The sequence below is a fragment of the Dama dama genome, chromosome 32 (assembly GCF_033118175.1).
Source record: "Dama dama isolate Ldn47 chromosome 32, ASM3311817v1, whole genome shotgun sequence".
Taxonomy (NCBI): Eukaryota; Metazoa; Chordata; class Mammalia; order Artiodactyla; family Cervidae; genus Dama; species Dama dama.
The window spans coordinates 20686548-20817116 of NC_083712.1; the positions used below are offsets into that span (position 1 = coordinate 20686548).

Here is a 130569-nt window from a genome sequence, read left to right on the forward strand (position 1 = left end):
CTGTTCATGGAGCAGACATTCTAGGGGCAGAGAGATATCATAGATATATATATGAGAGAGATTATAGATAGTTGCAGGTACTGGGGTTAAAGTGGGCTTCCCTGGCTCAGAGGAAACCACCTGCTGATTGAGGAGGCATGAGTGTGATCCCTGGGTCCGAGGATCCCCTGGAGAAGGAAATGGCAACCCGCTCCAGTATTCTTGCCTGGGAGATCCCATGGACAGACGAACCTGGCAGGCTGCAGTCTGCGGGGTCGCAAAGAACTGGACAGGACTTAGTGACTGAGCGTCCACACACTGGTATTCGATCCCAAAAGGAAAGGAGAGTGAGGAGATGGAAGGTGAGTAGAAAGGGAGGTGAGTCTTCTAGTTACGTAGTTAAAGACAGTCTCTAAGGAAGTGATCATTGGACTGAGACCAGAAATAGGGAAGTAAGGCAGGCAAAGAATTTGAGAGGGGGAAGTGGAACGGGCATGTCAGTCTGACTGGAGCACTTGCCGTGATGGGGGAGGGTCTTCCTGGCAGCCATGGTAGAAAATTTGTGCAGATTTATCACAGGGAGGCTTGGTGAAGATAGGGAGATAACAGGAGACTGAGAAGTCTTTCCGCCAAAAATTACTGGCTTAGACTAGGGTGGGAACAGTGGAGGTGGTGGTGGGTGGTAGGACTGAGTTTAAAGGTACAGGTGTTCAGAGGACTTTAGCCCAGAAGCTGGAAAGCAAGGGGATGACGAGTATGACTCGAGTTTTGGGCTTGAGAGATCTAGGTTTCTGTTCTGCACTTATGTTCGAGGTGCCTGTTAGAATTGTAGTGGGATTCCATCATGGAGTTGGGGGGCTGATGTTAGGGGAAGAGACAGGAGATTAAACATTAGGGAGTTTGCCTAGGAAGGGATTTTAAAGTCACATGACTGAAATCACTCATGTAAATACATCAGCTCAAATTTTAACAAGCATGTGAGTCATCTAATTTTCTGAAAATGCAGATTCTGACTCGGTAGGCCTGGTGTGGGGCCCGAGATCCTACATTTCTAGGTACCTACAAGCTCCTAGGTGACACCACTAGTTCAGGAACCCACATTTTGAGTAGCGACCATGTACAGCCAGAAGAGGGAGGCGTGGGCCTGGCTGGCGGTACCCCAACATTTGAAAGGGGCCAGCCAAAGAAGACTCAGAGAAATCGGAAACATTTGACACCAGAAACAAAAGTGAAGAAAGTGTTTCAGGAGGGGAGTGATCTTTCAAGTGTTTGTCAAGTTAGGTGAGGACTGAGAACTCACGGTTAGATGGGGGAGATTGTTAAGTTTCACAGGCTGCAGGGTTTGGGGTGAAGGCTTGGCTGGGATAAATTGGGCCAGCTCCATTATTGGGGGGGGGGGGGGGGGCGCGGGCAAGCTCCAGGGCAGGCGGAACTTCCTAGCCCAGAGATTGAACTCACACCCCCGGCACTGGAAGCACGGAGTCCTAACCACTGGACTTCACCAGGGAAGTCCGGAGCAGAAGACTGCGGCAGAGCCAGCAACTCCAGGCAGCTCCAGTTCTCACATCAAAGGAATAGAATAGTACTGGGGTGAGGGGCCGGGCAGCTCAGGGAGGGTTCTAACTGAAGGAGACAGCCGCGTGATTACCTGCCGATTGGAATACTGCATTAGAAGGGGACAGATGAGGCCTCTGGAGAGCAGCGGGTTCCTGCAGGCGTGGAGTCTGGGAGGGCAGGCAGGAAGGAGCGAGAGCTAAGACTGTGAGGGCTCAGCCTCAGGCCCAGGGGAAGCGCCAGCTCAGGTGTCAGAAGGGAGGGCGGTATTTCTGCTCATTAATTCAAGTATCTATTTTGAATAGATACCAAGCCTCCGTTGTGGTGGTGGTGGTGGTGGTTCAGTCACCAAGTCCTATCTGAGTCTCTGCGACCCCATGGACTGTAGCCCGCCTGGCTCCTCTGTCCTCAGGATTCTCCAGACAAGAATACTGGAGTGGGTAGCCATTCCCTTCTCCAAGGGATCTTCCCGACCTAGACATCGAGAACCCTGGTCTCCTGCATCACAGGCAGATTCTTTACCGACTGCATACCTGTAGTACCTGTACTGTATTTACAAGGCACTATTTTCAGTACTGAGGCTAAAGCAGTGACTGGAATGATAAGTCTGTAAAGCTAGAGGTGCTTAAGTTCTGGAGTGAATGGGCATCAGGGCAGAGAGCTTGCTAGATTCAGTCCTGGGAAAATGGGATTGTTCTCACAGCTTCCATGTTGCCCGTGAAGAGCTGAGATGGGAAAGGTGTTGGAAGTCTGCAGGCATTGCTGGGAGGTGTGCATCGGCTCTCTGGGGAGACGGGGCAGGTGATTGGGCCCGGGGTGCTGGTCAGAGCGCAAGGGCAGCTGGAGTCTCCGGTCGTAAGCTTCAGAGGAACTCATTCTGTTGCCTGGATGCAGGTGTGAAAAAAGACGCGGACTGGAGAACTGAAAATTTCAAAATCTCTGCACAGTGGGTGGTTTAATCGCTAAGTTGTGTCCGACTCTTGCAACCCCACGGACTGTAGTCTGCCAGGCTCCTCTGTCCACGGGATTCTCCTGGCGAGAATCCTGGGGTGGGTTGCCATTTCCTTCACCAGAGGCTCTTCCCGCCCCAGGGATCGAACCCAGGTCTCCTGCATTGAAGGCAGATTCTTTACCTGCTTAGCTATGAGGGAAGCCCTCTGCACAGCAGGCACCCGGGAAAAGGGCAGCTCCCCCATCCTTTTTATATACCCACGGGGGGGGCTCCGCCTGAGGAGTCTGTCTGCCTCTCTCCCACCTGAAATAAGAGGAGCCCGTCCTCAAGGAGCAATTGGTATTAATAAACTCCACAGCCCTTCAGCCCTTAACTCAAGTCCTTAGGGTTTGATGTCACTCAAAATCTATTTTAAGTAAACTACAAGTTATGTCGAAATTGCCAGGTTGCCTAAACTCGACATCAGTTAGAGAAACCAAACCTCCTTTGCTGATGCTGTTTCGTCATTCAGTTGTGTCTGACTCTTTGTGACCCTGTGGACTGCAGCCCGCCAGGCTCCTCTGTCCAGGGGATTTCCCAGGCAAGAAAACTGAAGTGGGTTGCCGTTTCCTTCTCCAGGGGATCTTCCCCACCCAGGGCTCGAACCCTGGTCTCCTGCCGGGCAGGTGAATTCTTTACTGATCAGAGCCACTTGAGGAGCTCACAGCCTGCAGCCAGGGGTCTGCACCGGACTCCTGCTGTGGGCTCCTCTCCGATCCCCGACAGGTCACCTGTTTGCTCAGCTGTAAAATGAGTTATCTTGAAAATGTGGTTATTGTTATTCATGCCTCTTAGCATTACTCATAGGAGAGAGTTCTGGTCACAAAGTTCTCTAACTGGTTAGTTCACTAACTAGTTTATAATAAAGCAGGATTTCTTGTTGTTGTTTTGGCCAGGCCACAAGCAGGATCTTAGTTCCCCAACCAGCGATAGAACAAGCGCCCCCTGCAATGGACTCGCAGAGTCCTAACCTCTGGCCCGCCAGGGAGGTCCTAAAATAACAGATTTTAATCCATGTATGTGGTTCAGTTCAGTTGCTCAGTCATGTCTGACTCTTTGCGACCCCATGGACTGCAGCACACCAGGCCTCCCTGTCCATCACCAATTCCTGGAGTTTACTCAAACTCATGTCCATCGAGTTGGTGATGCCATCCAACCATCTCATCCTCTGTCGTCCCCTTCTCCTCCCCAGCATCAGGGTCTTTTCAAATAAGTCAGCTCTTCGCATCAGGTGGCCAAAGGATTGTAGTTTCAGCTTCAGCATCAGTCCTTCCAGTGAATATTCAGGACTGATTTCCTTTAGGATGGACTGGTTGGATCTCCTTGTAGTCCAAGGGACTCTCAAGAATCAAGACCTTTTAAGCAGTGTTTTCTAAACATCAGACACTAGAATGAGCCTGACGGGTTTTTGCCATTCCCATAAACCATTTTAATTTTGTGTTTAAAAGTCTTATTTATACATATACACCATGGAATATTACTCAGCCATTAAAAAGAATTCATTTGAATCAGTCCTAATGAGATGGATGAAACTGGAGCCCCTTATACAGAGTGAAGTAAGCCAGAAAGATAAAGAACATTACAGCATACTAACACATATATATGGAATTTAGAAAGATGGTAACGATAACCCTATATGCAAAACAGAAAAAGAGACACAGAAATACAGAACAGACTTTTGAACTCTGTGGGAGAAGGTGAGGGTGGGATGTTTTGATATTTGTATATTATCTATGGTGAAACAGATCACCAGCCCAGGTGGGATGCATGAGACAAGTGCTCCGGCCTGGTGCACTGGGAAGACCCAGAGGAATCGGGTGGAGAGGGAGGTGGGAGGGGGGATCGGGATGGGGAATACGTGTAAATCTATGGCTGATTCATATCAATGTATGACAAAACCCACTGAAATGTTGTGAAGTAATTAGCCTCCAACTAATTAAAAAACAAAAAAAAGTCTTATTTACTCTATATTTTTCTTAAAAAAAAAATAAAAGACTCACTTTGTGATGTCAACTTATTTTTAAAAGGGAGCATTTCACTTCGGTAAATGGAAGGTTAGTATCATTTTCTATGAGTGAAGTACTATAAAATATAATGAAAACAAAGCCGTGTTATTAAATTCCAGCTCTATAGTATTACCTGTGAAAGCAGAGGCCCCAATCACCCCTCTTTTTGGGACCTGAGGATCAAAGTATGGTCTTAGGTTTTTTTCTGTTTTTTTTTTTTTTCTGTTTTCTTTTTAACATGTGGATTTTTTTCTTCCCTGTTCTTGACTGTCTTCAGATAGCAGCATTTTGCTATATACTTGGCTTTGAACAGCAAGATCGAATTATTTGACCAGGGCCCTTAGCTTATTTTTACAGGACACTAATCTTAGAAACTCCCCACATATAAACAGTGGTGTTGGGCCAACTGGCTAGCTTTCCCCAGGGGCTCAGATTTTAGATGAGTGATAGAGGCTGACAGCCTCAGTGGGAAGCAGTGGTTTTGGTACCTAGAGGAGAACTTGCCGTTTTACTTACCAAGGATGTAACTTGGTAGCAGATAATCCCAAGCCTTGAAAACAGACAGCTTTGTACTTTTGTGCCTTCCTGAAACATAACATCCTCCGAATGGCAGAAAGTCTATTCATGAGTTTTTAAAGCATGTTTGCCTTTTGGATTTTATAAATTTATATTTCCTATCAAATTGAAATTCTCACAGATTAACTGATTGTAAACTCTGGCAAAATACTGATGGAAAAGTTATTCAGTTTTGACTACAAAAAATTTATATTAGTTTTGGCTCTGAATCCATGGTGCCTACGTGTTGCCCTGAGTATTTTCTACACCCAAATCGGTTTCGTGTTCCTTCAGGGTAATTCTGACTAAATTTAAGGTGTAATTTAGGGGAATTTTCCTAATTGCACCATGAAAAACAAAGAAGCTTCCAATGGCTGGTTAAGAGAAGGAAAAAATGATGGATCTAAAAAGAAAGGCTCTAAATACTTTTCTTTCTACTTAACCCTTAATTAAAATTCATCTTAACTAGATTTCTCTTTCCAGTAGTAGATTAAATTCTTAATTATCTGGAACTGAGATTTTAAGCCTTTTTTAAAAATGTCACTTTCACACCATTTGAAGATCTGAAACTAGGCTTGGCTCCTTTTGAGCTAGCGAGAGTACCTTTAGGATTGTGGAAAGGCACTTTTGTGCAGAGCTACCTTATGTGTGAGAGAGTTTGCTGTACCTTAACAAGCGGTTGGTTAATTCAGTGTGTTGTGAAACAGAAGCTAAAGGGGAATTTTACTTCTTTACATGCAGGATTAAGGTAGATGATTTGCTGCTGGGTTTTGATTTGTTTTTACCAGATCCTTGAATCTTTGTTTTACTTGTAGTGCTCCACTGAGGTCTGTCCTTCTGAGGGTATAGGATGCAAATGGTAAGCTATAAAAGAGAGTATTACTGGACACAATCATTTGTAAATGATCCCCAGGCATAAGCTGAGTGTCATTTGTTTCCTTAACATATTTTCCTATTTCAGACCTACCTTGTCTCGATTCTTGACATTAATAAGACAATTCAAAGATAATCTAAGTAGCCTGGAAAAATATTTTGCAAAAGCATATCACATAGAACTAGAAGAGCATTCCTGTGGTAACTAGGCAACATCTTCTGTCTTGGGGGTGGGATTATGCTCCAAACCAGAGTTTCTCAAAGTGTTCCATGGATTCTGGAGTGCTAATCTGCCCGAGAAAGCTGCGGTAACCTGTATGTTATACCCCATTTCTTAGAGATTCTGGAGAAGGGAATGGCAACCCACTCCAGTATTCTTGCCTGGAGAATCTCATGGACAGAGGAGCCTGGCAGGCTACCGTCCATGAGGTTACAAAGAGTTGGGCATGGCTGAGCGACTAACACAAAACATTAAGCTTATTACAAAACATTAAGCAGAGAGTTCTCTGTGCTATAGAGCAGGTTCTTGTTGGTTATCTATTTTTACGTATAGCAGTGTGAACGTGTCAGACTCCCAATCTATATAGTATGTTTTCTAATTCTTTTCACTTAGAGATTCAGAAGGTACACATTACTGTGTGTGTGTGTGTGTGTGTGTGTGTTTTGGCTGCACCATGCAACATATGGGATCTTAGTTTCCCCCACCAGGGATCGAACCCATGCCCCCTGCTCTGGAAGCATGGAGTCAACTACTTGACTGCCTGGAAATTCCGAAAGGTACATATTAGAGGTTCTGAGAAATCTTGCCACTGTAATACCTACTCAAAGTCATTACTTGCTTCCCCTATAATACCTACTCATATCCCGAGGAAGTAGGGGGCATTTCATACTTTTTGAGAATATTGCCCTAAACCATCCATCAAATATTCTGGATAAATCGTACTGTATAAGGAGTTATACTCAAGCCCCTGCCCTTGCTATATATCCTTAGTATTGATACCATTTACACCATTATTTAGGAGATATTCAGGGGTAGGAACTTACACATTCTTTCTGTTAGGCAGTAATACTCTCATGGAGGAAGTCTGCATGTTTTAAGCCTTCCTAAATGAATCTGATGCAGCAAATAACAATACTGTCTAAATAAGAATTGTCTGTAGCCTGTTATCTCAACCTTGAAAATAATTTAACTTGTTCAGTTTCTTGATAAGTAGAACTGGCCTAGATTTCTTAGGTACTCAGGGACTGTTGCCTTCCCATTTTAATCGGAGAAATGCTAGAAGAAACTACTTTTAATAATCTTGTATCCATTTCTGGAAAAATGTGGACAAAGGGCCAGTAATACTGAAGATCTGAACTGAAGCTGCCTTTTGTATTACCGCATGGCTCAGATAGCCGTGAGAGCTGAACTCTGGCCCCTTACAAAACATTAAGCAGAGAGTTCCCTGTTCTCTAGAGCAGGTTCTTGGTTATTTTACATATAGCAGTGTGAACATGTCAGTCATACTCCCAATCTATAGTATGTTTTCTATTTCTTTTTACATACCATCATAAGAAGTTTCCTTTCACATTAGGAGCAGATGAACAGGTCTGCTTTTCCACAGGTCTGACTCCTCTCCCATGATAGGGGGCAAAGCCTTGTTTGCAGCATCAAAAGTTATTTTGCTGCTGAGCTAAGTTCAACCGTGGTGTGCACAGCATGTCATAAATTATGCACCGATTATATGGCTGAGTTCACTATCCCCCTTCTTAAACTATGCGGTCGTTCCCAAACAATTAACACTTAATTATGTTCCTATCTTGTTTCTTAATTGTTCCACATGTTGGGATTTTATTTCTCCACCACTACATGCCTCTGGATGGCAGAGGTCAGGACTTAAACATTTTGGAACTCCCAACACAGCAATCCCAAGTCTGTCCTAATGCATGCTGTTGCTGGCAGGCTTGGTGTTTTAAGAGAATTGGTAAAATCGAGTTGGTAAAACAAGTATCAACTAATTCTCGAAAAACAGGCAATTTCTCTGTGGTACAAAGCGTATGTGCTCATTATCTGGCAAACCAACGATGAAATCGCTGGGTAAGAGTTAAAAGATAAGGAAAGTAGCTTCTCAGCCTTGTAAAGTCACAGCCCCAGGTATGTTTCAAGGAAACCACTGGATTGTGTGTATCAGACCCATTGATCTTTCTGCTATAAACAGCTAAATCCACTCTCAATTCTGTCTCTCAGACACCCCTTCTGTGCTTCATTGTTGAACATTCTCCCTCTCACTGACAACTTTTCTGCAGGTATGTTTATAGTATTCATTGGCTTTCATTATCCATCTGCTTTTCTAGCTCCTTGAAGATCTTCTGATTCCTAATTCAGAGACAGAGGAGAAAAAGCAGGGTTGTCAGAGCCAGGCAGACCTCAGTCCTAGCCTAGGCTCTGACCATTGGCTGGCTGTACGTGTCTTAGCCATTCTGAGCTTATGTCTTCAACTATTAAAAAATAGGAATATTAATATTACATCTCAGGGTTAATTGTGACAATCGAAAGAAATGCGATTCTCATCTAGATTCTAATCGAGTTGGTACCCAACAAACGTGATTCCCTCACTTTCTATCTCTGTGAAAACATAATACAAGATAATATTGTATTGATGATAACTAACAGTTCACTTCTACTATGTCACTAGTACTATGCTAGAAACCTGAGTCTTGTGGAGTATGCACTGTTGAATTCAACATTATCACTTAATCCTGTTTCTTCTCCTTTCTGCTGTCCTATGTAAGCCTTTGTTTTCTATGAAGCTAGAGATTTTCGGTAGCTCAGAGAGCTCTTGATGCTGATGAAAACTGTTACATACGGTTCTTATCTTGTAATTACGAAACCTCTCATCTCACCAACTGGATTCTTTCTGAAGCACCCTTTCCATTATCTCTCTGCTCTCATCGTGAGTTTATAACAGCTCTTCAGTCTACATCAGATTGAGGGATTAACCCCCAATTCCCCAGCCCCACAGTCAGCCCTCCAACCAAAGTCGTTGTGTTTTGGGTCATGCCCGGCGGCATGTGGGATCTTAGTTCCCCAACCAGGGATCAAACTCGCGTCCCTTGCATTGGAAGCAAAGAGTCTTAACCACTGGACAACCAGGGCAGTGCCCCAACCAGCATCTTATTAGGAGAGTCCGCCTCCTCTTTCTAACTCTCCAATTGAGATCTCTCTCCATCCTGCCACTTCTGGTCATGGACACATCCATATCTCATTCCTGATTTATTTTATGTAAACTTGGTTTATGCATTTCCTCTGTTCCAACAAGAATTCTTTCCTCACCTTCCTTCATCTAAATCCTACACTTCCTTTAAGGTCAAATTTTAAGTCCACAGAACCTTCCAAAGTCAACCAAACTTCAAAACTATATAAATAATATTTATTTTGCTTCGAAAGAGCTTTTTCCCAGGTTACATCTCCTCAAACACTACAAAGTATAAAAAGGAAATTATATTCGACTACTCTAATGTTTCTCTCCAACTCTGAGCCTATTCAGACCTAGTGGAAACAGTAGGCACTTAAAAAGTACAGAAGTCAATCACTGTTACAATGATCAGTAAGCCCTGGGACTCTCCACCACAAAAACTTTTTGAACACCAAAAAATTTTAACTCTAGTCTGTGAAGAAACTTCTGTTTATTTGGTATATAGTAAATGTAGGGTTAGTTTTGTTTTAAAGTGCATGAGTATTTAAAAGCCAGCCTACTCAAGAAGATTCTGAGTTTGCAATCAAAGCTACATAAAGGATGAAAAAAACTGTGGATAGTTTAATAAGAATCATGTAGTGAAGAAAGGAGATAATTATACCTAGAGTTTTGTCTCCAGATGGTTGAATGATTACTTTCCTGAATGTGACCTTTTTGTCTTTGGGAAGATAACATGATTTTGCGTATGAATATACACTTTGAGCAAGATAAGAGAATAACATCTAAGATTTTTTTTGTAAGCACCACCATTGTTCCTCGTATCTTAAAAAAGCATGTATCATTCGAAGTATAAATACATTATATAGTTTATTTTTAATATAATTATAAAGCACAGTATCATATAGCACACCCGCTTATGCGTGCTGACTTGTATAAGTTTATGGGACAACAGTTAATGAATATCTGGTAAGAGATTAAAGAAAACAAAATAGTTGTTACCTGGAATCTTCCTGGAGCTCACTATTTCAGGTATATATATATATATTTTTTTTTTCAGATTATTTTCCCTTATAGATTTTTACAAAATATTCATTATAGATCTCTGTGCTATACAGTAGGTCCTTGTTGGTTATCTATGTTATATAGAGTAGTATGTGTGTATTAATCCCCAAATCTTAATTTATTCCCACTCCCGCCCCAGAATTTTTATTTTCATTTTGTTTATTTATAGGAACTCCTGTTATCTTTTTTTTTTTTTTTAATTTTGGCCACACCCAGGGGGAGGTGGACGCTAGTTCCCTGAACCAGGGATCGAACCCTGTGCCCCCTGCATTGGAAGGTGGCGTTGTAACCTTTGGACCACCAAGGAAGTCCCTTGGGCTTTTTATTTTGAAATGACTATCTTCTAGCTCCAAAGAGTTGGCATTTTGCCACCAGCCTGTCTTAGCCCTCAAAAGCTATTCTAATGCTTATCTTGTCTCCTAGACTCAACATTTTTCTCTTTTCAGATATCATTGCCAAGAAGCCCTCAATTTCAAACGAGTCAGTGACCCAGTAAATTACCTAATGCAGCCTGTAGCTCCAATCAGCAATCGCTGGTACAGGCTCAGAATATTCAAGTGGAAAATATCATTTGGGGCAGGTGACAACCAAGGACTTGGAAATGAGGGAAATAACAAAACTTCCAAGGGATCCGAAAGAGAAATATGCAAATCTCTTTGATGACTCTCAGGCTGGTTGAAGACCCCAACAATACAAGACAAGGTGTTTGCTTTTCTGAACACGAGTCAGAAACACTGTTTCTTAGCAGAGACGGCTCAAAACAGCAGTCAGATCAGAAAGGTTCACAGTGGTGGTATCATTCATGAACCAGATGCAGCGTCTTTACTTGGCAGGTGTCCCCATCAGTTAAAAAGATGAATGAATCAGGCAATTAAAACCTTATGTCATAAACATTTGAATCATAACTTCCCTTTCTCTGAATCTATGTTAATCAAAAACTATTCTATGATTTGGTTTCTCAAATCCACAGAGGAAATAAGAGCTACATGAACTCTAGACCTAAATGTCAGTAATATTTCTTACTGAAATGAATAAATTCAAATTTTGATTAATATCATTCAATGCCTTGTCAGGCTTTTCCCCCAAATCTGATCAAACCTGGCACACTGACTCAGTTTAGTTTCTAAATTCCAAAAAGCTGTGGGCTGCCTTGAAAATTCATTTGATCATTTCTTTATTCGATTGAATATTTTTGGAAGCTTCTTAAACCCCAACTACTGTGCTTAGGAATATCAGTTCAGTTTAGTCACTCAGTCATGTCCGACTCTTTGTGACCCCATGAATCACAGCACACCAGGCCTCCCTGTCCATTACCAACTCCCAGAGTTTACCCAAACTCATGTCCATCGAGTCAGTGATGCCATCCAACCATCTCATTCTCTGTTGTCCCCTTCTCCCTCCCAGCATCAGGGTCTTTTCAAATGAGTCAACTCTTCGCATGAGGTGGCCAAAGTATTGGAGTTTCAGCTTCAGCATCAGTCCTTCCAAGGAACACCCAGGACTGATCTCCTTTAGGATGGACTGGTTGGATCTCCTTGCAGTCCAAGGAACTCTCAAGAGTCTTCTCCAACACCACAGTTCAAAAGTATCAATTCTTTGGCGTTCAGCTTTCTTTATAATCCAACTCTCACATGCATACATGACCACTGGCAAAACCATAGCCTTGACTAGATGGACCATTGTTGGCGAAGTAATGTCTCTGCTTTTTAATATGCTGTCTAGGTTGGTCATAACTTTCCTTCCAAGGAGTAAGCATCTTTTAATTTCATGGCTGCAATCACCATCTGCAGTGATTTTGGAGCCCCAAAAGACAAAGTCTGCCACTATTTCTACTGTTTCTCCATCTATTTGCCTTGAAGTGATAGGACTGGATGCCATGATCTTAGTTTTCTGAATGTTGAGCTTTAAGCCAACTTTTTCACTCTCCTCTTTCACTTTCATCAAGAAGCTCTTTAGTTCTTCACTTTCTGCCATAAGGGTGGTATCATCTGCATATCTGAGGTTATTGATATTTTTCCCGGCAATCTTGATTCCAGCTTGTGCTTCTTCCAGCCCAGCGTTTCTCATGATGTACTCTGCATATAGGTTAAATAAGCAGGGTGACAATGTACAGCCTAGACATACTCCTTTTCCTGTTTGGAACCAGTCTGTTGTTCCATGTCCAGTTCTAACTATTGCTTCCTGCATACAGGTTTCTCAAAAGGCAGGTCAGATGGTCATGTATTCCCATCTCTTTCAGAATTTTCCACAGTTTATTGTGATCCACACTGTCAAAGGCTTTGGCATAGTCAGTAAAGCAGAAATAGAAGTTTTTCTGGAACTCTCTTGCTTTTTCTATGATCCAGCAGATGTTGGCAATTTGATCTCTGGTTCCTCTGCCTTTTCTAAAACCAGCTTGAACATCTGCTTAGGAATATAGCTTTGAGCAAAATTGGTGTTATACTGACAAAGAACTTTTAAGCCAATAGGTATAGTAACACATGACAGGGGTTTCTTGGTAGCAATGCTTTCTAAAAAAAGAAAAATTTTGAGTCTAGAAGAAATGATTAGATTCAGGAAGGCTTTCTGGAGTAAACAACACCTAAATAGAGACTGGAATTATGAATTAGAAGATCACAGAGGAAAAGAGGGAAGGAGAAGCCAGATGAGGGCAACTGAGAGAAGTTGTTAGGTGGGGCATTTTATTTAAAAAAATTTTTTTAATCTGAATTTTTTAATCGAAGTATAGCTGATTTATAGCGTTGTTTTAGTTTCTGGTGCACAGCAAAGTGAATGAAACACCATTTGCAGCTCCATGAATGGACCTAGAGATGTCCATACTAAGCGAAGTTAACCCAGAAAGAGAAAAACAAATACCATTTATTAGTGCATATATGGAATCTAGAAAAATGGTACAGATAAACTTATTTGCAGGGCAGGAATAGAGATACATATGTAGAGAACGGACACGTGGACTCGAGGGGGAAGGGGAGGGTGGGACGAACTGGGAGAGTAGCATTGATGTATATACACCACCATGTACAAAAAGTCGCTAAGTCGTGTCCAACTCTTGCTACCTGATGGACTGTGGCCCGCCAGGCTCCTCTGTCCATGGGATTTTCCAGGCAAGAATACTGGAGTGGGTTGCCATTTCCTTCTTCAGGGGATCTTCCCAACCCAGGGATCAAACCCGGGTCTTCTGCACTGCAGGCAGATTCTTTACTGACTGAGCCACCAGGGCATTCCCAGGAGGGGACATGTGTATACATACAGCTGAGGCACTTTGTTGTATAGCAGAAGCTAACACCGCGTTTCTCTTCTCACCTTTATAGCCAGATTTCTTGATGGATGTGTATAGATCGGCTGCCATCACGTCCATGAAACTTATGTCAGTGTCTACAGGGCCCTTGATATTATTTCATACTCGTTTTACCCCATTTAGGAGTACCGTTGACACAAGAGCTATTTCTTTTAACACTGTCATCCTTTAGCATTAATTATCAGGACTTCTTAAGTCTTTATCCTTAGCACTGTTCTTTTTCCCTACTCTTCTGGGCAAATCTCAGCTTTGCCCATATCTTTAATCACTCTCTATATGCCAATGAGCCCCAAATCGACTTCTCCGAGCCTCTCTTCTCAACTCTAGATTTACTTCTCCACTTGAATATCACGAACATTTCTCAAGTTCAACATGTCGAAGACCGAGTTTGTTGTCTTCCTGCTCAAAGCAGATCCATTTCCTGTGTTTTCTACCTTCATGATTGGAATCACCAAGCAGGTTACACAAGCAAGAACCTACAAGTCATCCTCAATCTCTCACTTGTCATTATCTTCCAAATGTAATACAACACACTTCCACTAAACTCCTAAACAGTGGATTTTCCCTCCAGGCTCAAACACTAGTCTAAACAACATCTAAGGAACCTTGGTGAAACCAGGTAGCATACAAATTTTTTGAGGTCTCCTTCTCTCAAAAATACCCTTTTATCATCCCTTTAACTAGTATGCTAATGGTTATCGGTTTCCATAGGATCTAAGAATGAACCATGGGATAACCGTCAAGTCATTGCCTAATGACTTTATATTATGAACATTTATATATGAGTACTTAAATTATGAGCAGAATGAAAAATTATAAGCCTATAATAGCTAAATCCTCGCATTATTCATTGGTTACATTCTATTTAAATTATATTCTGAATAAGGCTGACATTTGAAAAAATGAGAGTATAAGGGACAACAATTCATTATTAAGTGGTAAGTGGTATGAATTGTAAAAGATGAAAATAGGCTGAAAATTGTACACAGAGCAGATTTTTTTTTAAAGGAAAGCACCAATAAACAGAATTTGAGTGCAATAGCTTATTTTACATATTCTCAATTTAACACTGAGAAACGTAAATACTAAATGAAAACTTAGTAGAAAGCAAATTCAAAGGAGAAAAAAAAATATTTTCAAAAGGGCTTCGTCAGGCAATGCTAGTACAACATACAGCAGTGAAAACAATTAAATTAATCTTTTCCAATCTCAAAGTGCTCTCTTGGAGACAAGCTATCAAATGTAAGGAGTATTTTTAACACAAAAAAACCCTCTCTCTCCCCAAAGTACAGCCTGGCGACCAAACACTCTCCAACATTGCACGGAATGGCCAACCCTGAGTAACCATGACAACAGCCTCTGAAAAGGTTAGCACCGTGCCTCTTAGGAAAAAAAATGTAGTTCAAGGTCAAACTCTATGTTTGTGAAGAAGCCAAGATCCTATTCCTCCCACAAAGTTGTCATCCAACAGCTGCCAAAATTTGAGCCTCCCTTGGCCAAATGGCTCTGCTGGCTTCCTTCCGTGGGTCCCACCAGTACTGCCCGTGTCTCTCCTTTCTGTCTTAGATAAGTGGGGTTCCTCCATTTCCAGGAAAGTTCAGAGTTGGGGTGACAGCCTTGAAACCCTCTCAATTCCTCCATCCTGGGTCCTGGTGCAGGGTGAACAGGCTCTGGCTGCAGCCCTTCTTCCTGAAGGCCGGATCAAATCTACCAGGAGGTAAGGAGGAACTATCTCCTATGAGTCCTTCCAAGTCATCTTCTGTATCCGTGGTCTCTAAATGGACCTCCCTATCAAAAAATGTTTTGAGCATGTATCCCCAATATGTTCAAGTTGACCCTTGAACAAGTAGGTTTGAACTGCAAGTGTTCACTTATACATGGAATTTTTTCAACAATACATGCTACCTCATCCCTGGTGGAGTCCCTGGAGGCAGACTAGTGACTGGAAAGTTATCCAGGGATTTTCGACTGAGTGGAAGGTGGGCAGAGGCTTCCCAGGTGGCACTAGTGGTAAAGAGCCTGCCTGCCAATGCAGGAGACATAAGAGGTGCAGGTTTGATCCCTGGGTTGGGAAGATGCCCTGGAGAAGGGCATGGCAACCCACTCCAGTATTCTTGCCTGGAGAATCCCATGGACAGAGGAGTCTGGTGGGCTATAATCCATAGGGTCGCAGAGTTGGATGTGATGGAAGAGACTTAGCAGGCATGGAGGGGAGTGGTTACACCTCTGATCCCAAGTTGCTCAAGGATTAATCATATTTATTTTTAAATTATGGATACGATCCTATGCTAACTGTTATATATTAAACTTTAGTGAAGCTTAACGTTTTCCTTTTTTAGAAAATGGGGAGCTAATATTTTCTTCCTACTCTTCAGCAGACCGTGTTACACACCTCACACAATGCTTATGCTGCTCTTTGAAGATCTTTGGTGTTCATGTTCGCCAGAGTTAACATTCTGAAATTCAGGTAAATCTCTCCCTGCTTAAAATCCTTCAGCAGCACCACACTCAGGGTAAAGTCCAAATTCCTTGACATGCATTTGAGAGCCAGTGTGGCTCTGATCTTTACCGTTCCATAATTTAGAAATATACCCCCTTGTCTTCTCTCTACAGCCTTTTTTCGCCCCCTTCCAGCACTTTGCTCAGACTGTCCCCTCTCTATTGAAATTGTTTCTCCCCACAGTCTTCAGGGAAAACTGCTACTTCCAGAAAATTCCCAGGACTCTCTTCCTTCACCCACCAGCTCGTCAGGATTCAGAGCCCCCTACGCCGCAGGGTTGTTCTCTATGCAATGTCCCCCAGAACCCACTGCAATTATGAACTCACCAGTGAGCTTGCTGAAGGTTGGAATAGGTTTCTAAGTAAAAGGTTTGGGTATAGAGAAAAGCAAAAACCTTCTGGTTTGAGATGGTGTTTTATATCAGGTGTTTTACTCCATCCCGGGATGGGGTGAAAGATTTCCCATTGTTGATTTTCCCTTGTTGATTTGCAGGACTTTCTAAAATAGTTAAGATATGAATACTACAAACATTTTCTTCTAATCTGTGACCTGTTTTATTTTTGATGTTCTTTGTTGAACCAAGGACTTTAATTTTGATGTCACCAATTCTATTGATTTTTTTTTGACTTATGGTTTATACTCTTGGGGATTTAAGAAATTTTTTCTCATCTTGACATCACAAAGACTTCTCTTATTTGGTTAACTGTATAGCTTTTATCATTTACACCTAGAACTAAGGTTACAACACAATTTCACTTATAGATCCCTTTTGTTTTCTGTGCAAGATTGCTGCTGCATACACCAATTTCTCAGCCCTAGTTTCATTCTGTCTTAATAGTCTAAATACTGAAGGCTCCTTCTGTCTCAGGAGAAGAATAGTCAGAGACAAGTCATGCATGGCCAGGCTTAGAGGCAATGAACTGTCCCTGTCTTTCAGAGTGAGCTCCTGACCCTTAAAAATAAACAGCTGGCTTTAATAACAGTGATGAAATCCAATTAGAACTTTTCCTCTCATTTGGGACACTGGGAGGACGGCCCACTCTATTTTCATAGTAAAGGCACTAAGTAAGACATGCTTACTAGGTGAAAAAGTTTTCAGAGATTAAACATAATGGAAAAGAATATTTTAAAATATGTATACATATATATATGTATGCATATATATATATAACCAAATCACATCACTGTACAGCAGAAATTAATACAACATTATAAATCAATTCTACTTTAAAAAATAAATAAATCTAAGCTCTGTAGAATTAAAAAAAAAAAAAGTTTTGCAGAACCTCAAATACATTGTACTCCTTTCTTTGTTACAAGTTCTATTAATCATCTCTGGGGAATGGTACAGCCCAGGCCTTGAATCATCATGTTCTTAGAACTTTCGCAACACTTTATGAAGCCATGGTTTTTCCTGATAAAAGAGAGGGTGGCAGATGGCAAAGGGCTTAGAAGCCCCTGTAAGAAGTTTTACGTGGGTTCCTTGGCATATACTACCTTCTTTTTCCCTCATGCAGTGGGACATCTAGTCAATATTTTAAAGATACAGCAAATTCTTGTATTTGGTGATATTGGGTGCAATATTCCTAAGATACAGCAAGTCCTTGTATTTGGCCTTTCCCATGGGAAAACAAAAAATGGGAGCTTATGTCTTTTGTCTTAGCAATATCATAGGACTGATATAAATAAAATAATGACACTCAATCCACTCATGAGAATAGTGCCCAGCAAGCCACTGTTCACAAATATGAAGCAGATGCTTCTTCATACTTCATACTAGATAAGATTGTTTCAGTTCTGTTGAATCTTGATAAAAATGGTTTTCAAACTAAACTAGCTTCCAACTTGTCACAGCTCGTTGAGTCCAAAGATGACAATTCTGGTCCTCATGAATTTGACCTAAGCCTTGTATTTTGATACATGCTAATTTTCTTCAGCCAAAAAAAAAAAGAAAAAAGAAAAGCCTTCAGAAGGGCACTGTTGGCAACTTGATTAGGTTTGATTTAATTGGTGCAGACACTTGCTTGACCCCAACTTGGAATCGCCTGGTCTTTTCAGAATGTCTGGCAATGAGCTGACAGGGTACCCACTGTCCCCACAAGACAGGTAGGTGTCTTTTCTGAAGCTCAGTGAATAGGATTGCAGGCATGGGAGTATAGACTCTAAAACACACTCAGTTACAGACTTAATGTAACTAGAAGTGCAAGGATGGGGACTTCCCTGGTGGTCCAGTGCTTGAGACTGATCTTCCTACACAGTGCCATGCAACATGGCCAAGAAAATAAAGTTAAAAAAAGAACAAGGATGAACTGACCCTGTGGGTGTATATCTGGGTATTGTAACTCTCCAGGAGGAGCTTGTTTCTTAGCCGGAGTTTGGGCTCTGTAAGTGTTATTAAGCCGTAAAGCTTGGGGGTTAGCTTTCTGTCTGGTTCTCTCTTAAGAATTCTCCAGCTATTACCAATTCTTTTCCTTCCTAAGACTTACAAATTTTATATTCACCAGGACCCACATTTATAAGCATGTATGAACAAGTCTGGTCATTCCTGAGGTCATTTATACCCAATACCCAGTCCTCTGTCCTAACAGGAGAAATCTTAGCTTGTCGTGTCTAATACTTACTAGAGTCTCCCATGTCATCCTACTGTCCATAGACAGAAGTGAATATATATTTTATATTAAATATTTTCCCTTGCTAATAAAATATTTAATTTGTACTCATGGGTGGCTGAAGGTTTTCTGGGTTTTATCTATACAATTCCACCATCAATCATTTGAAAATGTGCTATCCAATAGGGTAGCCTGTAGTCTCATGCGGCCATTGAGTGCGTGTGATGGGAATGGTCCAAACTGAGATGTGCTTAAAACATAAAGTACACACCAGATTGGGAAGACTCGGTATAAAAAAGGAGGGTAAAATATCTCATAATGGTTTTTATATTGATTACAGGTACAAATGGTAATACCTTGGATGTACTGGATTAAATAAAATATATTGTTAAAACTGATCTTAGCTCTTTCTTTTTACTTTTTCAAATGTGGCTCCTAGAAAATTTAGAGTTAGTTTTGTGACTCCCATATTTCTAGTAGACAGCACTGATCTAGAAGCTGGCTTTGGGTCTCTTGGCATCAATTCCTCACCCCATTCCCTCAGTCAGAACACTTGATCTCATCTGCACTTGTGTGAGTTCTTTCATGTGGCTTAATCACCTCCGTCAAACATTGTCCAAGCAAGCAACTGGGCATTAGTAAAGATTAGAGCCGATGACGAGCTTCTGGTTACAGCCTTCCTGGCAAGAGACGCCAGCTGCATAAGAAGTTACTGGACATGCTGTAAGTTATGTAACTTCCTACCAAGGGGACAAAGTGAAATTCCAGAACTTGTGCATGTTGGATTCTAAGGCATTCATTCTACTCAACCAGAAGTATGACTTTAGCCTATAGCAGAAAGTGTCATTGTCAGAAAGGTAACAGGAATAGGGGATCAAGGTGAAAAAAACTAAAAACCTATTAACTGCACAATTCCAGGGTTAAAATTATATTTCCTCTGCCTCCATTAGCCTACACAGTTGGATTTCTGAGGCTTTCAGTCATGACGCCTCTTTTTCATGGCTTGATCACTGGGAGTTTTTCTATACTTTGTCTTTCATTTAGTTGGAGGGAATTTTGTTTTATTTGACTCTTTCAGTGACTTGTAGAGTTATGAGTTCTTATAATATTTAAGTCAGTGAGTTAATACCAAATTATCTCCTCAAAGCAATACAAAAAAATAATGAATAGGGAAATGTATGTTTACCCATCCCCATTCAATTTTCCCCCCTAATAAACCACATAGTGTAAAATTTGAATCTACCTCTGTTTTCTAGGAGGAAAACTTATTTTATTTTATTATTTAACCTTTTATTATGGAATCTTTTAAACATACATAACAGAAAAGAGAATAATATAGAGTCCCCATATACCCGTCATGATGCAATTTCAAGTTGTCATAATATTCCCAATCTTACATCATCTATCTCCCCATATATTTCTGTTTTTCTTTTTTCTTGAGCATTTTGAAGCAAATCTCAAACAATTTGTCTCTTTATAAATACTTCAACGTGCATGTCTAAGTGACAGTTAAAAAGGACTTTGGAAAAAAACTGCTTTGACATAATCACTCTGAAAGATCAATAATCATTCCTTAGAGGAAAAAATTCTGTATTATATATGGTGACGGATGTTAACTATTAATAGAGTTATTGTGGTGACTATTGCATCACAATATATGCAAATGTCAAACCACTACATTGTATACCTGAAACTAATAAAGTGATATATGGCAGTTATACCTCAGTTTAAAAAAAAAAAAAAGCGATTTCCCTGGTCATCCAGTGGATAAGATTCTGGGCTCCCAATGTAGGGAGCTAGGTCAGGGAACTAGACCCCACATTCTGAAACTAGGAAGTCCACATACTACACAGAAGATTGCTCAAGCCAAAACTAAGCAGCAGCGCAGCCTAAGTAAATAAATATTTTTAAAATTTCCTTAATATAGTCTAAATTCAGAGCACATTTGAAATGCCCCACTTTTGGAGAAGGAAACGGCAACCCACTCCAGTATTCTTGCCTGGAAAACCCCATGGAGAGTGAAGCCTGGCAGGATAGAGTCCATAGGGTCGCAAAGGAAAAAAAAAAAAAAATGAAATGCCCCACTTTATCTTAAAAATGCCTTTTTTTTCAAATTATTTTCTGAGTCAGGATCCAACCAAGTATCACACCTTACATTGATAGTTCTCTTGTACTGTATGGCCGTCTCTTTTCTACATGCTACATACAGTATGTAAAAGAAATGGCTCATTTGACAAAAGACTCTCCTACAATCTATGCTGGCTGTTTCCTGGTGGCATAATTTGATTTGTTCTGCAAACTCGTGTATTTCCCGTACGTGAAGTTAGGGTCACCTTTACGGTCAGGAGCCCTTTACACGAGGTGCTGTGTACTTGTTTTGGCATCACATTATGGGTCCATAATGGCTCATTGTTCCACTTTTACAAAGGCCAAGACCAACCATTATGGGCCAGATTGTCAGACTGATGCCTCCTTTATGAAGTTTCTCACCAACGTTTCATTTAATGGTTTTGGCCTCCGTCAACAAAAGACCGATTTGTACTCAGATGACAAGGATAAGCAAGGCCAATGTTTTCAGCACAGAGCTGCATGAGGTGGCACAGAGGTATCTGTAGGAATACTCTCCGCTTGAGTGCGGACTCCCTCCACAGCCTCTCTGTTCACTCATACCTTTGCCTGCCTCTGGATGCGTGTCCTTGTCAGAGTGTATCAGCAACATTATTTTTGGTTGCCCCACCCATGGGATCTTAGTTCTCCCACCAGGGATCAAACACAAACCCCATGCGTTGGAAGTGTGGAGTCTTAACCCCTGGACCACCAGGGAAGTCCCATGAGTTATATTTTTAATTTTATGACCAGCTTTGTTTTTTTTTTTTTTTTTTAAAAGAAGCAGGTGACTTCCCTGGTGGTCCAGTGGCTAAGACCCCAAGGTACCAAGGCAGGGGGCCCAGGGTTCAATCCCCGTCAGGGAATTAAGATTCCACATGCTGCAACTAAGAACTGTTGCAGCCAAATAAATATTGAAAAGAGATCGAAGAAGAGAAAGGGCTGTGGACATAGAAGACAGGGAGACAGAGGGAAGAAGAGGGTTGTTGGAATCCTGAAAAGTCCAGTGTTCATCAGACCTGACAACACCCCTTCAAATACAATCCAGTTAGGCTGGAAGGAACATGAATCTGTGAAAAAGAGTTCTCTTCAATTTCAGAGAGAGTATATAAAGAAAGTAGACTATCCTACTAAATAACTCAACCTGGTGATTGATAGCATAAAAGCATAAACTATTTTGAACTACAGAAGTGAGAATTTGAAATGCAGGATATCAAATCCTAAGACTTTTATGTCATGAATTCAAGATGCAGAATTGCATGAACAAAAATAGATCTGAGATCATTATTCAAAACAGCAGAAGATTCAGAGGGAGAGGCAGAAAGTTCCATAGAGGCTCTTTCTGATTTAGACAGAACTGCTGCTTATATGACTTGATTATCATGAAGGGAGGCCTGGCATCACCAAGAGATACAAAGGTTTTACTCTACAGATGGAACAGAAGTCCCCCCAAAAGTGAGCCAAAAATGAGCAGAAACCCAGAGGATGTAGATTCATAGCCAGTCGTGAATAGCTCATTGCAGAGAGAGTGCCTGCCGTCTTGACCTACGATTGTGTTTGTTGTTTTTGGGTCGCTCAATTATGTCCAACTCTTTGCGACCCCATGGACTAATATAGCCCTCCAGGCTTTTCTGTCCATGGGATTCTCCAGGCAAGAATACTGGAGTGGGTAACCATTCCCTTCTCCAGGGGATCTTCCTGACCCAGGGATGGAACCCTGGTCTCCAGCATTGCAGACAGATTCTCTATCATCTGGGCCACCAGGGAAGCCCTATGATTAGGAGATAAAACTTGCTCAGGAAATGGGGATTCCTGAAATCTGGCTGAAACTCCATCTTCTTGAAGAAGCAGTTTCAAATGTTGTAATTTCCATTAGAGAAACAAAAGGGGGGAAGAAAGAGTGGTAGAGGAAGACATCGCAATTCCTAATTTGTTCAACATTCCTAATTTGTGATCCTTTAAGATCATGTTCAAAAGATTTTAAAGCCAGGTTATGCTTTCATAAGTAAAGGCCTGTGGTGTCTTTGTATTTATTCTAAAGGGTTCTATGAAATTAAATTTCAGGACAAAAATTTCCATTGCTCTTTGATGACTGTGAATTCAGTTTTTCAAATCCCTTTCCCTGTTTTGGCTGAAGGTGTGTGTTGGAGGATCTGCCCATCTCTTCTGCAAGCTGGTCAGGGATCATTTCGAGCTGGTCTGAAAGAGCTCAGTCAAGTGGCCAGAGACTCTGTTTCCATCGAACGTGCTACAATAAATTCTCCCAAAGACAGCCTGACAATTTGAGCAGTGTCATGTAAGGAGACGGAGGCCAGTTTGGTGCAGTATCAATTTGCAGTTGAGTTAGCGTATTTTCCCATGAGCCATAAATCTTGTACATTCACCAGGTTTCAGCTTGATTTATAAGCTTCAGTTGCCAGGCACACGTCACACTACACAGGTCCCCCTTCCTCCCACGTTCCAACAGCTTTCATGAGATCTTAACATCAGAATGTGACAAAATGTCAGAGAAGAACAGTAGTAAAGTTCCAGAGAGGGAGGAGCTTGACAACCAGCCTATTTATAAATGTGCCCTTTTTATTCTTCACGTCCTGTAGTATGAACATGGCCTTAACCCAAAGCCCTTGGTCTAAAGGACCCAGTTCTGAAGTGAGACGCTTCTAATATTTAGAGTTAAATTATACAGGCAGACCTCAGAGATAAGGCAGGTTTGATTCCAGATCACCACAATAAAGACAAGATGGCATTAAAGCAAGGCCCACAAATTTTTTTTTGGTTTTCCAGTGCAAAAAAGGTATGTTTACACTACACTGTACTCTTTCAAGTGTGCAATAGCCTGAAGTCTGAAAGAACAATGTATGTATTTAAAAAAATACTTTATTGCCTATAAATGATCATCATCACCTGAGCCTTCAGCAAACTGATTTTTCACTGGTGGAGGGTCTTGCCTCGAGGTTGATGGCTGCAGACTGCTCAGGATGGTGGTTGCCGAAGGCTGGGGTGCCTGTGACAATCTCCTAAAATAAGACAGCAGTGACGTTTGCCCCATTGATTGGCTCTTCCTTTCACTGGAACATTAGAGGCCACTGTAGGCTTATCGACCAGTCTAATTTCAATATTGTTGTGTCTCAGGGAATAGGGAGGCCAAAGGAGAGGAAGAGAGATGGGGGAATACCAGGTTAGTGGAGCAGTCAGAACACACACAGTGTTTGCCAGTTGTTTGCTGTCTGATATGGGTGAGGTTCATGGGACCCCAAAACAATTACAGAGTAACATGAAAGAGGACTGATCACCATCACACATATAACAGTAATGAAAAAGTTTGAAATCTGGGGAGAATTACCAAAATTTGGTAATTCTCACTTTGTGAGAGACGCAAAGTAAGCAGTTTTTACCTGATAATGCTTCATCAAGGATGTTCTAAATAGTCAGGTGCTTCTAGACTCTCCAAAACCAAACCCATTCTCTAGATTCAAGGCTTTCAAATGTCTGCCCTGCTCTGACTCTGGTGAGGAAAGATTGGCGTGGCCTCCTAGGCTGAAGGGAGATGCTGGGTCCAAAGGGGACTTTACAGAAGTGATGACTCTCCATCTATAAAGGACACTTTGGGGCTCATTTGCAAACATAACCTCAAACAGTTTTTTCGAAGATGTGTAGCTGACCTGCCAATAACCATTTTGGGGAGATGGTGAGGAATAGGGAGGCCTCGTGTGCTGCAGTCTGTGGGGTCGCAGAGTCAGACACAACTGGGCGACTGAACAACAAAAATTATTTTTACAAATGATGCTACTTCATTGCCTGGAGATTAGTATACGTATGACACTGGCTGTAGTGGCAATAGGAGAGGCTGAATACCACCGTTATAAGCCCGGGGTGAATGGCATGGGCAAGATGGCACCCTCAAAGCAGTTAGAGGCTGCTTGAACTAATTTTTAAGAACTTATTAAAAAAACATTGTAACCTAAGCTATAGAGGCAAGCATGGGGGGCAGCCTAGAAGCTCTCAGACACAGGCAACAGACGCCCTAGAAACTCAAGTGCTGTGTGTTCATGCTTGTTCTGCTAATGACATGGTGACACGGAGCTGTCGTGTCTGTTTTCTCCACTGTACACACAGATGGTGTACTGACTGCCGGAATGGCGAGCTGAAATTATATATGTGAAAGTGCCTGAAATCTGGCAGGCAGTCTATAAACCATTAGCTAAATCGGAGAAGAGCTACATGATTCCAATTTGGCTTGTGCAAGGACCAATATAGGGCTTCGCAAGTGACTCATGGTAAAGACTCCATCTGCTTCATGTCCCACCTAGGGTACCAAAAAAAAAAAAAAAAGAATCCATCTGCCAATGCAGGATGCAAGAGATGCAGGTTAGATTCTTGGGTCAGGAAGATTCCCCGGAGAAGGAAATGGCAACCCACTCCAGTATTCTTGCCTGGAAAATTCCATGAACAGAGGAACCTGGAGGGTTATAGCCCATGGAGTTGTGACAAGTTGGGCACAACTGAACACGCTTGCCTCCAAAGAGCAATATGGCAATCTCTGGCTTACAAAATAATTTCTAAATCCTATTTACTGCAAGGGTTTCCAGCGAAGTGACTTCTACACAATCTATCACATCATTTAGAGACACTCATGAATTTCACTAGGAGTTGATTAGTAGAGAACACTCAGTACAAAACAATATGGAACTAGGGATACATAATAACAAAATTCCTATTCTCAAGAAGTTATAGGAAGTCAGAGTTATCCCTACCATGCGCACACTATGTGCAAATATTTTTTTAAGTTGCTTGTTTATAAAAACAATTTGATTCTTAAAATGTATTAGAAAATTTAGGGATTCCTATGAGTTAATAAATCATTCAGTGATTTATTAATGAAGCTTGAGAATAATGGTTGGAGGAGAGGCATTAAAGTATTTGCTTACTGCCAATCAGTGCAACAGGGTGAGTTGGGGGGCATTACACGGGGTAGACGATGCCTGCCAGCAGCCCCTCCGCACTGCTGTTGAAAGGTGGCCCCACAGTGAGAAAAGGGCAAATGGAAGCCAGGGCTGCCTTCCCGTGTCTGTGACTTGGTTTCACATGAATGGAATCATGTCTTGTGTGGTCTCTCAATTACTGTGTGTGGTTGATGCTTTGTGGTTGCCATCTTGAAAGTTTTGATAATTTCATCTTCGCACTAGCATTTTGTAAGCAAGTCCTAGGGGACGATGGAAATAGGCATATTGGCAGCAGAGATAAACCAGGAGCCTGGCACTGAGCAGTTGGCCCCATGGCCAAGCACACACACGTGTATCTTCTGGGTAGCCTGGGATCCGTGGGGTCTGGGACCTGGCCCTGATCAGTGGCGCCGAGTGGCAGTAGCAGTGGCAGAGACAACAGCTGCAGCCACGGGGATAAAGCGTGGCGTGGTATAGACGCAGCGCCAGCATCCGGGGTGGGGAGTCTTGACCCTCTGTCCCCAGAGCCCATCCTTTAGTGTCTGCACAAATACTCTCTGGCCTGAGCACCGGGACAGGAACTGCGGGTGCTCAAGCGTTAAAATTTGTCAGTAAGTTCTTACAAAAGGAAAGCGTACACATGGGAACTGCAGCAAAGCATGTCAGGGAGTTATTAGGATTCTCAGAGTTTTGGATCTCCAGTTTATAAAACTGCCGGAACATTGCAAAGCAAAGCAAACATCCACAGGCCTGGAAATTAAATTTAAAGGTCATTGCATTCAATGGAAAAGAACACTACTTTCATAAGAGGCTTCAAATAAACCAATGATTAATAAGGGAGAAATTCTTAAAATTAAATTTTCATTGTAATTGAAGGTACAGTTATAGAATGCATAAATAAACATTGTAAGTTATGTAAGAATCATGAAGTCAATTTAAAAAAACCTCCATAAGTTACAGAAAACCTTAAAATGCCAGGGTATAATTTAAAATTTAAAAGAATTCAGACTTACGCAAAATATATTTTGTATTGAGTAAAATCTTTTTTAGAAAAATTATTCTGTGAGAATAATCTCTAGATGTGCTAAACTTTAAATTTCAAGATAATGTATCAGAAACTTATCATGTTGTTACAGACCACAAATGTTCAAATGGTTTCTTCTTTTTCAAAATTAAAAATTATAAAAAATTATTGTTCCTGTGGTTGGAACAATCAAACAGGTCTTTAAAATAATTATGATTAACATTTCCCTTATAGCTCAGTTGGTAAAGAATCAGCCTGCAATGGGGGAGACCTGGGTTCAATCCCTGGGTTGGGAAGATCCCCTGGAGAAGGGAAAGGCTACCCACTCCAGTATTCTGGCCTGGAGAATTCCACGGACTGTGTAGTCCATGGGGTTGCAAAGAGTTGGACACGACTGAGTGACTTTCACTTTCATGCTAAAGAAATTAGAGGAAAATGTGAACAGTATGCATGAACAAAAGGGGGGTTTTTCCAGGGAGATAGAAACTATAGAAAAGAGTAAAATGGAAATTTGAGAAATCAAATGCTGTGATGTTAGAGATGAAGAATTCCCATAATGGGCTTATAGCAGATTGGGAAGAGCTGATAGGTTCATAGGAATTATCCAAACTGAAACCTGAAGAGAAAACTAAGTGTTTTTTTTTTTTTTTTTTTTTAAGCCTAGAGAAACGTGGTAGCTTCTACTGTGGCTCAGATAGTAAAGAATCTGCCTGCAATGCAGGAGACCCAAGTTCGATCCCTGGGTTGGGAGGATCCCCTGGAGAAGGGAATGGCAACCTGATCCAGTATTCTTGTGTGGAGAATTCCGTGGACAGAGGAGCCTGGCCGGCTATAGTCCATGTGGTTGCAAAGAGTCAGATATGACTGAGCGACCTAACAGAGCAACAAAAGCTGTTGGACAATATCAAACAATTGTTAGACAAATAGTTGAAGTTAGAGTCCCAGAAGAAAAAGAGAATAACAACAGTAACAACAACAAAACAGTGAAACAGATAATTGTTGAGAATTTTCCAAAATTAATGCGCGACAACAAATCACAGATTCAAGAAACTCAGAGAACTCTAAGCTGGAGAAAAAAAAATCATGCAGGCACTTCGTGGTCAAATTGCTAAAAATCAGGAAAAAGATAAAATCTTGAAGGTGGCTGGAGGAAAAAAGAAAAAAAAAAACCACCCATTTTGTTATTGTTTTAATTTGCATTTCCCTGATGACCCAGGATGTGAAACATCTTTTAATATGCTTATTTGCCATCTGTGTATCTTCTTGGGTGAGATGTCTGTTCAGGTCTTGGGCCCATTTTAAGCAGTATTTTCTTATTTTTAGTATTGCGTTTTATGAGTATTTTCTATATTTCAGAAACAGTCATTTATCAAATGTGTCTTTTGCAAATATTTTCTCCCAGAATGTGGCTTGTCTTCTCATTCTCTCGATATTATCTTACATACAGCAGAAGTTTTAAATTTTTTTTTAATGAAAATTAGCTTATCATTTCTTTCATGGACTGTACCTTTGATGTTGTGTATTAAGTCACAGCCATACCCAAGGTCCATTTATATTTTCTCTTATGTTTTCATCTAGAAGTTTATAGTTTTTTCATTTTACATTTCAGTCTATGGTCTATTTTCAATTTTTGTGAATAGTATGATGTCTGTGTCTAGATTCTTTTTTTTTTTTTTTAGCACATAGATGTTTGGTTATCCTAGCACAATTTTGTTTTGAAGCCCTACCCCTTGGCATATGGAATCTTAATTCCCCAACCAGGTATAGAACTAGTACCCCCTGCATTGGAAGGCAGAGTCTTAGACACTAAATCACCAGGGAAATCCCCAGAACCACTTTTGAAAAGACTAAATTCTGACCTTTTTTTTTTTTTTTTTTTACCTGTTTTCTCATTGCTTTTATAGAGGAGATAATTTTCAGGTCTGACTTAGTTTATTTTTCTGATGTCAACTCCCAATATGGAAGCACTGGTTTGGGCATCAACACATCCGACTCCACCTCATAGTCACATTAATAAATTTAACACTTTGCATTACGGTAGCTACGTTTTCCTGAAGGTTCTGATGAGACCTATACCACATGCCATGGGTAATGCAACCCAACACTTTTGCCAAATACATTCCCGAGTAAACTCTTCAGATTTCATTTAATTACCATTACTACTAGTATTATTGCTGAGTATTATTATTTTGCCACACGGCGTGCAATGTCATAGTTACCCAACCAGAGACTGAACCCGAGCCATCTGCCTTGGAAGCTTGGAGTCTCAACCACTGGATCGCCACGAGAATTCCCTTAGATTTCTTTTTGAATCGTAGTTCTCAGTGTTGTAAAGCCTCTTGGGACAGTCTGTCCTCAAGGGACCAAAACAAATAAATACCAAAATGATCTCTCAGTAGCTTTAATTAATTTTGTTTCATTAGTTCTGAACTTTTCATGCTCCTGTCACGTAATTATTTGCAAATTATTTGCACAGTTTCTTAATTTGTAGTAATTTTATCACTCGGAGGATAATTGTTTATTACTTTCGCCTATGATTATCATGGAAGGAAAACAAGAGTTTTTAAAACTGTGAAATTAAATTGGAAGGGAATTTCAAACAGTCCCATTCCCCTTTGCTCTGACATCCCAGATGGTGTCTATGGTTTGTATTCATAGTTATGCAAAATGACAGATGTTGGAAGCAAATATTTTTAGCATATTAATAAGAGCAATGTGCTGGCCCTTTCTGGATTAGCAGGGATCATACTGATAAAAAGTGCTGAGAACTCTCTCAGAGCAAGAAAAAGAGGCTCATATACTGTCTTTGATTTGTTTAGTGTCTGGATCAATAAACGGAGAATCAAAAAATTGAGGCATGCCCCTTACTCTACCAGAGACTTACGCTGTAACCTCAGCCGTGTTCCTCCTGGAGTAACACGGGGCTGTGGACCAATAAATAGACTCATAAGCAGGGCCTAACAGCTTATGCAGCCAACATCGCAATCAGGATATGATTCCCAAATTTACATTGCAGGATAGTTGATTTTCGGTGTTGTGTTAGTTTCAGTATATAGCAAAGAGATTCAGATATAGATCGATAGATAGATACAGGTATAGATATAGCTATAGATATAGGTATCCATCTATCTATCTCCTTTTTCAGATTTTTTTTTCCCAGAGAAATAGAATCAATAGGATGTGGATATACAGAGAAAGAGAGGAGAGATTTATTATAAGGAATTGGCTCACAAGATGATGAAGATTGGCAGGTCTAACTTTGCAATATGGAGCCTGGAGTAGCCTGGAGATCCAGGACAGTGACAGGGCAGATGAAACTCAAAGACAGTCTCCTGGATAATTCTCTCTCACTGGGAGAGGAGGGGCCTTTGTGTTATATCCAGCCCTTCAACTGATTGGGTGAGGCCCACCCACCTTCTGGAGGATGATCTACTTTACTCTGTGGACTAAGATGTTAATCTCACCCATAATACGTTCCCAGAAACCTTCCCAGAATAATGTTTGACCAAATATCTGGGCACCCTGCAGCCCTGTTAAATTGGCACATATAACTAGCCATCCCCAAAATATATGAATTGGTGGAACAAATATAAAGGTAGATTTAAACTCACACATATTAGTCACTGGGTTTCCTAGGTGACTCAGAGGGTAAAGAATCTGCCTGCAATGCAGAAGAGGCCGGAGATACCGGTTCAGTCCCTGGGTGGGGAAGATCCCCTGGTGGAGGGCAAGGCAACCCACTCCAGTATTCTTGCCTGGAGAATCCCATGTATGGAGGGAGCCTGGCGGGCCACGGTCCATAGGGTTGCAAAGAGTCGGACACAATTTAGTGTTGGAGCAAGCATGTATCAGTCATTACATTACATGCAGATGGACCACATGTCATAGTTAAAGAAGTTCTGTGGTCCAGAGCTCTTTTTCCCACTTGACCAACCACTATATCCTTTGGAGGTGACCCAGCATACTCCAGGGGCCTCTGGGTCTACCTTCTCTCCGACTTCATGAGGTTTGCTATGTGGAATTGCGGGTCTGCAAGTCAGAGTACTGTCTCTTCGGGTCCCCTCTGGAAGGTTTTATTGGACAAGTTAGGCGTTCTCAACCCAGGAAGCAATACTTCAACACTAGCATCTTATTTTAACTACTCCTCTTCTCGTGCTTCCCCCTGCTGGTTCAGGTAATAAAGAATCTCCCTGCAGTGCAGGAGACCTGGATTCCATCCCTGGGTTGGGAAGATCCCCTGGAGAAGGGAATGGTGACTCACTCCAGTATTCTTGCCTGGAGAATCCCATGGATAGAGGAGCCTAATGAGCTACAGTCCATGGGGTCGCAAAGAATTGGACATGACCGAGCAACGAAGCCCCCTCTCCTGCTCCCTGTTCAAACCTTGTTTCTAGTGGAATAGAAAACTGACACTTTCAGTTTTCAAATATTTTGTGCCTTAGAAACATTGGATGATAGCAGCAATCTCAATTCATTAATTTTAACTCCCTCTGCTGTTTCAGCAACACAGATCATTTTGGAAAAATGCAAAACACAAAAGCAAAAAACACCGCCACATACACAGACACACACAACCCAGTGAACTCTTAAGGAGAGGAAAAACCCAGAAACTAACTGGAGATGGCCAAGGTCCTGCACGCGTCCCCTAAATTCATATGTTAAGTCCTAACAGAGGGGACGGTGTTCGGAGGTGAGGATTTTGGGTGTGATTATGTCGTGAGGGCAGAGCCCTCGTGAGTGGGACTAGTGGTTACAAAAGAGGCCTGAGCAAGACCGCTCATCTCTCCCACCACGCTAAGACACAGCGAGACGGTGCCGTCGATAAGGAAGTGGGTTCACGCCAGACACGCAACCCGCCAGGACCATGACCTTGGACTTCCGGCCTGCAGAACTGTGAGGAATCGATTTCTGTGGTTTATAAGCCACTCAGTCTGTGGGGTCTTTGTTACAGCAGTCTGAACAGACAAAGACAGGACAGTAAGAAATACCCCTTTTTAGATTTTTAAAAGAAGTAACCTTCCTGTGAAAAACTGAACAAGAGGTTATGGAATGTACTTTTAAAAAATAGCACACTTCTCTGTCACAGTATCATTTTATCATGGCTAAAAATTATGTCAGCACCAGTAAATATTACCAAGCAGGTCATAATAATTTATGGCTCGGAGTTACTCATTTATTGTTCAACAGATATTTCTGGAATGCCCGTTTTGCACGTGGAACTGGATGGTGAGAACACAGAGGTGAGGAAGAGAGGTTTTTTAAATACTGCTCTTTTATAAATCTATAAGGCTTTTTCCCTAATGCCTTTCATGGTCATATTCATTTCCTGGGTAATAGATGAAATCATTAATACAATTAATTCCATTTACTTGGGGTTTATTTTTTAAAATAAGACCTTCTAAAAGTCTTGTCTCTGTCTGATCTTACAACTCACCATTACAGGCAGGAGTGAGGAGCTTCAGAGCACAGAACTGGGCAAGTGTCTTCTATGCGTGTTTCCTCACACGTATAATTGGGATGATGAGAATAAAAGCTCTGCTTCATACAGGGTCGCAGGAATAAAAAATAAATTAATATATGTAAAATGCTTAGAATAGTGCTCTACGTGGGGAAAGCACAAAATAAGAGTGAGCTTTAATTTTGTTTGTGCATTAACTGAGCACCTGCGATGTCTTTTCTAACCTTATAAACAAACATACAAAGATTTTATGCTTTGACAATAGCTCATTGTTTCCACGTCCCTGTCTTATTCTTTTTTTTTTAATTGAAGGATAATTGCTTTACAGAATTATGTTGTTTTCTGTCAAACCTCAACATGCATCAGCCATAGGTATACATGTATCCCCTCCCTTTTGAACCTCCCTCCCATCTCCCTCCCCATCCCACCCTCTAGGTCGACACAGAGCCGCTGTTTGAGTTTCCTGAGCCTCACAGCAAATTCCCGTTGGCTATCTATTTTACACCGTAATGTCAGTTTCCATGTTACTCTTTCCATACATCTCACCCTCTCCTCCCCTCTCCCCATGTCCATAAGTCTGTCTCTATGTCTGTTTCTCCATTGCTTCCCTGTAAATAAATTCTTCTCTATTATTTTTCTAGATTCCATACATGGGCATTAGAATATGATATTTATCTTTCTCTTTCTGACTCACTTCACTCTGTATAATAGGTTGTAGATTCATCCACCTCATCAGAGCTGACTCAAATGTATTCCTTTTTACTGCTCAGTAATATTCCATTGTGTATATGCACCACAACTTCTTCATTCATCTGTCGATGGACATCTAGGTTGCTTCCATGTCCTAGCTATTGTAAATAGTGCTGCAATGAACAATGGGATACATGTGTCTTTTTCAATTTTGGTTTGCTCAGGGTGCATTCCTAGGGGTGGGATTGCTGGGTCATATGGTGGTTTTATTTCTAGTTTTTTAAGGAATCTCCATACTGTCTTCCATGAAGCAGAAATAGATGTTTTTCTGGAACTCTCTTGTTTTCTCGATGATCCAGCGGATGTTGGCAATTTGATCTCTGGTTCCTCTGCCTTTTTTAAAACCAGCTTGAACATCTGGAAGTTCACGGTTCATGTATTGTTGAAGCCTGGCTTTGAGAATTTTGAGCATTACTTGCCTAGTGTGAGAGATGAGTGCAATTGTGTAGTAGTTTGAGCATTCTTTGGCATTGCCTTTCTTAGCGACTAGAATGAAAACTGACCTTTTCCAGTCCTGTGGCCACTGCTGAGTTTTCCAAATTTGCTGGCATATTGAGTGCAGCATTTTCACAGCATGACTGTGTGGATCACAATAAACTGTGGAAAATTCTGAAAGAGATGGGAATACCAGACCACCTGACCTGCCTCTTAAGAAATCTGTATGCAGGTCAGGAAGCAACAGTTAGAACTGGACATGGAACAACAGACTGGTTCCAAATAGGAAAAGGAGTATGTCTAGGCTATATATTGTCACCCTGCTTATTTAACTTGTATGCAGAGTACTCTTGAGAAACGCTGGGCTGGATGAAGCCCAAGCTGGAATCAAGATTGCCAGGAGAAATATCAATAACCTCAGATATGCAGATGACACCACCCTTATGGCAGAAAGTGAAGAAGAACTAAAGAGCTTCTTGATGAAAGTGAAAGAGGAGAGTGAAAAAGTTGGCTTAAAGCTCAACAATCAGAAAACTAAGATCATGGCATCCGGTCCCATCACTTCAAGGCAAATAGATGGAGAAACAGTGGAAACAGTGGCTGACTTTATTTTGGGGGGCTCCAAAAATCACTGCAGATGGTGACTGCAGCCATGAAATAAAAAGACGCTTACTCCTTGGAAGGAAATTTATGACCAACCTAGACAGCATATTAAAAAGCAGAGACATTACTTTGCCAACAAAGGTCCATCTAGTCAAGGCTATAGTTTTTCCAGTAGTCATGTATGGATGTTAGAGTTGGACTATAAAGAAAGCTGAGCGCTGAAGAATTAATGCTTTTGAACTGTGGTGTTGGAGAAGACTCTTGAGAGTTCCTTGGACTGCAAGGAGATCCAACCAGTCCATCCTAAAGGAGCTCAGTCCTGGGTGTTCATTGGAAGGACTGATGCTGAAGTTGAAACTTCAGTACTTTGGCCACTTGATGCAAAGAGTTGACTCATTTGAAAAGACCCTGATGCTGGGAAAGATTGAAGGCAGGAGAAGAAGGGGACGACAGAGGATGAGATGGCTGGATGGCATCACCGACTCAATGGACATGAGTTTGAGTGAACTCCAGGAGTTGGTGATGGACAGGGAAGCCTGGCCTGCTGCAGTCCATGGGGTCGCAAAGAGTCAGACACGACTGAGTGACTGAACTGACCATGACTTATGAACTGTGTGAGTTGGGTGCACTAAGTCATTTCCAGGTACCCCAGTTTCCTCATCTGTTAAAGGATGGTAACAAAAATGGTTCTATTATTATTACCAATCTAATAGGTTTGCTGTGAAGTTTAAATGGGGCTTCCCTTGTGGATCAGCTAGTAGAGTCCACCTGCAATGTGGGAGACCTGGGTTCGATCCCTGGGTTGGGAAGATGCCCTGGAGAACAGAAAGGCTACCCACTCCAGTATTCTGGCCTGGAGATTTCTATGGACTGTGAATGAGTTAACAAAAGCATTTAGGATGACGCCTCCTGCTCGGGAAGCAATCTGAAGGTGTTTAATTGCTATCTAATCCCTGGCTCAGCCCACAGTAAGATAAAATTCTAAGCCCTCTGTGCTTACAGACCAAATTCCAAATGGCATTCAAGTATTTTGCAACAGCCTCAATTTCATATTATTCCCAGCAAGTAGTTTAATAAGTGTTAGAGGTGAGTTTGATTAGCATGTCCTTTCTTCTAAATGGGGAACTTGGGGAGCATAGGTTGTGTGTGTGTGTCTTTGTGCAAGTGCATGAGTGATTTTTATCGAATTCCACCCTCCATTATGCAAATATTTAGAAAGCGTATATCTATGTTTTCAGTTATTCCTGTCAGTACAGATAAGTTTCAAACCATTGCGCTCACTAAGCATGAAGAAAAAATTTTTTTCAAATCTGAAACTGATGAGTGATTTTTGGTCAAGATATTTCAATAAATCATGTTCCCAGTTGCTGGCAGAATGTCAGTATTTCCATTAGAAGATGTTATCGAATCCAGACGATATGTGGTGGAGGTTACCATGTTCCATTAATGACTCTGAATTCAAGGGTGCAGGTACCTTGGTTTCCCCCAGGGTGTGACACAGTTATCAAAACAGGGATAAATCAGTTGATTCATTAAGCTGATCATCATTTGACAGCACACAATAAATCAAAGACGAACCCGTGCAGGAAAGTCAGGTTGTAAAAATGAATCTGTCTTACACACCCACATGTCTTTCCTGTGCAGCTATTTTTGGGACTATACAGCAGTTTAATTTACGATGACTCAGAGAACCTTTTCAAAAATCTGCCTGGAATTTCATCCTCCAGGCCCATGACGTCCTGTGCTGCTTCTAAGGAAGTTCAAGTCACTCAGATGGAGAATCTTCTTCAACAGCCTTAAATTAGCCTTGGCCCTCTCTTCCTATGGGTTTATCATCATAATTACCTAATGAGCTTTTGGGGAAACAAAAATCTCAGGCCACACTTGTTGAAATTCCCATAGGGGACTTGAGGGTAGAGACCAGACTTTTATCATTTTTAAAGTTTTCTAGGGCATGACGATCAGGCTTCCCTGGTGGCTCAGCAGTAGAGAATCCACTTGGCTTTCCAGGTGGTGCTAGTGGTAAAGAACCTGCTTGCCAATGCAGGCAACATAAGAGACGTGAGTTTGATCCCTGGGTCAGGAAGACCCTCTGGAGGAGGGCATGACAATCCACTCCCCATGGACCAAGGAGCCTGGCAGGCTGCAGTCCACGGGGTCACAAAGAGTCAGACAAGACTAAGCAATTAAACAACAAGAACAACAAACAGGAGATTATGATCATTAGAATTAGAAGCCACTGGTCTCTCTCAACGATCTGTTACTTGACAGAAGTTCAGGAGGTGAGGTCTGGGGATACCCAGCCTCCCCTGAGACGCCCCTTTACTGAGTCAGACTCTTCCCTCATCCACAAGGGGTGGGTCTTGACCAGCGGAGTTTTAGTGCCAGACTTTCTTCCAGGCCGTGGAGATTTGACCAAGGGAAGGATTGTGGCATAACCTGGGCCAACTTTTTTCTCTTATTTTATTTAAATTGAGTCACTGAGAAGGAAAGAGCTGGAGCCGGGGACCAGAGGAGCAGAATCTCGGAGGTCCACGTGACACTGCTGGGTTCCTAAGATGACCCTGTTTCCCACCTTTCCTGATGTCCACACTGTTCAACTTCCCTTGAGTTCTGCAAAACACTCTGCATTACCCACTGGGTGGCTTAAAACAATTGGAATTTATTGTCTCCCAGCTCTGGTGGCCAGAAACGTACCATCACGGTGCCGGCAGGCTTGGTTCTTTCTGATGGCTCTGAGGGAAAACCCTTCCCCTGTGTCTCTCCCGGTTTCTGGTGGCCGTCTGCAATCCGTGGCATGTTCATGTGGCCCCGTTTCCTACAGCCCGCATGTACACACAGTCTCCTGGCTGCCACGGGACACCGATGTTTCCCCCATTCTCCTCCATGGGAGTCTTTATCTCCCCAGCCACCCCCCGGCAAGTGTGGTCTGCGGTACCTTCTCCACCTCAGAGAAGGCTGATCCTGCTGGGCACCGTGATCATCCTCACGTGTGCTGTCCCTCTCCCCATCTCTCTGTCCCCTGCTCCCACAAGCCCTCCCACAGGGAAAACTGTCTCCCGCAGGAAGAAAGACCAGCGAGAAGGCTAACCCCGGGGAGGGGAGTAGATTTCCCTTTTATTTGACATACTTCTTTTGTTGCTGATTTAAAAATGATTTCAAACATACAGAAGCGTTTCAAGAACAGAGGAAACTCCCCTGAACAGTTTGAGAGTAAGTGACTGATATGGTACCCCATCACCCCTCAATGCTTTGGTTTGTAATTTCTACAAACAAGGACGTTCTCCTACCTAAGCAAAATGGCCACCATCAAAATCAGGAAGTTAACAGTGAAATCCTCATACCATGTAATCCACAGATTTCGTGCAAGCACCTTCCTTTCTCTATGATCACATATTGAATCTCCATGGATGGTTTTCCTCTATGTTAGCTACTTGAGGGAAAATACAGATTATCTTTATTTAAAATGTGTCCACGTTTTTCTTGAGCAAACAAGGTTAGAGTTTTCCAGAACAGGTGGGACCACACGAGTAAGGGTGGAACATAAGACCTGTTTCTGATCTCAGGGCTCCGTGGAGGGAAGTTTGGGCTGGGACCCCTGGAGAAGGACTCGAGTCGTCCACCCCCACTCATTTGCTTTCCCTTTTTATAGAGCAAGCATTTGTGCGGCCTTCCAGCAGGGACACAATGCCTGCCTGAGCATGAGGCAGTCCGAAGTTAGGTGGCAATTGTTCGGGAGCGAGTCTGCAGCGCCTGCTGCCAGCACCTGTTGACCTGGGGGAAGTTGCCTTTGGACACAGCCCCTCCTGCTGGGGGGTGGGGAAGTTCTGGACCCACTCAGATTGTTGCCAGGCAACCTAAGTCTTCAGGGTCAGACAGTCCTGTTTGTCTTTCCACAAGTATATAGACAATTTGTAAAGAAAACCTATCTTAAGTAAAGTTTAACTAGTTGAGGGAATGTTGCATGCGTGCGCTCAGTCGTGTCTGACTCTTTTGCGACCCCATGGAATGTAGGTCGCCAGGCTCCTCTGTCCATGGGATTTTCCAGGCAAGAATACTGGAGTGGGTTGCCATGCCCTCCTCCAGGGGATCTTCCCAACCCTGGGAACCTGTGTTTCCTGCATCTCCTGCATTGCAGACAGATTCTTTACTGCTGAGCCACTGGAGAAGCCCTGAGGGAACATTAAATAGGACTTTTTTTTTTTTTTTTTCCGCCTCTCTTCCTTCAGTTATTATTACCAAAGGTTAAAGATTTGAAGCAATTTTTAGATGGTCTGCACACACAGTCCCTGCAAGAGAGACCACAGGAATAAGCACCCCTGGAACTAATGCTGTGATGACATTGTCATGAATGAGGAGTAGCCTGAGGGGAGCATGGTGATTTATAATCTGCTCTTTACAGGATGCAGAAATACAGCTATTCAAGTGAATTAAGTTGAATAACTCCACAAATTCTTTATCTTTTCTTTTTTGCTGTGGTATGCGGGATCTTAATTCCCCAACCAGGTATTGAACCTGCACCTTCTACAGTCTAAACCACGGACTGCTAGGGAATTTCCCACAAAATTCTTTAACCATTTGATCATTTAGGGCTGCGGTTTCAGCCTTTCAAGTTGAACATATCTAAATCCACCCTCTATCACTGCCATAGGAAACCTTCCCTCTAGACCTGTGTATCCAACATGGTAGCCACGAGTCACATATGGTTGGTTATACATATTAACAGTTATAATGCACTAATTTAAATGAAGAGTTTAGTTTCTCAGCCACACGAGCTGCATTTCAAGTGTTCAAGGGTCAAAGGCAGAAAGTTCTGTTGGAGAATGCTGTTGACCTTTGCCAGGAAATAAAATCTTGAAATGTCTAAATCTTATCAAAAGCCTATTTAGGAGAAGCAATATTTACAGAAGATTGATGGAAGAGGGCCCATTCCTCTGGTTTTGTTCTAGCCTCAAATCAAGCAAGACCATCAGCAGCATTTTTGGATCCCAGCGTCTTGGCTCTCACCAGAACTGCTTTCATTGAGATCCATTTTGGGATTTTGTCCAAGAACTCATTAACCTATAACCTTGTGTATTGCCATGCCAGAAAGTGAAGAGCCACTCAAGTATGATAGGGACCTGTCAGACGGATCCAAGTGCCTGTTTAATGGAGCGTTTGCCGGTCAAATCTGGGAGAAATTGAGCAGCAAAATAGGTAAGGAAAAAATGGATTCGAGAATAAGCCCAGCATGGAAATGAGTCCACACCGACGTGTGGAGGAGGACGCTGTACTGTAATATGCCAACAGTCAATGCAGAAGGCATGATGGACTGAGAACATCACCGCTGAACGCTCTCCATGGTCATAGCAGTTTCAAAAAAGAATCAGAAAAAAAAAAAAAAAGAATCGGCAACAGAAACAAGTGGGAGGAAGTTGGAACAAAACATTTGCTTATGATCAAAGTATCTCATTACAAACTATTTCTTAATTATGAAGGTAAGAAATGGTGACTTTGGGGACTTCCCCGGTGGACCAGTGGTTAGGACTCTGTGCTTCCACTGCAGGAGGCATGGATTCAATCCCTGGTGGGGGGACTAATCCCACATGCCATGCAGTGCAGCCAAAAAAAGAAAAGAAATAGTGACTTCACAGTGGAGAAACCTGGAAGATACTACCTTACACAAGCGTTTAGAGTTGACATCATCAGGATGGGAAGAGTAGGTATTCTGTATCTCCTGAAGGGTCACACTGAGAAAACGATACTACTGAGATTCTCATGCCAAAATTTGCCCTGAATATAATCATGAAGAAACACTGGACAACCAAAATCCTGTGACACTTGACAAATATCTGGCCCATACTGTTCAGAAATGTCAAGGTCTTGCAAGATAAAGAAAGACTAGAAGTGTTCCAGATGAGAGAGCAAGGAGACAAGGTAACAAAGTACAAGTCTGATCCTAGATTGGGTCCTGGGACAGAAGATTTTGTTCTTTGTTATAAAGGACATTCGAGAAAAATGATGAAATCTGAAATGATCTCTATATTAGATGATAGTGGTGTATCAATGTTAATTTCTTGATTTTGATCAGAGCACTGTGGTTATGTAACACAACATCCTTGTCCTTGAAAATATACACTGAAGTATTTAGGAATAAAGGGTCCTATATGTATATATGTGTGTATGTATGTATGTATAGAGAGAAATAGAGAGATGGGGATGGGGAGGGAGGAAGGAGCAGACAGAGAGAAAGAATGATAATGCATGTACAATAAAATATAACAAAGGCAACATTTGGAGAGTTTGGGTGAAAGTATAATGGACATTGCACTGTTTATGCCATTTTTCTCTAGTTCCGAAATTAATTCAAAATGGAAATAAAAAAATAATCTTATGAAGCCCATGACCATATACATTGGGGGAAGTTTAAACTTCTCTGCTTTCCTGCTGTGAAACTTAATATGAGAAAATTCTTAGAGAGTTAAAAACTAGAAAGGCTTTGATTTTCCCCAAACACTGTATCATTTCTCTTTTTGCCTGTTAAAAGACTAAATTTCTGTCTACCTACAGCAAACATATAGGACCCGATAGGAAATGCTCTGTGTTCTATTTATCTCCATTGGTTCTGTGCTTTTTATCTTTTCCTCATCCTGAAGTCTTTTTGGTTGTCTGTGTGTTTATAAATCATCTGTCACAAATCTGTGGTCTGAACCAGCGGGTACACAACAACTCCAGTTTCAGCATCACTAGCTTCTAGACCCTGTTCTCTGTACTGTCCATCCTGTCTTACTTAACGTGCACACGACCCCACCAGGTGGCTGCTCCTGCTCCTCTCCCCATTTTGCAGATGGGCAGACTGAAGCCCAGAGGTGTTAAGGAGAGCACAGGCTGATGACTTTAGGAAGCAGGGGAATCAAAGGTTAAACCTAGGCAGTCGGTCCCCATGGCTGCAGCTGTTAACAAAGAGGAACTTTAATGTTTTGCCAAAGGTGAGAATCAGAGGGCAGGAGGTCATTTCACTTATGCACACAGATCTTCTTTGCATGGTTTGTTCTCAGGCAAGAGTTAAACCATCTTGGAAATAAATATAAAATTAGCATGTGGAAATACAGCATAAGAAAGAGGGAACTACATGAAGAGTTCAGTTACATTCATGGATGATACTCTGATGTATGTTATTGGAGAAGAACTGGGTCCCACTAGGAAAAAAGCGGCAAGGGAGTCACAGATATGGCAAAGATGTTAAAGTGGTGGCATGAGTCGTGATTTTTTTCCCCCTCATAGTTGTTTAGGGAAAAAAGATACCAATGGCAAAGTTAAAACTATCTGTAACGTGAGAGAGTGAGTAGAAAAATGTGGTTTTGTGGTCAGCTGTTAGAACCTACTAGAGATAATCAAAGCAGCCGATGTTCGTTAACTGGTCAGCTCTGGACATCTCGCCCAGTACCCGTGGTGGTGCATCAGAGTCCCAGGGGCCCAAAGAGGAGGCTTCTTCTGGTGTAAAGATGGGTAATTCAAGGGCTAGGAAAAACACCTAGTTCTCTCTTCCTGGGGCATCCTTTGTGGCTCAGCTGGTAAAGAATCTGCCTTCAATGCGGGAGACCTGGGTTCAATCCCTGGGTTGGGAAGAGCCCCTGGAGAAGGAAAAGGCTACCCACTCCAGTATTCTGGCCTGGAGAATTCCATGGACTATACAGTCCATGGGGTCACAAAGAGTCGGACACGATTGAGAGACTTTCACTTCACTTCGTTTCACTTCTCTCTTCCTGAAATAAACTCACCTCCTTCACCTGGCCATCGCCAAACTAGACCGAGACCTTCCTGTCAATCTATCTCATCAAACCCTGATTTTTCCTCCATAAAATTTACTGTAAATTGTAATTATAAGCAAAAGCATTTCTGTTTCTTTTCAACATAAAACCTTGTGCAGATGGAAACAAAGTTATACTCAAAACCAAAGAAATGAACCCCAGAAACAGAGTCTGGCCACAGTTGTACGTAGAGTAACCAGGTTGTGAATTTTCCAGTGTTATCACTGAAAGTCACGTGCCCTAGGAAACCCCGAAGTAACTTTTTTGTTGTGTTGTACTTAGTCATGTCTGACTCTGTGACGCCGTGGACTGTGGCCTGCCAGGTTCCTCTGTCCATGGGATTCTCCAGGTAAGAATACTGGAGAGAGTTGCTAATACTGGAGTGCCCTGCTCCAGGGAATCTTCCCCACCCAGGGATAGAACACGCGTCTCCTGTGTCTCCTGCATTGCAGGCAGATTGTTTATGCTAAGCCACCGGGGAAGCCCCTCGTAACTTTACTATTATGTTGTTTGTTTTTGCTGCAAGATCGCTGCTGGTACATACAGGCAACTCTGTGCCCATTAAGAAGAGAGGATCCCTCCTTTTGGTAGATCAACTGGAAAAGTGGTTTCCTTCTCCTGTGCTGGTGGAAAGTTGCCTCAGGCTGGGCCAGGCAGCTTGGTGGTCAGCGTGGGATTTTAACCCAACCTGAGGCCTGTGCAAGTCAGGAAGCAACAGTTAGAACTGGACATGGAACAACAGACTGGTTCCAAATAGGAAAAGGAGTACATCAAGGCTGTATATTGTCACCCTGCTTATTTAACTTATATGCAGAGTACATCATGCACAATGCCAGGCTGGAGGAAGCACAAGCTGGAACCAAGATTGCCGGGAGAAATATCAATAACCTCAGTCATGCAGATGACACCACCCTTATGGCAGAAAGTGAAGAAAAACTAAAAAGCCTTTTGATGAAAGTGAAAGAGGAGAGTGAAAAAGTTGGCTTAAAGCTCAACATTCAGAAAACTAAGATCATGGCATCTGGTCCCATCACTTCATGGGAAATAGACGGGGAAACAGTGGAAACAGTGGCTGACTTTATTTTGGGGGGCTCCAAAATCACTGCAGATGGTGACTGCAGCCATGAAATTAAAAAACACTTACTCCTTGGAAGGAAAGTTATGACCAACCTAGACAGCATATTAAAAAGCAGAGACATTACTTTGCCAACAAAGGTCCGTCTAGTCAAGGCTATAGTTTTTCCAGTAGTCATGTATGGATGTGAGAGTTGGACTATAAAGAAAGCTGAGCGCCGAAGAATTAATGCTTTTGAACTGTGGTGTTGGAGAAGACTCTTGAGAGTCCCTTGGACTGCAAGGAGATCCAACCGGTCCATCCTAAAGGAGATAGTGCTGAGTGTTCATTGGAAGGACTGATGCTGAGGCTGAAACTCCAATACTTTGGCCACCTCATGCGAAGAGTTGATTCATTGGAAAAGACCCTGATGCTGGGAGGGGTTGGGGGCAGGAGGAGAAGGGGACGACAGAGGATGAGATGGCTGGATGGCATCACCGACTTGATGCACATGTGTTTGAGTAAACTCTGGGAGTGTGTGATGGACAGGGAGGCCTGGCGTGCTGCAATTCATGGGGTCGCAAAGAGTCGGACACGACTGAGCGACTGAACTGAAATGAGGCCTGTGCAAGGCACAAACACGCACGATGGCCTTGCTTTGAAGGGATCACAAACTTCACAGCCAAGGACCCTAACCCATGACTAGGTTTATTTGCCCTGTTTTAAGTATATTTTAATCAGCTACGTTTGAAATTCAGGAGGCCCAATCTAAAATACAGATTTGGGGCTTTTCCTGAAAGATCTGGTAATATTCCACTTTCCTTCTCCCATGGCAACAACAGGCTGGAGTCAAGCCGTGCTGCTAACTTCTGGCTCTGAAGACCTGCGTGCTCCCCATCACCCCAGCTGTCTCAGACTCAGAGACCCAGTAGGAAGTGTCCTTCCTTAACGATTTGTATTGTTTTTCCCAAAGCTGATCAGTTTCATTCATACTGTGACTGCCCAGCCACTGTAGGCTTTTAAGCGTCCAGTCCTTGTTACAATCTGTCTCTCCTTTGATCACGGGGCTTCCCTGGTGGCTCAGATGGTAAAGCATCTGCCTGCAATGCGGGAGACCCGGGTTCGATCCCTAGGTCAGGAAGATCCCCTGGAGAAGGAAATGGCAACCCACTCCAGTACTCTTGCAGGGAAAATTCCATGGGTGGAGGAACCTGGTAGGCTACAGGGTCCCAAAGAATCAGACACGACTGAGCGACTTCACTTTCTTTTCTTTTCTCCTTTGATCGCAGGGTGACACAGAGCAGCAAGTTCGAACCTTACAGCCTCTTGGTTCTTAGTTGTAAGACAAAAAGCAAGAGCATTTCTCTGAGTCCTGCTGTATTTCACTGTTTACTATCTGCTCTTAGTAGGGCCAGCCCAGGGCTTCCCAGGTGGCTCAGTGGTAAAGATTCTGCATGTCAATGCAGGAGCTGCAGGGACGCAATTTCGATCCCTGGGTCGGGAAGATCCCTCTTCCCTGGAGGAGGAAATGGCAGGCCCACTCAGCATTCTTTCCTGGATAGTCCCATGGACAGAGGAGCCTCGTGGCTCCTCTTAGGGTCACAGAAGAGTCAGACATGACTGAAGTGACTGGACATGCACGCATATAGGGCCAGACCAAACCTCACAACAGCGTGGGGATATCTTGAATGTTGCATTTCTGGGCTTCCTATTGTTTAAGCAATCTCACACTGTTCACATCTTTAGGGTTATGGTGGCTTGAAGAAAGGATAATGGATGTGCATTGTGTGTAGATTTCAGGGAGAGTTAGGTTTCTTGGAGGACACTGTTCTTGAGCTATTTTTAGGAGAAGGTGAAGGAACCCAGGAGCTGGGTGCCTATTTCAGACTGAGGGGCTGGAACAAGGAAGGACAAACTGCTCAGGGTGAGGATGGAGAGCCAATGCCTGGCACTCCTGAGGATTTTCTAGGCTGTATCTTTCTCCTCTTCTCTACAGAGGTTGGTCCTATTTGTGATGCACATCTCCTACAAGTGTTCAGCCAGAAAGATCTGCTGAAATAAAGGCCATCTGTCCTCATGGCTGAATGCCAACTTGTAAGGATCTCCCAAGGAATATGAAACAAGAAAATGAATTTATTCTAGAGAAGGCAGACCTGACTTTGATCCCCTATGGGCTTGGACACTCCCTGGCTTTCAGTAGATGTCCAGAAGCCAGTGAGGTCAGGCTTCCCAGTTTTCCAGAACTCCTAGGAGAGTACCAGCCTTCCAGAAGCCACTGTGTAGGTGAAGGTGTCTCTTTTTGAATCAAGGAAGAAGCTTGCTGGTCAGCACGGTGCAGTGGGCAGGTACTCGGAGGAACCAAAATGCTGTCTATTTGTGATGCTTGAAAGACACGGGCCTGGGCAAGTGACAGGTGATCTGGAATGAATGGATCCACTGTAAAATGGGAATGAACAGGGTTCCCACGCCGTGTGGAGATGGACAGGGCTGGGACTTATTGGGCACAAAGGTCAGTTATTAAGGAGAAGCTTTGATGTGAGGGTAAGTAGAGAAATGGGACCACTGAGATGGAAATGGATGGGAGGTCAAAGAAGGGATTTTCTTGTTTGAGAGGAGAGAGAAGAATGCGCTTGTTAGCAGAAGGGAAGGATCTAGTAGACACCAACTGATGCTGCAGGGAGAAAGGGATGACGGCAATGTCCGGGAGAGCATGAGAGGCAACAGGATTTAGAACTTACACGGGGAGGTGAGCCTTGGCTAGAATGAGGATCTTTTTACTCAGTGCAGCAGTGAACACAGGTGGACCTGAGGACAGCTGCAACCGGGTAGCATGATGGTGGGAGATGTGTTACATTAAGCAAGTGGTTTCCCCCAGACTGAGGAGTGGCATTTAATCAATGTGGAACTTAGGACACAGGCAGGTAGGAGGAGGGGGAAGGGAAGTGGGAAATTTTGAGGTTTCCTAGTAGCACTTGGTTCAGTGGTAAAGAATCTGCCTGCCAAGCAGGAGATGCAAGAGACATAGGTTCGATCCCTGGGTTGGGAAGATCCCTGGAGGAGGAAATGGCAACCCACTCCAGTAAGCTTGCCTGGGAAATCCCATAGACAGAGGAGCCTGGCAGGCTCCAGTCCATGGGGTGGCAACGAGTTGGACACGACTTAGTGACTAAACAACAACAATAAAGAGCATGTGGGTGCTGAGTGTTTAAAGCACAGAGGACAGAGACAGAGAGGGGGGGACCCCAGGGGGGAAACACATTTCTCTCTTTGTGGTTTTACTGAGGCTGCCTACACTAGTGCTGAGCTGATGAATAGTCCCTGGAATCTTTGACATGAGTGCCCACAGACTGCCTCTTCCTGATCTAAACTGGAAATCCTCTCAGAAACCAGATTCTGCTGAGTTGATCAATGAAGATCAAGAAAGAATAATCCTCAGTGGGGAGAGAAGTTAAGACAAGTGCTGGGGAACCCACCTCGGCCCAGTGGCCCAGGGAAGAGGGTCAGAGTACATATCACCAAGTAGTGACTCAGATTCCAGTGCTCCTCTGCAGCCAGGCCTGGGATCAGGGCCTCAGCGGAGACACCCGCCAGGCCTTGCGGACTGAACACCGTCACTCAGAAGTTCTTTCACTCATTGATGAAACCACAAGTATGGGGGAGAGACCTTATTGAAAGGTGAGATTTAGACAAAGTGGAGCAAGAAATGCTAAATTGATCACTGGAATGCTTTGGAATGACTTTCTTCTTGTGCCTGCAGAATCACCATGTGGGTGGCAAAACTGAGTATATTTTTGTTTTTTAATCACTGACTCAGCCCGGTAGTAAAGTAGGGATTCTGCCGTAAAGCTTGATGTGGTCAGAATGACTCAGAGGGACAGCTCAGGTGGGAAACAGTGGGACACTAATTCTGCAGCTTGTTAAAGACACAGGAAGCTTAAATAACATGCACGATTCTGCTCTAAATTCGAAGGAAAGTAAAAATGTCAAGCAAGGATCCATTTCTTGACAATGCAAGTGGTAGAATGTGTTTCTTGTGATCTCTTAACTGAACTGCAGGACTCTATTGGATAAACTGTATCAGAATAAAGCACTCTGGACATGCTCTGGTTGACTGGTTTGTTAGAATTCACTCCTATTGACTTTCTGTATCTTTGGTACCATCTAAGCACTGTTCTGGTTAAAGACAGGATTATTTGATCAATTCCATTGCAGTCCTCACAGGCATTCAAGGCAAGCAGCAATTTAGGATTTGGAAAAGTGGTTTTCAATTTTTTTAGAAAATAGAACTCACTGTACATTTTCTTCACAGTCCAGTGTGTTAAATAACACAGAGGTTCTAAAGCAAGCTGGAAATGTCCCAAAGACCATTATCTACTCTTAGAATGTACATTGTATTCTGATCTAGTCTACTCTGTTCATTAAACAAAAGCTGTTGGAAGCCTACAAAATTGAATTTATACCCACTCATGCATTGGGTTGTGAACCAGTTAAAAGAAACACAGGTCTGGAAAATGTATTAGTCAAACTAAATCAAACCAAACAAACACATAGATATCAAGATCAGAGTAGCGGTTACCGGAGGGGCAGGGGTCTTGGGTGGGGAGGGCAGAATGGGTCAAGGGTCTCTACTGTACAATGATGGATGGGAACTAAATTTCTGGTGGTGTGTAGGTTGTAGGGTATACAACTTGCATGATTTTCCTTAAGAACTTCAGTAAAAACTTTTTTTTTCTTTTAAAAAATCAAGTTGCAAGTTCATTGAGATTTGGTTCAGTTGCTCAGTTGTGTCTGACTCTGTGCCATCCCATGGACTGCAGCATACCAGGCTTCCCTGTCCATCACCAACTCCCAGACCTTGCTCAAACTCATGTCCATCGAGTCGGTGATGCCATCCAACAATCTTGTCCTCTGTCGTCCCCTTCTCCTCCAGTCTTTAATCTTTCCCAGCATTCAGGGTCTTTTCCAACGGGTCAGTTCTTCGCATCAGGTGGCCAAAGTATTGGAGTTTCAGCTTCAGCATCAGTCCTTCCAAAGAATATTCAGGACTGATTTCCTTTAGGATGGACTGGTTTGATCTCTTTGCAGTCCAAGGGACTCTCAAGAGTCTTCTCCAACACCACAGTTCAAAAGCATTAATTCTTCAGCACTCAGCTTTCTTTATAGTCCAACTCTCACATCCATACATGACTACTGGAAAAACCATAGTTTTGACTAGACGGACCTTTGTTGGCAACGTAACGTCTCTGCTTTTAACATGCTGTCTAGGTTTGTCATGGCTTTCCTTCCAAGGAGTAAGTGTTTTTTAATTTCATGGCTGCAGTCACCATCTGCAGTGATTTTGGAGCCCCCAAAAATAAAGGCTCTCACTATTTCCATTGCTTCCCCATCTATTTGCCTTGAAGTGATGGGGTTGAATGCCATGATCTTAGTTTTTTGAATGTTGAGTTTTAAGCCAACATTTCCACTCTCCTCTTTGACTTTCATCAAGAGGCTCTTTAGTTCTTCTTCACTTTTTGCTACAAGGGTGGTGTCATCTGCATACCTGAAGTTATTGATATTTCTCCCGGCAATCTTGATTCCAGCTTGTGCTTCATCCAGCCCGGCATTGTGCATGATGTACTCTGCATATAAGTTAAATAAGCAGGGTGTCAATATACAGCTTTGATGTACTCCTTTCCCAGTTTGGAAGCAGTCCAATATTCCATGTCCAATTCTAACTATTGCTTCTTGACCTGCATACGCATTTCTCAGGAGGCAGGTAACGTGGCCTGATATTTCCATCTCTTGAGGAATTTAAGACAGTTTGTTGTGATCCACACTGTCAAAGGATTTGCCATAGTCAATAAAGCAGAAGTAGATGTTTTTCTGGAACGCTCTTGCTTTTTCTATGATCCAGTGGATGTTGACAATTTGATCTCTGGTTCCTCTGCCTTTTCTAAATTCAGCTTGAACATCTGGAAGTTCATGGTTCACGTACTGTTGAAGCCTGTCTTCATTTTGAGCATTATTTTGCTAGTGTGTGAGATGAATGCAATTGTGTTGTAATTTGAACATTCTTTGGCATTGCCTTTCTTTGGGATAGGAATGAAAACTGACCTTTTCCAGTCCTGTGGCCACTGCTGAGTTTTCCAAATTTGCTGGCATATTGAGTGTAGCACTTTCACAGCATCGTCTTTTAGGATTTGCAATAGCTGAACTGGAATTCCATCACCTCCACTAGCTTTGTTCATAGTAATGCTTCCTAAGGCCCACTAGGCTTCATATTCCAGAATGACTGGCTCTAGGTGAATGATCACACCATTGTCATCTGGGTCATGAAGATCTTTTTGTATAGTTCTTCTGTATATTCTCGCCACCTCTTCTTAATATCTTCTGCTTCTGTTAGGTTCATACCATTTCTGTCCTTATTGTGCCCATCTTTGCGTGAAATGTTTCCTTGGTATGTGACAACATAGATAGAATTGAGGGCATTGTGCAAAATGAAATGTCATATAGAGTAAGACAAATATGGTGTGGTGTGTATGTGGAATCTGAAAAAGTCAAATGCAGTAGATTGGTGGCTGCTGGAGGCTGGAGGGTTGGGAAAATGTGGAGATGCTGTCCAAGGGAACAAAGTTCCAGCGATAAGATGAATGAGTAATGTCCAGCGTGGTGACTGTACTTAACTATGCTGATTTCATTCTTGAACATTGGTAAGAGAATAGGTCTTAAAATGTTTTCATCACACACAGAAATAATTATGTGAAGAGATGGAAGTGTTAAATATGTGTATATAAGTGTATCAAACCACAATGTTAGATGTCAATTACAGATCAATAGAGCTGGGGGGATACCCATCTTGAGGCTGTCCACCTTACTCCGAGTAAAAAACAGGCTTGGAGGAAAAGATAGAAACTAGGGGAAATTTTAACAGATGGCATTTGCCATCAATTAATGGGAGTGAAGCTTCTCTTTTAGCAGATGGGTGGATGTTCTTGTAACCAAACTCTATGATTTCTCTGTTATGGAGACTTTGAATAAATAACAACCACCAATTTAAAACTGTATCTTTGAGCAGCCCCTGGAAGGGAAGGAATATTTAGTGTATTCAGCACATGTCAAATGAAATGGCCAACTTGCAAATCCTAGATTTAGTGATCTTCAGAGACACAGGACAGAAAGAGGAAAAGGTTTCACTTAATTTCATTCATTTTTGTGCTTTAAAAAAGAATCATTCTATTGGGTAGAATTTGAAAAGGGTGTGATTTTAAGAATTCAAATCAGACAGGTAAAAGTATATAGGAATTAATAAAGAGTTTGCTGCCACTGAAACCTCACAGGGACTCAGATTTTCCCAGGATACAAGGTCTGAGTCTTAAGTATGTTCCTTCACCAATGAGGTGGATAGTGACTCAGGACACCGACTGCACTCTGTCAAAACACACACATTATCACTTTGCAGTCACAGCAGAATGAAGCGCTAGAGGACAGGCTTCTTCAATCTACACAATGGGTGGTAAGACTGGTCCCTTGTAATTCCACACAGGGAAACCTTTCTCCTTATCTCCTGGGCTCTAAACACTGTCATCATTGAAAGCTTTCAAGGCTAATTTCTAACCACCTAATCACGAAGCAAGACGTTTCTCATATGTATCCTCCGCTCTCTCACTGGGACAGTTTATGCCTTACTTTATAACTTGCATTCTCTTTTATGAAAGAAGAAAGAACTGATCATACAGAACCGTTTGTTGTTTAAAGTGTCAAGAAGTGTCCTAACAGGTCCAATCTTTGTGGAAGCCACAGAAAAAGATCTTTTATAGAGTCCAGAAGGACACAGAGAAACGTGCAATGTCACTTCAAACATCCCAGCTGCCAGGAGTTACAAACAGGGGAACACGGGCTGGGGCAGGGATACTTCGTCTGTTTTATCACCACCATAGTTGGCTCAGACGGTAAAGAATCCACCTGCAATATGGGAGATCTGGGTTCGATCCCTGGGTTGGGAAGATCCCCTGGAGAAGGGAATGGCTGCCCACTCCAGTATTCAGGCCTGGAGAATTCCACGGACTGTGTAGTCTATGTGATCGCAAAGAGTCGGACACGACCGAGGACTTTCACTTTCATACTTTCATAAGCAGATTATAATTTATTTTGTCAAAGTATGCTTTAAAAAAAAAATTGGCTGCACTGGGTCTTAGCTGTGGCACATGGGATCTAGTTCTCTGACCTGGGTTTGAAGAACCTGGGTCCCCGGTACTTCGAGTGCAGAGTGTTAACCACTGGATCACTAGGTACAGATGGCATTTGTCAGCAATTAGTGGGAACTAAAAGTTTTCAACTTTCATTTAACTTTTTAGACTCTAGGTATGTCTTCCTCTCTCTTCAGCTCATTAAAAAAAATTTTTTTTTTTGGTCCAACACTTTGCACCGTTCCTAGTTGGATACTACATCTTGCATTTGTAAGTCAGTGCGGTTATAAAACCAACAATTCTCTCAGGTTTATTTTGGAAGCTGGGTCGATATAGGAAACCCAGGAAGAAAATGATCACTTCTCTAGAAACGGTGGGAAAGCTGAACTAATTTTCTGATGTTCAGTCTTATCCATATGAAATTTAAGCTATTAAAATTATTCATCTGATTATTTATTCAGGTATTAGCTCTCAGGTGTTCTCTTCAGTTCTTCATATAAGCAAAAATTGTCTTGCAAGGATTTTCATATCACAAATTTACAAAGTCATTAAAAAACCCTACTCTAAATCAAACGTTTTGCTCTTCTCCCATTATAACGCTGCAATGTGGCTAACTGGCCTTCAGGAATAAGATAAAAATCAACAATAAACATCCTTAGCACTTTGAAAGGCAGGCTCATTTTGTCTTTTTGAAAATTAACAGCCTTCATGTAAAATTTGTTTCATCTTTTGTATGCTCTCGGCAGTGGCTTTCAAACTTGTTTCACCATTACTGACTTTAAGAAATATATTTTACACAATACTTAAACACCACAAAATATCCTTATATGTCATATCCATTGGTGTTTCCTTTAATTCATTCCAGTCCATAGTTTCACAGAGGGCAATTTTCCCATGGACTGGCAGGTGTGTGTGTGTGTGTATCGTGAATTTTATTTCTACTATCATTACATCAGCTCCACCCCCAGATCATCCGGTATTAGATCCTGAAGGTTGGGGACCCCTGCAATTGACTATGTATCACTTCCTTATTTTGTCAAAAACACTGAAATTCAGAATCATGGATCACCTGGTAATCTCCACCAGGTAACACTCCTTGTTCTATTTCCACAGACCTTGTTTGGAGGTCTGGATTGTGGGTGGGTTCAACCTTCCACGGTAGATTTGTGGTCCTCTCCATCAGCTACCCAGAGGTTCTACCCACTCCTTACCATCCTGGGTTGAGGGTTTTTTTTTTTTTTTTGAGATGGCAGCTCAGTCAGTAAAGAATCTGCCTGCAGTGCAGGAGACCCGGGTTCAATCCCTGGGTTGGGACGATCCCCTGGAGAAGGAAATGGCAACCCACTCCAGTATTCTTGCCTGGAAAATCCCATGGATAGAGGAGCCTGGCCGGCTACGGTCTATGGGGTTCCAAGAGTCAGACACGACTTAGCGACTGCACCACCACAGCGGGGAGGAATTTAGGCTGAAACCCAAGAGTGAGACAACTTGTGATGAGTTGCAGGAGAGCACATGTATGTATACTGACATTTACCGCTCTATCCAGAACCAACGTTCAAGACGAGAACTCTTCCCCAGGGGCCCCATGAGGGTCAGTCCCAGCCTCATGTGTGCTGTGCCTGTGTGTCTCTCTGCCCTGAGCTGATCCTGGACTTCATCTCTGGTCTTCTGGGCCCCCCAGGCTGTGAGAACTAAAGAATTTCAACTTGCATGTAACTTTTTAGATGCTGGGTATTTCTTACCCTCTCATCAGCTCATTTAAAAAATCCTTTTTTTTGGGGGGTGGGGTCCAACATTTTGCACCATTTCTAGCTGGATGGTACATTTTGCACTGTAAGTCAGAGCAGTTGTAAAATCAACAGTTCTCTCTCAAGTGACGCTAAACAAGACATACAGAAATGTCACTGGGTGTGATTCAGGTTTTATTGCTTGTTACATCATTCCATACAATTTTACGTAAACAGACTTTGAGAAAATATACTGGGAGGATTAACCAGATGATGGCAACCTTGATGAGGATGTTCAAGAGTTTTATGTAAGGTAGGAAGACGCACCGCTGCCACCATCGTCCCCCGGAATTTGTACATTTCATATAAAAAGAGTAAAAATAGTTCATTGGCATTTAACTAGCATCATTCTTTGTAATCTATGAACCACGACACACCTGAATAATTTCAGAATCTTCTGCATAAAACAAAGCATTTTTTCCTACTAGCAGACGTAGCAATTTCAGTTTCTTCAAAAAACAAGCAAATTGGCACAACAGAAATTACGCACACAACACGAAAACAAAAGTTAGCGTGTTCCAGTGGTCCTCAATTTTGATGTCTCCATTGGATTAATCCAAGCAATAAAAATGTGATTCAGCATTTAAAAATGAGACTGAGCTTCTTCACTGTAGTTATGCTTACGTTAGAATTCAAGCGATTAAACTGACACCTATGTGAACCTAGCAAAAACCACGGCTACGACAATCTCCTCTTTTGCTAAGGAAACGTCTTTAAAAGTTTATGATTCTTTAGAAACTCAGACCCAAGCTGCACAGGTATAACTTGAGGGACCAACAGCTGACCTTTCCAGAAACCACGGCAGTAGTCTAAGTATTTTTGAAGCTGGGGAGCATATATTATCTCACATACATGTCAGTAACTTCCTGCTAAAACTGCACTAATAGTTTCCTCTGTTAATGACCTAAAAAAAAAAAATCCAGCAAGTACTACAGTTCAGCATTTGAAAGACTTCTATGTCTATTTGTACACGGATGCCTGGGCTGAGACATACATTTGGGTACTGGAAAATGCACAAGGCTTAAAATGTAGTTTTATGTGAAACCACTTAGAAGAACTCAGTTACCAAACAACTAAAAATACACAATGGATAAATAGGAATTTATTAAAACCGCTGTCTTTAACAATATAAAAATTAAATATTAAGGCATCTTTTACTCCCATCTAGGTATATGCAGCAAAGAGAAATGGTTTAAATGGGAACCAGCACTTTTATTCAAATATTTTCCAAAGTATTTGGCAGATCTTTTTTTTTTCCTTTCTCTGATTCCACATATTATTGAAAGCTCTCAGGATCAAACATCATTACCCAAATCAGAAATATTAACAGATATATATTTCTTAAAAAGCAGTTCACCCTTGAAAAATAAAAAGGACCTGGAAAGAATATTACATATAAAGTTCAAATACTAGTATTTAAATCTCTCTGAAGCAATTTATGCTTCAGTAATTAAAAGAAGGAAGGAACAAAGACTTAAAGACGAGAAGCCTATTAATACAGATCATACTGTGAACACATTGTTCATTCATATTCTCCATTGGGATAAGAATTTGAAAAGAGCTTAAAACTCCTTTAAGAAATATCATATCCACCGGAATAAGATCACATAAATTGACATTGATTATTTATAATTCCTTGCATTTGTCCGTTTATAATTGGTTCCATAAAGTATTATACTAAACAGTAACATTTTCACCTTTTATTAAGGCAAGTTTGTGAAAATAATTTAATACAACCAGATTCCTTTACTTTCAACTTGAAACATTTTTTTTTTACATAAGAAACATACAAAACAATTGTTTTATAAAAAGCCACCTCAATACCAGAAAAGAGTAATGAAAGATTTTGAACCCCGTTTACTTATTAAAGGATGCTCTTCCCTTGTCTCGGATTCCAAGGGCTATTCATCGTCTTTAGAGCCAGTTTTGCTCAACTACAAAAAAAGATGAAAACAAATATTCAACAAGTTTAAGCTATCGTCTTATCTGAGTTCACTTTTTCCACGTAAAATCAAAAGTCAACATTTATAGTTAACAGAACAGGCAACAGGGTTCAGGTAACTTGTATCACCTAAAGATTTCACCACGTGGAAATACTAATGTTTTTTAACTTCAGGCTCAGCTATTTTAAACAGGATTCTTTGATAACATAACCTCAACAGAAAAAGTAAAAAAAATTCCTTGAAGCTTTCCAAGAAATAAATTGGAAACAAGAGTATACAAAAGGTGCCATTTATAAAATGAATGATATTTTTGGTTTTTTTTTTTACAAACAATAAATTCTAAAATTTTTAAATTGTGGTAAGAAAAAATGTTAAGATTTATCACCTTACCCAGGCAATTCTTACAATTTTGAAAATGATACAACTCTTGAATTGCAGGGTCAGACTCTTGCCCAAGAAGACGATAAGAAATAAAGGTCAACCTCAAATCTTGTGGGTTGGGTTTTAGACCACCATGGTAAAGCAAACATCACAATAAATCAAGTCACACAAATTTTCTGGCTTCCCAGTGAATATAAGTTATATTTACACTATACTATTGCATTATGTGTATAAGAACAATGTACATACCTTTATCAAGAAAATACTTCATTGCTAAAAAATACAAATCCTCATTTGACAATGCAAGATTGCCACAAACCTTCAATTTGTACAAAACGGTATCGATGAAGCAAAGTGAACTGCGGGAAAACGAGGTCTGTCTATACTGAGTTTCTTTATTCCAATTGCAGCTCATGGCTCCTCAGTCTCAGATGATTGTGAACTAGGTTTTAGAACCACACAAATTGCTTCAAATAGTTTCTACAGAAAAGGTCCAAATAGCTGGCTTCAAAATAAACTAAGAAAACACTGCTTTTAAATTACCCGTATTTGTGGGTCCTCATTGATCCTAACTTTGGATCACAGGAATTACTTCACAGGGCACAGTGACACTAATTGGCATGAAAACTCATTTCACAAATTCCCAGATAGGGAGGGCATTAACTCGCTGTGTTAGGATCTGTTGACAAGGAATGCAAGACAAATACTGAGAGAAGTGGGCTGAAAATTCCAAGTGGAAAGTAAACAATTCTGCACAACAGAAACAAAAAAACTTCTTTGAGGATGGTAGGCAACCAGATTTAGGGGTCTGTCCTAAAAAAAGTACTTCACCTCCACTAAGAAATCAAAGCACTCCTTTTCATGACTTGTTCCTTCAAATTCCATATTATCTATAATTTAGAGTCATGTCTTACATTAACAGTCACATTTTATTGTAGTTATAACTTACTTCTATAGATTTTCCACTATTTAAAAAAAGAAATCCTAAAACTGAGGGGCCAGGGAAGAGAAAAATGTGAAGGCTATTTCAAAAATACTTACATGCTGAATGTGAAAAAGGAAACACAGACATCCCAGTCCAATGCAAAGATTGATGGGGGAGAAAACGGAAGACATAAATTTCATTACTTGACAGCAGTAACTGTAACAATCTTTTGAAGACAAGAAGAAACGTTACGTACCTTCACCACATCAACCCAGTTCCATCCTCTAGGAAGTTCTCCTTTGTGATCTAGAGCATAAAAACAGTAACTTTATTGCTAAGATCAATCAGTAATATTTAAATTTAAGTAAGATTTTTCTATACTATTCTACACCATAAATGGATTAAAAATTTAAATAATTTATTATTAAGGCAGAAAATCATTCTGCACCGAAAGCACGGTTCCCCCGGGAATACTTGCAAGGTTTTAGATGTACTGCCTTTCTTATTTATCCTCTTCCCATTCAAGACAAAACCTGACATCATGGAAAAAGATGGAGGTGAGCTGGTAATGCCAGGAAGAGAAGCTAATTAATTTATTAGTTTGATGCCCGTGTACAACTTCCCTGCTTTATATAAGGTCCTTGCTTAATGAAATAAGTTGGGTCGGTGTGCTGTTTTGTGAGTTATATAAATAGATCAACTACAGAAAAAACCATTATTTATTGTGTTATGATCTGATGGTAGACCAGACTTCATTTCAAATGAAAGCTGTGTTTCAAAAAAAAAGGTCAACAATATACTTATCTGTCATAAAGGTAAACAAACAGGAAAATACCAGACATGTCAGAGAGGGTACCAGTAGGACACATATTTGCTCACTCTTCTAATATTCTATAGTATTCAGACTCATGTATACTTTGCCACTTCACCTTCTTCTTAAATGCTTCTCTCTTGTGGTAAAGTAGTAGTAAATAGTTTCAATACACATTTGTGACCTAAAACTGTCTGTGATCCAAATGGTTCAAGAATAAAGAGTGCAGAGAACCAATCTTCTAAATCTAAAGAATACTTACTAGGCACCCATATCACATCAAAAAGCAGTCAAATGTGTCATAAAAGAAAAAAAATAACACAAACCTGTTTTATCTGCCAGCTTACGTTTCTGGGCTTTTGAAAGTTGTTCCTTTTTATCTTTTTTCTTGCTCGATGGGGCTGTGCTAGGAGTTTCAACTGAGATGATATTGCTTATGGATGTCTAGAAAAAAAGAAATAATTCTTAGACTCTTGCTCAAGCTTACCGAATTACACTAAATATGTCCACATCCTGAAATGAGCTGACAATTTTAGGTTTGTGAAGTAAAAGAATCCTTCATTATTACATTCATTAATCAGGTCAGGAAGCTCAGCACATGACTGGTTTCACTCTCCTAAAAGTTCACACTGAAGAACATAATATTAGTTACACTCTTATCACCAGTTCCTTGAGAAAGAAGATCTGATACCAGGATTATCCTAAAGCTCTGAAGTGCCCAGGTAATTTTACAACTCAGTTAATGTGCTATTATTCGAAAGCTTAAATATGTCTTTAGAAAAATCACATGTGCCTACTTAGACCCTTCTGGTTCCCAGAGAAAATGAAGGAAAATTTTTAAATATTTGAGACAGACAAAACTGAAAATGCTTACCAGGTGCCAAGCATTGCTGTAAATGTTGTGCATATATCACTCATTTGATTCTGAGTACAACCTTATGAGGTAACTACTATTATAGCTCCCATTTTACAGATGACAAAGCTGAGCATTGCAAGGTTAAGAAACCTGCCTAGAGTCACCAGCGAAGAGAGCATTCTCAGGGCCACGTGGTCGTGCTCCCAGGGCGGGAGGCACCGCCCTTCTCTGCTCCTCTAGCTGCCTCTCGGTCCAGCTCTAACTATCATTTTGCATCTAATACAAAGTCTCCTTCCAGGCTCTCGTGGTGGCTCTGTGGTTAAATAATCCGCCTGCCAATGAAGGAGACACCGGTTTGACCCCTGATCTGGGACGATCCCACCAGTGGAGCAGCAGCTAAGCCCGTGGACCACAACTACTGAGCTTTGCTCTAGAGCCCTGGAGCTGCAACTACCGACGTGGAGATGTCGGAGAGCCTGAGCTCCGCGAGAACAGAAGCCGCCACGATGAGAAGCCCGTGCACCGCAACTAGGGAACAGCCTGTGCAGCAAGGAAGGCCCAGCACAGCCGAATAAATAAATAAAACTAAAAAAAAAAACCCATCAAAAACAAAGTCTCCTTCCAATTAAATAAATAAATAAATAACTAGTAAAAATGAATCACTAGCAGAATAAAACCAAAATAAAACGTGGCAAAAGCCGAATCCCCTGCTCACAGCAGAATGAACGGGATGATGGTTCTCCATGAACTGCTCCTTATTGTCCTTGGCGTATTCAAACAGCGTGTAGGTCATGGCCGTCCCGAGGTGGACTTCCACCGCCTCCTGTAACTTGGCTAGTATGCTCTGTTTTACGTCTGACGATCTGCAACGCACAAGAAATACACCACTAAGAGAAGAGTAAAGAGGGAGTTACCATGACTGAAATGACAACAAAACAGTACTCACATGGTGTTGTTAAAAAAGGCATTCATGGATATGATGGGAGGGGTCTGCGGATAGGTTTCTGTCCAGGAAATCTCTATGAGGAAGGCTTTGGGATCCCCGTTTTCACCTATCTGAAGAAAAGGGGAATCTTAGACTTGTAAAAAGTTCTACAAAGAATAATAAATGATGTTCGTTAGAATGATGACCCCTTTCCAAAGCTCGTGATCAGATAAGAAATGTCATTATTTTGAAAAGTTCAAGGGGACGAGCTAAGATCCTGCCGAGGATGAGGGCAGTGTAAACGTGTGTGACTTTTAACCCACTCTGAGGCTATTTTAACAGCTTTCGTTGATGTCCACAGCCTGCCTCCAGTCTTTCCCAACAACAACTATATGTCTTATATGTACAGTTTTTATACCATCAAAGATTTCTGAGGACAAAGGTAAGACAACAACCATGGAGAACAGGAAGAGAACAGATAAAGTAAAATCCACACACTTGAAATACCTCATCTTTCCCTTCAGTTTTCCAATTGCTAAATCATAATAGACATTAAGAACATGTAAATAGATAGGCATCAGCACAATCCCAAGAAGCTAAAAAATGAAATGTAAAATTCAGAGAAATAAAGAAAGGGCAGAGAGATAAGGAAGGAGTGCCTTAGCCTAGAGGACAACTCTTAAAAAAGTTTTTCTTTTTTTATTTATTCTATTTTTGAAGTGTAATTGACATAGATTATGTTAGTTTCACGTGCAGGACATAATGGTTTGACATTTGTATACATTGCAAAATGATCACCACAATGACTTTAGTTAACATCCATCCACACACACAGTTATAGGTTTTTTTTGTTGTTATGATGAGAACTTTTATGATCTACTCTCCCAGCAACTTTCAACTACACAATAGGGTATTATCAACTGCGGTCACCATGCTGTATACAATATTCCCAGGACTTATGATTGGAAGCTTATATCTTTCGACAGCCTATTTGCCCTGAGTTGCTTACAGATATCTTTTTTCTTTTGCTTTCCCCAGCTTTTCCCTTTGAAAGCTTTTACAGAAAAACTGGAATAAAACAATGAACACTCACGCACGCTTCACTGCGTATAAATCCACCAGTGTCTACCCGACAGGACCCCCACGTATCCTGCAACATCCTCAGAGAGTAACTGCTGGTGTCAGCGCAGACATCGGGGGAGGACCGGGTGCTCCTCCATTCGCTAGGGTTGGAGGGGCCATGGATGGGGAAGTCTGGGGAGGCGACTGGATGCAAAGAGAAGGGCCTAGTGCTTAACTTCCCTGTTACCTTTGGCCACGAAGTCTCTGCTATTCTTCATGTGGGCTGGTGTGAGGACTGTGGAGCTTGAAAGGGAATTGAGAGGCACTGAGCAGAGAGGGGAGTTTCTGAAGGAAATAACTATAAAGGATTTATTTCTTGTGAGGTTGATAACAATCATGTATAAGGACCATTTCTCAATTTCTTTTAAATGGTGACAATGTCAACAACCATAAACCTTTAAGTCTCTTACTAAAAAATCTCCCCCGACCACCCGCCACTACTTAACAGTTTGGATAAATGGTTTATATTATTTGTTTATGAAATCAAATACTGGTGCTGTTCCATGCTGAAAAAGAATTATAAGCAACCTGTATTTTAAAGAAAAATTGACATTTCACATATGCGAAAAATATTCACATATGTTGACAATATAGAACTACAAAAATATCAACTTTTCTTGACTAAGTTGTAAAGCAGTAAAAAGAAAACTAGGCGTTGGCCTAGAGACCTGGATTTTAACCCTAACATTTATCAATATCACTGTGGAAACTTGGGAAGTCAGGGCGGAGATGCCATCTATAAGATTAGAAGGTAAAAACCACAATTTCTAATGTTTCTTCCATTTCTAATGTTTTATATTTCTGTTACAATAAAAACACATTTATCTTAGTTTGAAAAAGCTTCTGAATTAAGTTTTCAAAGTTTTAAAATAACTGATGTCATGGTGATGAGTTTTCATTTTCATTTAAATGTGTCAGCAAATCCAAAGACAGGGTAAATGTAAGCCACTAAATTAAAAAAAACCAACAGCATTTTAAAAAACAGCTTCCCAACAAAGTAGTAAGTGCTCCTATTCATGTCCGGTCTTACCCTGTATTGAAATGAAACTGGACTTAATTCCCGGAAACTTTCATCTCCTTCATAAATAGAGCGTAATGCCTCCAGTTCCATCTGAAAGAAATGAATTAAAAGAGTTTTGTTTAATCATACAAATGGATTAGAAAAGGGTTTTGTTTAATCGTACAAATGGATGAGAAATAGAACATAAACTTATAATATGTCCACAGACACACAATTCTAGAAGACTGACAGAGCTAATAAGAATGAACAAATGGAGAAAAGCTAAAAGGAACCAGTCAGTGTGAGAAGAGGAGGTCTGAAAAACTGGGCAGGAAAATGATCTTCAAACATCTGAAGATCGGTCCTATGGAAGAAGAACCGCATTTTATTGTTAAATGGAGATCTGGTTCTCACCACAGGAATTTTGATTCAGTGTATATGAGACAGAGCAGGCATCAGTTTTACTAACAATTGCCCAAATGGTTCTAGGTGGGGGTCTCTGGGCCAAACAGAGAAACATTACACCGTACCCTGCAGCTTCACAGTTAGAACTGTTCAAGCCTTAGCTTAGAAACTAATCTGGCAAGAGTATTTTAGTAGCATTTAGACATCATGGCTTGTGGGCCTTCTTTAAAGGTAACTTCCAACCCCGAGATTCCATTACTTCTATCATGTACTGATAAAAGTGCTAACTTTCAAGCAGTATATTCTAAATGAAGAGTGAGATTGGGATTATTTATCTAGGAGACGGGGATTCTACACCCGATTTTACTACAAACTCACTGTGCAGCCCTGGGACTATCCTTTTATGTTTGTAGACCGTTCTTCTTATCTGTACACATTACACATTTAGAAGCTCCCTCTAGAGATGACCTGGAGCATCCCTTCCGACTCTCATGTCATATGATTCAATGTCATAGTGGCATTTCATGAGAAAATACCTGAGTGTAAACCATACAACTCCCCTAGTACATGGATGCTCAAAACAGACTTCGTATCTACTGGAAAACATCAGGTGGATAAATGATTCCTTCTACCAAGCCATATGGCCAGCAGACACTAGGGCCATTACTTCCCTGCACCAGAAATCTAACTAACTCAATTAACTTTCTCTGCCGGCCAACAACAGATTCTAAGATGTAAAGGAGACGGGACTCCAAGGAGCCTAACTCCGAACGCGGGCGCTAAATAACAACTCCAGGGTTTAAGGCCAACCAAGTGCACCGGCTTGCGGGCCAAGGACACTCGCCCTTATTATCAAGAGACCTGGGGGTGCGGGGCGGATCCCCGGCTTTGCAAAAATCTAAAACTGCGGGTCGGGTGGGGGTGGTGGTGGAGAAAAAGCAGAGGCGGGCCCCCCATCCCGGCAGGCGTACCGGGGCCTCTCCCCGCAGGACGCCGGCAAACTTGGGGCTGCTCCAACCAGACTGCCGCCTTCAGGGCGAGGGGCACGAGCGGGCGGAGAGGGGCACCGCGCCTGCGCGGGGAGGGGGCGTCCAGCCCGGACTCACCTCCTGGTCCTCGTTGGCACCCATCGCCCCGGTTACGGGGCGCACGGCGTTTCGCGACAACGAAAAGGAAGCAAGGGCCGTGGCCCCGAGGTCGGGGCCGCTCCCTCTCCGGCGCCCTGGGCTGCTGAGACACACGCTTCGCGCGGCAGAAGAGTCGCGCGCCCCCGATGCCCGGGCTGAGCAGAGCCGTGGGGCCGCGGGCGGGGGACCGGGAGGCCGCGGCCGCCGGGGTGCCGGGGGACTTGGAGGAGCGACAGCGGGGCGGTGACCGCAAAAGCCCCGCCCTCTCCTCCTTCCCGCTGCTCCTATTGGTTCCTCCTTTCCCCGCCCCCCAGCTCCTTTTCCTCTAGGACGCGGAGCCGCTTCCTTACGTTTCCGGGAGCGGCGTCCAGTTCCGGGGCTGCGATTGGTGCACAGCGCTGTCAGTTAGGTCCGGAAAGTGCTTCCTGTGCCTGCGCAGGTGGGTCCTGGGAAGTTTAGCTTGCTGGCCCCCGGCGCAGGGGCGGCGGCGGCAGGGACGACGACAACCCTCCTCCCGGCGGCGTCCTGTGACATTTCTACCTGCTTCCTCTTGTCCTCCGCCAGCTGGTGGTGACCGGCCACAGCCGCAGCGGGCCCGGGAGGTGCGACCTGGGTGAGTCCGCTTTGGAAGACCTTCGGAGCCGGGGGAAACCGCCGAGGGACATTGCTAGCGCCTAAATATGCTGTGTTTTGGGTTTGGGTTTTTTTTTTTTTTTTGGTGGGGGGGGGCGGGGACTGTGGTTTCCTACAGCATCAGCGAGTGCATTTCTATTTTACCTGCTAAAGAAAAGACGCCCCAGCTTTAAAGGGGGTGGGGTGGGGAGGAGAGGAGGAAGGTGAGCGTCTGCCTTTAGGACTGCAGCGCTTCTTCATTTGAGCCCCGGGAGCAAGATTCTGCACCGTGAGGGGTGGGGTGGGGGGGGGGGGGGATGCCTTTCCTAAGTCGGGCTATTGCTTCACAACCTTAGCATCAACTTTTGTTTCACCGTCCCGGCCCCAGGCTGTCGTTCCTCTTTTGATCGTTTTTGTAATTGGGCATGGTTGAGTCCCATCCTTACCGGCCTTGTGTCCTGCGCATCCTGAACCTCCGTTAACTAAAAAATAGGGACTGCATTATTATTATTCTTATTACCTGCCACTTTGACTAGATCACCTTTCTTTGCAGTCTATCATTCCTGGTGGCGCTAGTGGTAAAGAACTCATCCGCCAATGCCGGAGGCCTAAGGTTGGTGGGTTTGGTCCCTGGATCGGGAAGATCCCCTCGAGGAGGGCATGGCCACCCAACTCCAGTATTCTTGCCTGGAGAATCCCGTGGACAGAGGAACCTGGTGGGCTACAGTCCATGGGGTCGCAAAGAGTCGGACATGACTGAAGCGACGTAGCACTCATGCATTCTTTCTGAGAGTCTTCCTTGTAATTGTATGATCACGCCAGCTTCCAGACTACTCCCCTTGCACTACTTGCTCTCCCATCCAGAGTGTTTACTTCCTACTTCTCCATCTCCTTCTAGATCATAGTTTGGTTAGTTGCCTCATTGGTTTCTTCCAGGAGATCTGGAAATTTCTCCTATAGGCTGTCATCGAGATCCATACAATCTCTGCAATTGGCCTTTGCTGATATTATTCCCTTTTTTTTTTTTTTTTTTTTGGCCACCTGATAAGGCATAGCCATTTCAAATGCAAAAACTTCCTAAGGTAGTATGTGGGAAGACTTTCTGATTTATTTTCATATGGTAATTTTGGGTACAGAGTTACCATCATTTAGAGCTGCATAGTTTAGTATAATAGCCAGTCGCCATAGATGGCATTTGAAATAGACTAGCCTGATTGAGACATGCTCTGAGTGTACAATACACACCAGACTTTGAAAGACTTAGTATTAAAAAAGGCAAAAGGTTTCGTTAGTAACTTTTATAGTTATGTTGAATTGATAATATTTTGGACATCGGTTAAATAGCATATTAATAAAATTAATTTCATCCCTTTTTAATGTGACTACTACAAAATTTGAAGTTATTTATGTATTAGTAGTTTATGTTCTATTTCTCTTGGACAGGATTTTTATTTTAAATGATTAATAGTCATTTCTGTTTCTCCTTATTTCCACCCCATATTCAAGGACCACAACTATTCTTTTGAGTCTCTGGGGTTATTAAAGGAAGTGGGCATTTAGGGCTCTAATCTAGACTCTTTGGGATCAAGCAGTGGTACTCAGATTGTGCTTTGACCATCTCATTTTTATTTTCACCCCAAATTCACTGAAACTAGAATAGCTGTTTTTCTGAACATGCAGTCCTTTGCCCTCATAGCTTAATCCTGTCCTCAGACTGTTGAAGCAGTTCTGAAACGTCTGTCTATTGTGGACATCTGTTGTTTCTGGTAGGCTTTCCAAACCGTTTATCTAGTACCCAGTGTTCCTTTAGTACCTAAGGTGAGAAACCTAATAGCCTTTCCTAAATCAACTTTTCAGGTAAAAATACCGTTCGGTGGCCTAAGTCCTCTCACAGAAATTGTGTGTGAGTCCTGTATGACATTGCTGGTGAAGATCACCTTTTAAACCAGTCTTATGGTACATGTGTTTGGAAATGAGAAATTATTCTTTTTTTTTTTTTTGAGAAATTATTCTTATAGTGATAATTTTGTTCGCAATAAGCACATCTTTATATGATTGCTTTTGTAAACTTAGTGCATCTTGGATTGATACAGCCCGCTGCTCAGCTAACAGACACAATAGAAATATGTTCTCCTAGAGGGTTCCATTCATTATTAATTTTTCCCTTGTAGATTTTCCTTTAAGTGATGTATTTGCATTAATTGTGGAGAAATGAGAAAACATGGCTATTTAGATAATTAGCCTACAATTTTAATGATAGCTCAGGAAATCAGACATTAGCAGTTACAGAGAAATTAGAGATAATTGTACTTTATTGTATAAGTCAATCATTACTATATTATTTTTAATAATTGAAGTAGGTAGTTTGATCATCCTCCTACTTTTTTAGTCTGTTCATCCTGAAGTTCTGTGTGGTTTTGAGATGTTACTAGAAACAGTGATTGTCTTAAAGTTAACTACAGCCATTGTACATGTTGTTGTTCAGTCGCTCAGTAGTGTCCGACTCTTTGCAGCCCCATGGACTGCAGCACGCCAGGCTTCCCTGTCCTTCACCATCTCTCAGAACTTGCTCAAACTCATGTCCATCAAGTTGATGATGCCATCCAACCACCTCATCCTCTGTCGCCCCCATCTCCTCCTGCCTTCAATCTTTCCCAGCATCAGGGTCTTTTCCAATGAGTCAGTTCTTCACAAGAGGTGGCCAGAGTATTGAGCTTCAGCTTCAGCATCAGTCCTTCCAATGAAAGATTTTTAAAAAATGTTATACCAGTCAGTTCAGTTCAGTTGCTCAGTCATGTCTGACTCTTTGTGACCCCGTGGACTGCAGCACGCCAGGCTTCCCTGTCCATCATCAATTCCTGGAGCTTGCTTAAACTCATGTCCATCGAGTCAGTGAGGCCATCCAATCTCATCCTCTGTCATCCCCTTCTCCTCCCGCCTTTAATCTTTCCCAGCATCAACGTCTTTTCCAGTGAGTCAGTTCTTCGCATCAGGTGGCCAAAGGATTGAAGTTTCAGCTTCAGCATCAGTCCTTCCAATGAATATTCAGGACTGATTTCCTTTAGGATTGACTGGTTGGATCTCCTTGCAGTCTCAAGAGTCTTCTCCAACACCACAGTTGAAAAGCATCAATTCTTCTGCGCTCAGCTTTCTTTATAGTCCAACTCTCACATCCAAACATGACTACTGGAAAAACCATAGCTGTGACTAGACGGACCTTTGTCGGCAAAGTAGTGTCTCTGCATTTGAATATGCTGTCTAGGTTGGTCATAGCTTTTCTTTCAAGGAGCAGGTGTCTTTTAATTTCATGGCTGCTGTCACCATGTGCAGTGATTTTGGAGCCCAAGAAAGTACAGTCAGTCATTGTTTCCCGATCTGTTTGCCTTGAAGTGATGGGACCGGATGCCATGATCTTTGTTTCTGAATGTTGAGTTTTAAGCCAACTTTTTGCCTCTCCTCTTTCACTTTCATCAAGAGGCTCTTTAGTTCCTCTTCACTTTCTGCCATAAGGGTGGAATCATCTGCATACCTGAGGTTCTTGATATTTCTCCTAGCAATCTTGATACCAGCTTGTGCATGATGTACTCTGCATAGAAGTTAAATAAGCAGGGTGACAATATACAGCGTTGACGTACTCCTTTCCCGATTTGGAACCAGTCCATTGTTCCATGTCCGGTTCTAACTGTTGCTTCTTGATCTGCATACAGGTTTCTCAAGAGGCAGGTCAGGTGGTCTGGTAGTCCCATCTCTTGAAGAATTTTCCACAGTTGGTTGTGATCTACACAGTCAAGACTTTGGAGTAATCAATAAAGCAGAAGTATATATTTTTCTGGAATTCTCTTGCTTTTTCTGTGATCCAGTGAATGTTGGCAATTTGATTTCTGGTTCCTCTGACTCCCAAATCCAGCTTGAACATCCAGAAGTTCACGGTTCACGTACTGTTGAAGCCTGACTTGGAGAATTTTGAGCATTACTTTGCTAGCGTGTGAGATGAGTGCAATTGTGTGGTAGTTTGAGCATTCTTTGGCATTGCCTTTCTTTGGGATTGGAATGAAAACATCAGTTTTCATTTACAGTCCTGTGGCCACTGCTGAGTTTTCCAGATTTGCTGGCATATTGAGTCCAGCTCTTTCACAGCATCATCTTTCAGGATTTGAAATAGCTCAACTGGAATTCCATCACCTCCACTAGGTTTGTTCACAGTGATGCTTCCTAAGGCCCACTTGACTTTGCATTCCAGGATATCTGGCTCTAGGTGAGTGATCTCACCATAATGATTATCTGGGTCATGAAGATCTTTTTGTACAGTTCTTCTGTGTAGTCTTGCCACCTCTTCTTAATATCTTCTGCTTCTGTTGGGTCCATACCATTCCTGTCCTTTATGGTGCCCATCTTTGCATGAAATTTCCCTTAGTATCTCTTAATTTTCTTGAAGAAGTCTCTAGTCTCCCATTCTGTTGTTTTCCTCTATTTCTTTGCATTGATCACTGAGGAATGCTGTCTTACCTCTCCTTACTGTTCTTTGGAACTCTGCATTCAGATGGGTATATCTTTACTTTTCTTCTTTGCCTCTAGCTTCTCTTCTTTTCTCAGCTATTTGTAAGGCCTCCTCAGACAACTATTCTTTTTTGTATTTCTTTTTCTTGGGGATGGTCTTGATCACTGCCTCCTGTACAATGTCACAAACCTCCATCCATAGTTCTTCAGGAACTCTATCAGATCTAGTCCCTTGAATCTACTTGTCACTTCTACTGTATAATCATAAGGGATTTGATTTAGGTCATACCTGAATGGTCTAGTAGTTTTCCCTACTTTCTTTGATTTAAGTCTGAATTTAGCAATAAGGAGTTCATGATCTGAGCCACAGTCAGCTCCTGGTCTTGTTTTTGCTGACTGTATTGAACTTCTCCATCTTCAGCTGCAAAGAATGTAATCAATCTGATTTTGGTATTGACCATCTGGTGCTGTCCATGTGTAGTTATTAAATTTTAATAGGTCCAATTCAAGTGTTAAAGTTTTCCCATTTGTTCTCTTCTTTTGGATTTGCTCAACAGTTTGTAAGCACTCAAAGTCTTTTGCCTTTTTGTAATATTTCCTGAATGGAAGAGGTTCATATGTTAGATGAAGATATGGGCTTTTACTAAATTAATTATTAATGTTTTAAACGTTTGCATTTCAGAGTTTTCGTGACATCTTAAACATGAGCCCTACACAATGGGACTTCCCTGTAGAATTATGCTGTCGGCCTATGGCTTTCGTCACTCTCACAGGCCTGGATGTGGTCTATAATGCTGTCCATCGAGCTGTCTGGGATGCCTTCTGTGCCAACCGGAGGGCTGATCGGGTACCGATTTCTTTCAAGGTGCTCCCAGGTGACCACGAGTATCCTAAATGTAGACCCAAGGTAATGACATTATACTTGCAAGGGGACCCTCCTTCTCCCTCTGTCTCCCCTTCTTTGAGTGTTTATATCTTTTTTGTTCCTATATCTGTGCAGGGAAACCCCTGAGTTTATCAAGGAGAGGTGCGTGAAGAAAACTCTAGATGTTTTCATGTGTGTAATACGCTACAAGTTCCCAGGGTGTTTTGTATTCTGTCCTCTCTTTGCTCATGTGGAGTAAATGTTGGACCAGCATGAGCTGGAGTAGTCTGGTTGGTGCAGGTGCTCTGGGGGTGATTTGAGGGGATCTGGGTGCTTCAGGTCATCCCTTCCCCATGACGTGGCACTCCTGCTGACCCAGTGATTGCTCTTACGCCACTATACTTAGGAATTATCCTTCCTTTTTTTCTTTACCCACAAGGAGGTATAATGCCATCCTGGCCATGTGACTTGGAAATAAATGAAGCAATTTTGGGCTTTAGAGAACACCTGAGCAGCTTTTATAAGAGCAGAATCTGGGATAGTGAGGCATATAAGTAGAATTTATTGGGGAAAGGGCTGTTTAGTTCAGCCTCTTGAATTTGAAAGCTTGACATCGTTATTTGAAAGACTTGACAGCATATAGAAATGCTTCAGCTTTGGTCCTTTAAATGGTTAGGGTACTGGCTCTAGGGTTGAGTGTCTACCTCCAAAAATTGCTGTCTCTTATTTGGTCTCTGTAAAAAGTGTTATCTTTAAAAGGTGTGGCATGTGTATATGGAATGAGAGAAATAACCAGAAAGTGCCTGCACTTCATAACAAGTGGTTTCTGCTGTTCTCCTTGTCAAGTACCTCTTTTCAACTTTGGCCAATGTTTGCAGAGAACTTCGTATGAATGGTACATCCCCAAAGGGATCTTAAAGACGGGCTGGATGAACAAACATCTGAATCTGGTGCCAGCCCTAGTGGTCGTGTTTTATGAACTGGACTGGGACGAGCCCCAGTGGAAAGAAAAGCAGTCCGAATGTGCCACCAGAGTGGAAATAGTCAGGTATGGTCCCCTTCATCAGGTTGACTGTGTGCGGTCAGACCCACCTCTGGGGCTTACCGACACTTGGTGAAGGTAGCTGAGTGCTGTTAAGACTGCAGTGGTCATTTAGGGATCACTGGCCTCCGGGGAAACCTGTTGACTTGCTAACAGGTAGCATTAACTGACCTGAACTTACAGAATGCTAAGCAATGGGAAGAAATTTCAGAGACAAATTGGCCTGAATATCCAAATGTTTCTTCTTGCATTTATATATTTTTTTGAACTGTAGTGGTTTATTATTTAGTCTCATAAAGCACTTTTTGCTTTATTACCATTTGTTTCTAAATAATTCTTTTGGATGACTGTTCTAACATATCACTATAAAGAAATAAGTAGTTGTGTAACTTTTATATTAAAGTATATGTTAGGGAACTCCCTGGTGGTCCAGTGGCTAAGACTCTGCACTCCTGATATAGGGGGCCTGGGTTCGATCCCTGGTCAGGGAACTAGATCCCACATGCCACAGCTAAGACTCTATGCAGCCAAATAAATAAAAATAAATGTTTTTTAAAAAAAATAAATAAATAAAGTATATGTTAAACTTTTGCCTTCTAAGATTTTTTTGTAAGAAATGAGAGCTCAATGTGAGATTATACTTTCAAAATTTAAATAATTGTGGCATGTATGTTTCATTATATGTGGGGGAAAAAATTCCCCTAATCTTGATTTTTTTTTTTTTTTTTAGTTTAAATTTGTCTTTCTTGAACTAAATTGTCAATCTTGTATCTTATGTAAAATCATGAATACACTTTTTAAGTAAAAACAATTTAATTATTAATTCATCTTATTGCTCTATTCCCCTGCAGGCAGAGTTTACAAGGGAGAAACACCAAAGTTGCAGTGGTTCTGATTCAGAAGAAAACCCCCTTGCCCCCAGGTAGCAGAAGGTTGCCTAACAAATAATTGATTGGTTTATCCCTTTAGTTCTTATTACCAGGAGGCATTGTCTTTAATATTAAAATCTTTTACGCATTTGGTTACGCGAAAGATGGTGTGTTAACCTTAAAAAAGTGCCAGTAATGCAGGAGTAAATGCTTATTATAAAATAATTAAAAACATTAAAGAGTGCAGATCTTCTCAAGTCCTGTTCCCCAGTTCCACTCACCTCACCTAGGGAGGCGCATATTAATTGACAGCATAGTTGTTCACATAATGTTTAAAATTAAAGAAGGTTTTTTTGCTTATGAGATCTAGTTGAAATTATATTCCTTATGTAATTTTATTTATTTTTTTTAAATTTCCTATAGGGCAAAGAAAAGTGTTGGGGGGAGTTTTTCTAATTTCCTATAAGAAAATGTCTTATTTCAAGTTCTTCTTTCTTCTACCATCTCAAACTTTAGAAGTCAAAATATATTTTGGTTTCTGTGTTGAAACTTGAAGCATCTTAAATAGTTTTGCAAACCATTTTCATGAATTATTGCTTTTATTTTTAGTTACAGTTTTTGAAACAGTTACATGGTATATCTGTTGTCATTCCTTGGCCTGTCTATCTTGGCTCTATAGAAAATTCCATAGTGTTTTTCTATAACAGAGATGTATGGTACAGCTTCTGAGCGCCCCACAGAGCTCTCAAGGGCCCGTGGGGTCCTACAGATGTGGTGAAAAGTGGCTTGAGTTTTTTTTTAATTATGTTGTACCAGTTTGGGAAAGTGTTCATTTAGAAAAATATGTTGATTTTCTCTCTTTATGAAACTTGTCAACAGGAGAAGATGTCATTGCTTCAGAAAGGGCTGCAGCCTTATGCAACGCATGTGAGCTATCAGGAAAGTCTTTATTTGTACTGCCCCATACAGACCACCTTGTGGGTTATATTATAAGGTAAATAACCGAGACAGTGTATTGAATTATTTAAGTTTTGACTAACCCTTTTTATTTTACTTTTTTGCACATTTTCATTAGCTGTATTGAAATCCTTTATAACTTCAGAACTCTTCCAAGGAGGAAGAACCTTGAAGGTCAATCTTTGTCTGACTTTGAAGTCAGCTTTCTTTCATGCCCTGGGAAGATACTTCTGATATGTGCTTATTTTCATAAGCAGAACTTTGAGTCGTTTATCCATCTTCAGGCAATTTGGTTCCTCTGTAATCTCATAATTATAGAGTGAAGCAGGATTTAACTTACACAAATGTTACTTTCACTTCATTTGCTAGTCCTCACTTCCTGGTCCCTTTCCTGTTAGTTTTCTTTATCTTTAAACCCTAAATGTTATAGTCACAAAAACAGTCAAATCTAATTGAGTATTAGCTATCTTATTTCTTTCATACTTATAAAATAATAAAATAAGTGGAGTGGGGGTAATCTTAGAGCTTACCTAATTTTTAGAAATTGTAAAAGTTATTTTTATTGATTATTTCCTAGACTGTAAATAGTTTTAAATGGCTTTTGGTGGGTCTTATTTTTAGATATTTTTTCCTAAAAATTTAGTTTATAGTTTGTTTTACTCTTATGAAGTCAATCAGGCATTATCTCTGTCAGGATTTACTTTCAGGTCTTAGAAATGTGGTTCTTGAAAACACTTTGGTTTAAAGTAACTTTAATGTTTGAATGTTGGTTTTTTTTTTTTAACAGATTAGAAAATGCCTTTTATGAACATGCACAGACTTATTACTACACTGAGATTAGAAGAGTGAAATCTCATAAAGAATTTTTGAATAAAACAACACACCAGGTACACGTCTTTTCCTAGAGGAGGAAATAATAGCAGCATTTTAGAGCAGATTGTTCATCATCAGTTATTTTTGAGGAGATTAAAGTTCTTAAATACTTTGATGTTTTTAAATGGCTTCTGTACTTGTGAAGTTTTTTTTTTTTAAAGCTTTTAAAAATTAATTTATCTTTTGTCCTCTTTGCCCTTAAAGCTCATGAAGATGTACTTTTATAGCCTTCCTAACTACATTTGTTTACTGGAATAATCCTTGAACCTTACTTTCAAATATTTTCCTTCATACTTTTAGATTTCCTCTCAACAAGCATTATTATAGTTTTTATATTTTTAAGAGAAGATGTGTAATGTATTTTTTTTCTATCTTTTTCAGCTTTTATTTGTTAGACATCAGTTCAAAATAGCTTTCTTCAGTGAGTTGAAACAAGATACACAAAATGCTCTGAAGTAAGTTTCTAACCGTTGTCAAACTAGATTTTTCTTTGTGTTAACAATAACATATTAACAGCAATTTCTGAATCACAACCAAACTTTAATTTTTAAAATGTTTATCTTGGTTAAATTCAGGTTCATAATATTCACTTTAATTTTTCTAGAGATAAATAGAATATAATGTTTGAGTTTTTTTGAAAAAATATCCATTTTATTATCAAAAGAAAATTTTACAGTGCGAGAAATTTTTCTGTTCTAATTTAATTAATTTCATGATCTAGAGAAATAGAGTACTAAAATTTTTCTCTTCCTATTGCCTGCTTCTCATTTGTGTACTCAGTAAAACCCTTGGGGTAAGACTGATTTTCAAAGTTTTATATGTATTGAACATTATCTGAATCAGACTGAATGTTTTAAGGTGTGTAGTACGTTTACTCAATTCAACTGTGATTTTATTTTAATTAATTTTGTTTTTAGTTTATAATACCTGCCAGTAGCATCATCTGTTATTCAAAGGCTCTGTTTAGCACTTTGAAGAATAGTTGCAGATGCTTTGCAGTGGTTAGATATTTTATCCCTTTGCTTTTATTTTGCTACACACAATATAGTCAAACATCTCTTTCTAGTTTAACTGAATTTTTTAAGATTGACAGTGCCAGTGTAGCAAAAGGATAAAAACCAGCTTTATACCCTAAAATTGAGGAAGGGTTAAGTATACATGGGAGGTGGAATAGAGAAAAATTATAAGTCAGTCTGTTACTCAGAAGAATATTGCAGAAACCTCTTCTTTTTTCTTTCTAATGAAGTGCTAAACACCAAATCGTGTTTTATAAATCTCAGCAACTTCATGTATAGTTTTAGCTTGTTTTAAAAGGTAGTTTGTTTATTGTCCATGGTATTAGTGAAACACCTTCAATTCTAATTCTGTTCAAAAACAGTGCTGGAAAGAAAGCTGTTACCTGGAGAAGTTAGGCACAGTTTTCTTTGGCGAAGACTGCGATTTTTCTCATTACCTTCTGTCAGACTTCGCTTTCTCTCCCTGCTCTCTCCTTAAGCACTAGCTGCCCTGAGGGTGTCTCCACTGCAGTCCGTTCCCGAGACCAGTGGTCCCGACTTCACGTGGAGAGATGCCTGGGTTTAAAGCTGCTGACCCATCTCTGTCTCGATGGCTCCTTCTTTGCTCATTCAGTGTCTGTTTCTTTGAGGAGCTCAACAGTGATGCTTTTAAAAATTACCTGTATTTTAACGGAATGTTAATTTTGCCATGTAACTCTTGGTCAATTTCCCACTTTACTTTCATTTTTTCAACTTACTTCTTGTCAGCTGCAGACAGATGTTAGTGACCAAACAACCTACTATGGGTTCTGTTCTTAGCGAAAAGACATTGACTCCTCCCACACATAACGAATCAATGTGTCATTTTCCAGGACTTCAGAGACTGATCCCTGTATGTTGTTACTGAAGCTGTTGGATGTTAAGACATGTTGAGTAAATGTCAACTCTGTTATTTCTGGTAATTTTGCTGATAGGAATCTTTCCTTAAAATCAACCAGCATCATGATTAACCACCTTCCCCGTGTTTATATTAGGAATTACAGGACTGCCTATAACCTTGTACATGAACTGAGAGCCCATGAAACTAACATTCTGGAAATTAAAACCATGGCAGGATTTACAAACTACAAGGTAATAGTTCCACTTCCAAGAATAAGGAATATTTGGCTTTAAATATGGGATTGTCCCCTTAAGATTTGAAAATCCTGATGAGTCACTTGCTCTGAAAAGTGATCACTTGATAAACTGTGCTGGGCACTCAGTCGTGTCCGACTCTTTGTGACGCCCCTGGGCTGTAGCCTGTCAGGCTCCTCTGTCCGTGGAATTCTCCAGGCAAGAATATCGGAGTGGGTTGCCATTCCCTTCTCCAGGGGGATAATTGTGTTCTGTCCCATTATGTCCCTTATCTCAAGGGCTGCCCTGGTTCTTGGTTCTTAACAGGCTAATTGTAATGCTTGGTTATGAGCTTTGGGTCCCAGAGTTCTCATTTAGAACAGTTTTATCTTTGTAAAACTCCTCGAGGAGGGTCTTTTCTTTTTAAGTGGGCGTAGGAGACAGTGAGAAGAAAGCTGCCTATAGTACTGAATTTTAAAAGATGCTGTCTATTAGAACTGGGTAAGCCTTCCTTGGTGTAATGGCATAGGTCCAGAAAAAGTCTACTTATTCCCCTTAGAGAAGACTTTATACCTGTTATGTGAGCACTTTAAGATTGTATATGGTAGGAGTAGACACCTCTGGAAGGTAAGAGAGGCTGTGTGTTTGCTTTTCACCTTTCTGCACTCATCTTTTAAAGAGGCTGGCTCTGGGTTAATGATGTGAGGGCAGACAGACACTCAATTCATTACTCGTGTTAAGTGTAGATTGGTACACCTTCTACAGAAACTATTTTTTTGTAATGACTGTGAAGATTTAAATTTGCACATTCCTTTTGACCTAGCAATTCCATTTCTGGGAATTTATCCCACGTCTGTGCTAAGACTTACAAATCACGTGTTTGAGGATATTTATTGCATCTTGTAATAAGAAAAGATTGGAAACCCAGCAGTAAGTGATTGGTCAACGTAAATAACTCCGAACATTGAAATACACAACTATTAAGAATGAGGCAGCTCCGCATATTGAAATGGAATGATATCGAAAATATATTGGTAGGTGAAAAAGTGAGGCACAGAATAGTATATTTAGTGAAATGCTATTTGTATGAAAATAATATTAATAGTTCACATGTAAATGCATGCACATACTTGTCTGAGCATAGACTATACCACAAATGCCAGGATCTGGTTGCCTTTAGAGGGGGAAATTGGATCCCTGAGGGACAGGGATGGATGAGAGATACAGCTTTTCATTTATTCCTTTTAACCTAAAAAATAAAATCAAAACTGCTAATAAGTATGTGAGCTTCCCACGTGGCTCAGTGGTAAAGAATCTGCCTGCCAAGCAGCAGACTTGGGTTCGATCCCTGAAGTGTCCCTGGAGGAGGGCATGGCAACACATTCCAGTATTCTTGTCTGGAGAATACCGTGGTCAGAGGAGCCTGGCGGGCTGCAGTCCATGGGGCTGCAAAAGAGTTGGACATGACTGAGTGATTAAGCCACAACAGTATGCATGTAGAAATAAATTTAGGCCTTGTTTCTTTTTTTTTTTTTTTTCATTTACCCTACATACATATAGATTATTACTTTGAAATAGTATCCCAGAGAAAAATTTTTCAAGGAATTTCTGTAATCCTTCTTTGATACAGAGGCTACTGTGCTTTTATTGTGCTGCACGATATCTTTCACTTTCTGACAGTTCTAAAACTGAAAGTTCATCTGTCCTTTCTCAGTTACCTGTGGGAAATATTTTATTTTTGCCCATCTTTATGCTCTTCACTGGGTTTAATATTTCCTTATGCTATACCTTAACAAAACTCTCTAAGGTATAGAATAGATTCACTACAAATAGTGAGTAATTTTATTTCATTAATCGGTGGGACATAACCTTTTTAGATAACTTTTCTGACAGAGAAAATCAGTTCTGTTGTACTTCAATTCTATTGAACTTCAGAGATGGACATTCTGTAGTTTTTTTAAAGTTAGTCTCAAATTTTATATACTTTTAAATAAACACACTTTTGAGTTTGGTTTTCTTCTTAACTTCAGTGTTGGGTTTTACATCTTGCAGATCTGTAGGTTGTGTTTTCAACACAACACGCCGCTGGATGCAATCGCTCAGTTCCGAAAGCATATTGACTTGTGTAAGAAAAAAATTGGAAGTGCAGAGTTGGCTTTTGAGCATGCAGCATGGATGTCTAAACAGTATGTTTTAAATTTTACTTTCAGAATTTTGTTTTATTCAAATTCTTGGAATTTGGAGGGATGGAGTTAGCATGGACTTTGGTTATAAATCGCACTAAGATATTTGTCAGTAAGTAGGTTTTTAATGATCTAGCATGTTTGGTGTAGTGGCAGATATTGATTCATACAGTTCCTTAATGGGAATCAGCTGCTTACTGGTCCCATCTCTTTCATTCAACACACACACACACACAAATATATCAAGTTTCTGCCATATGTCCAGACACTGAGAATATAGCAGTGAATAGACAATATCCCTACTGATAATGGAATTTGTTCTCTGAGACTGATGACAAAAAGTTGCTAAAATGAAAAATTTCCCAGACATGTGGATGTATGTGAATGGTTGGAGCCATGTTGACATCTGGTTTGATGATACATTAATAAAGACTCGCTAGCATGGGAGAGTTGACTTAGAGAATTTTTCTGTAACCTACAATCACTGTGTGTTAGTGTTTACAAAGCAGTCCCCACAGTTTACAGCTCACCAGTGGCATTTTCTGGATACAGTCTTCTGAGGTTATGGTTTCAGGATGAAAGACTAGTATTAATAGAAGTAAGCTTCTTTTTCTTTTCTCTCTTAAAATTTCTTGATTTCTCCCCCCCGCCCCCGGAAGATTCCAGGCCTTCGGAGATTTATTTGATGAAGCTATTAAGTTGGGGTTGACAGCTATTCAGACTCAGAATCCTGGTTTCTATTATCAGCAGGCAGCGTACTATGCCCAGGAGCGGAAACAGCTTGCCAAAGCCCTCTGTAACCATGAAGTAAGTCACTGACTCCTGTATTACCTGGCAATTAGGAAGTTTATTAACCTTCTCTTGAAAGAGGATAAAGCTGATTGGCGTTCATAATTTTTTTCCAAGCCTTTGCCTATAACAAGTTTTTATTGTTGATATTTTCAGGAATTAGAATTATTTTCAGTTTTAGCCTGAGTACTCTGTTTTCACCTATGAACTAAGCAGACATTTTTCTTTGAAGAACTGATTTTTGATTAGCCATAAGTTAGTGATTTTGACCAGGGAAAGTTGCTTTAAAATAAAAGCCACAGTTTAGTCTTTGCCACACCGTAAATTCATTGTTTTGCAGTTTGAAGGACACTGAGCAGTGTGCTTTATTTTGACCCAGGGGAGAGGATGTCACTGGACTTCTTTCTCTTCCTGGAGTTCTCCTCCATGGGAAACTCTAAAGAATCTATTTAGGTGTATTAATTGCATGGTTTTTTAAACTTGACATTTTATATTGCCTTTCTCTTGCATGTTTATATTTAAATATCAATTACTCCATAAGCACCTTTTAAAATAAAAATATGGTATGTGTATATGTGTATATACGTAGATAGAGACACTTGCATTCATATAGTTATATCAGTTTATTTTCACTTAAAATCTCAAAATTCTTCTCTGAAGATAGGTGAATTTAAACAGCAGTGCTACTTAAAAAGCTGTTCAGAAAACAAAATAATTTGCATATTAGTACTTTAAATGTTTGAATTTTTTCCCCTTTAATCATAATATACCGAGACTATTTTCTACCATGTTATTTGTATATGATGTATAATTTCATTGAATGGTTTATATTTTTAAAGTTTGCCATATTATCATTTGAGCACAGTATTTTAAAACGCCTTGTCAGAATATGTGTAAACAGGCATTTGCAAATACTGGCTGGAGTGTAAAATGATACTTCTGTCGAGTAATTATATTTCTGTCAAGTAATTATAAAACCATGCCTACCTTTTGACCTGGAATTTCATATTCAGGAAGCCTAAAGCAGATAAGGGATCCTAAGAGATAAGTTTTAAGAGTTATTTATAAAACTGTTCTGACAGATTTATTAATCATAGTACAAAATAATAATAATGTAAACAACTATAGGGAATCTGTTAAAATGTGGAATAGCAGGCAGCCATGAAAAATAATGTTTTGGAAGAATATTCAATGATATGGTGAGATACAGGAAATGTCTTTAAATGAAAAAAGGAGGTTGAAAAATTATCTCAGGTGACAACAAGTAAACATTCACATATAAAATCTGGAAGAATAATGCACACACTGTTAATAGTGGTGGTAGGTCTACAGGTAATTTAAATTTTTAACCTTTTCCTTTTGGAAGTTTTCTTTATTTTTCAACAAAACTCTTATTACATTTTGGTTTCAGAGGGGAGAAGGTTATTAAAAAAAAAAGGAAAGCAGCATAAATTTGTGTATCCTGGTGCCAAAAATATCCTTCCTCCACCAATACCAGGACTTAATACACTTGCGATAAAAGAAAATCATATCTTTTTAAAAAAACTTCTGATAACATTTTTATTTGTACAAAAATATATATGGTTTAACTATCAAGTTTCATTTGTAATATATTTTTACTGGTTTATAAATAAAAAGAAAATGTAGAGAAGTTAGTTATTATGAGATCATTTGTTAGAATCAGGTTGGTTTATTCAGTTTTATTTTTATGAGACTACCTGACCCCTCCCAGAATTCTTGCCTGGGAAATCCCGTGGACAAAAGAGCCTGGCAGGCTATACCAAGGAGTTGGACACGACTTAGCGACTGAGAACTCACATACAATATTAAACAGTTTTTGTTTAATTTTGTGAAAGTTCAATTTGTGTTAAAATAGTCACAACTTTGATATTTAAATGTGTGGTTTGTATTTATGAAAGCTTTTCTATTCTGACAATGATTGGGGAAGAGTTGGTTAGTGACGGGTTCTGTAAACTTATTCAGGGTTGTGTTTTAACTTACAGGCTTCTGTAACGTATCCCAACCCTGATCCCTTAGAAACACAAGCAGGCGTCCTTGACTTCTATGGACAACGATCATGGCGACAAGGAATACTCAGTAAATAATTTTTCCTTTTTCCTTTTTTGTCAATCTCGAAAGGCAAGAGATTGCTATCATAATTTTTCCCTTGGCTGCATTAGTATAACAAATTATGTTGAGGTAGAAATATTTGCTTTTTACGCATTCTTTAAAATTGAAGTACAGTTAATTTACAATATTGTGTTTCTGCTGTCCAGTAAAGTGAGTCAGTTATACATATACGTATATTCAGTCTTTTTTAGATTCTAAACATTTTTTTAAGATTTACTTTTTAGAATGTGTTGTTTCTATCACTGCATCTTAGAGTAACATAGCTAATGATGTGATCAACACATTTGGACATCTGTTGTCTTAAACGAAAGAATTTAGTAAGCCACGGTGGCCAATTTTTAGATTTGACACTTTAAAACATTACTTGTACTACCTTAAAAATAACTTCTCTGCATCTTTCTTGTTTTATACACACTTAATTGGAGCAGTTTCTGTGGCCGTTAAACCTAAAGTGTTAAGAAATCATTTACTTTGGGGGAGGATGGATACATGCATACGTATGGCTGAGTCCCTTCCGTTCACCCGAACCTGTCGCAATATTGTTAACTGGCTCTACCCCAATGCAGAATACAAAGTTAAAAAGAGAGAGATTATTTACTTTGGTCTCTAGGAAATGTATTCTGTCTCGAGAATGATATCGATACCACTTTTTTTTTGATACCACTTTTGAGGTGGTCGCTTCCACTGAGCAGAAGGGTGTTGAGCTCAGCATCGCTCCGTTCAGAACGGAGGCCGCACCGAAGATTCCGTGCGATAGAGCCGCCTCTCAGACTCTTCAGAGTTCTAGAATGTTGAAGAGTCTGAGGTACATTATAGTAAAGGACTGAAGGAGTGTACACATCCAATGTCCCTGTGAAGGATTTGTGTTCAATGAGCTCTCCGAAATGGGCTGTGTCCTCTCTTACACAGGTTTTGATCTTTCGGATCCCGAGAAAGAGAAGGTGGGGATTCTAGCCATTCAGCTGAAGGAGAGAAGTGTTGTTCACTCTGTGAGTTTTCCTTTGTTTTTTTCCCAGCACAAACTGTATTTTCAGGGAAAACATGAGATTATTTTTATTGGAATGTTTCACACTTTTAATCTTTCCCAACAGGAAGTAATAATAACTCTTCTGAGCAATGCCGTTGCGCAGTTTAAGAAATACAAGTGTCCAAGAATGAAGAGTCACCTGAGTATGTATCTCTGACATGCCACTACTTCATGGGACTTTTGAGTGATTTCAGAATAGTTTCATACAATCTTTTTTTCCTTTATAGTGGTTCAAATGGGAGAGGAATATTACTATGCAAAGGATTATACCAAAGCTTTGAAGTGAGTCCTGTTCACTATTTTTGTAAGCGTTCTGATTCCCTTGCAGCTAAATGACAACGGAAATTTGTATTGGAGGATTTATTACTTCTGTGTTTATTCCCACTTCTGTTAAACACCATTTCTGTGATTTTTTTTTAATTTCAAGTAATGTCTTTTGGTACAGTCCTTTACAGAGTCTTAGCAAACCTCACATATATTTAATGTGAAAATACCTGTTGAACTATTTCAGGAAGATTTTTCTGAAGTTTATATAAAACGAGTAAAGCACTTTCTTTTAGTTTCTCCATGAACTCTTCCTACCCTACCTCGTGAGGCTGGCTCGGCATGTCTGACATGTCGTCCTCTATCAGGTTGCTAGATTACGTGATGTGTGATTATCGGAGTGAAGGCTGGTGGACCCTGCTCACGTCTATACTGACCACGGCGCTCAAGTGTTCCTACCTCATGGCCCAGCTGAAAGATTACATCACTTACTCCCTGGAACTCCTTGGCAGAGGTAATGACATCCTTTGAGTAAAATCTGGAATCCTAACAACTGCAGAGCCTCTTTAAGCTTCTTTTAAATTGGAAGAATCATTCAGTATCAAATATCTGATAGTACTTGTATCACCCGCCGGTCACTTTGCTGAGAGAAGGGGTTTATACTTTAATGGAACTTATGGTTGAAGGTCTTACTGTAGTTGAGAAGAACAGATTTCTTCTGCCTTACTTTTCAGACCATGGCATAAAATAATTTTTCATGTAAGAGTTCAAACTCACATACATAAAGTTTGAGGCTAATTTAGAAAGCTGAGCTGTCAGTTTTCTGGAATTGTGCTTAGCCATCTTAGAAGAGATATTTACAGTATTTTAATACCTGTAGGGAGGGTATTGGGCTTACTTGGGGTTTACCCCCCTAATAACCTGTACGGGGTCACAGACTTACTTGCCTGTCTTATAGTTCTGATTTTTTTCTTCTTCCTTCCTATTAGCTTCAACGCTAAAAGATGACCAGAAATCTCGGATAGAAAAAAACCTCATAAATGTTTTAATGGTAGGTTGGAACTCTTTATATATAAAATCTGTATCTGGATATGTGTATTTTTTTTATAATTAGCTGAACAAATGTTTAACTCCATGTTGGTGCAGAATGAAAGTCCTGATCCTGAACCTGACTGTGATATCTTAGCTGTGAAAACTGCTCAGAAGCTGTGGGCGGACCGAATCTCTCTGGCTGGCAGCAATGTTTTCACAATAGGCGTACAGGACTTTGTGCCATTTGGTGGGTAACCAGCATCTTTAGTATTATCTTAGAGAAGTTGCCCATTTTCTAAGAAATAAATAGGTTCAGAATAATAAATACAAAGTCAAAGAAAGAATTTTCCAAATGCAGTCATTTTGTAGATAAACTGATTTGTTTTCTTTTTTATTTTTTTTTACTTTCGCCATCGACATACAAGAATGGTCAGAATTTTAAATACTTAGTTTAGGTCTTAAAATTTTCTGCTGTGTTCATTCTTAGTTCAGATGTTATTTGAAACACATTTGAAAAGACAGTTATTTAAAAGGTTTATGCTTTCCTATCTAGGCAGGTGGTTTGAAATAAGCTAAAAATAACAAAATGGTTCTTTTTTCTTTAAAATCATATGTCAGTTATATTTCAGGAGCAAGCATGCTTTTAAAATTAAAGAGCTTTTGGAGGTAGAGTTCATTTAAATTTTTTTTAAAGAGTGAACTGCATTTATGTCTGTTGAAATGCTTCAAGTTCAGGAGTCAGTTAGAATAACCAGTAGAGATGTTTCCTTTCTGAAGAGCAGATGTAGGTCGGAGAAAAACATGCGTGGGGCTAGCACGTCTGGTGGAGTCTGACTTGGCCCGTTTGTTTTGTTTCTAGTGCAATGCAAAGCTAAGTTCCACGCCCCAAGTTTTCATGTCGATGTTCCTGTGCAGTTTGATGTTTATCTGAAGGCTGATTGTCCACGTCCCATTCGGTTTTCTAAACTCTGTATTAGCTTTAATAATCAGGTAATGGTAGCTTTTAATCTGTTTTTTACCATGTATGTATTGTATTGTAACTTGCATTAAATAAAGTAAAATGAACTTAGTGAATTTTAGGTCTTAGTAGGTTTCTCACTAACAAGTGTTTGATAAAGTCTATCTAAAAATAAGTGTATTTATAATTTTCAATTTCTGTTTCCGCAATGCAAGTTTTACAGTTTTCCCATTCTAATTTTTGTTTTCACTTCCTGCTTAGGAAACCTATGAACTTTGTCTGTACATAGAGAAAAGTTTTATAATATGTAACTTGAATTTCAAGATATATTCAGAATGAATGTGATCAGATTTTCAAAATCATTTGTTTTATTCTAACAGTATTAGCTTTTCATTATAAAACTGTTATCTTTTTTATTTTAAAGAAATGAAAGTTGAATAGATGGATATAAAGTAAATATGTAAATGTGCTCTTCCAGTTTCATTCCTTTGGGGGCATCACAGTTAACTTCTCAAATAGTTGAAACATCGTATAGCGCCCATATATAAGCAGCTTTTTTTCTACAGAATTGGGATAGTATATTTCTCACATTTGAACATTTTTGTAGTGTGATGTAGGCAAGTGCTTGAGTACATTCTGTTTCAGTTATACGTCCACTTCTAATTTTCTGGTGACCCAGAAAGTACATTGAGCTGTTAACCGGAGAGCATTTATTGAGAGTTTCAATATTCTTAGCATCGTGGTGAACCTGAGAAAGTTCAGTGTATGTCAACCCCATTAAAACAGAAGCATTTTGAGAGCAAAGGCAGGAGCATGCCTGGGTCACTTGAAGATTAGTATGTTTTATTCAACTACAAACCATTACCCAAGGATTCCTTCTGATTAATTGGAGAATCTTAAAGCAAGAGCATGAAATTAATGTGTAAGAAACATAAACCATGATCCTCACTCTTGTCTTTTTCAGGAATACAACCAGTTCTGTGTAATTGAAGAATCATCCAAAGCAAATGACGTTTTAGAAAATTTGACTCAAGGCAAGATGTGTTTAGTTCCTGGTAAAACAAGGAAGTTTTTATTTAAGTTTGTTGCAAAAACTGAAGATGTAGGAAAGAAAATTGAGGTTAGTTACAAAATGTGTTTAAAAAATATTTTAAATGATATAAGTAATAATGAATATACATCAGAAAGAATTCCAATAATACTTAGGTTTATTAAGTTAAAAATGAAAATCTTCCATTTGCATTTACCAAGGGAAATCATTCATTACAGTTTTTTGATAGATTTCCTTTCAGTGAGAATATATTATACATAATATTTGATAGTTGGCTTTAAATTGCTAGATAGTGTTGTGTTAGACATCACTTCCTGTTAACACATGAGACCAACCTTATTTTTAATGCCTGTATAATCAGTTCAGGAATTTTAAACTATATATATCATGTGTATCTGTGTGTATATATTTTCTGTAATGTGGGCTTCCAAGTGGCACGTAGGTAAACCATCCACCTGCCAACACAGGAGATGTAGGAGACCTGGGTTTGATCCCTGAGTCAGGAAGATCCCCTGGAGGAGGAAATGGCAACCCACTCCAGTATTCTTGCCTGGGAAATTCCATGGACGGAGGAGTCTGGCGGGCTACAGTCCATGGAGTCACAAAGAGTCGGATACAACTGAGTGACTGAGTGCAAGCATTCTATAATGTAGCAATTATATTTTGTAAAGTACAACATAATTCACGCTAAGGTGTGATACCATTTTGATGTTTAAACATTGCTAACTGCACCTTTTTAAAAAGATAGGTACTTTAAAGGATTCATTTAATGTAGATAATTAAAATGTCTTTCAGAAATATATGATGAAACTCATTTTTATTGAGCATAAACTTTGGAGCCAAACTCCACGGGTTTCAGTTCCTGCTCTCCAGCTTGCCTGTTTGTGGCCCTGGGCAGTTACTTGACCGCTTTTATCACAGTTTATTCATCTGTAAAGTGGGGATAATAGTGTTACCTCCCTCTTAGTGTTTCATGAGGATTAAATCAGTTAGTGTAAATTTCCTGGAACAGTGATTAGTACGGGGTAAGCCTCTCAGGAAGTGTTGCTTTCCCATGGCTGGAGTGGGACAGGTAAGCTAATCTGAACTTGGGACCATTTCTAAGACAGAAGCATAAGACGGCACCCCCAGGATTCCCATAGCAATTTTTGTGAATCTGTTTATTATATAATCTGTAAACCAGTATCTAGAGTTTTTGCTTATTCATTTAAAAAAATTCTTCTTGATTTTGACTAAACCCCTAATGTTGTGTTTTAAGTTTTTACAACTAAGGAAGTTTTTAAAAACTTTTTACAAGACACCTAAGGAGGCCTACCAGATGCAAGTCAAAATTAACAATGCTATTGAATATATTTGTTAATAGATTTAGTGGAAAGGACCTTTATTCAGTTAGTAAAGCATTTCCTTGCTTGTACTGTCGATGTCATCAGGAAAAGTCCTTGTGGAACTAGGAGTTAGGTTAGGAGGAGGTGAGTGGTTACTGGGACATTCGTTAATTTCACCCAGCAGCCACTGCTTGCGTGTCTGTCCCTCGGGCACCACCCAGCTGCTGCGGTAACAGTGCCGCACTGTCTCGTCTCGGCTGGAGAGTCGGGTTATTGTCCTCGTGTGACGGGGAAGAGGTTGAAACCTGGTGCAGGGTTGCTAGCCGGTGTCCCCGCCGACGGGAGCCTGGGAGCGGGCTCTCCCAGCCAGCGTTCCGACCTACGTGTCACGTCGTGGGTCCCAGGGACGCCACAGCCCAGCAGCCCACCCCGAGACTTCCTGGGAAGGGATGGTGACAAACTTCACGAGGTGGCATTTCTGACAGACCTCCTCCTCGCAGATCACATCCATGGATCTGGTTCTGGGCAGCGAGGCGGGCAGGTGTGTGGTCCTGAACTGGCAGGGAGGAGGCGGGGACGCCGCATCTGCCCAGGAGGCCCTGCAGGCCTCACGCTCGTTCAAACGAAGACCCAGGCTCCCCGACAGCGAGGTCCACTGGGACAGCATCGTGATCCAGGCGAGCACCATGTGAGTCGGGTCTCGGGCCGGTGGTGGAAGGTCATCTCACTTCTTTGAATACTTTGTTATTGTTGTTGTTTTTAGATCAGTTACTCAGCTAGCATTTTTTTTCCCCAAAGGATCATTTCCAGAGTTCCAAACATTTCGGTCCATCTGCGACACGATCCCCCTGCCCTGACAAACGAAATGTACTGTTTGGTTGTGACTGTTCAATCCCACGAGAAGACCCCGATCAGAGACGTGAAGCTCACTGCTGGTTTAAAACCTGGTAAACTTTTCTTTTCAAAATTTCATCTGTGTTGATCCAACACAAAATAAGCATCACAGTATTAACTTGAGGAAATCTCTTTTAAAAATGGTTATGAAAAAAAAAAAAAAATGGTTATGATCGAGTGCTCAGTCTGCGGTGTTGATTTGCAGGACAGCATTTGAATCTTCTGTATTTTTTATTTTATTTTATTTTTGAATCTTGTATTTTTTAAATGTCAGCATTTTGTACTTTCAGGACAGGATGCCAATTTAACTCAGAAAACGCATGTGACTCTTCATGGGACAGAACTGTGTGACGAGTCCTACCCGGCTCTGCTCACTGACATTCCCGTCGGGGACTTACAGCCCGGGGAACAGGTGAACTCGGCCAGCCGGGACTGGAGAGGAAATGAGTTAGGTTGTAGTGTTAAATGTGGAGTGGGTTTTAGACAGCTTTAGCGCATTTTAACAGCACATCCCGAGACTAAACAAGTCATTTAACTAATGCTTATTTTATACACATATTTCACATATTTCAGTTCAGTTCAGTCGGTCAGTCGTGTCTGACTCTTTGCGACCCCTTGGACTGCATGCAGCACGCCAGGCCTCCCTGTCTATCACCAACTCCTGGAGCTTGCTCAAACTCATGTCCATTGAGTCGGTGATGCCATCCAATGTGATCCTCTGTCATCCCCTTCTCCTCCCACCTTCAATCTTTCCCAGCATCAGGGTCTTTTCAAATGAGTCAGTTGTTTGCATCAGGTGGCCAAAGGATTGGCATTTCGGCTACAGCATCAGTCCTTCCAATGAATATTCGGGACTGAATTCCTTTAGAATTGACTGGTTTGATCTCCTTGCAGTTCAACAGACTCTCAAGCATCTTCTCCAACACCATAGTTCAAAAGCATCAGTTCTTCAGCACCCAGCTTTCTTTATAGTCCAACTGTCACATCCATGCATGACTACTGGAAAAGTCATAGCTTTGACTAGATGGGCCTTTGTTGACAAAATAATGTCTCTGCTTTTTAATACACTGTCTAGGTTGCTGATAGCTTTTCTTCCAAGGAGCAAGAATCTTTTAATTTCATGGCTGCAGTCACCATCTGCAGTGATTTTGGAGCCCGAAAAAATGAAGTCTGTCACTGTTTCCACTGTTTCCCGATCTTTTTGCCATGAAGTGATGGGATCGGTTGCCATGGTCTTAGTTTTCTGGATGTTGAGTTTTAAGCCAACTTTTTCACACTCCTCTTTCACTTTCATCAAGAGGCTCTTTAGTTCCTCTTCGCTTTCTGCCATAAGAGTGGTGTCACATATTTAAATGTATAAAATATCTTCAGCAGTTTTTATACAAGGGATTTTATAACAGATGATCCTAATATAGGAAATCCATTGCCTGGTAAAATAACTAAATAACATAAATTTTATAACTTTGTGAGAGAACCTTTCAGTCAACTTTTATTTCCAAAGCAAACACAGAGTTCACAAGAAGTTGAGAATGATAATAGAAAAAAAGATGGTGTGATAATGACCCCACTCTTAGGCTGTGGCAGGAACAGCTGTAAAAAAGTGTTCATGTGTTTTCCCAATTAGTACAGTAAACTCTGGAAGGTGGGAGCATTATCCTAGAATATATATCAGGAGGCAGTCTCTGTAATATTAATTAAAATACTTGTATGTTGTTGCAGCTGGAGAAAACGTTATACTTTCGCTGTGGAACAGTGGGCTCAAGAATGTTTCTTGTGTATGTTTCTTACCTGATCAGTACAACTATTGAAGGAAAAGAAATTGTTTGCAAGTGTCACAAGGTACTTTTTTCATGGCGACTTTGAGAAATACCATATGTGGAGTGTTTTTCTGTTTTGTGTTATTTTAGTTAACCTGTGAAATGAGCAGCTTAGGTGATCATAGTGTCCTTCCAGCCCAACAGAGGAGGAGACCCAGAGATCTGGGGGTTTGTAGTTTGGTCACTGCAGAGAGTCTGGGCTCTGGGCTCTTTTAAAAGTCACTGGGAAACAAAGATAAATAAAAGCTCATTGTTTTGTGAACAGACCCTTGCAGAGGAGATGGAACAGGTGGGTTAAGAGTCCAGACTCCAGGGTCAGATTCTGTTCAGCTTCTGCCTCTGTCACCTGCTAGCTTTGTGGACCGCCACCCCCCTGCCCCCAGCACCGTGGCCCATCTTAAAGCAGCAGTGGTACTGACATTGTTTTCTTGAGTTACTATGAGCATCAACAGTACATGTACAGTGATTATAAGGGGCTTTCCAGGTGGCTCAGTGGCAAAGAAGCCTCCTGCCAACGCAGGGGACACAGGAGAGTAGATCCCTGGGTCGGGAAGATCCCCTAGAGGAAGAAATGGCAACCCACTGCAGTGTTCTTGCCTGGAACGTCTCATAGACCGAGAAGCCTGCCGGGCCACAGTTCACAGGGTTGCAGAGTCAGAGACGACTTAGCACACATGGTGATGCTGTCATATCACATCATTGCTGTTATCATCACCCTCGTTCTAGTCACCTTGAGTCAGAGTGAAGTAAGGGACTTGATAGATCGAAAGAAGACCCAGATTCTAGGCCTCATACCACTAGCTTCATGGATTAAGGCCAGTTGCTAAATCTTTAACTTTTGGGTCCTCGTCTGTGAAATGGTGGTGATGCCTGCCCTGCCCACTGTTGCCAGATCCTGCCATAAAGAATGTGTGAGAAAGCGCTCTGCAGGGTGAACTGTCACACAGCCGTAGATGCCTTGTTAGAAGTGTTAACTTGGACTCTCTACATAGGTTTTTACAAGTATTGTCTAAGGGAAAGGTCCTAGTTTTGTCATATTTAAGTTGGGATTCTTTATTGATCAGTAATCGATTTGTGTTCTGTAATTTTCTTTTGTTAAGACTAATAAAAGCCATCGATGTGCCCTTTCGGTTTCCTTGCAGGATGAAACCGTAACAATAGAAACAGTCTTCCCATTTGATGTTGCAGTTAAATTTGTTTCTACAAAGGTATGTCCTGGGAAGCATATTGGAAATCACTTGATAGAAATTAACAGAAAAAAGGAAATGGGTCAGTGTACTTCCTGACAGACCTTTGTCTCCACCTGCACCAGTTCGAGCACTTGGAAAGGGTTTACGCGGACATCCCCTTCCTGCTCATGACCGACCTGCTGAGTGCCTCGCCCTGGGCCCTCACCATCGTCTCCAGTGAGCTGCAGCTTGCTCCCTCCATGACCGCTGTGGACCAGCTGGAGTCCCAGGTGGACAGAGGTGCGAGCAGAAGACAGTGGGGGGACAGTTAGCGTCATTTACAGTTGACCTTGTTTTAAAGGATCGGATTCTTGATACTCTAAAAAGTGACTAAGAAATGTACTTGAAAATACGGTACTTTTTCCTGTTTGGATTTTTAATAGATTGTTTTTTTCTAATTAGTTTTTAATTGATGTTTACTACTGTTTACAATTTGAAATGGGAAAAGGTGTTTATCAAAGAAACTTTGGAAAACAGAAAAGTAGACAAATTTTTTTTTTTTTTTTTAGAAAAGTAGACAAATTTTCTAAATCATCCAACTAAAACAGTTTATAGAGGAGATAATACCTTTCTGGTTCAGGGTACTTTGGGCTTTCTTGTATTTCTTAAAAGGAATAAAAACTAGTTTAAATGTTAGCCCAAGCAAAATTGTGCTCAACTGGATTATAAGGGCAAATATTGTGAGGGAAAAAAATCACGATGTAGTCTTAAGACCAAATATGTGTGTGGGTTGCTCAGTCGTGTTGGACTGTTTGCGACCCCATGGACTGTAGCCCGCCAGGCTCCTCTGTCCATGGAATTCTCCAGGCAAGAATACTGGAGTGGGTAGCCATGCCTTTCACCATGGGATCTTCCCGACCCAGGGATCGAACCTGGGTCTCCTGCATTTCACGCAGATTCTTTACCACCTGAACCACCAGGGAATCCCAAGACCAAATATAATCAGGTTATTTTAGTTGCTCTGGTTGTCTGTCTTCCTTGAAAAAGTCATTTAACCTCTCCAAGTCTCTATAGATGATACACAAAAAATTGATAAGGTGTCCTTTTTTTGTTACATTACGTGGATGTGAAGCCCTCTGTTTATAGATGAGATGGTTGTGGAGGATTATAAAGTCTCTGTCTTGCAGTTGTCTTGCAGACTGGAGAGAGTGCCAGTGAGTGCTTCTGTCTCCGATGCCCGTCGGTTGGAAATGTTGAAGGCGGAGTAGCAACGGGGCATTATATTATCTCCTGGAAGAGGTAAGACTGTGTCCACCCTGCCTTTTCTCCGTTATTTGCGTCATTCTCGTGCCTTTTATTGTGCGTCACTGTCGGTTATGGTTGAGCGCTTCTGCCAGCCTGTAGAACAGGCTAGAAGCTACATGCTGCCACTGACCATTTGTCAAAAACACAGATTGATAAGGATAACTTTCGTTCGTGTTTGTTATAGTTTGTGATCTATATACTGACGAGATTTTAGCCAAATTCTGATGACGGGACCAGTGAAAGCATTAGGAGAAACTGCCCTCGTTTGCAGTCAGTAGGACTGTTTGCACAGAAAACCCAAGGGGATCGACAGATTATTAGAATTATAGTTTCAGCAAGACTGCTGTGGATATAGCATCAGTATACAAAAATCAGTTGTATTTCTATATATCAATAATAAACCTCAAGGCAAAGTACTTTTAAAAACAGGTATCATTTATGTAATAGCAAAATGATGAGAAACATATCTAGTAGAAGATATATATTACCTTTATGGAAAAAATTATAAAAATTTAAAACATTCAAGGAAGACCTAAAGAAATGGGAGAGGTACAAAGTAGTCTCTGATAGGACTTGGATAAGATTTAATATTATAAATTGTCGATTCAGTGTAATTTCCTTCAAGATCTCAGCAGCTTGTTTTGTTTCTGTGGAACTTGACACTCTCAGGTCTAAAATTTGTATAGAAAGGTCAATTGTCAGTAATTGTCAGAATTCCTCAGAAGAGGTACAGCTAGGCAAGAGTACTTAGCCATTCAGATTCTAAGACTTCTTGTAAAGCTACAGTGGTCATCACTATGATGTGGGCTCAGAGAGATGTATAAATAAACCAGTGGAACAGAAGAGCACGTCTAGAAATTGTTCCACAGATCCACATAGAGAAATTACGTTTCATAGCAGTAGCATTGTTATCACTGGGGGGAGGATGAACTGTTTTATAATTGGTGGTAAACAACTGAGTATTGACTTGGGGAGAAAATGGGATATCTGTTGTGCATTGTATATGAAAATTAATTTCAGATTTATTGAAGTTCTAATTGTAAAAAGCAAAACTTTACTACTTTTAGGAGAAAAATAAGAATCATTTTATGACTTTGGTGTAGGGAAGAATTTCTTTAAATAAGACACTAGAAGTATGAGCCTCTAAAATTGATGAATTCGATTTCTTAAAGTTAAGTTTTTCAGTTCATTAGAAAATGCCATGAAGAATGTGAAAAGACAGTACAAAGTGGGGAAAGCTACGTACAACATCTGAAATGAACAAAGGATTCGAATTCAGATCAAGAACTTTTTCAGATCATTAAAAAGAAACATCTAAACCGCAAGTTGAGAAAAATACTTGAGTAGGCATAGTGATCAGGAGACGCTGAATGGTCAGTAAACACAGGGGAAAGGTCAGCCTTACAAGTAATCTGAGATGTGTGTACTCCCACTACTTGGCAAAAATAAAGAGGTTTAACAATGCAAAGTTTGTCACGAGGGGAAGTATAATTAGAACGCTGCTCTGGAAGTCTGTTTGGCAATACCTGGTAAGCTGATGACTATGCCATGCAGTCCTAGAAATGATTCAGACATACAGGAAAGGGACATGGGTGGGAATGTTCATAGCAGCACTGTTTATAATGAAAAACTAGAAACAACCTAAGTGCCCACCAGCAGGAAGTTAGGTAAACGGTGGCCCAGTTGTACAGTGGAGTATTATATATCAGTGAAAATGAAGACAGCTATCAGCCTGTTAGTGTTAAATGAAACACAGCAACTGCGTCTGTTCAGGATGTGAACAAACTGTGCAGAATTGGAAAACATGTAAAACATATGCTTCCTAGGCTGTATGTATAATTTGGAAAAGCATAAAGAAATAACCCAGAAATGATGGATGCCAAATTCAAGCTAGTAGGTACTTTTGGAGCGGAGGGTTGGGGGGGGGCAGTCCAAGCAGGAATGGGTCCACGAGAAGCTTCAGCCCTGTCATTATGTTCTCTTAGACTAGGAGGTGGATACATGGCATTTCATGTGTTATTTTCTTGTGTGGCTTAATTATTTTATAAATCTTAAAACTAAGTATTAAAAATAAGAAAGAAAAAGTAATTTTCTTAAAAAAAATTAGCTTGTCTTTCTTTCCACATTCCTGAACTTACCATGTTGATGTTTAGCTCAGTTCACATTTGTAGGCGTTAAAACAGTGTTTTGGAGGCACTGTTTGGTTGACTCTGTCATGTCACCGTAATACCATAAAGACGCATCTGTCTTAAGAGTGAGGGGTTGGCTGTGTTTGCCCTTGGCGTCTGCTCAGTAGTGTTTGGCACTTTTGAAACAGTGCCACCTGTTTCATCAGGTGCCACCTCTGCACACAGGCTCTTCCCACGGGTTGTCAAGAGAGTTGCAAGCCGCCCCTGTGGGTCCCACCCTGACTGTCCTGCAGGAAAAGTATCTGACCATTTCATAGCGTTACTCACTCTATCTCAGTGGCGTTGGAATGCCACTGTGTCGGCTGATAGTGAAGTATTTTTAGGTCTTCAGTCTCTCCTGCACACCCCCAGCGCCATCACAGCAGCGCGTGTCCAGTGGCCTGGCCCCTCTGGGGACGGTCCCCAGTGTGAGGAGGCGGCGTGTCGTCAGTGACACCACCCTGCTGCCGACTGAGGACGTTTTGCTACCAGAACGCTGGGTTAGATGGTGTTCCATGTGGTGCAGTTGACTTACGTTCTGACGTAATGAGTCCTGACTTCATCACTGAGACCAAACAGCAGCTCGTTCATTGGACGTTCTCAAAAGTGGGATTGGAAAAGCTCCTGCTTCACAAACTCCTTCCATTAACCCTTTAGGAAAGGGGTCATTTGTATTTGCTTTGTAGTGAGTTGGTGAATAGCCATGTTCCCTGGTTTTGACGCATTTACTTCTTGCATGAAACGTGGACTTAAGTGGCTTCTCTTCTGCTGTAGGACTTCAGCCATGGACAGCGTCCCGGCCATCAGCACCGTCATCACCCTGCCCCACGTGATCGTGGAAAACATCCCTCTCCACGTGAACGCAGGTGACCCCCGCTCACATTGTATTTGAGCTAAGGAATCCAATGAGAATATTTATTTTAGCTTCTAAGATTTTTTTCTAACTTTCCCCATTACGAGAAATGCCTGCTATTTACAAAAAGGAGATTGTGACCGGTCTTGTTTTATCTATACCTCTACACACCCCTCCTGCCCTCATCATTTTGAAGTAAGTGCCAGGATGTTATTTCATCTATAGAGATTTCAGTATGCATCTTTAACATCACTGGCTATTTTTCTAAACATAATCACAGAGTCTTTATGATAACTTTAAAAATTAGCAATAATTTTGCATTATCAAATTCCTGTGTTGAAATTTCCCTAGCTGACTCTGAATGTTCTTCATAGTTTGTTATAAGGCCTTGCATTGCTGTTGATTGGCATCTGGTGTCTAGACTCTTAAACTCCCTAGGCAGGCAGGCAGCCTCTCCCCTACCACACTGCCTCTACCCCACCACCAACTCATCTACAACCTTCACCGCCCCCCTCGTTTCCTTGATGTTCATTTGTTGCAGAAACTGTCCTTGTGTAAAGCTGCTTACAGTCTGGATTTGCTGACTTGCATTGTATCATTTTTAAGTATTTCTCAGCCCCTATAAATTAGTAGCTAGATCTGTGCGCGTGTGCGCGCTCAGTCATGTCTTCGTGACCCCATGGACTGTAGCCCGCCAGGCTCCTCTGTCCATGGGATTTCCCAGGCAAGAATGCTGGAGCAGGTTGCCATTTCCTCTTCCAGGGGATCTTCCCGACCCAGGAATCAAACCTGTGTCTCCTGCATTGCAGGCAAATTCTTGACCACTGTGCCACCTGGGAATCCCAGTTAGATCTCTAGTCTTGGTCAAATTCAGGTTAAAGGTTTTGACAGAAATACATCAGTTTCCACCAAGGGGCCCATAATATCTGTCATCCCTTCTCGAACCATTGTTGATATTTAGGGAAATTTTTTGTAGGCTTAAGAAATTATTCCTAAAAGGTAATTCAGCTCTTGGTAGCCAAGACCCTTTCTGAGCCAAATCAGTTGTAGAAGGACTTTGATTCTTCTTAGCCTGCTTTATCATAGCCCTGTGGCTATTTTCCAATCAGAGAATTTTCTTATTTAACAACAATGCAGTGCTCTCATTAATTTAAACACTTCCATGTCTATGGAATGAAATTTATCTACAAAAGGAACCCATGAATGGTGAGCTTTGTTGTTTTTTTTAACCAAGAGAAATGTCACCTCTGCAGATCTGCCATCGTTCGGGCGTGTCAGAGAGTCGCTACCTGTCAGGTATCACCTGCAGAATAAGACGGACTTAGTTCAAGACGTGGAGATTTCTGTGGAGCCCAGCGATGCCTTCATGTTCTCAGGGCTTAAACAGGTACAGGTTGTATCTGACGGGGTTGCTTGTGAAGACACAGGAGTGTGGCCAAAAAGTGGAGAGCTGTCAGAAATGAGTTGATAAGTTTGACTGTGGTCCCTCTTGTTTTGATAGTGGTGAATCTTAAGTCACTTTTGAAGATTAATTACAACTTGCTGTAGAAGTGGGTTAAATGGGCCACCCTTTCTTATTGAGATCACGTATAGAGGTTCTTTCTCCATATAAAATAAGAGTTCACAAATCCTTGGACAATAATAGAATCCCTGAAAACTTTTAAATATTCCTTTTATTGCTAAGGAGTTTGTGTGTGTATTTTTTAATTTGAGACCTTTTGAAGTATAACTGCACAGATTAAAAGCCTAATGCGCTTCTAAACTATCAGTATAATTTTTTAGAGATTTTGATCCTGCATAGAATATCTGTGTTACGTGTAGGCATAATTTTGTATCTACATAGAAAAATTCATGATTCAGATGTTTTGCTTCATCTGTTCATATCAGAGGTGGAAAAGTTCATCAGATTTTTGGGTGGAACATTCTCCCAGGCAAAACCATGTTTTCAGTAAGAATACTGTCCTCCTGTGTCAACATGGCAACAGAGACACACCTCAGTGGTCGGCACATGCTTTTTATTATTAATAATAAGGGTGTAATTAGAGCACAAACTTGTAATAACACCAAGTAGTATTCACCCTGAGTCAGCCATCTGGCTGGCATGTCCTGAGTGCTGTGTTTGCTGTTAAATGAGTGTAGAATTACACGTGAAGTGTACAATAGGTCTGTACATGGATGTAGATTTATAATATTACTATATACCAACTATAATGTTGGCTGTAATATGTTGGTTCACACACACATATATTATCTCTGACGCATCACATACCTTTATGTACTCACTTGCAAATGAGTAAGCTTTTCTTGATTGTCCTGATCTCTTTCACGTATTGACTTAAAAAACAGTTAAAGTACCGAAAATCTTACCAGGTGGTGCTCTTTCCTGAAGTACAAACATCTTTTTTTCACCCTGAAGGTACTTACCTTACCAGAAAGGTAAAATCCCTAAGACAAAACACAGGAAACAACCAGCTCCTCTCACGGCGATGTAATGTTTACAAAGATGCTCTTCTACACATTATCCCATCGCGCACTGTGGCTGTAACCTGCCTGGTCTGAGACACGGGAAGTGCTGAGCTGTCTAGTGTTTGCGTTGTTAAGCCAGTACAGACTGCCTTCTGCATGTTGGTAGAAGCTGAGAAACCATGCACATGTCTGTATTACATGTTACCTGTGTGGTTCTGGCCTCATTAATTCAGCCCTACATTTTGGTGTCTGTCTGGAAGATGTATGAATAGGAGAGGGTGCAAATATTTCTCCAGAAAGACTTAAGTGTCTGATCATTTGCCAGAATTCAACAGGTAACAGCATGTAGCTGTTGCAAGTTTATTTGATACATGGATTTGTTTATCTTTTTCTGTCACTTCTGTGATTTAGATTCGACTACGTATCCTCCCCGGCACGGAACAGGAGATGTTATATAACTTCTACCCTCTGATGGCTGGGTACCAGCAGCTGCCGTCTCTCAACATCAACTTGCTCAGGTTTCCCAACTTCACAAATCAACTGCTCAGGCGCTTCATCCCAACCAGTATTTTTGTAAAGGTGAGGCTTAGACATTTTCTGCTTTTTATTGTCTTGGAAACAAAGGCAAGTAGATGTTTTTTCACGTCAGTCAGTTCAGTCGCTCAGTTGTGTCCGATTCTTTGTGACTCCATGGACTGCAGCACGCCAGGCTTCCCTGTCCATCACCAACTTCCGGAGCTTGCTCAAACTCATGTCCATCGAGTCAGTGATGCCATCCAACCATCTCATCCTCTGTCGTCCCCTTCTCTTCCCACCTTCAATCTTTCCCAGGATCAGGGTCTTTTCAGATGGGTCGGTTCTTCTCATCAGGTGGCCAAAGTATTGGAGTTTCAGCTTTAGCATCAGTCCTTCCAATGAATATTCAGGACTGATTTCCTTTAGGATGGACTGGTTGGATCTCCTTACTGTTCAAGGGACTCTCAAGAGTCTTCTCCAACACCACAGTTTTTTCACGTAAACTTCACTAAATAGTATTTTAAGACTAGCAATGTTAGTATTTTGACTGTTACTACATAAATTTGGCAGTATTGCTATTTGTTTCTTATTAAGTTATTATCAATTTTTTATTTTCTGTTTTATAGTTTTTTTTTAGATCTAATTTTAAAGATTTTTATTCCTTTGGGCAAATTAAGATTTATCTTGATGGCCTCCTTAAACATGCGTTTCCTTTGGCTTAGTAAAATATATTTCTATTTTTGTTTTTCTTTTAAAATTGTTTTATTTTATTTTATAATTTATTTTTTAGAAATATATTTTTAAATTGTAGTTAATTTGTAACTAGTTTTTAATCAAAATGGATTAATTTTCTGAATACAATCCCTGAACTTTTCTGATTCTAATAACTATGTAATGCTCCTGGATTTGGATCTTTTCTAAAAATGATCACCAGTCAGAAACTATACTCTGGTTTAATGTTTTGATTTTTTTAAACAGTGATATGATTTCCAGGTTCCTGTTCTTTGATTGACCTAGTCTTTCATTCATTCCATTCCTGCATTGAGCTTCAGTGGCCTTTCTCACACATGCATGCATGTGTATCTCCATGTATGAAGCCTCCCAGCAACAGAACAGAGCAGGAGAGCCCCTTCACTGCCTCAGGGAACCCCCAGAATCGTCTGCTTAAATCACAGCGTCAACCTGTGGTGCTGCGGTTCTAACGCTGGTCTATTGACTCTCCTGCTCTCTGTCTGCTAAAGTCTGTCAGCGTAATAAGGTCATTTGCAGGAATCTCATTCTTTTAACTACTTGATGACTCTCTGGGGTGTCGCTGACTTGTCATAAACTTTACACCTAAAAGCAGTCACGATATCTTTTATTCACTCTTAGCTGTTCCTCTTCGATGTCATGTTTCAAATTTTTCCAATCAGTGAGCTTCGAGAAAGGGGCATTCTGTGCTTATCCGCCACTTCAGTCCTCCCAGTATTTGTAGTTCCGCACCGTAGAGTTCATGATGCATCACTCTTTCCCAAACAGGAGAAGGGGAGCCCTTGAGTCCCAAGGAGCTTGCTGGCAGCGCAGGTTTGTGGCCCGCTTGGAGCCCGGGACACAGGCTGAGCACGAGAGGGAGGCTAAAGCTTTCCCACTCGAGTGGGAGTGGGGGCTAGGCGCCCTGTCGCACGCGGTACACTGCCGGGTGGGTGGCGGCTGCAGGTTAGGGGGCGAGGGGACTCCACGGGCAGAGGATGTGATGCGCTGGTGAGCTTGCCGCTAGGAACAGAGGGAGCGGGCCGCACGGAAGCTGCGAGGTCGCCGTTCCCAGGCTCCCGTGGCAAGAGAAAGTGGGGGGAAGGAGACAGATGGGAACTTGCACACATCTATTCTGTGTCCGTGAAACAGTTCCAAGTACTTGCAGACCCTCTCCAGTTAACAGCGCTTCTGTGGTCATTCTTACCTTGCACACCCTCCCTGTTTTCCCCTCCGAAGCCACAGGGCCGGCTCATGGACGATGCCTCCATCGCTGCCGCGTGAGATTCAGGATGGGCCTCAGCTGTTCTCATGGAGAAACTGGACAGAACTGTGTGATTGTTTCCTGGTTAGCTGTACTTGATCATGGTACAGGTTAATCTTCTCTACTTTTTAATGGATGTTACAACAACTCTTCAGAGGAAGTCATGCTAAAATATTAGGAAAATCTCTCTTCTAGTTTGACTAATAAATATTTGAAATCTGTCAGCGTGATGTGAAAGGGTGTTAGCCCTTTGTTTTTGTTGAAAGTCGTCTATGGATGCGGGCGTCTTCACAGTAAGGGGGTTTGTATGTGCAGTAGCCAAGGAAAGTTAATTCTCCGAAATACACCCGGACAAGGGGAGCCATGCACCAGTGTCTCCCCCGGAAAGCTTGGAATCCCCGTGGGTGTCTTTAAGAGCTGGCTAAACCAGAGATAGAATAGAATAAACCTGTTCTCATGCATCTAACGTGTGCTCAGAGTCCATACACAGGAACAAGAAAGCAGTCACGTGACTGACAGAGACAACTTCCAGAAAGTTTTCATGAAAGCAGTGTAAGATGTCTAAAAAAAATAACCTTTGCTTAGCACCAAAACATTTCAGATCGGTTCCGCTTGCTTGATTCATTTACGAAGCAGGTACGTCAACAAGATCCTCACCTGTCAGGATCTGAACTGCAAGATGCTAAACATAATCTCCTAAACTGAAAGTTTTAGAGAAAGATGCATGGTCTAAATCTAAAGGTCTACAGCTTTTAGTTATGTCATGCAGGTTGAAAAGAACTGTTTAAAACTTTTGAAAATTCGTGTACATAAAAAAACATATTGTGAAAATTCTCTGTTAAAATATCTTAATTTAAAACTCCCCCATTATCCAGAAATTTTTATTATTTAAAAGCACAGGAGTTGTAAAAAGGAAAAGAATGATGTAAATAAATAGCTTTCTCTTTCAGACCTGCTTGTATGTATCTTTTATTTATTTTGAGCTTGTTGGATAGCTGCTCTGTGGAGCGGCTCTTGGTGGGAAACACCGTTGCAGGGGGGTATGTTGTGCAGCCAGGGGCCGTGATGGGCTGGGGGGATCTGAGTTCCCTGTCGTCCCCGCTGCTCAGGGGGAGACCACGGGAGCTTGTCGGATTGTCCCAGGGCCAAGGCCCAGCCCTGGTGGCTTTGTTCAGGTTGCCCTTTGTGTGTCTCGTCTTCTCACCTGGGAGACATGGATGATATGATAATACCCTCTGAGACGCATGTTATGAGGATGATAAAAATTAAAAACACAGAGGGACTGTAAACAAAAATGCCATGAAGTAATGTTTTCTCTGTGCTCTTTTATTTTATATCCTACTCTGTTTTGTTAAAAGATGTTCCTGGTGTAACGAATTGATTTCATGACTCACTAACAGGATGTAACCTGCCGTTTGAAAAATCACAGGTGTGTCTGATGCCGAACTCACATAATAAACGTCTCCTGTGTGTACACCGCCATTGTCAGACACGAAGTACCCAGGGCGTGTTAGGACACGTGGCTTTCCGGCATCCACTTTAGCATCACTAGCCTTGATGTCAGCATGATCTCTGTGAGTGCAAATACACCACATAAATCGGCCTGTGCTTTCCCTCAGTAGTGTAATCTATTCTCAACCAGGAATTCTCCCAAGTCGATCATTTTACTGAAAATGGATTCCATTTAGTTATTTTAAATTACAGCAAATTTTAATTCAGAAATACATGAAATAGTGATCTTGCCTGGGTTCCCCAAACAGAGCTATCACAGCATTGCAGGAGCCGTTGACTCACTGAGGTTACAAGTGTCCAGAAGGACCGTAGAACCTTCCCCTTGGAGCCTCTGTGCTTCAGCCACAGCCCCTCTGTCTCTCCTGAGAGGCTCCTGTCTCCTCTCTGAGTCCTATGTCACCGTTTGGGTCTCACTATTACTCCTTAGCAGTACTACACACCACTCCGGGGGACACATTTTTAAATAAAGCATTTAAAACTTGGGCTTTGGGGGAGTGACTAAAGTTTGCTTTCTGATTCTTGAAGGAAAGCACTGGTTTTTAATCAGTGTGGCGTGTTACCAAGAGGATGGGGATGGTGATGTCTTTGGAATAAAAATAATTTCTAGTTTTCTTCATTTTATATTTTTATGATCCTAAAATTACAACTTCAACTCAGTTTTCCTTATAAAGTGTTAGGTTCCTTATCTTTGAATTCTTCGTTTTAAGGGACTGTATGGTTCATGGCTCTTAGATTTTTTTTTTTTTAATGTCTTCACCTTACTTGAAAAAGATTCTTTTGTTCTCATTCCGTCATTTCTTTCATGGCCCGTTCATAACTCCACCCAAGAATATGAAAAGCCTGTCTTCTTGATGTTGTCTCTAACAATAGCTCTAAAGAGTTCTGAGCTGTAATTTCCACATTGGCATTACAAAGAAAGAGGGGGGTGCTTTCAAGGAAAAAACAAGTGGGAAAGTTAAACTCACTCTTTTAATGAGGAGGGTCTATGTAGTCTCCAAATGTACCTTTCTGAAGCTTCCTCTCTTGACCTAAAACCCCAGAAAAGGCACCAAAAGTGTCCCAACTCCTAGTACTTTTTACACTAGGTTAAAAAAAAAAAATGCAGAAGATGGATTGTGTTATTTACTGGTTGAGAGAATAGATGGTAATGGCTATAATTTTCAGGAAGCGGTTAGGTGCGACATTAGTGATTAGATTGTTGACTGAACATGTGATAGCAAATAGAAATGTGACTTCTAGCTGTGGATTTGTGTTCTGAAACATTTCCACCAAGGGATCCTCATGCCATCCTTTGATGAGTGAGCCCCATGGCCACCATCTTCTTTGTATTTTAGTCAACAATGCCATTCTCAGACAGCTACTGAAGGACTGCATACAATTCGCCAAATGAGTATAAAAGCCTGTGTTTTCATGCACGAGAAAAGAAATTCTTGGCTTAAGTACTTTCAGGTTCTCTTCCAAGGTCAAATTGGTGAGAAACTTTCCCTTCCACTCAATTTACCTGTGCCTGAGACCATAAGAGACAGTGATCACCGGGCCTTTTGTGTCTGCTTCCTGAAGCGTGTTTTACCAGAGTCAGCCCTGCCAGGCACGCCTGCGTTTCCGGTGACATATACTGTGCAAATGATAGGTTGAGCCACGTTTTAAATTCTCGTTTCTCCCCAGTCGTTCAGAGAATGCAAAACTCATAGCCACCTCCACCTTGCAGCTGGTTTTTCATTTACGGAAAACACTTCTCACACAGAAGCTATCAGCCTGCCTGGCATGTAAGAACTTGCAAATGCTAATCTTTATTAGGTTGGCCAGGATTTCTAAACCATGTATGTTTCCCAAATGATAATTGCCAATATTTATTGAGGGCTACAGAGTACCAGGTGATTCTTGGTCTTAACCTCATTTGTTTAATACTCCAAAAAGCCCAGTGTGGAGCAGATAACTATTATTATCCCCATTTTAAAGATGTGGAAACTGAGGCACAGAGAGGTTAAGTAACTTGCCCAATATTCTTGTTATCACTGCACAACAAATCATCCCAATACTTGGTGGCCTAACACAACAATCATTTTTTATGGTGTCAGTGGGTCGGGAATTGAGGAAGGGCTTGTCTGGGCAGTTCTGGTTTGGGTTCACTCATGCAGCTGTTCGCTTGACAGTAGATGAAGTAGAAGTAGGATGCTGAGAACAAGGAGGCTGAAGCAGCTTGGGGTTAGCCAGGCATCTCTCCGTGTAGTCTCAGGACCTTTCCAGGTGGTCTGTGGGCTTCCTCACAGCATGGCGGTCTCAGAATGCTTGGATACTCACATGGCGTGGATGGTGCAGCCCGGAATACAGGAGCCGCATTCCCTTCCAAGACCTGGCCTTGGATAGCACAGAACGCCACTTCCACGATGCTCACAGGCACATCCACCTTGAAGAGGAGGGAACGGGAACCCTATCTCTTGCTGGGGAAATGGCCACATCCTAGAAGAACAGCAGGGCCAGGAGAGCTCACTGCAATCTTTGGAAAACGCAACCTGTCTTACCCAAAGACACGGCACGTGGTGGAAGAGCTGGGATTCGAATCAAGGACCTCTGCCTGCAGAGCCCACATGTTGAACCGCCACGCTACGCAGCCACCGCTCTAAGGCTGCCAGTGTTTGCTCCGAAACAGATGAGCTTTGGCTAAATACGGGTTTGAGGACTGAGCCACTCCGCACTCTGTGACAGAGACCTGTTGTTAAGTCTATGGCAGCAACGCTGTTGCCCTTACTTACACATTGACTTCCAAGTGTTCAGAGTGCTCGCCATGGTCCAGTTTCTGTTTCGGCGACTAAAACATAAAGGAATCCTCTTCCTGAGGACCGGGAGTCCAGCCCGAGATGCTGCCACGCGATGAATGCAGTAGAAGTGGGCACAAGACCGGTTAACTGATGACATGTGTGGGAATGGCTTTAAAATGCTCCAGAAAACAAATTAAAAAGCTGGAAGACAACCTAGGTCAGCAAGAAGTGGATGAAACAAGATTTGAAAAACGTTGATCATTCTTTAAAAGTAGGTAAAGGGTGCCTGGGGGCTGTACTTTTGAATAGGTCTGCAATTTTCCATGATAAAAAAATTCATAAAGATTCAAGGTAGAGAGGCACCCCAGTGGAGGTGATCACAGGGTGTGAATGAGGAAGCAGCAGAGAGGAGGGGCTCACTCCTGGAGTGACGCTGGAGTGGCTTCCACGTCCCTAAACTACTGGGAGTGTTTCCTGTGTGGGAATGTGTTTCCATCACTCCTGAAACGACAACGTTACGGGAGCTGGGTTTTGAGGACATAGAAGTTTGTAAACTAGACAGGTCAGGTGCTGGCTGGTGTCGGGTCCTGCCCACCTCCTCGCATGCCAAGCTCTCTCAGTGTAGACAGACGTGCACCGCTGAGTGACGCTGGCTTTGTTTTCCCTACCCGAGAGGTTCCCATTCAATGATGAGAGAATTAGGGGAGGAATGAGACTCACTGAAAACTGAAAGAACGCTCGCTGCTGTCAGCACTGTTGCTTCTGGAGAGCAGGGCTTTTTCTGTTGGAATTTGATCAAATTTTGAACAAAGTCTGTCTTCTTCTTAGTTGTATAGTGCTCTCATTGGAGTATTGAAGAGTTGTAGCTTGAAAAATGTTTGACCCTGGGTGATAATCAAAAACCATCGTCTCAACAAAGGACTGAATCCCAAATGCCCAACTTACCAAGAAACAGTAAGGAGCCCTTACATTCACGATGTGTTTAAATACTGAATTGTTTAAACACAGGATAGCTCGTGTGTTTATCAGAGGTGTTAGTGCCTACAAGTTGTTCAGACTACATTTGCAATATTTTCTCTGCCTGTAATTGCTACCACTTAATTCGTTTCATTTTTTAATAGAGAAAATTTCCAAACACACAAGAGAAGAGGCTGTAATACACCTCCATGCTTCTACTCAGCTCTGTAACCATTCGTACTTGGCTATCTACATAGCACTGTACTGACATCTATTCCCCTATTATATAATTTCACCCATAAATAAAAGGACTTTTAAAAAAAACATATAATGCATTATTACATCTAATAAGTTGCCAATAATTCCTTAGAAGTTGCCTAATATACAATATATGTTCAATTTTCCCTAATGGACTAAGCAGTCTTTTTACAGTTGGTTTGTTTCAATCAACATCCTAACAAGGTCCATCATTATGTTTAATCATGTCCCGAGGCTTTTTTAAGCTTCATTTAATGTAGAACAGTCCCTTCCCCACTTCTGTTCCTTATCATTGACCTGTTGAAGAAACGGGGTCAGCGTCTTGTAAAGTAGTCCACACCCTGGTATTGGCTGATTGTTTCCCACGGTGTCATTTGGCTTGTTTCTCTCTTCCTTGGATTTCCCGTGGACTAGGAGTTACGAGTTTAGAGCTTGCCTGAGTCCCTTTCTACCTACCTCCTCCCCTGCCCCATTTATTTTTTTTTTTTAGGAATATCTCACAGTTGATCTGCTGCCTATCTATTGCCACACAGATCTGATTGCCTCACTTTTAGGGACGCTAAAATAGATCAGTGGGCTTACAGGATGACAGCTTAATCCCTTTATTATAAGGTTCTGCTAAACATCCATCAATGGCAATTGTCTGAATCAGTCACTTAATTAGAAGTTGCAAAATATAATTTTAATATACTGGCCTGCATTTATTGGCTAGAATTATGCTGTCGAGAAGCATTCTTCCCCCTCACCCACTAGGTCTATGTAATTACTCTAATAAATAGTTCCTATAGGAAAGAAAAGAATTTCTAATAACTTGATTCTTTCTCTTTATAATTTTCAGGATAATGAGGGGTGCCTTAACTAACTCTTTGTTAACCAAGAGCTTTGGTTTTTGTTTTGCTTTACTGGTCCTCTCCTTTTCTCCTTTCTTCTTATGAAATAATCATGTAAACGAAAGACATGCAAACAGGGGAGTTGGTGTGAGGACTTTCTGACATTTTGGTGGCAGTTGTCACCTTCTCTATAGGGACACCTATAGTGCCTTCCATCTGGCTTCATCTGAACAGAGGGATTCTTTTTTTTTTTTTTAACTTTATTTCATTTTGGCTATGCTGGGTCTTCTTGCAGTGGGCGTCTCTTGTTACAGGGCATGGGCTCTCGAGTGTGGGGTCCGTAGTTGCAGTGCTTGGGCTTAGTTGCCCCGTGGCATGTGGGATCTTAGCTCCCCCGCCAGGGATGCAACCTGTGTCCCCAGTCTTGGAAGGCAGATTCTTAATCACTGGACCACCAGGGAGGTCCCCAGAGGGATTCTTATGCCTGTGTTTACCCCCTGTAAAGCCTCTACTTTGAAAAGAAAAGTTGACAAGGAATCTTCAGCTGTAAGAATGAGACCGACAAGAAAACTTTCTACAGACTTTTGTCAGACAATCACTCCTGCAAACCTGGGCCAACCACACACTACAAATCAATATTACAGAGGTTCCAAGTGATTCCCTAGAGGAATTAGTGCAAGAGCCTGATACAGAGGAAAGATTCAATGATATTTAATATGGATTTTCTACAAATTCTTTGAAAACTGGATTATCATGGCATGGTGTATCTTTCAACACAGACGCAGATACTGTTAAAAAATTATTCAGGATACTTGTTAATGACAATTAGCCAGACTTATTCAAGAGGGGCTATTGTGATGGGGTTTTGTAGGGGAGTAAGATCAGATTCAAGTCTGACAGAGATGAGCGTGGGTGGATTTGAAGGCAAGGAGCCAGTGGGGGTCAGTGGATGGGAAATTTGTTGTTGTTTAGTTACTCTGTCATGTCCTACTCTATGACCCCATGGACTGTAGCCCACCAGGCTCCTCTGTCCATGGGATTTCCCAGGCAAGAATACTGGAGTGGGTTGCCATTTCCTTCTCCAGGGGATCTTCCCAACCCAGGGATGGAACCCACAACTGCTGCATTGGCTGGTGGATCCTTTAGCACTGAGCCACCTGGGGAAATTTTTTTTACTGCTGAGGCAAACCCTAAGGGGTAAGGGGGATTCTTGCTAGACCAACTCAACAGAATGCCTGCTGAATGCAGTGGAGATGGTCAGGTACCAAGGTGGGGGAATTCCTCCTGATTTAGCAAGATTCTTGCCCAAACTGGATTCTCCAGGGGACAGGCAGAGAAGCCCAAGTCGGACCTGGTTGAGCAGAGGTGCTCAGAGGAGCCGGATTAAAGTTTGGTCAAAGGAGGGGGCAGGTGTCCATGCCCGCTTACAACCATTAACCACCATGTTTTATTTTTCAGGTTAATCATTCTTCCTCTATCAGGTAGTAGAGTATTTACTGTTTTCAAAGTCAAGTGTGCCTGAGCGGGTTGGGCAAGCTGAACCTTTCTTTTCAAGTGTTGCCACCCGCTGCCTCACAGAAGATGAAACCAGGGCCGCCCCTTGCGAGAGGAGAGGCTCGGTGCCTGAATAACGCCAGCTCACCACGCAGGACGATGTCGCATGACTGACTCCGAGTTCTTCGAAGCAGAAAGAAATTTCCAAAGTGGTTAGACGGGCTGGGTGGCTTCAGGACAAGGCGGCTTTATGTTTTAAAATCGGAACCCAGCTGTGACGAGCCAGGGAAAAGGTTTTCTTGTACCTGCTGGGATGACCTGCGGAAACCCTGGCTGGGCGGGTGAGCTGCGACTCCGCACGCACGCACTCAGGCTCCCCTTCACTGCACCCCCGGGGTCCCCGCACCCCCGGGTCCACTGCACCCCAGGTCCACTGCACTCCCGGTCCACTGCACTCCCGGGTCCCCGCCTCCCCGCAGCGCGCGCTGAAGGGATGCGAGGACCTCGCTACCCACGGCTGCAGCGGCAACGAGGCTGGGCCCCGGCACTGGACCCCCAGCGCGTCTGAGACGGACGTTCACCCTACTGGGATCACCCCTGGCTTAAACGTGGTGCAACCCCTTCCAGAAAGCCGGCCAGCTGCTACTCTGAAAGAGGCCCCTGGGGGCGTTTTCAAAGTGAATGCAAAAAGGCTTCTAAGGATTTTGCCAAGCCCACTTAGGATGTGGAGCCCTATTAAATCTACCTTTTCTTTCCAGGAGGAGGTTATCATAGTCCAGAAAGACAGAGGTTGTGTCCAGTTTAGAACCTCCAGGCCACCCGCAGGTGTAGGGACCCAGTGTCCTAACACCCTGGCCTTCCCGAGCTCCCAGCTCACCCGCACCCGCTTCAGATGCTGATAGAAGAGTGGAGAAGCTCTGTGACCAGAAGGCAGGAGGCTAGTATCTGAACCGGCTGTCAGCTGCAAACTGGTACTTGTCATGGGCTCGCCATCTACCTCTACAAGGATTAAATCATGTGCTGCTGCTGACCTCCGACACCTCCTGAAGGGCGAGGGAGGAGAGCAGAAATGAGGCACTCTGAGCTTGGGGTAAACTGGCAGGACAGGTCTTCAGAGAGTTAGCTATGCTCAGGAACTAATTTTATGAGCACAATTCTTGTATCTCCTCATATCTAGAAAAGCACTAAGATCCTTCATGGTGATGACTGTTTCTCGTGACAAGCAAAGCTTCACGAGACTAGTAGAAACCTTCTGGAAAAATATGTGCTTGATTACATGTATTCCGTTTCACCAAAATCACATATGTACTGACGTTTCCCCCCTACCTCTTTGGAGCTGTCTCCCAGAACCATCTGAGGCGCTGTCTGCAGTCTGCTGTCCTCATTTTGCCCCAGTTATAACTGAACTGGTAACGCTCATGTTGTGCATCTTTTTTCAGTGGACAGAGGCCAGGGGATGACGCCAGTGGACGCAGGTGCCTCTGGAATGTCCCCTCCCGGGAGGGAGCGTGGCCTGCATTGCAGACGCTAGCACTGCTAGACTCAGGTCCCGCCTGCATTCTCTCTTTTTTCCTGTTTGATTTGGCAGATCTGCAGAGCTCTCAGTGGGGTCTGAACCCCCATGGACAAACCTTTCTTTGTTAGGAGGGCCCTCCTCCCTGGTGAAATCACCTTTATCCAGATACATGGGTCTGATCAAAGGGAAGTACTTTAATAACATGGAAAATGGTCGCTTTTATAGTGTTGTGGGGAAAAAAAAAAAAGCATGTTCCAAAACAGCGCATGATCTGATCTTGTTTTGTACAACAAAACCAAACAAACACCACAAAAACACAAATACATACTCAAAGCAAAAAGGTCTGAAGTATATGCATCAAATTCTACTTTTGGCTTATTGGATGATAAGTGGTTTTAATTTTCTTCATTTTACTTATCTGTTCTACAGTGATTTCAACAGTAGACATGGTTTTTTCCTAATAAGAAAAAAAAAAATGACAAATTTTATATTAAAAAAAAAAAAGCAACCAAAAAACAGTGTCACGGGCCCAGTGGGAAGAGAGTCCGTGGGTGGGCACACCTGCTGATACTATACCAATATAACCCCTAGAAGCACCCGTGTAGATTGCTGGAGACACTCTGTCTTGTAGAAGATACAGATCTGCTCCTGTTTTGTGGCCACTCAAGGAAGAAGCAGATGAACCCCCACTGCTGATAGAACCATGATGCTTTTCTCTTACCCGGAAGATTCCTCAGGATGTTGGTGACTCTGATCTGTTGCTTGGCAACAAGTTCATTGAATTGGTTCTCTTCCAATTTCCAATCCTCTATGGCCTGGGTAATTCTCTGTCACGTCTCAGCTTTTGGATTGTAGGAGGCAGGTCTCGATTTAGGTCTCTGACCTTGGGGACAATGTCAGAGGGACCCAAAGAGCTGCGAAGTCTTAACTAAAGGGGACCCAATAGCTTCCTTCTTGCCATAGCATCCTAAATGGGCCTTCCTGCAGAACCACAAGAATGTAAGTGCCCAAAAGACAGGTTTTATTCCCTGATCTGTCTCTCGCTCCTAGAACTATTCCTGACACATTAGAAGGAACCGGTAAATATTGATATAAGTAAATATAGCGATAAACTATAGACTTACTGTTTGAAAATCTCTCAGGTGTTCAGATTTCTCTTTCCTTTTCTTTCTTAGTTCTTATCCTTTCTCCCTGTTCTTTTCTTTTCACTTTTACAATCTATCAGAACTCCTTCCTTTCCCACCCCATGCCCATTTGTCATTTGCTCACTACCAATCCAGGCATTTACTAAAACTGACAACAAAACCCACGGGCCACAGCTGTTGTCTGACCCCTCGAAACTTCCAAGTCCCACCCAACAATGTCTTGAGACATAGGAGAGCCAAAACCAAAACTCAAGCGATTCCAACTGTGCCGTTATTCTTATTTCCAGCTCCTTGTAAATGTGAGAGTGACTGGAACGCTAGTATCCCCACACTAGGGATGCCAACGATTTTTGTCAAAACGTGAGAAGGAGGGACTTCCCTGGTGGTCCAGTGGCTAAGCTCCCAGAGGGAGCAGAAGGTCCGGATTTGATTCCTGGTCAGGGAACTGGATCTCGCATGCTGCTGCTAAGACCCAGGGCAGGCAAATAAATAAATAAACACTATTTTTCAAATGTGAGGAGAAGCTGTATCAGACACTGCAGCCTGAGGGCCAGTGTAATTTGTATAATTCGGAAGCCACAGGCACTGGACCCTGTTTCCCTTTGCAAAATCCTCTTGTCTCTCTCCAAGCTGTGTTTCTGTATTCTGAGCCCCAGGGAAAGCTCTAGAAAATGTTATCTCTGGGGAAGAGGCAGAGAGGTGGGACTCATCTGCAAAGGTAAAATATGATGCCAATTGTAATGATATTTTGATTTTTTCTTTGAAATTTCTTCAAAAACTCTGTATGGCATTTTTATCCTCAGAGATATAAGAATGGAGTCACCCGCCCAAGGATTAAATAAAGCAGGACGTCCTAGGAGGAGCTGGACCAAGGCCCCTGCAAATGTTGCTCACTCTCCCTCCTGCTGCCTGCTCTTCTTATGCTTGTGTCTCCGGGACCCCGATTTGTAGTAAAACTCTGTGCGTGCCCACTAAGTTGCTTCAGTTGTGTTCGACTGTTTGCAACGCTATGGACTGTAGCCCGCCAGGATCCTGGGATTCTCCAGGCAAGAACACTGGAGTGGGTTGCCATGCCCTCTTCCAGGGGATCTTCCCAACCCAGGGATCGAACCTGCGTTTCTTAAGCCTCCTGCATTGGCAGGTGGGTTCTTTTACTACTAGGAAGCCCAAGAAAATTGTATTTCATGCATTTGGAGTCCTGGTCTCCTCCCTACTGATGTAAGAAATGGGAAGAGGCGTGGTCAGGCTGCCATGTGGCCCAGCTCCGTCCACACTGAATTTTGTGACTGGTGGGTCCTAGAGCTGTGCGCTGTGAATGCTCTAGGAGAGAGGCGAGGGCCAGTGAGTCTGAGCATGACTGTGGGACATCCTGCTCGCCAGTGTCATTTCTCTATCTCAGTGAAAGTTCTCTGCAAGAGTTTGCTAACTTACATTCTTTGCAGCAAAAATAGAGTGATTTAAATTTTTTTCTCATTGAAATCAAGGCATCAGGATGGATGGATACATGATCCATCCACGATCTCATCCATGATGAGTCATGGACACATAGAACTTTTCACTCTCTGATATTTCACTCTTGGAAACCCCAAAGAGGCCCAGTTGTTGACAGCACATATTGATTCTTCATTCTGATTTCTAGAGAACCTGGGCTAAGATAAGTTTATTCCAGAATACCTTTTCACTTAAATGCAAATTTTTCTTTGTAAAATTTTTACCCAGACCATTCACTTTCTTAGTTTTACTATATGATTTTTAGTAGCATTATGCATGCAGAGCAGAAAACTCAGAAAATGCAGAAAAATATGAAGAACTCATAATCTCATTACCTAGTGATCAAGACCTTGAACATCTTGGAGAATTTATTTCCAGTGTTTATTCTCTACACCAGGGGAGGTTATTTTCTGAATCATCTTTCCCCAAAGCAGCCAGACCTATTATTTTCAAACTATTTCTTATGCCTGGCAGCGGATCCATTTGCAGATTTTTACATGGGCAGCTTCAACTGGAATAGTATAAAGTCACAAGTGTATTCTCAGAAATTAATGGACATTTCTAAAGAACCTAACATGCTTTAAACATGCTAGTAATGGGTAGATTTTTCTAAACACGTGTAAACTCGTCTTCTTTTCTCTTCACAAGCAGTGGCACTAATAATAAGCTCTCACAAGGATGCTCTGAGAACAATAAGGCATGGAGGAGGGCTGAGGTTGAATCACTATAAATAGGAATAGTCATGAGATTCAGTGGGGGAGATGCTAGGCACTTAAATGTGTGTGTGCTTAGTCAGTCGTGTCTGACTATTCTCGATACCACGGACTATAGCCATTTCTTCCTCCAGGGGATCTTCCCAAGCAGGTTTCCTGCATTGCAGGCAGATTCTTTAATGTCTGAGCCACCAAGGAAGCCCAGGCACTTAAAGTGGTGATACCAAAATAAAGAATATTCATGCTGGTTTATCAGAAGTTACGCTAGTGTTTTGGGAGACTATGATGTCATTATTAATAACAGACTTTGTGATCAGCTGATTCTGACTTTTCTCTTTATATGTTGTGTGACACTTGGGTATTATTTAACATTTTTAAGTCCCAGTTTCCTCATCTGAAACATGAGAAGAAGAATAGATATCTTGCAGAATTGTTCATTTATTCAACGAGTATTTGCTCAATGCCAGTTATTCAACAAATATGTATGCAGTACTGTGCTAATCTTTGGGCACATTATAGATCACGTGCATTTGTCAGAAATAACACAGAAAGATCTTGTGTACCCTTTACCAGCGTCCCCAAAGGTTTACCTTAGGTAAACCTAAAGTACAATGTCACACCAGGACTTTGACATTTTTGCAATCTACCAATCTCATTCAGATTTCCCCAGCTATAATGACCTCAAAATAAAAAGTTTAATTTAAAAAGTGCACTGCTCAGAGCTAACCAATGTTTTAAAATCAAATAGGGGAAATTTGGATGATGGATGGTAGTCATGTTGACAGTGGTGATTATGATACTAATTACCATTTACTGAGCATCACTGCAAATTCCAAGAGGACTGAGGAGTGTTTATACCTAAAGTTCAGCAAATACTACCTGTCAAGTTGGTTTCTGAGTTTTGTTTGTTTGTTTTGGTCGGTTTTTTTTTTTTTAATGTTTTAAACTTTTTTGAGAGCTGGCTCCTACACCCTCAGAACTCCCTTTTCTCTTCCCATAGAACTGTTAACCTATAAAGGCTGTGAGTAGGTTCCAGGTATAGTGGTGGTTTGGTCCTACCCAAACCACCAGAGTAAACCATGTCACCTAATTTTATCAAAAATACTGCTTGAGGATTGTTTAAATGTTGCTCTCCTATTGTGCCGACGGGGATTTGGAAATATTTATAAATGCTATTGCCCTGACTGAAAGCCCCCAGAAATAATATTATTGGGAATAACAATCTCCATGTGTTTATAACACAGTAATAATGTTATCATATCTTTACAGAAGCACTGTACGGTCTACATAGAGTTTTCATGTAATCGCCTTAGGAGAAAGATGGAGCAAAGATAATTTCATTTTGTAAATGACAGAACAGGCCCACAAAAGTCAAATGATTTACTCATTTTCAGGTGACGTGTGGCAGAGCTGGAATTTGAACTTGGGTTTTCTAACTCAAACCTAGTGATTTGCATTAAAGTGCAAATACATTTGCTAAAAATGCTTAAGTTGAGCTAATATGTGGTCAAAATCCAGGGCAGTGTTCAGATCATTGGCTTCTCATGGACTAAATATCCAAATGTTTGGCCAAATTGCTTAACTAGTCATCCTTGCATGGTAATATCTCATTCTAGTTTGCCCACTTCTGGAAACTGTACTGCACTCTGCTGGATGCTCAAGTTTAAAAGGAAAAGTGGGGGCAAAGAGGTGTCCCCCCCAACACGTGTGATTCAGGAATGCCAGAATGTTGTATTCTGTTTCCCTCATGCCCTCCACACAAATTCCTCCTGGTTCACTGGTGCCTGAAATTCCATAATTTATTGCTTTGGCATAAAGCCAGGAGAAAGGAAGAGACATAAATTTTTTCTTTTCTAGAGCTGACTATGTGCCACATACATTCTTATTTATTCTCTACATCAATCTTATGCATTACCCTCTTTTATAAAAGAAGGAACTGAGGCTCAGAGAAGTTGAGTAATTTTTTCAGGGTCACAAAGCAGGTAAATAGAAGAGATTGTAACTGAACCAGAAGCGGGTTAACTCTAAAAGCGGTAATTTATTCACTATTCTAGGTTAATGTTATGTTAATATTTATGCTCTGGTACTGTATGAAGTACTACATTCAACAAACAGTATTTTTTTTAAAAAGCAACAGACTCTGAATTAATGGAATGAACCACGGAGAAGAGGACCTTATTTTAATTTTCTGGGGCTGCCAAAACTAACTGCTACAAACTTAGTGGCTTTAAACCACAGAAGTTTATAATCTCGCAGTTCTGGAGGCTGGAAGGTTGAGATCAAAAGGCTCCAAGGAAGGACCCTGCCTCATCTCCTCTGAGCTTCTGCTCATTGCTGGCAATTCTTGGGACTACTTCACTCCAACCTCAGCCTTTGTCTTCAGGTAGTCCTCTTTCCTCCATGCCTTTGTTTCCAAATTCTCCTCTTCTTATAAGGACAGCCATCATGGGATTAGAGCCTCCCCAATCCAGTAGAATCTCATCTCAACCTGATCTGCAAAAATTCTGTTTCAAAAATTAGGTCACATTTATAGTTTTTGGGTGATAGACATCTCGGGAAGACATGACTTAACCCAATATAGACCTCAGCTTGTCCGTATCTCTTGACAACTTGCTCTAGGTAGCCAAGAGACCATTTTTCTTTAACCCCTTTGGACAAAACATTTCCAAACATTTAAACATCAAATCTACTGATTCCAATTGTATTTTTTCAATAGATGTAGGCCATTCACTGTCTGTCACAAAGGTCTGTGATGGGGTTGGAAGCGTGGCTGAGCTCTCTGACCGTTGGGTTGGTCGTTTCGAGCGTACCCATTTTCTTTCCCTTTATTGTTATTGCTTGTCATTTCCTGTTGATGTTCGTGTTCGTGTTTGTGTAAACCCTCTCTCAGTTCTAATTTCAGTGAGTTGGAAAGCCAGAACTCCAAGTTCGCTATAACTGTAAAATTTAGCCTTACACAGACTTAATAACCAACCAAGGGGCTTCTCTCTCTCTTTTTTAAACTTTTTATTTTATATTGGGAGTATAGCTGATTAACAATGTGATAGTTTCAGGTGCACAGCAAAGTGATCCAGCCATGCACATATATGTGTCTGTTCTCCCCCAGACTCCCCTCACATCCAGGCTGCCAAGGGGCTTCTCGTAAAATCATGTTGCAAGCAGCATACACAGAACTAAGACAAGATTCTTTTTTTTTTGTTTTTTGTTTGTTTTTTAAGACAAGATTCTAAAGGCTTATTGACTTGGAACTTACCGAGAAAGCTTGAACTCAACAAGATAGCATCACACCTCATTTGGAGAAGGCTAGAAACAATGCTATGTATTGGTATTCTATTCCTTGTAATTAGGGAACAGCTCATAACATTTCAGTCTTTCAGCTAAGCATGCTGTCTGTGTTTCAGCCACCTGGATGCCTCACCTTTGCGTGTCATCCCTGTGCTGCTGGCTCTTCTTTCCACAGTAAATCTTTCCTTTTTCTTTAAGGCTTGTATCGCTTATCACAGCTATAGGCCCTTGTTCAAAGCAAGGTCTTGAAGCATGCAAGTTTCATTAATTGATTTCTTTCGAGGAATTTGCTTCCCTTCGATATACTCCACAAGATGCAGGCTGCCTGCAGGTTAACGGGAATGGTTACACAATCTCTGTCTGTCCATCTGTCTGTCTGTCCCTCTGTCTCTAACCCAAACACTGTCTTTCCAGGGCCTCTCATCTCCACCCCTTTCCTGCTTTCCCGATTCCAATTTATGCATTTGCCGTATATCTGGATGGTAGCTGAGTGAGGTGTTGCTATGTTTACTTAGTCTGATAATGTGTAGAAGCTTAAGTGGTAAAGGAATGTACAGTTCTTATATTACTGAGCCTCGTACACTCAAGTCCATTAACCTCCGGCCCCTTTTCCTGCCAGAATTCAACAAAGGAGAAGTCAAAAGTTGAACTCCAGGGTAGAAGGAAATCGACTGTATAAATGCAGAGTCTTCTAGGCATAAAATGAAGGCTCAGAGGCTGACCCCATTGGGTCCAGCAACCATTTCTTCTGAGAAGAAGGTCTGTAGACTGTTTTCATTGAGCAAGTTTTAGACATTTTGCCATTAAATCCGGTTTTGCAGGTGTTGGTCTGGCTCTGGGTAAAACCATGATCATGGCCAAGTTTCACGTACTGCCTTCACAGCTGCCGTCTGACTCCTCTCCCGTTGGACAGTCCCTTCTCTGATCCAGGCCCCACACTGCCCTCACTCCCTTAGACTGCCTCTTGTTTTCCAGATCCCCCTATTTCTCAAAGCTTAGGCCTGTCCCAGATTCTGTTCCCTCCAGCTGGATCTAGACATTGACACAACCCAGAATCCAGGAATCTTCGAGCTGAAGGGACTTTAGAGATAAATTCGGTGGATTAATTTAGTTAAGCATAGGATAGGGGATACACAAGCATATCTCATTTTATTGTGCTTCTCTTAATGGCGTTAGCAGATATTGGTTTGTTTTCTTTTTTAAAAAAAATTGAAGGAATGTGGCAACTCGACCCTGAACAAGTCTATTGACACCATTTTCCCAACAGCATTTGCTCACTTCATATCTTGCATTACATTTTGATAATTCTCACAATATCTCAAGCTTTCCATTATTAATGTTTATTATTGTGACCTGTGATCACTCATCTTTGATGTTGTTACTGCAAAAAGATTATGCCTTGCTAAAGGCTCAGACGATGGTCAACATTTTTTTTAAAGCAATACAGTACTCTTTAGTTAAAGGACATTATTTTTTTTTTAAATATATAGTGTTGCACACTCAATAGACTAGTGTGTGTGTGTGTGTGTGTGTGTGTGTGTGTGTGCACGCGCTGTCATGTCTGACTCTTTGCAACCCTGTGGACTGTAGCCCGCTAGGCTCCTCTGTCCATGGGATTTTCCAGGCAAGAATACTGGAGTGGGGTGCCATTTCTTCTTCCAGGGAGTCTTCCCAACCCAGGGATTGAACCCACACCTCCTGTGTCTCCTGCATTGCAGACAGATTCTTTACTGCTTGAGCCATCGAGGGAAGCACTTAACAGACTGGAGGTTGGTATAAATATAACTTTTATATGTAGTGGGAAACCAAAACAATTTATGTGACTTGCTTTATTGCAATATTCACTTTACTGCAGTGGTCTGGAGTCAATTCCGCAATATCTCTAAAGTATGTCTGTGTATATGTATACACACACATACACAGAGATCGTACACACAGACACAATATAGGTATAATATAGTACAGAGGTGGTATGGGGGGGTTCCTCCCAATTACTCCATATCAGAGGTTTACTCTTTCAAGAGACCTGCTTGGTAAATGATACACGGCTCAAATGAGTTCAGTGAGCCAAACCCAAGACATAGCATTATACTGACTAGGAGGGATGATTGGACCACTATCTTCCTTGGGAATTTTTGTTGTGAGAGTTTACTCGTTATGATGAGACAAACCTCTCAAACCTCTATACAAACCTCTATAAAATCTAGGAATTCACTAATGCTTTACATTTAGAAATTTTATTTTGAAATAATGAGATAATCATATCTCTTGCAACTGCAAGAGATGCATCTAGTACTTTAGATTCAGGTAATCATTTCACAGAGCCTGACATACTCTAGGATGTGTTCCACACACAATGCTTGATGGATAGACTGATAAAATAACTAACATCTGTGCCTTGCGAATGGTCTCTTGAGGGAAGTAGTTTTGAAAATGACTGGGCCCAGGGATAGAATGTCAGTCTTCCGGATTATTCAGTGGTTCTGTGTTTGTGTATTATGCGTTTCTCACTTTTAGGGTATCCTTATTTAGTCTTCACACATACAATATATTGTTGCTGCTCAGTCAGCCAGTTGTGTCCGACTCTTTGTGACCCCATGGACTGCAGCACACCAGACTCCTCTGTGGTTCACCATCTGCTGGAGCTTGCTCAAACCGATGCCCACTGAGTCGGTTATGCCATCCAACCATGCCATACAATATGTACTCAGCTCATTATGTCTTGCTGTTAATTAATGAACATGATGAAATCTACCTTGAGCAATGCTAGAACTTTCTTCGCAGACCTGGCCAGGAGTGAGGCATGAGCAGGGCAGTGCAGAGGCTGCGTGGAGCTGAGGGCTGGGAGGTGTGGGCAATGCCTTCCTGAGTTGTGAGGCATCTCTGGTCCTGGACACCCTGTGGCTCCCGGATACGGTTCCCACAGCACAAAAGGAGCAGAACTTCCTTTAGACCAAACTCACCCACAGTGAATTCTATTTATCATTCTTTCGTCTGCCTCTAGAATCCTGACAGGGAAAATTGCTGCCTCGGGGTTGCTGTGCTGCAAAGTACAACAGCCCACTCTCAGAAAACCACACATATTTGGAGTTTGAAGAGGATTGGGAACTTAAAAAACAAAAAACCTTAAAGAACTAAAGTTTGGGAACAAGTTGACCAAGCCCTGCTTTCCTTAAAAGGCATCTGATATGCCTTGCATTAAAGCTGACCTTTTCGTAAGAACTTCTGGAGGAGAAATTATGGTTAGTGATTTTCTCACCCCCCCCCCCCCACAACTTTTAACATGATAAAGATTCACTCTGCCAGCTGAGCATGTACACAGTGGGTGACAGCAGGTTACTTTCTCTGTGGGAGAGAGAAGTGTTAGAGCGAGGCCCTCTGGGGGAGTTCTTGATGCTGGCTACAGCTTTGACGAAGGCTTAAGTTGAAAGATACATCGAGTTTGAAATACATATTTTACAAGTGGAGGGCGCAGGACGGTGTCCTGGATTCCAGCAGGCATGCACGGAGCATCCTGTCACGCAAGGCAGAGAGTGGGGTTGAACTCATGCCTCAGATCCCTTGTGAGGAGAGATCCTCTCACTCACCCTCAGGAGCAAAATCACAGAATTCCTAAGACCTGTCCAGACGACAAGTCAGCTCTCTCAGTCTGGGGAGGGCAAAGAATAATGCTACAGAGATAAAGAAAGGAAGAAAGAGGGAGAGGGAGGAAGACAGGGAAGGAAAGAAGAAAGGGAAAGAAAAAGAAAGGAGGGAGGCAGGACAGAGGAAGAGAGAAACAAAGAAAAAAAAGGAAATTCATTTGACTGTCATTTGCTGAGGTTTTAAAACTCTCTCCTTCGTCATCTGATAGGAAAATCTGAAAGCAATTATGTTGTAGGAAGTGGGGTGCTCCCCTCCAGGGCCCCAAGAGCGGGCTCTTGTCTAACACTCGGAAAAGAATTGTCCGAGGAGACAAATGCTGACAAAGCAAGAGACTTTATTGGAAGAAGGCACGCAGGTGGAGAGCAGCAGGACGAGGGAACCCAGGAGAACTGCTCTGCCGTGTGACTTGGGGTCTCAGGTTTTATGGAGATGGGATTAGTTTCTGGGTTGTCTTTGGCCAATCATTCTGACTCAGAGTCCTTCCTGGTGGTGCACACATCACCCAGCCAAGATGGATGCCAGAGAGAGGGATTCTGGGAAGTGGACGGACACGTGGTGTCTCCTTTTGACCTTTCCCGAACTCTTCTGGTTGGTGGTGACTTCCTATTTCCATGTTCCTTACCAGGACCTCCTGTCGTAAAAGAATTCATGCAAATGCTTACTAGAGAGCCTGGCCAGGGTGGGCGGTTTCAGTCAGTGTGCTTCCCCTAACAATTCCAGCAGTGGTTTGGTTTGTCCTGTGTAGACCATAGTTCTCAAGGCCATGAGCAGAATGGACGATGGGGTCAAAGGCAGGACCTTGGTCTTAGATCGTCCTGTCCTTGGGGGCAGCCAGGGAGAGGAGGGAAGGAGAACAGGGGATGGAGTCAGAGCTGGGGTCCAGGCTGAGGAAGAATGATGCTGGCAGATGTGAAATCAAGCTCTTCTGACTTTCAAAGCAAAACTATTCTCGTTTCTTTAAATCACATCCTCTGGCCGAAGACCACTATCAAAAGCAAGGCTAACTCAAACTTTAGCAATGCTAGCTCAAACTGTAGGTCATGGATTAACCCCACTGCATTATTAATATTTCTAATATTTCTAACATTTCATAGAGGGGACATTTGGTGACAACCAATGTCAAGGGGAGATCCCAAAGGAAAGAGAAAGCCAGGAGACATCACAAAAGCCCCAGAGGTGTGGAAGCAGGCAGGTAGCTCTGACCATTCCCACCTCGTATTTGTGCATTTGGTTATTTCAGGTCCTTTTTACTACCAACTGGGGCACCAGGCTCTTTCTCCATCCTTCACCTCTGTCTCTGGGCAACTTCTCCGCTAACTGCCCCAACCCTGTTGCCTTGAGGATATCTCTGATCCCAGGCTCCAAATGCAAAAGGACAAGTTCCCAACAGTACAAACAAAGGAGACAAAAGAACTTGAAACAATAGCTCCAGGGATCTGTTCCTAATCTGAGTCTGGAAGTAAAGACAGTTGTTGGCCTTACACTAGGTAAAGTGGTTTCATTTTAAATTACCTTATGATTAGGCTTGCCCAATTTAGCAAATAAAACAGGATGCAGTGATACACACTACAACATGGATAAACAATGAAGCCATGCTAAGTGCAAGAAATTGGTCACAAAAGATCACCTATCGTATGAGTCCTTACGTGTGAAATGTCCAAAATGGGCAAGTCTGTAAAGACAGGAAGTAAATTAGTGGTTGCCTAGGGCTGTAGAATAAGGAACTGGGGAAAGGAGTGACTGATAATGACTACAGGGTTTCTTTTCTGGGTGATAAAATGTTTTTAAAAGTAGATTGTGTGGTGGTTGCATAATCCTGAATAAACTAAAAACCACTAAATTGTACACAAAGCTCTGGAATTTTATGATACACAACTTTCTTAATAAAGCTGTTTTTAAGTATATAGGATGCCAAGTTAAATTTGAATTTGTGGTAAGCTGAAATATTTTACTATATCCTATGCAATATTTTGAATGTATAATAAAAATATTTTTATTGTTTGCTTAAAATTCAAGTTTAACTGGATGTCTTGTATTTTATTTGTCAACCTTATATTTCAATTAAAAGTCTCAAACCACCAGTTCACAGAAGTAAGAAGAAATAGTTCTTGAGATGTCATTTAAATGAGATTTAAGGAGACCCCTATGTACTTTGGGCGTTAAAATGCTTAACAATTAGCTAAAACCAAGAATTTCTTTATTTAATGATAATCATTTTTAAAAAATCTAATTGTAGCTGTTGAAGCAGAGAGGTCAGAAAGAGAAGAATAACCTTTAAATTGTTTTATTAAAGATTTCTTCAAATAATAAAAAATGTTTAGAAGAGAGAAGAATTGTATATTTTATAAGAGCCTTCTAACTTTTACATTTTATAAATCTTGCCATCGAATTAGAAACATTCTGGGGAAAATTCATATGTGTGTAACTTCAAAATTTTGACTTAAGTGGAGAAATTATTATAAAATATTTACTATATAATGATTGTTACCCAGTGAGATTTACCATAAAGCAAAGACTGTAAGGTTGTTATAAGACTGTCATGCTTTGTGGAAGAAAATGGAGTCTCCTTCCAGTAAAGGTCTCGTGTTTAAGGTGATGTCTCTGTTTATAAATTCTGGTGAGCAGAATTCTTTAGGTTTGCACATGCATAATGCTCATGTTTACAGAATGCCCACACCCCTGCTTTGATTCTGGAAAAGCCAGCATGAAATTGCTACAATGGCATAAATCAGTGCAGGATTACTAAGCAGTTATTAGCAAGTGGTGCTTGTAAACCTCTGTTCATGCTCTCTCTATCTCTCTATATTTTTGTGGCCACACCCGAGGCATTTTGGGATCTTAGTTCCCCCAGCAGGGATCAAACCAGCGCCTCCTGCAGTGGAAACACGGACTCTTACCCACTGAACCAGCAGGAAATTCCCTGTTCACACTCTCAGTACAGTGGCAACAGCAGTCAATATTTTTCTTATCTTACAATTGGGAAAACATAAAATTGCAATAAATTGTTCTGAATTTAATAATTAGATAAATTGGAATTCAAATATATTAGGGGTTATTACATGACGCAGCATTTAACCAAACCACAGATTTTTTTTTTTTGCTAAATATTTCTAATAAGTAGTAGATGTTAAATTAATCTCTCACACTGTAATGGCCTAACTTTTCCATTATGATATTGGTATGATAAAGGTTAAAATTTCCTAAATAAAAAAATGGATAAAAAGAAATTAAAATGAAATCAAATTGTCAAGTTCCAAATAAATTCAGAAAAACAGACCAAATACTGCCCTTCAAATAATTTCAAGGAACATAACTGATGTTAACATAAATGATGGGTGTTATAAATGAGTTCAACATTCAGCAATGATTTTCAGAAAACTTTCTTCCTTCTGTTTACACCAAGAGTTTTTTAAAAACATTATTCATCTAGGTCACACATTATAATTTTGACTCCTAAAATGCCATTGCATAATTGTTCTCCATTTACAAGTATTTTTTTAAGTAAGATGGTAAAAAATCTACCTGCTAATACAGGAGTCACAGGAGACATTGGTTCGATCCCTGGGTTGGAGAGATTCTGTGGAGTAGGAAATGGCAACCCGCTCCAGTATTCTTACTTTGAAAATTTCATGGACAGAGGAACCTGGCGGGCTACAGACTGTGGGATCGCAAAGAGCTGGACATGACTGACTGACTGGGCATGAAAGATCTTTAAAGAAGAAAGAGTTGTCAAAAAAAAAAGTATATACTTTTTTCAAAATAAGAAACAGAACTTAAGAGCATGAACAGCATTTGGGAACAGAAGTGCTAAAAAGAAGACAAATTCAGGCAGCTGATTTTACTTCTTAGACCCATGAAACCTTTTTCTGCTGAAACTCTTAAAGACTGGAGTGTTTCTGGGGCCAGGGGCCAGGAGAGTGAGGAAGCCCCCAGAGCTGGCATTGAATTCCGGCTCCTCCTCTTCCTCCTTGTCTAGAGTTGGCTCCTGTTGTCTGTTGGATTCTGGCCCAGGCATGTTAATTAAATCCACCAAAGACATGAAGAAGTTTGCATTTTCCTAACACACAGAGGTAGGAAATTTGGGGTCAAAACTGAAAGTCACAAAACTGGTGGAATCCGTAGTTCTTAGGAATGGAAGAGTGCTCAACCATAGTACTCGTTCCATGGGAGAGAGAGCAACAGAAAAGGAAGGGTCTTGTGCTTGAATGACTAAATGATTTAATTAGAACTGCTCATTAAAATTAACCACATCTCCCAGACTTTAGCACGCAAGAATATTTGCAAATTGCAAATGGTACACAAAGCTGAGCAAAAATGACCCATGGTGTTCAGATGTGGAACTAGTGTAAAAGGCAGAGACAATCTTCACAAAGGCTGAACCTCTTAGACATGGATAAAATGAGACTCTTTGCTTTTCATTCATTCCTGAAGGCCAAATGTGTCTGAAACTGGAATTACCTTTTCCCATCTTCTGTTCATTCTGTGTCAGAAGCCTCTCTTTGCTATTTTTTTTTAAGGATTTAGTGTTGTCACCTTTAGGTCCAGATTTTTGTCAATCAGTTAAGGAAACCATTAGGGCCACTCCCAGCCACTGAGCTAACACACTGAATGAAGAACACTTGGATCTCTGTTTTAATTTACATTATACAACATTTATTTTCATGTATTTATATAAATAAATTCAGTCCAATTCAACATTGTACAGCTTCCACTATGATCTAACACATTTATTGGATTCCCACACATGTGCCCCCAATTGTTATTGATATATATTGGTAAAACCTTGCAATTTGTCTGGTGTGCATTGCAACCTCATAAGTCGTATTTAGTATCTTTTGGGACTTGATGGAATTTGAGTCTGGCCCTGATGGCTCAGCAGTAAAGAATCTGCCTGCCATGCAGGAGACACAGGAGATGTGGGTTCGATCCCTGGGTCAGGAAGTTCCCCTGGAGGATCTGGATGAGGGCATGGCAACCCACTCCAGTCTTCTTGCCTGGAGAATCCCATGGACAAAGGAACGTGGAAGGCATACGGTCCACGGGGTCGCAAAGAGTCAGACACAACTGAATTGACTGAGCACACATAGGACCTATGAGTTTATCCTGCAGCAGGTCACCGGTCTTTTGAAAGATCTTGGAAGAGACCATTGCATGATCTTCTGGCATAAGGACAATCCCTTCCTTAGACATGGGAGATGGAACTTCTTTTACTGGCACGGAAGACTTGGCAGAGTCTGGGAACTTGAGGTTCCCAGCTGTACTGACTATGCCTGTATGTCTCCTCCACTTTTAAGATTCTTTCCAATCATTGCCTTAGCTTTAACAAAAGAGATCCCAGAAGAATGGGAATTCAACTGAATTGGACTTTGGTTTGTTTTTCAGAAATCTTGGTGTTGTAGCTACAGGAAAAAGGTTGTTTTTAGGGCAACTACAGAGTATTTCAGGCTTCCCAGGTGGCACTAGAGGTAAAAAAAATTCACCTGCCAATGCAGGAGACACCAGAGATGACGGTTTGATCCCTGGGTGGGAAAGATCCCTTGGAGGACATGGCAACCCACTCCAGTATTCTTGCCTGGAGAATCCCCATGGACACAGGAGCCTGGTGGGCTACAGTCATAAGATTGCAAAGAGTCACACATGACTGAGCACACACGCACGCACAAAGAATATTTCTTATCCTTCAGCCAGAGCTTCCGCTGGGGATTTAAAGCCCTGAGCTCATCATTTACTTTACCCAAGTTTTCCAGACTGTAGCCCAACAACCTCATTGTCTATAAAGTGCTTTTTTTATTGAAGAAGCTTCTTAGTCACCTGGAGTCTTGCTTTCTATGAACGTTTGATTGCAAATAATAATTAAAGTAATTTTTGCCACCTCATCTCATGGACTACCATTATTAGTCATTATTAATAATTCTGGATCACTAATACCTTTAAATTGAATCCAAGCAGAGAACCAGTTTCAGATGGCCTAGAACTGAGAACACATCCTCTGGAACCATTTCTGGTACTAATTTCTGTATAATCTGAGTTGAGTCAGAGAAGCAGGATCACTGTAAGTGAACAGTAGATTTATTCTAGGAATGAGACCTCACATAACAGTGGGGGCTGCTGTGGGGCAGGGTCTATGCAAGGCTGTTGCCTCTGCACCTGGTGATGAGCCTGAGACCTTTACAGGTTACCTAGGTCACCAACAGTGCGGGCAGGAAAGCTAGATAGGAAATGCGATCAGCCAGGCCGCCTGGGACCCATGAGAACAAACCAGAATCTGACTATCTCTACTGCCCCCGACCCTGCTAACACATGGAGCCTGCTGACGAAGCTGCCAGTCTTCACCACCAAGCGGCACACAGGCCTGGCCCAGGGGTCGAAGAAGCTGGGCAATAAGACCCGGTGGGAAATGGAGGAGAAGGAGCTGGCCGCTGCACCAGGCGTGGCCAGCAGACCGGTGACACCACATGTGAGCTGACACGATGCTTGGGCCCCTACACTGACTTTATCCAGAGCCTACAACACGGCACAGGATTCACCTGACTTCCAAATATCGTGCAAATTTCTCCTGTGGTCGTTCCTAACCCCAGAATCATGCTGGGAAGAAAACGCTGGGCAAGTTCTTCCTGCCTAATCAAGCTGACACTGCATAGTCACCCCAGCAGCAAATGATCCATAGTCCTGTTTCATGGAGCTTACATTCTAGTGAGAAACCAGGTTAAAAAATAGAGATATAACTATAGATACATACATATGCGTAAATATGTGTGTGTGCATTCTTTATTACAGCCTTTGGAGATAAGTATTTTTTATTATCTCCATTTTATAGAAGAGGAAAGAAACTAAGGCAGAAATAGGTGAAGTATTTTGCCCTGGTTCCTGCAGCTGCTGCTGCTAAGTCACTTCAGTCGTGTCCGACTCTGTGCGACCCCATAGACGGCAGCCCCCCATAGACGGCAGCCCACCAGGCTCCTCCGTCCATGGGATTCTCCAGGCAAGAGTACTGGAGTGGGGTGCCATTGCCTTCTCCGGTTCCCGCAGCTAGTAAGTACCAAACCCAAGCTTCTGACTAAGCCCAGTGCATTAACTGCTCCTCTGTTTTGTTTATTTGGCACAAAGTGTTCCCCAAACACTCACCTCAAGCTGCACACTCCTTTCAGGTGATAATCACAGATTTTAGCAATTCATGGCATTCACATTCTTTTTTTTTTTAATTAATTATTTGGCTGAGCCAGGTCTTAGTTGAGGCACCCAAGATCTTTATTTAGTTGCAGCATATAGGATCTAACTCCCTGACCAGGGATTGAACTCAGGTTTCCTGCATTGGGAGCGCAGAGTCTTAGCCATTGGACCACCAAGGAAGTCCCGCATGCACTTTCTTTTAACTGTGTTGTACTTGTTGATAATTATCTCCTCCAGCTGAATATAAAACTCTCTGAGAGATGGTGTGAATTTTCTTTTTGCAGGCTCACCTCCACTGCTAATTAATAGCGCCCATTCAGCTGGCCCCTCAGAACCTCCCACGCTGATTCAGGGCCTGAAAACATCAGAGTGAGGTGTGCAGACCTGGGGCCCAAGCAGCTCTCTTTAGGAAAGAAGACTTTTCTGAATTGCCTGTGTCCATTCTTGGAAATGTGCTGAAACAAAGAGAAAGTAGTCAGGGTGCCTTCAAGGATTCCCCCGGGGGCTGATAATTTCTCGTGATAATCACATAATCCTGGCAAGTCAGGGCAGGGAACAGTCAGGGAAGAAAGAAGGGTCAGAGCTGGAGCCGGTCAGACGGAGCCAGGCATTTACATCTGCTCTGAAGAAGGATCATCGCAGGGATTGTTACACAAATTCCTGTAGTTCATTCAGCCGACGGAAGAGACAGAAACCTCAGGCCTGAAGCCTGTGTTTTTGTATACTTCCAGAATGAAAGGACTTTTGTTGTCTCGCCTTTAGATTTATTGAATGTTCAACCCACAGAAAACGGAAGGTGGGGGGTCGACCTGGAGGGGAAAGAGGCCTCCACCCACCGCCCATCATTTCAGCTTTCACTGTTATTGGCTCCCGTGAAAACACCGGAGAGGGATTTGTTTTGTGGTCGGGTTTCCTTTTTTTTTTTTTTAAACATCATGACTAGATCTGCAGTATTTCCTCAAATATGTAAGGGGAAGGGAGCGGTGACTTCCTAAAGGAAAGTATTTGTATTTTTAGACTGAAATATGCTTTGACAAAGCTTTTCTCAAAAAAAAAAAAAAAAAAAGACATAAAAAGAGAGTTCTGAAAAACAGAAAACACCTCTTAAACCATAGTGAAGGCAGTTTGGCTTTAAAAAAATATATTTTAATGACATGAGAGAGAGATGAGCAATTTTACTTTCAAGGATGACCCCCCCTGCCCACCACCACCGCGTCCAAAAAAAATGCTTCTGGATTTTAGACTACTTGTCTCAATTCCACTTTGCTTCTAAACGTTTTTGCTTTAGGTTCACACATCAGAAGAGTCCAGGAGAACCAGCCCCTGGGGAATGAAAGGATCAGAATAAGGTCCACAATGTGGGTAATGAGCTGATGGGGAGGGAGCAAGGGGTGAGGAAGGAGTAGGAGGCGGCCTGGGGAGATACTCCTGTGAGGACACAAACCACTCTGCTTCGTCATGAACTTATGGTGTATTACGTGTCGATAGAGTCCTGGAGGTCATACAGTCCAGGGTTTTTGGTGTCTCAACCACGTGCACCAGGGTGTGCGTGCATGCGTGCTCAGCTGTGTCTGACGCCGTGAACCCATGGCCCGTAGCCCACCAGGCTCCTCAGTCCACGGGATTCTCCAGGCAAGAATGCTGGAGGGGGTTGCCTTCTCCTCTGGGGAATCTTTCTGACCCAGGGATGGAACCCGAGTCTCCTGCATCGCCCGCATGGATTGGCAGGCAGGTTCTTTGCTGTTGCACAGCCTGGGATGTGTATGCTGAATATGCAGCCCAGGAGAGTCAGCCCGTCCACAGCTGGGACCATGGCAGTACTTCCCAAAGGAGCAGTGGGTGGTCCAGAGAAGGCAGGGGACTCAGAACGGCAGCCAAGTTAAAGCAGAACCCACTTTGAGACATGCGGCTTAAGGAGGGACACGGTGTGCCCACGTGGGTGTAGACAGGTGGATCGGGCCCCTGTGGTACCCTCTCTGGGCTCTGGGAAGACATCTACCTCCCCCACTTCCTCTCAATACTTGCTCGTCCTGAAATCCCTAAAAGAAGTCAGAAAGCCTTTATATCACAGTTGGAGATAAAATGCTCCTTAAAAAAGTAAGAAGTTAGCATAAATATACTGCAAGTGAAGGTGATGTGGTAGCGGACACCTGTCCGTTCCTGAGCAGATGCTAACATGGCAGGGAGAGGTGGTGTGAAATGACACCGGATCCGAAAGGGAGGCTTGAACCAAGGGAGGGTCACAGATCACAGATTAGAGACCAGCCTGATAGCTCAGTTGGTAAAGAATCTGCCTGCAATGCAGAAGACCCCGGTTCAATTCCTGGGTCGGGAAAATCCGCTGGAGAAGGAATAGGCTACCCACTCCAGTATTCTTGGGCTTGCCTTGTGGCTCAGCAGATAAGAATCCATCTGCAATGCAGGAGACCTGGGTTCGATCCCTGGGTTGGGAAGATGCCCTGGAGAAAGGAAAGTCTGCCCACTCCAGTATTCTGGCCTGGAGAATTCCATGGACTGTATAGTCTATGGGGTTGCAAAGAGTTGGACACGTCTGAGTGGTGACTTTCACTTTCAGAAGATAAAAATGCTGTTTACAAATTTTGTACTATAAGAATTTTCAAGCATTCAGGAAAATTAAAAGAATAGTATACTGATCACCTAGATAATGACTTATTTATACTAAAAATTTTAATGTATCTCCACATTTGCATCATCTACCTGTATCTGTGTGTGTGTGTGTACAGTCAGGGATGAACGGCTCCTTAAGAATATGGAGTGCAAGACAGCGAAAAATGACAAGGTGCATTGCAGAGAGGTGTCAAATGTACTCCAGGTCACAGACTTAGAGAAGAGGGACCACACCCAAGGTTTCAGACACTGCTCCTTCCCACTGAGAAACTATCCCCTTATTAATTATGACGATCCATCCCTCACCCTCAGACCATACTTCTGAGCGTTCAAGCTGCTTTCACATGACGCACTTTATTTTCAGTGTCTTTCTACCCAGTGTGAAGTAAAGAAGAAAGTCACAGGGAGAGGGAGGTGGCTTTGCGCGTCAAGCGGAAAGATTCTGCTTTCAGGAGGTAAGCTCCAAAGATGATGTGCAATCTTTCTCGCGCTGATATTTACGGTTCTTTGGAAATTTTGAACAAGAAAACTGGAAAAATCAATCTGGGGCTGTCAACTCCTAAGGCAGGGCCATAGAACTTCTCAGGGAAACCAAAGAAGCAGTTTTATTCAGAGGCTGCATTTCCTATCCTGCACACGATGCTAGAACCAGGAGGAAGACTTAACCTGGTTACAGGCCCTGTTTTAGCGCCTCCTGCTGCCCTCGGGGCTCCTCTTTCTAAAATACCCTTCTTCCCATGTTTCAACTGGGTCGTGTGCCCTCATCCCAGCCCAGCCTCTGCGCCCTACCCCCACCCAGTGCTCAGCCCTCCGGTTGCATTTTCACTCCGGGTTGTAATTTCCTGTGTATTTGTTTCCTCCGCTGGACCACAGACTTCACGAGGACTGAAATTGTATCGCTCAGTCGTGTCCGACTCTGCGACCCCAAGGACTGTAACCCAGCAGGCTCCTCTGTCCATGGAATTTTCCAGGCAAGAATAGTGGAGTGGGTTGCCATTTCCTCCTCCAGTGGATCTTCCCCACCCAGGGATCAAACCTGCATCTCTTGCATCTCCTGCATTGGCAAGCAGATTCTTTACCACTGAGCCACCTGGGAAGGATAATTGTGTCTTAACTGTCTTTATAGTCTCTGCGCTAAACTCAATCCCTGCCACTAGCAGATGTGCAGTAACATTTGTTGAATGAAACCGTGAACCCGTGAAGATTTCAGTTTTAACTTGGTGTAGTAAGGTTCAATGCAAGCGGAATAAAGTGTAGCAGGACTTGTTTGTGTTTCATTTTGGGGTTTGTTTTTCAAGGGTGAGAGGCAAGTGAGGGAGGTTGGCAAATGTCAGAGGAAGGGAGGAAACAGACTTGAATGTAGTTAAGACAGAGGCTTAAGCAGATTGGAAAGCAGCCCAAGAGAATACTTGAGGAGCTCATGACCCAGTCCTGGGGACAGAAGGAATGGAGGTGTTCAAACAAGGCGCTGCTTGAGCTTGGCGCTGGTGCTGCAGTCAGAGCAGGCAAACCGGTAGGCAGAGGAAAGGACCAGCAGAGAGGGGAATATGGGCGTGGCCACAGCCCTGCCCCAAGCCATGGCCTTGCTGGGTTTCAACAAAGAGCAAACGGGATTCCTCTCAAAATAAGCTAAAACTCTGTGGATAGTCTGAGCAGAACTTTTCCAGTTTCCAAAGGAAGAGATTTAAGTTTCCAGAGATGTTTTAACTATACATTTTAAATAACATAAAATTCACCATCTTAAGCAATTTTAAAGTGTACAGCTCAATGGCTTTAGTACATCCCCATTGTTGTGAACCATCATTGCCATCCATCTTCAGAATGTCTTTTATCTTCCCAAACTCTGTACCCTTGGGGGAGGGAAGGGGACCATCCATCTGGTCACCTACCCACAACTCGTGGACCCCAGGCCCTGAGAATCTCTCCACCGCCGGTATATTTGCAGATTTCCCTGTGTGCCCTTGTAGGGCAGAGGCAACCTCTGTGAAGGATAATCCCTTAAAGACGAGGCCTGGCAGGGTGGAAAAGAGCCTGGGAGTCTGAGTCGCCGAAATGGTCTGAGTCTCCAGTCACAAAAGGACAACTGGGAGAAACAGACGTTGCCTGCGGGGACATTTTTAATATTTAGAGTCTGATTCATCAAATTCAGGCGGTAACCATTGAGATCCCTGGCCACCAAACAAAAATGTGTGCGAGCATTTAGCTCTTAATGAATGCAAGATAAAGGAGAGATGCCTTTTCCCTTTCTGGGGACACACCGCTTGGACTGGTCTGACCATATTCAGAACCACGGCTTTGCTTTTGTTTTGGCAATACTTTCTCCAACTCAAGCCATGTTATAATATTGGTATAGATATTAAGTGATTTGTAAAGATGCTGAATTATACCAAGATGGTAACCAAGTAAGTTTATTTTACTTTTTGACAGCTCCCCAAGTAAGTTTATTTTCATTTTCAATATATTGTTCTTTAAATTTACCCATGGAATTGATTAGGATAGGATAGATGGGTTAGTGATTTAGAAAACGGTCTACAGATTGCTATGGTTGAGTTCTCAGAGACAGGAGGAAAACCGGGCATCAATAGAGAAATCACATTTTCATAGAAAGCATTCATTCTAGCTATGGCTGGAGTAGGCTTGTCTGTGATCTTCACTGAAAAAGTAAGTCAAAGCCTGGGTTAGAGACAGTTTAGGATCATGATGGAAACAGTCTGGAGGAAATGTGGAAGTCGATTAATTGTAGTGTGTTCTGAGCTTGGAGCCTATGCACTCATCTGTGCAGAAGTCCTAAGGAAAAGGCAACCCCAAGCCCTTGGCAGTAGTAGGTGTAACATGGCCTCCATCAGCATGATTAGAACTTGCCCAGTCAAGTCAATCACCCACTTTCTGGCGTTTGGGTCCTTGTGTGAACCTAGTGGTCTGTTTGTGGTCACACCAGCGACAATGAAAGACACGCTGTTCCTAAACACAAAGGGAGACCCACATACCACAGGTTTACATATTCCAGTTGTAAATCAAGTGAACAAACTATGAAAATACATTCTAAGAGCATCCTTTATTGGATCATGTGGTCATTTTTATTTGGTTTTATCTTTACTAACTGCCTTACTGAGATGTAACTTATACAGCAAAACATTCACCTCTGTTAAGCATACAAGTCAAAGAATTTTAGTGTATCTACAGAGTG

General features: G+C 41.7%; 2 protein-coding genes across 7 annotated transcripts; one reads left to right on the forward strand and one right to left on the reverse strand.

Annotated features, from left to right (window-relative positions):
* Positions 1 to 52838: 52838 nt before the first annotated feature.
* RWDD4 (RWD domain containing 4) lies at positions 52839 to 62465 on the reverse strand. Of its 4 annotated transcripts, XM_061134809.1 has the most exons (8): positions 62196 to 62458; positions 60715 to 60795; positions 58584 to 58693; positions 58353 to 58500; positions 57108 to 57225; positions 56227 to 56276; positions 56087 to 56089; positions 52839 to 54655 (listed from the first exon to the last, which is right to left on the reverse strand). In XM_061134809.1, the coding sequence occupies exons 1-8, from the start codon at positions 62217 to 62219 to the stop codon at positions 54623 to 54625; spliced, it is 567 nt and encodes a 188-aa protein (XP_060990792.1). In that variant the 5' UTR covers positions 62220 to 62458; the 3' UTR covers positions 52839 to 54622. The 4 variants fall into 4 exon arrangements, with proteins under 4 accessions (XP_060990792.1, XP_060990788.1, XP_060990791.1 ...); XM_061134805.1 differs by having other exon boundaries at positions 52839 to 56089; positions 58353 to 58524; positions 62196 to 62465; XM_061134808.1 differs by lacking the exon at positions 56087 to 56089 and having other exon boundaries at positions 58353 to 58524; positions 62196 to 62464.
* A 166-nt stretch (positions 62466 to 62631) lies between these two features.
* TRAPPC11 (trafficking protein particle complex subunit 11) lies at positions 62632 to 98930 on the forward strand. 3 transcript variants are annotated; one of them, XM_061134803.1, is made up of 31 exons: positions 62632 to 62829; positions 63382 to 63441; positions 68008 to 68232; positions 69069 to 69238; positions 70084 to 70154; positions 70981 to 71095; positions 71846 to 71945; positions 72313 to 72386; positions 73961 to 74057; positions 76092 to 76225; positions 76882 to 77029; positions 79015 to 79108; positions 80051 to 80130; positions 80233 to 80311; positions 80396 to 80450; positions 80801 to 80946; positions 81422 to 81483; positions 81579 to 81711; positions 82324 to 82454; positions 83387 to 83542; positions 85299 to 85486; positions 85597 to 85745; positions 85983 to 86104; positions 87412 to 87531; positions 88652 to 88717; positions 88822 to 88978; positions 89866 to 89977; positions 92926 to 93017; positions 94258 to 94391; positions 95882 to 96049; positions 97955 to 98930. In XM_061134803.1, the coding sequence occupies exons 3-31, from the start codon at positions 68029 to 68031 to the stop codon at positions 97997 to 97999; spliced, it is 3402 nt and encodes a 1133-aa protein (XP_060990786.1). In that variant the 5' UTR covers positions 62632 to 62829; positions 63382 to 63441; positions 68008 to 68028; the 3' UTR covers positions 98000 to 98930. The 3 variants fall into 3 exon arrangements, with proteins under 3 accessions (XP_060990786.1, XP_060990785.1, XP_060990787.1); XM_061134802.1 differs by lacking the exon at positions 63382 to 63441; XM_061134804.1 differs by lacking the exon at positions 63382 to 63441 and having other exon boundaries at positions 97961 to 98930.
* Positions 98931 to 130569: the final 31639 nt, after the last annotated feature.

Excerpts from the sequence above, each read along its gene's own strand:
- RWDD4 (XM_061134805.1), bottom strand. The coding sequence starts at position 62,219 with ATGGGTGCCAACGAGGACCAGGAG. Across the intron at positions 58,694-60,714 it reads CAGTTTCATTTCAATACAGG|ATAGGTGAAAACGGGGATCC; the intron begins GTAAGACCGGAC and ends CCTTTTCTTCAG. Across the intron at positions 57,226-58,352 it reads ATCATCCCGTTCATTCTGCT|ACATCCATAAGCAATATCAT; the intron begins GTGAGCAGGGGA and ends CTTTTTTTCTAG.
- TRAPPC11 (XM_061134803.1), top strand. The coding sequence starts at position 68,029 with ATGAGCCCTACACAATGGGACTTCCCTGTAGAATTATGCTGTCGGCCT. Across the intron at positions 81,712-82,323 it reads ACAGGACTTTGTGCCATTTG|TGCAATGCAAAGCTAAGTTC; the intron begins GTGGGTAACCAG and ends TTTTGTTTCTAG. Across the intron at positions 87,532-88,651 it reads TTGTTTGCAAGTGTCACAAG|GATGAAACCGTAACAATAGA; the intron begins GTACTTTTTTCA and ends GTTTCCTTGCAG.